The 136,309-nt window shown below is 42.1% G+C and overlaps 10 protein-coding genes across 17 annotated transcripts in view; 2 read left to right on the top strand and 8 right to left on the bottom strand.

The window, feature by feature from the left end:
* Positions 1-13,722, top strand: part of LOC139914698 (myocyte-specific enhancer factor 2D homolog) — a 31,303-nt gene extending 17,581 nt beyond the window's left edge. For 2 of the 5 annotated variants that reach the window (XM_071903066.2, XM_071903067.2), the window contains exons 7-12: positions 1,096-1,277; positions 4,263-4,392; positions 5,003-5,186; positions 7,061-7,129; positions 8,868-8,918; positions 9,455-13,722. In XM_071903066.2, the coding sequence (XP_071759167.2) occupies positions 1,096-1,277; positions 4,263-4,392; positions 5,003-5,186; positions 7,061-7,129; positions 8,868-8,918; positions 9,455-9,908 (1,070 nt within the window). In that variant the 3' untranslated portion in view covers positions 9,909-13,722. The remainder of the gene's footprint in view (positions 1-1,095; positions 1,278-4,262; positions 4,393-5,002; positions 5,187-7,060; positions 7,130-8,867; positions 8,919-9,454) is intronic. The other 3 variants (XM_071903069.2, XM_071903070.2, XM_071903068.2) reach the window with 2 other exon arrangements.
* A 2,315-nt stretch (positions 13,723-16,037) lies between these two features.
* Positions 16,038-21,804, bottom strand: tmem79a (transmembrane protein 79a). The gene is made up of 5 exons (XM_071903096.2): positions 21,661-21,804; positions 19,016-19,877; positions 17,991-18,185; positions 17,575-17,797; positions 16,038-16,411 (listed from the first exon to the last, which is right to left on the bottom strand). Exons 2-5 carry the CDS (start codon positions 19,737-19,739, stop codon positions 16,222-16,224), a joined length of 1,332 nt encoding a protein of 443 aa, XP_071759197.2. The 5' UTR covers positions 19,740-19,877; positions 21,661-21,804; the 3' UTR covers positions 16,038-16,221.
* Positions 21,805-22,881: 1,077 nt separating this feature from the next.
* LOC139914714 (uncharacterized) lies at positions 22,882-28,177 on the bottom strand. 2 transcript variants are annotated; one of them, XM_078290480.1, is made up of 2 exons: positions 28,102-28,177; positions 22,882-25,862 (listed from the first exon to the last, which is right to left on the bottom strand). In XM_078290480.1, exon 2 carries the CDS (start codon positions 25,806-25,808, stop codon positions 24,207-24,209), a length of 1,602 nt encoding a protein of 533 aa, XP_078146606.1. In that variant the 5' UTR covers positions 25,809-25,862; positions 28,102-28,177; the 3' UTR covers positions 22,882-24,206. The 2 variants fall into 2 exon arrangements, with proteins under 2 accessions (XP_078146606.1, XP_071759196.1); XM_071903095.2 differs by lacking the exon at positions 28,102-28,177 and adding an exon at positions 27,216-27,332.
* A 30,279-nt stretch (positions 28,178-58,456) lies between these two features.
* Positions 58,457-60,928, top strand: LOC139914711 (small ribosomal subunit protein eS19-like). Its single transcript, XM_071903093.1, has 6 exons — positions 58,457-58,523; positions 58,745-58,815; positions 59,647-59,747; positions 60,324-60,507; positions 60,592-60,646; positions 60,779-60,928. The coding sequence occupies exons 2-6, from the start codon at positions 58,745-58,747 to the stop codon at positions 60,803-60,805; spliced, it is 438 nt and encodes a 145-aa protein (XP_071759194.1). The 5' UTR covers positions 58,457-58,523; the 3' UTR covers positions 60,806-60,928.
* A 476-nt stretch (positions 60,929-61,404) lies between these two features.
* Positions 61,405-65,894, bottom strand: LOC139914709 (trypsin-3-like). Of its 3 annotated transcripts, none has more exons than XM_071903090.1 (5): positions 65,855-65,894; positions 64,753-64,909; positions 63,938-64,191; positions 62,474-62,610; positions 61,405-61,554 (listed from the first exon to the last, which is right to left on the bottom strand). In XM_071903090.1, the coding sequence occupies exons 1-5, from the start codon at positions 65,892-65,894 to the stop codon at positions 61,405-61,407; spliced, it is 738 nt and encodes a 245-aa protein (XP_071759191.1). The 3 variants fall into 3 exon arrangements, with proteins under 3 accessions (XP_071759191.1, XP_071759190.2, XP_071759192.2); XM_071903089.2 differs by lacking the exon at positions 65,855-65,894 and adding an exon at positions 65,109-65,148; XM_071903091.2 differs by lacking the exon at positions 65,855-65,894 and adding an exon at positions 65,109-65,148 and having other exon boundaries at positions 62,474-62,594; positions 63,934-64,191.
* A 2,331-nt stretch (positions 65,895-68,225) lies between these two features.
* On the bottom strand, positions 68,226-102,283 carry kmt2ba (lysine (K)-specific methyltransferase 2Ba). Its single transcript, XM_071903092.2, has 36 exons — positions 101,981-102,283; positions 97,353-98,928; positions 96,575-96,741; positions 96,156-96,239; positions 94,651-94,807; positions 91,677-91,944; positions 90,405-90,466; positions 89,970-90,197; positions 89,046-89,155; positions 85,275-85,379; positions 84,447-84,560; positions 82,716-82,862; positions 82,427-82,519; positions 81,890-82,007; positions 81,435-81,548; positions 80,649-80,839; positions 79,851-79,955; positions 79,402-79,512; positions 79,083-79,159; positions 78,583-78,752; positions 78,241-78,326; positions 77,951-78,085; positions 77,557-77,715; positions 77,096-77,213; positions 76,866-76,944; positions 76,462-76,622; positions 76,017-76,175; positions 72,933-75,285; positions 72,126-72,260; positions 71,533-71,651; positions 71,208-71,333; positions 70,729-70,981; positions 70,294-70,404; positions 70,122-70,205; positions 69,889-70,018; positions 68,226-69,680 (listed from the first exon to the last, which is right to left on the bottom strand). Exons 1-36 carry the CDS (start codon positions 102,281-102,283, stop codon positions 69,405-69,407), a joined length of 8,784 nt encoding a protein of 2,927 aa, XP_071759193.2. The 3' UTR covers positions 68,226-69,404.
* Positions 102,284-102,958: 675 nt separating this feature from the next.
* On the bottom strand, positions 102,959-106,646 carry LOC139914701 (uncharacterized). Its single transcript, XM_071903072.2, has 5 exons — positions 106,524-106,646; positions 105,968-106,117; positions 105,617-105,732; positions 104,420-104,566; positions 102,959-104,262 (listed from the first exon to the last, which is right to left on the bottom strand). The coding sequence occupies exons 2-5, from the start codon at positions 106,074-106,076 to the stop codon at positions 103,564-103,566; spliced, it is 1,071 nt and encodes a 356-aa protein (XP_071759173.1). The 5' UTR covers positions 106,077-106,117; positions 106,524-106,646; the 3' UTR covers positions 102,959-103,563.
* A 333-nt stretch (positions 106,647-106,979) lies between these two features.
* On the bottom strand, positions 106,980-112,777 carry ndufv1 (NADH:ubiquinone oxidoreductase core subunit V1). Its single transcript, XM_071903071.2, has 11 exons — positions 112,715-112,777; positions 111,862-111,974; positions 111,688-111,770; positions 111,268-111,438; positions 110,808-110,991; positions 110,261-110,450; positions 109,454-109,666; positions 108,783-108,949; positions 108,604-108,685; positions 108,038-108,183; positions 106,980-107,320 (listed from the first exon to the last, which is right to left on the bottom strand). Exons 2-11 carry the CDS (start codon positions 111,967-111,969, stop codon positions 107,243-107,245), a joined length of 1,422 nt encoding a protein of 473 aa, XP_071759172.1. The 5' UTR covers positions 111,970-111,974; positions 112,715-112,777; the 3' UTR covers positions 106,980-107,242.
* Positions 112,778-113,394: 617 nt separating this feature from the next.
* Positions 113,395-120,736, bottom strand: hcn3 (hyperpolarization activated cyclic nucleotide-gated potassium channel 3). The gene is made up of 9 exons (XM_071903064.2): positions 120,282-120,736; positions 117,547-117,976; positions 116,877-117,038; positions 116,329-116,547; positions 115,640-115,786; positions 115,202-115,442; positions 114,762-114,934; positions 114,491-114,573; positions 113,395-113,401 (listed from the first exon to the last, which is right to left on the bottom strand). The coding sequence occupies exons 1-9, from the start codon at positions 120,734-120,736 to the stop codon at positions 113,395-113,397; spliced, it is 1,917 nt and encodes a 638-aa protein (XP_071759165.1).
* A 4,350-nt stretch (positions 120,737-125,086) lies between these two features.
* On the bottom strand, positions 125,087-128,401 carry LOC144542883 (uncharacterized). Its single transcript, XM_078290290.1, has 4 exons — positions 127,711-128,401; positions 126,962-127,016; positions 126,737-126,848; positions 125,087-126,635 (listed from the first exon to the last, which is right to left on the bottom strand). Exons 1-4 carry the CDS (start codon positions 128,005-128,007, stop codon positions 126,617-126,619), a joined length of 483 nt encoding a protein of 160 aa, XP_078146416.1. The 5' UTR covers positions 128,008-128,401; the 3' UTR covers positions 125,087-126,616.
* Between the last annotated feature and the right edge of the window lie 7,908 nt (positions 128,402-136,309).

Raw genomic sequence — 136,309 nt, forward strand, 5'->3', positions numbered from 1 at the left:
ATAAGTCCCTATTTAACATTATGGCAACAATCTCATGTGGAAAAAAACATTACATTTTTCTCAATGGGAATTTCTTTTAATACTTTTATTTGACTTATGTATTGACTTTTATAACGTAACACCAATAAGATTTGCTTTATCATTTATTACATCAGACGACTGACATTTTCTAATAATTTTCTAAAATCTGGTGTTCTTCCCAGTTAATACAGTTTCACTATATTTCTTGTATATTCTTTCTGGTGTCAAGCACATTCAATAGACCTAGAGAATAAATACCCCTTAAATGTATCATTTTGATTTATTTTGACATTATTTATATTTTTAACTCAGTCTGTAAACATAGTAGATGAAGTGCAGAATGGCTTCTACGTACACTATAGAGATTATTGTGAGAGATGAGAGATTATTACTACACAAATTATTGTGTACAAATTAGTCCTGAAATGCTACTTACTTTTTTTATTTTAACAGCAACTAAGCAGAAACCCTTTATGCAACATACAATATGCAAACACCAGTTCATTATTAATATTAATATTATGATTTATGCCACTTTATGAAAAGATAGTATTTGTCTGTGTGTATTCAGTTGTTCAGAATTGAATTTTCATCCATTATTCAAGTGAATTACATTCGAGTGAATATAAAGCAACTCAAGTGCTCTGGCCTCAAAATCACAATTCTTTACGAAACTGACATATTGCAAGTTAAAGTAGATATTACATAAGATTGTATAAGAAGTAATACATTTGTCTTGACATTTCACCCAATAATATGTTACCAAGACAAAAAGATTTCAACATCAATTTAGGTCTCATTAGCTAGGCTTTTTACTCTGCATTAATTTACATTTTCTCTACAAATAAAGATCTTTGTTCTGTTGATGTTGACATGTCTTTTTACATTAGGGACACTCAGAATAGAATCATACTCGCAGAAAGAAAGCTTGTGAAGATTATTTTAACACAACTTTGAATGCGCACACAAAGAGGCTTTGCTGAAGGCGCCGTCTGCATATATATCCTGCTGTCTTCATTCACCTGGTTGAATTTCTCATTGATTTCTGTCCATTTTCACCTTTTTTCCCTGCAGCAAATGGATACACTAGTGCCAGGGCCTCCCCAGGCCTCCTCACCATTTCCAACGGCAACAGTCTGGGGAAAGTAGTTCCGGCCAAGTCTCCGCCCCCACCTCCCAGCCCCCAGATGGTCAACAGCCGCAAGCCAGACCTCCGAGTCATCACCTCACAGGGCGGAAAGAGCCTCATGCAGATGGTGAGCTTAACCAGGCCGAACCTGGTCTAACCAGGGCCTGCGAGCCTAACTGGACCCTCTTAACACATTGAACCTTAAAAATGAAAGAAGGGAATTCCATATGGCAGACTCGGTCCATTTCTGAGTAAACTCTTCTCACCTCTATTGGCCCACTTTGTTACTTTTAATAATAACAAAGATGTCGGCGCAGCTGCCTGCATACTTGAATCTGAAACCTTGAAGAATTGCTCTGGGACATGAGGAGACAGAAATTATTTTCATTCCACAAGGATCCCATCACTGGCCAATTTAATGAGATGGAAATCACACAAAAACAAAGTGAATTTATGTCAATGTATCAAATGAAAGGAATGAAGATAGCCAGACAAGGCTATTATTAGAGGCTGTCTGCCATCGTTTTTTGTGTTTTTTACTAATGAATTGGGTGCAAATAAAATGATTTGTGCTCAACACTCAAGGTTCAGTCCAACATTTCAACATTTACAAGTTAGCAAGGTCTTGGATAAATTTGCCAACACCCACTCACATACTGATGAGATTTCTCAGCAACTGTTAAAATGAAAGATTCACCCACGTTGACTTGCAAGCAAAGTTAATCCTAACCAACAGTGGTTGTTGGTCATTGGAACACAATTTCAGGTGCGTCAACATTACGAGAATTAAAGCAAAACTATTATCTAGAGAAATGTCTTTGATTTCTTTTCTTTTTTTTTTACCATTCATGACAGGATGCAGTATTTTATAGTTACATTTCCTCACATACCAACAAAGTAGCCTACCTAACTCAGGAGTTTTTAGTTTTATTTCTGTTTCCTTATGTTTTTTTCATGCCTCTATTTACTTTTAGTTAACTCTAATAAACCAGGTTCAGAGTTGTGACCCTCTCTGTTACCACCCTTTGCAGACAGAGGATGAGCTGGAATTGGTAAACGAGGTGAATTTCCCCGTGTCGATCACTCGCATGAGTCGGTGGCTGTCGACTGCCCGCACATTAGCATGGTTACACTGCCCTCATGCGTGTGCCTGAGAAGAGACGTTTTTCATTGTTTTGGTCTTGTTCCACTGGCATTTCTTGGGATGGTCTTCAGTTTGTTACCACCTGGCTGCATGGGGTCCAAGGCTCATGGTCGTGTTGTTCCAGCATTATCGTATACAGTCAGAGGATCATACCTGTACGGTCTTGTTAGTGAAGATCTAGTCGTCCATTTGTAACACAGACCAATGCACAATGCTTTAGCAACATTGGTGAATTGCATTGTGTTTGAATGATCCTGTTAGTTTTGAACTAGGCCCGTTCTCTTCATCATATGACCAGTTGGAAGCATGGATGTCTTTTTCACGTGGCAGTGTGGTGAAAACACCGAGGAGCATGTTCCTTGTTCACTTGAAACCCACACAGAGTCTCATTTTCACCCACCACCAGGAATGCAAACAAAAAGAGATCTTTAAAAAACAAAATAACGGGCATTACATTAAAGGCATTTCACTCAACTGTGTTTTCCTCAGTCACTCCTTTTATATTAGCTCAAAATAATTTACAAACAAAAACAGAAAAAGATTGTATGCCTCCTTGCCAATCTGTTTTTCTCTTATTTTATTTTGACACCAAATGATACTTGATTGTCATAAAACACCGGATATTTAATAATACAAAGAAACACTCTTCAATCACCAAAAAGTTGCAACACCAAAAAGTAATTTTAAAGATAGACAGATAAAATTCCAAACCCTCATGGTAGCAGTGCCACACATTCAATAGCATTGCTGCTGTTGCACCTATGTAGGGGAAACACTGAATATTTTATCACCTTAATGATTGACTCAACATACAGTACAAGTCCTGAGCAAGCAATAACTTCACATCCAGTGCTTACATTTGGCCTTATCTATGAGTCAGTGACTGAAACGGAGTGCTTTAAAGCAACATAGGGCCTCTGCTGACATCCACTGGAGAAACCTGAGGTGAGCTGTACATGGATTAAAGCCAAAGTTGAAACTAGATCTGGGTCACAATAGTTGCAAGTAACTGTCAGTGCTTGTTTTAACCTGCCTGCACTACAGGAATGGGTGTAATTCACTGTATCAAGACAATCCAGATTCTGTCTGCAAGGTTGTCAATCACAGAAAAGTACACTAAACTGTCTTCCCAATACTGCCACTTAGTATTTGCACAGTATTTGACCCAAATATTATGGTCTAGAATTCCTCTCATGCATTGTAAGAGACAGATTCAACCTTAAAGCTAATTTATTAGGAAATTATTGATGTAATGAAGTTGGGATACTAAATGTTTTTGATAGGAAACCACTCTTAGTATTTCTCCTTTTAATTAAGGCAGTAAGAAGCATGAGGAAGGCAACAGAATAACTATTGGAGAGGCAGGAGAGAAAGTTCAGGCGGGGGTCTTAACCATTATCTTGAGCACATAATTAAGTGTAATTTTAATTTGAAATAAAAGAAAGTACAGCTTGGCCGATGGTTCACCTACGGTAGCTTTCCCTTGCCGCTGTAGGGTTTCCTAGTTTGTTTTTTGTTGATGGTAAACATGGCATTTTCAGAATGTGATACTGTTGTGTTATGGCAAAATATCACAAAATGTTTTTAAGACCTACATTTTAAATGGGATGCAACTTGAAAAGATAAAATCACCCTAATTCTGGACCATGTGACATTGTAACTGAGGGTAAACATAAATTGCCTTTAATGTAATGTGCCTCTTTACGGTTCACTCAAAACAGAGAAACAGTGTTTTTTGATGCATGTCACCAAGAGCCTCCTGACAGTAAATCCACTCGATTTCTGAGATTTACTTGACCCAGTATGTCATTATGAATCCAACCATATGCACACTGTCATTCCCAGCATGTCAAAAGTTACATTCATTGAAATAACTGGATTTTTTAAATTCTTTTTAGACTCACACCACATTTGAATGTTGTTTCCTTGTGTTTGCTGTGATTAACCTGTGGTTCTCCTCTCTGGCAGAATGCCCAGCGGCTGGCAGCAGGAGCCCAGGTGGCACAAACCCTCACCACACCGGTGGTATCTGTAGCCACACCGAGCCTCCTGGCCCAGGGGCTGCCCTTCTCTGCTATGCCCACAGCTTACAACACAGGTGAACTGAAAGCACAGTCAGGACTCAGGCTCTTTAGAAAGGGAGCAAAATAAGTTTTCTGTTCATGGAGAAATACAGAAACTCAAACAGGGGGGAATACTTTTTTGTGACACAGTATGTCCGCATTTGTGGCCATTAGTCTGGAGTAATCACATCATAGTATTCTTTGACAAAATCATTTAATTTTGACTTATAGGACTAGCTCTTTCTTGTTCTTTTTTTATTTTACAAAGCTCCATACGTGCAGAAGGCATTTCCCCTTGTGATTAGTTTTCTCATAGCCTCTCCTGAAATTACTGAAGTTAATAACACACCTGTGTGACACTGATTTTGAAGACGAAAAAAGTTGCCTGCCTTTTCTTTTCCAAGACATGGTTCTGACAGCATTGCTACTTTAAAACTTGTTCTACATTCAGTTCAGTCTTTTTGGAGATGACGACAACGCTTGACTTGAAGATACTGACACATTCTTTTACTGACATGGTTGTAGTGACGTTAGAACAGAGTAAAATCAAAGTTGCAAAATTGTCAGTGTTGAAAAGATGTCTCGGTGAAGTGGGTAAATTAAGAGCTTTGAATTGTGACTCCTTCTCCCTTTGGCCTCTCTCAGAGTACCAGCTGACGAGCGCTGACATCACTGCTTTACATGCCCTGGCATCACCTGGTGGCTTGTTGCCAACCAATGTGTCCACATGGCAACAGCAGGCTGTTTCCCAGCAACCGCAGCAGCAGCAGCAGCAACAACAGCAGCAACAACAGCAGCAACTTAATCTTGCATCACTCAGCAACTTGGTGTAAGTCTTTTCTTCATTTTCTCATAGGTGCTGCACCTTGCTCCAAACCTGGGATGGGTTTCCAAAAACCAGCAGCCTTGTGTGATAGCTATCAGTCCACTGGGTAACCTTTTTTATGTTAAAATACTATGCTGTTGACCTTCCATGTCAGCGTGCATGGTATCCCATACCATGACTCTATATGCTAGCAATTCACATTCCCTAAGTAGTGAATTGGTCTCTCACCAGCATCTCACCATCTCAGTTTCTTCATAACTTCACCTTAAACGGTACTCAGTCATTTTGGACCTGGAACTGAAGCACTTCTGCAGTATGAACCAGTGTGCAGTATTTGGAGGGAGGAGATACAGTTGACTTATATGTTTATTGTCCCAAAGAGAAAACTGTCTTGGACACATAGCTCTAATATAGTATAAAAAATACACCAGAACATACAAATGTAACTATATACATCTTATGTACACAATATACATGCACACTATTTACATATCATATACAGTGACACATTGTTTTATCTCCTTACTCTTATTTTGATGTGAAATGACAATGACTAGCAGCTTTAATTTTAGGGTATTTTTAACATGGGATGTAGAGTTAAAGATCTACAGCCCTTTCTGTGTGTGGTCGCTCTCATTTCAGGGTGCTGAAAGCATTTGGTTGATATTGTATTGATGAAAGTGGGTGTTCTTCATACGGAGTCAATTTTCACCTTTTTTTAAAGTCTGCAGCCCACAAAGATCACTGGACTCTTGACATCTTATTGTGCCAGGCTCTCTTTCAGCCTTTTGCATTTCACTGTAAGTAATAACTTAAATGATGCCTGTAGGGAAATTCTCTTCGCTTGCCACCTCTCACAGGGAGGTCAGAGGTCAGGCTCGGCTACAGAGCAGCATCCATGGAGCTGGTAGGGATTCAGAGTCTTGCTCAAGCACACTTAAGCAGGACGGATGCTTGCAGACACGGGGGGCTTGAACCGGATCCTCTGATTAAAGAGCAGAGTCGATACTGCTGCCCTCTGAGGATTCAGCTTTGACTCTGTTTCTGCTCAGGCAATACGGAGTATGTGATTGGGGTAAATGAGTGAAGTTAATTAAGGGTCTGAGTTATCAATAGAGCTTCATACTCCAAATGCTTTAAGCACCATGAAATGTGGGAAAGTACAAACTGTACAAAGTTCTGGCACTGTTGATCCAGTATGGCTCAAGATACAATAAAAAATTACAGTCTGTCATTTCATATCCAAAGTAACAAGACTATGGAGCCGTATCATTAAACATTGTGTCACATTATGTCCTCACAGTCCTCACATTGACACACCGACACGTACACAGACGTAAACATACACACATGGTAGATGTTGTCCCCTGACCTTGTCTCTTGTTCCTTTCACAGTACGCAGCCTTATCTTAATGGCAGCTTTGCAATTCTTTGCAAACAATTCAGCTCCCAGAGCCAGCTCACACACTCAAAAACGTCCATCTTAACATACCATTTAGTCTCAAAGTCAGTCTTAAAATCTTATTTTATTTTTAAAAAAAGTGAAAAGTTCTGCCAATATTGTGAGATAATTCCATTTGATTCCAATGCATTTTCAGTTGCGGGAATTTTCTGACTGAAATAAGGCATATCACTCCACTAGTATCAAGGAAATGCCGCTTGATTCAAGAAAATTCCCATTGGCAGATATTTTTCACTTTTGTCCCCTCAAGAAAAGTAATATTTTAAGACTTAGTACCCGATTAAATGACTCGTCAAGATGGATTTTCTTTTGCAGTGCAGTTACAATACAACAAAAGAAGTGCGTGACCGTCGGGTTGGGGTGTGGTGGCATGAACACCAGATCCTTGAAGTGTGCTCTCTCCTCTTGTCCACAGCATGTGGGGCGTGGACAAACAGAACAGCGAGCTGTCTAGCCAGGTGTCCAGTCTGGCTGCCAATCTGAGGTGAACAGCCACTAGTGTGTGCGTGTGTGAAATGTCATGACCTTGTCTGTGGGGGAACTGTAGTGCACCTTGGCATTCGAAAGGGTTCCTAACTTGGAGGCTGGCGTTTCTTATTAAATACTAGCAGTTGTCTCACACACACGCACACACAATCTGCATTTATGTTGCCATAAAGGCAGCCACACATTCATTTATCAACTATAACAAAGGACAATCAAATTCAGGCCTCCAGGAGTTAAACATTATCAACCTCTAAGCAAGATGTAAGCAGAAAGCGAACGCATGCGCCGTGACATTTGTTAAATACCACTTGACTCTCTTTGAAATTTGAAGGTCGTTATTAATTTTGTTGACAAAGATCAGGAGAATGTTCAGTGAGATTTCAGCGAGGGCTGTTAAAAAATAGTCAACCTTTTAATGATTATGAAAATTGGATAAACGAGATGCAATGAAATTCATTTGACTGAAATAAAAAGGGACCAGTTGCAAATCAGACCATGGGCATCGAATGCTGAAGCTGTTTTACATGAAATTGCATTGAGTGTGTTTTTTGCCTTTAGTCTATTTGAGAGGACGAAGTACAGATATCAGACTCTTTCTTTTTCGCCTCTCTCCACACAGACACACTGGCATCGATGGAGAAACTGATTTCTCAACTTACTTGATGCCAGAAAAACAGACAAATTGTAAATTAAACTTATAAATGTAGCTGTGTACCTGTGCAGCTGCCAGTTTGCCAACAAATGGCATTGTTCACGTTGCTATGGAGATTATGGCCCAGATCTACTAACATGGGCGTAACAAGAGGTGCAGTGCAAAAAACAAGTACAGATGGAAGTCCTGTAGTTGCAAAATAGTTGCTAAGTTTGAATGTGCAAATGAAAATCGGCACAGATAATTCATGAGAATTGGAAACCCTAAAATATATAAGGCAAGCTAAAGCATAATTAAGCAAAACCTTTGCGCACGCTGCTGTGGTTCCTCAGTGGATGAACATTAGCCAACCCATCATCACTAATATCACTAATGAACGTAAAGTTTAAGTCAGTTCATATTTGAGTTTTGAGCAGACTCTGTCCATCCCTTCTGTATGGAAACATCCATTACCGTGGAGGAGTGTTAGGCCACCCAGGTGCGCTACAGACAAGGTTTTATTATTGTTATTATTAATGGGCTTACCCAAGAGCACAAATCACAAAAAGCACAACACAGACTAATGCAATAAAGACCTTTTCGATGGTTTTTGTTTTTTCCTACAGTCAAAACATCCCAAACGTAACATTGCAGCCGAGCCTCCCTGTACGCAGAGTTTTAAGACACGCTCTTCCTAGCTGTGCGCAGTCAGCAGATAGCAGCGAGCCTCTGGCGTTGATAAATCACATGCACTGCCAATTTCCATAATTCCCTCCCTCTGTTGCGAACACCCACAAATGCATATGCAGTAAGGCAGAAGTGCAAAGAACATAGGTTTCCTGATTGACCCATTTATTCAGGTGCAAATGCCTCGTGCGCTCTGTTACCAGATCAGAAAAGAAGATTTTTGCGTCTGCCGTTTGATTTACGCTGGAACAAACCTTTAATAGATCAGGGCCTGTATGTTTCTTATGCTAACAAAAACATTATTGCTGTTGTTGAAGAAACTTTGCTCGCAATAATGTTTCACACTTTTTCCACACATGCCTTCTAATTCACCTCTTCCCTTTGGTTTGGGCTCCAACATTTTCTTTTCTCCCCACAGTGTTGGCTCTCCGTCCAACCTGCTCTTGGGTAGAGATGAGTGGTTGGGCCGGTACTGTATCACACTTCCTTTTTCCTGTGTGTCTGTGCGCTTTTGGCTGCCTCCCCTAAGCATGTCTTCTTCTATCTGCAGTCAAACAGGAAAGAGACATAGTTCCGGTTTCCACCATGTTCTCTAACCCGAGACTTTTACCTTTTTATTATTTGTAGTTTCTTCACATCATAGCTGAATCATTGCAAACCACCCTGTCATACAAACCATTTCATGCTTCCTGGGCTGTTTTGTGGATTTCTTTGGGAGCAGCGGGTTGTTTCTTATGCTTTTGAAAATGCTCGCAGTGAATTGGATTATTGGATAATCAGGTGTGGCTTTTCCCTGTTGGTGCTCTGCCGTGTAATGTGGGTTTTTTGTCTGACTCTTGAGTGACCTTCCGGTTTCTCATACGCATTTGTCAAGTGACTAATCATTATGACCTCCTTTTTTTTTCTTTCCTTTCCTCTATTTTTTCCTCGTGTTCTGTCCCTCATCTTCCCTTTTCTCCCCGTCTCTGTCTCCTCCTCTCGGTCTGTCTCTGACCCCGTTCTCAGGCCTGTGACCCATATACCTCAAGGCGCCATGCTGACCGTCAACACAAACTCCAGCGTGAGCATCAAGTCGGAGCCCGTGTCGCCCGGCCGAGACCGCAGCACCCCTTGCCCTCCGCCCTCTTCCACCACGCCGTCCTCGACCTCGGGAGGGGCCATCCTGACCGCGCCCCCCCAGTACCCCGGCTCCCTGCTGTGCCTGGAGCCGCCGACCGGCCGCTCCCCCGCAGACAGTGTAAGCAGCAACGCCAGCTCCTTTGAAGGCAGCGATCGCGACGACGCCGGGGCGGGGGGCGGCGGCGGCGCAGCAGCGGGCGCCACAGGAAGCGCGGGCCCCGCCGGCCGGTCCCTCCCGCCCGACTTCAGCCCCTCCGCCGAGCTCCTCAGGGCGCAGAATGAACCGGAGCAGGAGGGGGGAAACATCAAACGTATGAGATTGGACGCCTGGGTCACATAGAGGCGACGACCAGAATTCTCTGCACCCCGCCCCACCCCAAGTGAAGTCTTGGTGACACTTAACCACCCACCCGTCACCCACGACACACACCCACACTCATCCCTGAAAAACCCCACTGCCCCAACCCCACTGCCATGTGACACTACCATCACACATCTGCCTCTGTCCAACAATTATACAACCGTCTACTCAGCTGCTTTACCCAGACTCTAAAGGCTTTGCCAAAAAAAAAAAAAAAAAGAAAAAATCTGGGGAACACGCTCTGAGTGAGGGAAGGATGGCTTAGTGCGCAGCTGGATATTTTGTCCAAGGTAGGCCATTGAATATAGAGACAGTAGAATCTCAAAGCCTTCTTGCTTGAATGGACTCCCATATAGTAATTTCTCTTGGTAGAACTGAGGCTTAAGACTTTTTGCAATCCGAGGAAACCATAAGAAAACATTTATCTTTCACACGGTTTCGACGTTTAAACCAGATGTGAAACCAAATCTACACAGGTAGATCATAGTCCGCATCACCTTCATATATTTACATTGAGCTCCGCTACATTGCTCACGGTGTGATTGGCGGCACTCGAGCTGGTTGTCAACATTATGGAACTTCTGCCATATTGACTGTCCGCTCTTGCTCTGCGAAAATTCAGTGTCATTTGCAGTGTGTGCTGTCCATTCTTCCATAAATCACTTCCAAAATGCACTTTTGGAAACTTTACCCGGACAAGTATGGTTTGTGAAGACATAGTATCTGGCACTGAGCAGCGACGCCCACGCAGGGTCTTCTAGGTAAAGATAATTCACCCTGAATGGATCTTTCCGCTGCCACAATTACCAACCTCGTACCCGGGCCTCAAGCCCTCAGGTGGCACTCTGCGGTCAACTTGTGCTACCAGCCAAGGCTAAGGAGTCGAGCACCTTGCCAGAGTGCCAATATCAACCTCTCTTCAGAAAATGCCAAATGCCTCTCACACACACGGTGCAGGGACGCTGAAGAATATCACTCGCACTGTCGCAGCAATGACTAACAGCACTATATGAAACTGTTAATGCTTTTCAGGCTTTGAATTTGCCATCACTCTCTCCTCAGTTTGGGTGCTCCTCCCGTCCTCTCACCTCATCACTTTTTGGAACTTGGATGGAAATTGTCGCACCAGAAATCCAGCCAGTCACGCAGCTTAATAACAGGAGTAGATGCCATCCAGTTTAATGCATAGTATGAGTTTTTTGAGCCTCTGGTGGCTTTTGGTAGGGAAGTATTTGGTTCTTTCAGTCCAAGTGTTCTTTATCTGTTGGTATTTTAAATCTGTTTTGAAGGTCCGTTAGTTGTCCAGAAGTAGGAATTCTGACTTTGTATAAAATCACTCCTTATACAAAAAAGCTTTGATGTCCTCTTTAGCTCTCTCTAGCTCTCCTTAGCTCTTTGCGGTGTTTCAAAAAGTGAAAGGAAAAGACATTTTCTATATTTCTACAGCTTCAGTTGGCAACGAAGTAAAATAGCTTTTCAGCTTGAACGATGTGTATGTACATATGAATATATTTGCATAGACTTTGCTAGGTATCCCTAAAACAAGCAATGTGTTGATTCTCAGTGGATCTGTTTGCATATATGAGTGTGAATTTGATATGTTTCGAGCTACGGTGCAGGGGTTACGCCACACTAGGTAGTGCTGGTGAATCGGACTTGTTTCAGTAACCTATTTTATGCTAGTGTTGATGGTGTGTGCACTTTCTGTCTCTCACTCACAGAGGCCTGCTTGGTCGTGGTGTCATCATATTCTCCTGCCACACATTTTAAACCCACGCTCAAAGTAAAATTAGCTTTTGTCCATAATCACCGTAACATGAACTATGGATGAAATTCATTAGGACACTGGCATTCAAGTAAAGGATTGTCAAGAGATACAATGTACTTAGTTTCCTCGTGATATCATGATTATGAAATCATGTAAAACCTTTTTCACATTAAGCAAACATACAGATTATGCCTTTCACTTTGTACAGCATGCACTTCAGTCAGGAATTTGGCTACCAAGTGCTGTGTTGTATGTTTTATTGTATGTTTTTATAGTACAAATTTGTTTTGACTGAACCATTTCAAGTTTGTGTGCGTGTACACACACCAGATTGTATACGATAAGGTTAGTATACAAATAGTAACAGTTTCTCAGTTTGCGTGATATTGAGTTTGTTTTGAGACGACGCTCAAAGCGCAGACTTGTTTTTCAGCTATTGTTTGTCGACTAACGTTTGTATTCTCTTGCAACAATCCTGTGCTTTTAAATCTGTGTAGGTGAAACGGTGGAGCAAATAGACCAGGTGCAGGAAGAGAGCAGCTTAATGCATTGATGCCATGTGGTGCGACTTGTCCCGGCCCGTCCCACAGTGCGATGTGAAGCCAGCGTTTGCTCTGCTTCTTCCTCGCCGTCGAACTGGCAAGAGCAGATGCTGACATTTGCCTGCGTTGCGCTGTGGGACGGTGGAGGGCATGTGGGAAAAACATCATCATGCTGTATGATAATTTCACCTCGGTATGGTCACACCGTACTGAGGCCGACAGGCTGACACACGTCCAGCGTCACAGTGTTGTTTTCCACCATTAGGTCATTTTTTTTCGTCACTCATGTCGCACAGTCTGGTAGGTAGTTTTTCACTCTACTAATTTCAGGTTAGTATTATTTTCTCTACTCAGTCAAACCTGGTAAACAGTTTAACATCCTGGCCGGTTCAGTTTCCTAAACTATTAAAGAGCCTATTGATGAGTGGCACTACACAGACTTCAGACAGGGCTAATTACATTAAACTTTGGCAGCCATCATCTTCATGCACCTGCCCAATCGGGAATAAGTTCCACCTTAACACTTAGTCATTTCCTTTTTTACAAAACTCATTTCCATCGAAACACCTCTGTTCGTGGGCGTTGATGGTTGACTGAAATGTGACACCACACCGATTGGCTTCGACATCCTGCCGCCTGCAGGTTTGCTCATGTACAAAAGGTTCTCTGTCCAATCTAGCAATGTAGTCTCAAGACAATCTATATGAGAAATGAAAACCTGCACCCCTGTTACTTGTTGTGTACAATGTTTTTTAGAATCTCACTATTTTTGGATTGTTAATTTGTGCTGGTGACAGTTCCATTGTCTATTATTATAATGATATTATTATGGAGCTTTTATTTTATTGCTATTTTGTGTATGATAGCCAACTGTTTTTTTTTTATTATTATTATTTTATCTTCCTTATCATAAACATATAGTACTGGTTTCCTTTTTTGAAACAACTTGCTGAAAATTGCACGATCAGTTATTGTGGTATTAGCAAATGCAATGAAGGAAATACCAGTTAAATGCTGCAATTTTAATTAAGATATAGAATATATTTATAAAATGGGAAACAACTGAAATTAGTAATTCATGAAATTTGAAAAATGTAAATGCATGGGATATAAGTAACAACACAACTTATGTTACATACAGTAATGATAAAGGACATGCATCACAAATGAGTTTAAAACAACTCAGAATAATGTAGCATATGAAATACTAAAGATGAAATTTATAGCTAATATATTGTGTTGAGCTAGTCTGCTTTGGGTTTTGTTGTAAAGAAATATTTCTTTTTGTTTTTTTTGAGAATGATATACAATTTGTGTATATTTTCATATACAAAGTATGCACTGATATGTTATTAAAATTCTATACCGCTTTTACAAAAAAGTGTTTGTTGTACCAAAGTATCCAAGTCCCTTGAAACCTTATCCTTTTTGCGTATGTTTTACCGTATTTTATATATTAAATAGACAAACTGAGTGAAATGAATTTGAATCTGTGGTTTATTTTCCAACCGGGGGGGTTCTCATCATTTCTGTCTACTGTTGACTATCCAAAGCAAAAGTGCCTTTAAAATAGTTCCTGAAACAAAAGTTGCATGTCAGCACATCTGTAGTGGGACGTTCCAGACAAGGGGGATGAGTGAAATATCCGGACATCTTTCCAAATGGATTGGAAATACCATTGGGTCTGCTTCCAGAGTGCATTAGATGTGCGTTAAATTTCTCTCTCCTCAGTTTCTCGTGCTTGTTTTTTTCCACCCCTCCCTGCTCCTTGTCACAGTCACCACCACGTGCGATGCGGCTTCATTTTATGCATTCAGTGACAACTCAAAGGCTAAATTTAGCCGTTCCCTCATGACCTGTGAGGTAAGCAGTTTTGTCAGTGTGAGCAGGTAAACAACTAACAATTTGTTTATCCCGTTTTGATGACAGAATAATTACCCCAACACTATAGCATTGAAAATTATGTTTTCCATTGAAAGTGGTGAAGTTTAGACCGCTCTCTGTGCCTTTTTAAAAACAATTCTGCCATTTCACATGCTTTCCCCCCTATGGGGCGGCAGGATGGTGTGGGGAGAAGAACGACCTGCCTGAGGAGCTTTGGCAGAATCGGTATCATCTTTTATATCACTTAGTAAAACATTGCTATAGACTTGCTCTTATGTGATGATTTTCATCCTATTTTACTATTGTTTTTACACTTTTTTTTTTTCATCTTGTGCTGTCTTATCTAATTCATTAAAACATTGCAAACCACCTGTCTTAATCATCAACTGTTGCACACTGTTGAATGTCAAATTTGGCAGTATAGCTTTATTCAACTCATCCAAGGTTCCAAATATTGATGACATTTACTTTGAATACATACACTTAAGATCCTTCAAAAGAAAAAAGACTATAAAAATAGTACAGCAATATATGTTGCTGTAGACAAGCAGAATGAAAAACCTTTGATGAGCATAAAACAATGTAAATGCATTCAACTGCCTACATTGTAAACATCAGGTTTAAAGTTATCAAAATACCAATTCTTGACATGATATAAATTGCAAGAATTCGTTAACAACATAACAATTTAAACTCCAATAACAACATTCTTGTGCAATATTAGCTAGTCATTATGCTAAAATATCTTTACTTCAAAGGATGTTTTATATCCAATATAAAATATTTACTTCAGTGAAAATTCAATATCCAACATTCAGTTTCAGTGTATGGGTTACCTTTAATTATGCGCATATAGCTGACAGCTTCCTGGTTTGATGTCTTACTTTTTCGTACCTGTATTTTGGTGTAACACATCCAAACATTGGATGCACTCATATTGGCACTCTGGCCCCAAAACTGGACTGTTAACTCAGAATCAGAATTAGCCATCAGGTCTAATAGGAGCACACTGACATAGAGGAGGTACAGAACTTTTAAATGTTTGTAATGGAGGCTAAGTGGCAAAAAGTTAAGCTTGCTAGTGAACTAAGAACATGTACAATATAACAAACCAGAGACACAAATGATCATCTTCTTGCAGCAGATGCTGTTCAATCTTCCAATTCTAGTTCTCCTAAGTGCTAAGTGTGCCTTTTTGGGAATTACTGACACTGCACTTAAGTGGTTTACATCATGTCTCTCTTATAGAAAGTTTTCATTTGGTTTGGGTAACTTATCGTCAGCACAGCTTAGCTGCGGAGTGCCACAAGGCTCCATCCTATTTGTTTTCCATCTACAGTATATGCTCCCACTTGGTCATATAATCCGCAGACACAATATTTATTTTCTGCTATGTTATGTTGATGATACCCAGCTGTTTTTGACTGTAACATCCAGTGATTCTAGCACCTCTGACACTCTGAAAGACTGTCTAGTTGACATCAAATGATGGATATCTCAAAACGTTCTTCAGCTCAATGAAGATAAGTCAGAGATGGTTATATTTGGCCCACCAGTTACACTCTATTATCCAGGACACTCTCAGAATTCTTGCAGGTAATATCAAACCAGCTTTTATTCTGCATTGAATTTTGAAAAACAAGTCCAAAGGGTTGTCCGGTCTTGTTTTCATCAATTGGGCCCCTAAACTTTGGAACAACTTGGGAACAACGACTCTCTTCCTTTAAGTCACAACTGAAAACACGTTTTTACAAACTTGCCTTTACCTTGTGCTGTTTTTGTTGTAATACCATGTAAAGCACTTTGCATCTTTGTTAAAAAAGCTAAAAAGCTAAAAGCAAAGTTTATTATTATTATTACCATGTGAATATTTTTAGATTTGAGTTTCAAACGCACTGAGAGTCATGATGATGTCATTCATTGCTTTCTGAACATAGGCCAAAGAAAGAATCAAACGCTTATAAGGAGGGACACAAAATGACCAAGAGGCCAAGAGGCCAACATGTCTTTGAGTGTTACTGTGTCATGATGTGAAAGAACGGTACAGGTGTTCCTCTCAGCTCCTCACCCCTTCGGACATCAGGCGGGACTTCGCCCTTTAACCCCACCATCGCTGCCTGGGAGGAGCCGTCGTGGGTTGAGCCACGTCGAAGACCGCCCCTTGTCCGAGCGACGAGCAGACGTAGTACAGGTTGGTGCCCAGCATGACCAGTATGGGGAGGAAAGAAAGGCCGAAGCCCAGCGCCCTCACACTGCTGTCCAGGGAGAGGCACACCCAGTAGATCAGCCTGTGGTGCAGAAATGACATACTGTAACTCACTCTGCACATGTTGGACCGCAGGAAATACATAGGGAAGAGAGTTAATAGGTATTATGGCCTGTCAAAACATTTGCAACTCTATTTGTGGTTTGAAAGTACAAGACTGCCTGTGTCATGTAAACTGTGTTGAATATTTGTAATTTTCCCCATTCTGTTTGATTTATATTTATTTTTTAATCAGCATGTTTTGAACGGATGGGTAATTTTGACGGAAAACCTGATCATTACCCGCGTCAGCCTGTACGCCCACACTCCTTTTGAGTAGGCAAATTAGAAGGGAGATAAATCTGCTTAGGTCTTTCATGCCTTTCATGAATTTCTGTAGCAGGTGCATGATGACTCAAAGCTGGATTAATAACGCAGACGCTGTTTTAACTCTCTTTAATTTACCCCAAACATGTATTCCATACTGCCAAGTGTAGTCATAACTGAAACCTCATAGAGGCATGCAGAAATTCAAAAACGTGTCAAGCATCTGGTGATGTTTAGAAACTCCAGACTTTTAGAAGCTGATGCACATTAAGAATTTTTCACAGCTAGGAGAGAGAACACAATGCAGCCATGGCATTTTTTTTTTGTCTTGACTGTCTTATTCATTAAGTCATTCAGTTATCTATTTATTTAACTCAGGACAGACAAACTCGGCATGAAGTCTACAGAAAGCAACATTACGCCAATATGAATATCTAAAATAAAATCTAGCATTGTTTTGTCTGTTTTACAATTAAAGACAGTTATCTGCTTTCAGCATGCCAAAGTTGGTCTATTTTCAATAGATGATTTCACAAGCTAGACTACTATTTAGACCCACAATACAGTTCCTTCACAAAGTATTCAACCCCTTTGACTTTTTATGCATTTTGTGATGTTGCACAGGCTGAAGGCCTCGCACGATGAGTCAAGGTGCAACCAACAACAAAGTTGAATAGTCCCACGTTTCGCTGTCCCACAAAATCTTATTCTGACCAAATGCTGCTGCCGCCTTTAAAAGGAGGGCTGTTGTTCTTTAATTGTTCACCTGATATTGCTGAAAATACCCTCTGGTTAAAGCTGACAGTCTGCACTTGACTCTCAGACCGTGTGTTATTTCATATACAAAGTAATATGAGTTTGGAGTGTTTCTTCACACACCTGCCGAAGGCAAAGATGATGGTGAGCAGCGGCACCAGCTTGAGCAGGTCCTGGTCGATGTAGGTTGCCATGACGGCTAGTTGCAGGAAGTAGAAGAGGAAGAGGGCCAGTGATTCGTTGACAAAGTGCCAGTGGACCGCAACCTCCCTGCTCTCTAGTTTACCCTGATAGAGCGGCTTCAGCGCACTGAAGCGCAGCCTGGCGACCCCCTGCACCACAACACCTGCAGGCAGATACCGAGCAGGACGGAATTTCAATATGAAATATAAAACTGCTTGTGATTATTATTATGATATAAACAGAGACAGCATGCGATAAAAGAAAAGCATGTTCGATTTGAGTTGTGCATGAATAAAAAGAACACATTAAACACTCTGAAATTCAGCATAGCACATTAGCGTCCCTATCCTGCTTACCCAGGAGGATGGGGACAATGGCAAAGAAAGAGCAGCGCAGTGTGTACACCAGCCTGAGGGGGGCGCTCTCCAGCAGCGGGGCATCAAAGGGCAGGAGGGCGTAGCCGCCCCACACCAGCAGGGGGAAGAGGAGAGCTGCGGCCGCCGTCGCCAGACCTAGCTTCAGCTTCTCACTGCACACATGGTCACAGAAGTCTGAGAAAGGAGAAAACAAGAGTTACAGTCATGTTTTGTTTGTTTTTTTTAAACAGAGCGAGCGTGGCAGATCCATCCTTATCCCTTTCTTATAGGACAGAATGGTGACAGGGAGACAAACAGGATGAGAGGGAGACAGGAGTCCTAGCATGATTTATCTCAAGGCTTATAGCGATATGTGGCTAATGAGGAAGTGGTTAATACACTGTATACAATGGCTACTGTCAGGATAATTGATGTTCTACCAAGTAAAATTTGTATGGCAGATTGCCTGAAAAAGTGCTTCAGAAAATACTTAAGATCACCTGGATTAGAATAAAACACAACCACAATTTACATCTTATGTGTCACCCATTAGTCAAATGAATGGAAGTTTTTGTTGGTCATCATTTAGACCTACCACAAACTATCAAACAAACAAAAACAAAACATAAGGCCTGGCTGCATGGGGGCAAAGGTGAAAACCATAAGACTGGCCACTGTGGTATTCATCAAACATGGAGACAAGGCGGTCATGTGTCCCCTCTTCTACCCCAAAAAGAAAAACAGGACCCAAATATCTTAATGCAGTCCAGAGATACGTGATCTGACTGTTTCCTTTACATTCATTTAGGTGACTCTCCCTCCACACCTGGAAAATTGCTCCCACAGCTAGAAAAGTGTAAACATCATGAAAAATCATCGTCTGGCCGTATTGCTCATCCCATACAAAACAGGTATAACTTCAGTGAACGTCTAATAGAGGGGGAAAAAAAGATGGCAGCACAGATCATACAGGTTCAGGCTTTTTGACAGCTATGATTTCTAGATGCAGTATTACAGAGACTCACATGTGTAGTTGTCGTCCTGCTCGGCCCACTCGTAGAACTGGACTGCTGAAGCCGGTTCTGTCTGCAGCTCCTTCTCTGTGTCCTTCTCAATAAAGTGTCTGCTCTCCTGAGGAAGCTCCTTGCTGGACGGATGCAGAATCTTGACTTGCGGAGTGAAAACCAAAGCCGCTTTCTCCGGCATCCAATTCTCCTGTCCCTCTTCCTCCTCCTCCTCCTCCTCCTCATCTTCGTCGTCTGCGAGTGAACCATCCCCTTTATCGGCCCGCCGCAGCTCTACCTCTTCCTCTTCCTCCCTCCACCTCTCTCCCTCAGGCATGCTCTCCCTCCACTTGGCTTTTGTCTTTCTGTCGCTTTCTGCTCGGCCTCGCCCCTCTGACAGGTCTTGGCTTCCTCCACTCGCCCCCACGTCCCTCTCTCCCTCCTCTGAAGTTGCTTTTTGTGACGATGCTCCGTCCTCCTCGTCTGCCTCCAGCCTCTTCTCTTTGTCTCCTGGCCATGGCAAAGTGCTTGGCTCCAATACAGCGGAGCCAGTCACTTCTTCTTCCTCCTCCTGATCTTCTTCCTCCTCCTCCTCCTCCTCCTCCTCCTCCTCCTCCTTTGACTCTTCTTTAATCTTTTCCTCTACGCCTTGTTGATCTTTGCCCCCTGATACTTGGGGTTCTGCAGTAGCACCAGACACCACCTCTGCGTCTGATTCTGGGATTAAACCACTTTGCCCAGACATTCTTGTAAAACTTGAAATGTCTTTTGATTGAAGTTTCTCTCTTTTGGGTGAACTGTCTGACTGTCAGTGACGCCTCTTCCTGTCGCTGAAACTCATTTTAGGATAATCTCTGTTGGTTTGCCAATCTGAAATCTGATTCTGAAAAGGAAAAAAGTTACAGCAGTGTTCAAGACAACTTCCTCCTCAGCCTTCAGTTTCAGAAAATTCAAAGTCCATTGTTTATCATGGGTGTGTTGCCCTATGGCTTGTTATGCCCTTGGATAGGTCTACATATACAGTATAGCAGGTTTCTGCAACTCTATCTCCCTCTTTCTCTCTCTCTCTTGTTTACGTGTTGTGTGTAATACACGCTAAACAGGCAAAATCCACCCTAAAAATACTATAAATATGCGACCTTAATCTAAGTATTGAATTGTGAATATCAATAAGTCTCCCAAACATCAAAACAAATGCTATCAAAGAACAATTCCAGGAGATATTCCATTTCCACTGAGAGTGAATTAGAGACTTTGTGGATACAGTGACAATATTTCAGATTATTTGAAGGAGATATGGCCACATTGTTTGGTTCATAACTGTTAGCACCACAATTAATTCACAACTCTCTCCCAAAATAATACCCCAATCTGTGATGTCATCAGTGTACAAAATCTGCAGCTGCTCCTTAAAAATGAGGAAAGTTTGTGGAGCACAGAGCAGGTTTCTAGGGACGAGGGAACATTTTAAGGTTCAGAACTGATGATAGTACACAAAAACATACTGTAGGTCCACAAAATAATACATTCAACCATGGACCAGCCACACCACAGAAACATCCCAACTGCAAAATATTACCTGAATTAGAAGAAAGATTTGTGATTTTGCCATTACAGAGGGACTGTTCTTAAATGTATTTAGGATTCAGTAAGGATCTTAACCACATTTTACATTTTGGAAGTGATACTACTTGTGAAATTACCCAATTTTGGGATATCCAGGGGATTATTTTAACTGCCCATCCCTTCAGCCAACTATTAACATAAAATACTGTTACATTCCAGCTGTAAAGTGAGTGATAAACAATGTAAACAGCCTGCAGCCCCACTCTTTCAACTTTCTGACCTAGCCTACATGAAACAGCATGAGCTTTGCCTGTCGACTGTTGACTAAAAACATTATAAAAACAGTTTGACAACAGTTAAAAAGTCTTAAAAATTAAGAAAACATTTTGTTGTAACGTTAAAACAGGAAACCAAGCTGGATGTAGAATGGCTTTCTGTAATGGCAAAGCAGGATTTTTTCCTATGTTTGACTTTTGAGATAAACTGAGTGCCACGGATTTTTCTTTAAAAAAAAAAAAAACTCATTTTATATCTTGATGCCATAAAAGGTTCAGGTGACGAGGCTTAGCTCTGGAGTCTGGCTTTGGGAGAGTTGTTCATGTTCATAAATCTGGTTGTAGCCAACTGTCCTAAACTATAACGGACGTGGGTCAACTCTTCACTTTTGTATTCACGTTTGAGTGAGTTTTGTCGCTTTATGCTTTTGGCAGGATATCAATCTTGAATTCATGCCACACTGTGCGATACTTTATGACTGAAAATGAGCTTAAGGAAACACAGTCGGCTTCATGTTACATGGAACCTATAATGTCAGTAAACATAATTTCTTCCATGTTCGATTTAAGCAGCACAAAATTAGGCCTATCTTATGAACCAACTTTATGGTCCACGGTTTGTTTTGACCAGTGTTGACCTAACCCTATATAAATGTATATATTTGTAACATCATTGTCGCCTACACAGGCCTGGCAGTGACACACAGCCGTGAGGAATGTAGTTTCAGGATGGAGCTGAAACTTGTTTTGCAAGTCACACTTAACTGCGTCCTAGCCTTGCGATACTGAACAATTTGAATAATTTTGAACAGAAGATCGACTTACCTGCTATCTGCCACATCAACGAATCAAACAAACCGCAGCCTTTAACTAATTAATCCGACTTGTGTAGACTAGTTGTTTCTCACTCGTGGAAGTTAAACTTGAAACGAGGTTAAGTTATTCGGCAGGTGTGTCCAGGTGCTGGCTCCATTCTTTAACCAGAGAGGAGGAAAAAGGAAAGAGCTATCACTCTGCCTCCGTTTCCAGGTACCGCGAACGTCATCGCGAAGCACGGCCAGAATCTGCTGAAAAGGTTGTAGGGCCTTCTGTAGCAGATATCTTCAATTATAAACATCTAAGGTTTATCTGGACCAAATGGCACACAAGCCAATAATATTAACTAATTACCTTAATTACCCAGCAAACTACTTTCCTGTTGTTTATGCTGGAGCCATGGAGTGGAATAAACTGCCTCTTATAATTAGGACAGTGCAGAAGCCATTGGTTTGTAAGACCAAAATCAAAGAGATTGCTAGAATCTATCTCCATATAAAAACCAGAATTATGAGAACTACTCTATTCCTTTGGTAAGAGAATTTGTAGTTTTACTTGGCAGATGCACTTTTGAGAATATATTGTACGTGATTTGCCATGTTATCATTATATTTGATTTTATATACTTTGTTGTTCTTGTGACACCTGTCATCTTTCAGCGCCGAAGGAACAGGGACCACAATGGAAAGAAGGCCGGAAATAAGACTTTGTCATGCTACCCCCGACAGTTTCTACATGTGTTTTGTTAGTGTATCTGGATTGTCACGTAAACTAAACTTCCAGAGTTAAAACATACATAACATTGATTAAGAAGTTTTGATGAAAACGATCGATTACTATGGTAACCGCTATATCTTTGCTGTCTCTAAGGTGCAATGTTGGGGGGGCATGGCATGGGTGAAAATTACAGACCACTTTCACAGACCTGAAGATGGGCCAATTTTATATTTTGGAGTGATTCATCTTCCAAAACATAGACGATCTTCGACTGGTGCATAAGTCACCTAACCAAACAGGACTAGTGAGGGTGGAGCTGGTACCCACTCAAAATAGAAAACTATGAAGCATGGCAGTGTAGCCTATGAACTTCCCTATAAAACATGTCATGTATGTGGTCAGCAGGAGGAATGGCCTAAAAAAACAAACAAAAACAAAGGCAACATCCCCAAAAACTGAGTGAGAAACATCTGTATCAAATCCAAACATCACACACACCATGAAAAATAAAACAGCAAGATAGACATTTTATTTCAAGACCATAAACTCACAAATTATTGGCTTTTTCGTTCAAAACACACAAAAACCAAAATATTTCCACTTGACATGGTTTGACTTCACAAAGCCAGATTGGATTGCAACAGCAACTTTAAAAGCACAGCCTCACATCCATCTCCATCTCACATTCTTGTACAAGTAACTGGACACAGAGTAGCACATTTTGGTAGTAATTCCAACCAAAAAGGGGTCATCAATAATAACAATGATATACTGAATGTACGAAAAAATATATCTATAACCAGAAGCATATCGCACTCAATTTATACACAGGGCATTCAAAAACAAGGCAATCCACGTTTTGTGAAATCAAACCAATCACTTGAATTTAATATCATGACAGTCCAAGTTATAAAAAAGAAAAAGGCTTCACAGCTACACATATCAACATTTAGAGAAAAGAGTGAAGTTGGAATTACTACAGCTAACAAAACGGACGAAAGTAAACGGCACATCTTGAGGAAATCTTCAGGGCATGACTGTGACCATGTTGGTTTTTAAAACAAGAGTCTAACGGCCTAATTTACCTTTCGCTCTGTCGAGGAATACATTTGATGGAGGAGCGAGGCCGATCTATGCGTTAACTCACTGACCTAGGAATGGTAACTGACAGTACATTCAAAGCTTTGGCAATTAAGGCAAAACAAATTATGAAGACATATTCAACTGTGAAATGGCATTGAGAGACATTATTAAAACGCAGGACATGATTTAGACATCGTCTTATCCCCCCTTCCCCAGCTCCAACCCCAACCCCCGTCACATACACTCAATATTTTAACCATGTTTACTTACCTTGATCTCTGACGTTTCGGATTCTTTTCCTCTACAAGTCATTCCCCAGTCACTGAGGGACTTGACTAAACGCTTCAAACTGTATTACGTTAAAACTAAAGTGAAATGGGAAAAATCAGTACTAACCTATACATGCTTGTTCAGTATCTCTAGTAAAAAGATTTTACACTTACTCAGATGAGAGTCTGAGAAGTACAAACGATAAAAATAAAATTTGTCAGTTTCAGTGAAAGCATCAGACATCCAAAGCACATTAAAACAAAATTAAATGAGTTAGTCAGGAAAGTAAGAGGAGCTGCAGAATATCTAGCCTACCCAACTGACAAAATGTTAAAAACATGTCTGTTCGTTTAACAAGACTGTATTCTATGTTTTTAAAAAGCAACTGGAAGGGTTGTACGTTTTGTTCGTGCTGCGCCCTTTTCGGCTGAGCCGGATGCCGCGCCGCACCTTACGGGACCGTTCACCGAGCCTCATCGCTCACTTTAATTCATAGCTGCTTCAGTGCTTGGCAAGTCAGTATCATCAAGTGGGGCGAAGCTTCCATCCTGATCGACGACCGTTTCTTCAGTATCTTCTGCGTCTTCTTGCGGCATCATTTCCTCATCCTGCTCCACCTGCTCTCCTTCATATTCCTCCTGCTCAGCTGATGAATCTTCCTTTCCTCTCGTGTGGCGCCGGCGTTTCCCCGGCAATGCGCTCTCCGTTTGCCGTTTTTTGACCGAAAGTTTGGGGCGGCCTCTTTTTCGCGGGGTGCCATCGCCACTTTTTACAGTACCTGAGGGACGGCCTCTCTTTCTTGGGGTCCCGTCACTGGCGGCGCGCGGCGAGGGTGAAGTAGTCGCCGGCAAGTTCTTTCGCAAGTGAGCGCCTTTTTTAGACTCCGACTTGCGAGGGCGGCCTCGGCTCCTGCGGGGGGTCGGAGCGGCTCCCTCTGGAGGGTCGACACGCGGGTATTTTCTCGGCCTTCCCAGCGGCTTCCACACTTTTGGTTTTTTCAACTCCTCGGGCGACGGTAAAGGGTACTTCCTCGGCCTTCCCCTTTTAGGCAACTCTTTTCTCGGTCGACCGCGCTTCTTTCCCGTCACGGCGGAGGCGACCGCTTCCACTTTCCGCGGCCGGCCGACCTTCCCGCGCACCTTAAAGGACGAGGGCGTCTTGTTCAAGGAGCCTTTTGGTCGCCCTCTTCCCCTCTTAGGCGTCTGGGAACCGTCTGTGACCGGTTCAGTAGCTGTCTTTTGAACTTTTGCTGGCCTTCCCCTCTTCCGCTGAGATGGCTTCGAGATGCCGTTCGAAACATCTCGCACCGACTCCTCCGCGTTAGTCCCATCCGCCTCTGCCACGTGTTTCCTCGGCCTACCTTTCCCCCTTCTCGGCGTGTTTGGGTTTCCGTTGGATAAGTCGGCTCCCGACTCCGCCTCGCTGCTCGCTTCTCTCTCCTCCGTCAACCTGGGTTTCTTGTTGGGAGAACCTTTTGGCCGACCTCGTTTCCTAGGTGATCTCGAACTGCCGTCGTCCTCTTCCCCGCTCATGGCACTTTCTGCCTCGCGCTTCGTGGAGGGGGATCCTTTTGGCCGACCCCTTCCCTTTTTTGGCGGATTTGGTCCACCGTTTGATAAGTCCGCTCCCGATTCATCTTCACTGGCAATAGCTTTGTTAGGGGTTTTTTTGTTGGAAGAGCCTTTCGGCCTCCCTCTTTTCTTAGGAGGATGGTCTGTCCCGGAACTCTCTTCATTACTGGCCTGTTTATTGGACTCTGATCCTTTTGCTGTCTGTTGCTGAGAATCATTAGCATTGTCGTCTCCCGATTCTTGTTCACTTTGCTGCGCTGTGCGTTTCTTGCCGGAGCCTTTTGGACTCCCTCTCCCGCTCAGGGGCTGTGTGGACCCACCATTGGAAAAGTCTGAACCCAGCTCCAACAAGTTAACATCTGTAACCCACACCTGCAGCTTCTTGGTTCCTTTCGGTCGCCCCCTTCCTCTTTTAGTCGGCCCCGGGCTGTTGTTGGACGTGTCTAACCCGGACTCACCCTCACTGCTTCCAGCGTCTCCTCGTCCTTTCTCAGTCATTCTTGTTTCCTCTTCCATACTGCTGCCTTCACGCTAGCCCAGCTCGGCTTTGAAAAAACGTTGGAGCTGCACCTACAAAATCACACATTGAAAAGTATAATTAAAATGTGTCTTTCAGTTAAGACAAGAATCGATTAAACCTTATTGCATAACTACGGGTAAGTGTAATATAATAGTGATCCCGGTTTTCCATAATACCACAATTGCAGATTTTTTCAGGGAAAACAGATCGTATCACGTAACATGGACTGTACTGCAGAAAAATAGTAATGTCATATTATAAAACCATCAAAAACATTGTGCATCACCGTCTCTAGATGTTACTGAAAGACAGCTGAGCCTTCAGTCACTCCTGCCAAGAGTTACCCAGGATGCTTTTCACCACCCATAGACAGTAAGTCATCACTAGAAACTTCTACAGCATAGAGCACAATTTTACAGCTAATCTAAATATTCTTTCTGTGCTACATGTCCAGTTTTCTTTTTGGAGTTGCATTAATTCACATTTGACTCAGGAATAAGCAGCTGAGGTATCATGTAATTTGCTATATTTCAACTACTTTAGCTATCTGTGACAATCATTCTGATTGGTTAAAATATTAACTTTTCGATTAATAGGTTATATAAGGCATGGCTTTAGCAATTTTAACCATAATCTAAAGGTTAAAGAAATTCATTTAAATATTTGTGACTGTATCCTATGCACTTTGTAATGTGGTACTCAAGACAATTTAACATTAATTCAATTTTAATGACAGCTTATAGGCCTATTATATTTTTTTTCTTCCATATTTAAAAGCTATATTCCTATGGTAGTTTATCGCCATTATACATTTATTAGGCAACAAGTTAGGTATTTGTACAGATTTTTTTCTGTTTATGGATTTATTAATACACCAAGAGAAGTTTAAAATGATAGCTGAAAATGTTGTCTCAATTTCATGAAAACGAATATTTGTTTTGCTATTTTGTATGCAATTAGTCATCATTTGCATATTATTCAAAATATTACTTGAGATGAGCCGAATATGGCTCTGGCTATTTGCTGGACGACAACACTGCAACAGCAGGAGGGTCTATCATCCTGTCTAGCTAGACGGATCGCTAGGTGCTTTGAAAGCAAGACTAAAACATGTGCACAATTAATATCGTTGCATGCAAATACTATGAATGTCGTGCTCTTTAATTGCTTATTTTACATTTAGAAATAAAGGCAACTGATGAAGTACGGCACATATCCCATGCATTATCCATCATAACTGAAACAAAAAATTTAGCCAGTTTTCGTGGAGCCGTGAACAAATGCTACGAGTATAGTTCGTTGTTTTTCAGGTAATAGTCGGTGACAAAATCGACGGCGATGCAAAGAGTAGCTAGCGACCTGGAAGAGAGAAAGTGTTAGATTTAACAGAGTGCGGATCTCACCTGTAAAATTTATTCTAAGATATCTGCTTATTTTCCATAATATATTGTTTGATCAGATGAACACATGAACCGAAGTTTCGCATTTATTGTTGCTGTTGCGACCGCTTCCGGCGTCCGTGACGTTTAGGAAGCTCCGAAGGAAACCGGGTGTTGAGGTTTAGTTCCACTTCTGTGACATATATACAGTATACAGTGTTATATACAGTATCATACAGTATACCACACCTGCAACGCTACTTTTGGATCCTTGCGCCCCCTTCCTATATCCATATGAACAGTTTATATAGTTGTGCAGCTTATGCACAGGTTGGCTTCTGTATTTATATTGTTTAAAAGTGTTTCTTTTTGGAGTTGCATTAAATGATCTACATGAACAACCTAGTCTGCACAGTAAGAGGGCGTGTTAGCTTACCTATGCATATTATTGTGTAAATGTTATTTTGCATGCAATTAGTCATCATTTGCATGTTAGTCAAAATATTACTTGAGATGAATATGGCTCTGTTTATTTCATGGACGAGGACACTGCAACGGCAGGAGGGTGCATCATAGCTAGACGGATCGCTAGGTGCTTTTAAAGCAAGACTAAAACGTGCACAATTAATATCGTTGCATGCAATTGCTGTGAATTTCGAGGTCTTAAATTGATTATTTTACATTTAGAAATAAAGGCAACTGATGAAACACTGCACAAATCCCATGCAATATCAATCGTAACTGAAAAGACAATGAATTTAGGCAGTTTTCGTGGAGCCGTGAACCAATGGTACGAGTACAGTTAGTTGTTTTCCAGGTTATAGTCGGCGACAAAATCGACGGCGACGGAAAGAGTAGCTAGCGACCTGGAAGAGAGAAAATGTTAGATTTAACAGAGAGCGGATCTTACCTGTAAATTTTATTCTGTAAGATTTTTGCTTAATTTTTCATGATATATTTTTTAACAGATGTCACATGAACCGAACTTCCGCGTTTGGGCGTCCGTGACGTTTAGGAAGCTCTGAAGGAAACCGGGAGCGTCGAGTTACAGTTCCACTTCTGCATCTAAAGCGATTACCGTGATTTGTGACAATATATACAGTATATAGAGTGTACAGTTCACCACAACTGCATTGCTACTTGTGGATGTACTCAAATGCAGACGATTTAACACGAATTCCATTTTAATATTTCATTTTGTTTTTAAATATACTGTAGAAAACTACTTTTTGACCCGCAGATGTATTATTTTTTCCCGTAGAGCTGGGGGGAATAATATACAGTATACAGTATCATATACAGTATACCACACATGCAATGCTACTTTTGGATCCTTACGGCCTCCCCTTTCTATAGCCATATAAACAGTTTATATAGTTGTCCAGTTCATGCACAGGTAGGCCCCTGATGATGATCAGGTTGATGAAATGATGGTGGATGGAATTTGACTGTGTAAAATACAAGGATATAACTTTAACCAGGTGACATATCTGTCGTAACAAGTGAAAAATAGCTTGCTCGTCACATGCTTGTCAGCGATGAGCGTCTTGGCGTTACATTTCGTTAACAGTCTTACAAATGGAACCAGCTATTAATGACCAGTGATGATACCTATCCACTGAAGAAACAGAAAACAAAGACAACATCGCTACAATATTAAGGTGCTTTCCTCGTCAGATAGTCAACCAAATGCGCTTACAGCACCATCTCAACTAAAACTGCTTCTAGGGACGGGGGGACACGAGGAGTTTCTCTATGTAACACTACAAATTATTTCTGGCAAACATCAAGTACATGGAATAAAGTTAACTCCTCTTTATTTTGAAATCATGCTAATAAAACGGACATTGTACAAGCCGTTGTTATAGTTATGTCATTTTGACACAAGCACATCATAAACTTCACAGCACTAGGTGGCCCGCTGCAGCCAGGCGTAATAATCAAAGAGACCAATGAACTTTGCGTTGTGGCTCAGCACTGCCCCCTGTTGACACATTTGCTCAGTGTAGTTCTGGTATTGCGCCTGGTTAAATAAAAGTAATTGGACAGTATGACATTGTTATGTTATACTAGTGCAAAGAAGGAAACAAGTCTGTGTAAAATTCATAACTAGGTATTAAGTCGCCCAGCAATCTATCTGTGACTTTGGCACTAAGTTTGAAATGTGTATGAGAAGAATAAAGATGCATCCACAAAAGATAATCTTTAGTAAAAGAGGGAATTATTGATCGATATTATACAACTTGTGAAAAAATGGCAACTCATCAGTCCCTCATCAGATGTGGTTTATCATTATTTAGTTCTTGCTGGACTTAGCATTTTCCCATTCTTACCTCCCTCTTGTCTTTACTGAGCCTCTCCGCAGAGGGGAACCACATTGACTATAGAAGAAAAGACATGAGAAAAGGATAGAGGAGAAAAAAAAGGCAAATTAGAAAGAAGCAGATTATGTTGCGCAGGGTGGGTGGATAAGGGGGTGGAGTATGAGGTAAGGGCAGAGTGATGAGGTCAGCCTCAATAAGGCAAGAAGAATGCGAGAGAAAGAAATATGCAAATTGTGTTTGTATGTGTGTGTGTGTGTGTGTGTGTGTGAGAGAGAGAGAGAGAGAGAGAGAGAGATAGAGAAAGAGAGAGAGAGAAGTTGTCAGTTCAAAAGAGGGAGAGGGAGGCTGAGAGAAAATGACAGACGTGGCCGGAGGAGAGGAAAGCAGCGCTTGAGAGAGAGAGACAACCCCGGAGAGACTGCGTGCTGAACCCGCTGCCCCGTCTCAAACCCCGCGCCCCCCCCTCCCCTCCTCCCCCCCTCCCTCCCTGTGTGCTTTGCCATGGTTACCAGACAGGGCTCCCAATGCAGCCAGTTAATGTGTTTTTCAGCGGCAGGGGCGAGCTGGGTACTAATGTGTCTTAGTCTGTCTCCCGCACAATCAATGTCAACTGTCCTGGGATGCACAAACACACGGAGGCGGAGAGCCGGGCGGCACCGAGCCGCGCTGGCTCCACGTCAGGCCGGGCACTGCGTTTTCATGGATTTACTTGAAAAGTGCAAGCTCTGGTGATTTGTTAAGCTGTCATAAATGAAGTTTAAAATGCACGAGACGTACAGGATGACAATAAAGACAAAGCGTATGGATTTGACTACTGTGTTCATTATTTTCAGTGGCAGCCTGATATCACAGGTTGATTATTGCTGCATGAATGTGAAAGGTTTATCTGGGCCTGGTGTGGTGTGCAAATATAGTACAGCTTACACTGCTTAATTGCCACAATAGCAAGGCATATACAAGGATGTGACTGATTCAATTTCATAAGTGGTTTATTGCATGCAGCAGTTTGTATGACCTTTTCAATCTTCAGTGTTTTATTGATTTACATGGCATTTAACACAAATCAATTCAAGACGACAAAGTTTTCTCATTTCTTGAAAATAATAATTTTATTGTCATATTTTCAGTACCTGCAAGGAGTTTTAAAAATTCCATAGAGGGACAACGCATCAAGGTCATGAGTCTTGGCTGCCTTTTCATTCAACGACCATCACAGCCTTCCCCCGTTCCTCGACTACAAGACTTTTACAGTGAAATTTTCAGCGCCTGCAAGGAGACTTAAAGATCCCAGGTGGAGTGTACATCGGGGTCACAACCCTTGGCTGCCTTTTTATTGAACCTTGTCAGTGTTCGGGGCACAAAGCCAGCCAAAAGGTACTGCCCCCTTCCAGTGAAAACCATGTTGTCATTGGCTCTTCATCACGTCTGGAGAGCTGTAGGAATTCTCTCCAGATGAATTCATACAGTCAGGACCTCGAATTCTGAGAGATGCATTACTTCTATTGATATTCATGATTTCCTCATGATGTGAAAAGCAGACATTCATAAGTTACTGTCTTTTAATAATCCATTTGGACACAATTTAGTCTAAATCTAGTATAACAGACGCTGCTGTGGTCTCCGGGTGAACACGCATGCAGCCTTGTTCCCAAGGACCTCACCTGTGACCTTACATATCATCACAGGTTAAGGGTCTCAGGGACAGAGAAGCACACCTACAGGTCCTGCTGGTCTGAGGAGGGAGCCGCTGTGTGTCCGCTCTTGCATCAGCATTTGACACAGTTTATGCACAACATCTCAAATAGTACTGGTAGTGGAAATTCAAGGTGAAATGAAATTTTAACATGAAAACATACACTTCAGTGATGGAGTACATTCTTTTTAAAGCTCATTGCGATGCCATTTTTATATTAAACCTGCTATATATATACATTTTAATCTACCGACTGATACATATCGTCGTACACTATGGGCAAAATCTATTATTGTGAAATATACCACAAAATGAGAGACGGTTTCTATATCGTCTTGTATGGTTACCATAGTTTGTTACCAATGCGGCTGCAGTCCGGCATCTTCTCAAAATGTTCCCTCTTCAAAGCTGCGCACATTCTGGACCGGATCACGTCCTGCGAAAGAAGCAAGATGTTAGAGAACGTCTTTCGACAAATAAATGTCTACGCTCGCAGCATTATTTACCAACATTTCATTTTCAGGGCCATTTCACTGTCTATCCTCATGACTTAGCCAGCGCCTGTTGTTCAGTCTGTGCAGTAAGGCATTCAAACAAAATGCCCCCTGCTGGCAGACAGACAGACAAAGCATTTGAAGACAGGCAGACACACTCAGACACAAATCCTCAAATTTTATGTCTAAATCAGGATTTACATATAGGATGAACATACAGTCGTCGGGCCTGACCTGTGAGCGGAAAGCTCTGACATGGTGGCCATACAGCGCACCAACACACAACACACAACACTCTTGTCTGTGCACATGCATGAAACATCCATAGACAGCTGTGCCTGGAGCCGCAGACAACACTGTCTTCTTATATTTCCTACAGGCCTTGTGATCTCATAGGATTATGCAATCACACCCTCATGACAAAGACGTTCAGCCTTGAGGGAGTAACATTGATTTACTCTCCCCCAGACAAATAAATGTCACACAAGCCTGACACTACAGATGCCTCACAGAGAAGATGAGCAAGGGTTTAAACAACTGGTATACAGTTGAAGAGCTCAATTTGCATCACATTGAAGTCAATACAGACAACAGCCTTATCATTTGCCAGCAATCCAGAACGAATCCCTTACTTAACAACAACATATGTGTGTGCACAGGTGCATACACATGCAGACAAACATGCGACTCAACAAAGGCAATATAGAACATGGAGCCAGTGCTGCCTGTGTGAGAAATTAGACTCCCTCTCGCTCTCTGTTTCCTCTTTGTCTCTCTGCTTTGAGATATTTTTCTCTGTCCCAGTTTTATGAGCTCCTCTGCTGCTCTCAAAAGCTCGAGAGAGACAAAGAACGCAGCATGAAAACCAGAGGTTAGAGGGAGAATGAACGCAAAATATTCGAAAGTAAAAAATAAAATAAAAAATAGCCTATGTCAAAAGGAATGAACATGAAGGTGGACACAAATGAGGGAAGATGGCGGGTCGAGGTGGTCAGTCAGATTGCTTATCTCGATTTGTTTGCTGGCCCGCTTAAGTAATTTTGAACTCACCATTCCGGCTTTGCCTGGTGTAGAATGTGTTCCTTACATGAACACACACGCACACAGAGACTCACACACACATTTTTTACTCATGACCGTGTGCACATGCATACATACAAGTGCATGCACATAACACGGGAACGCGCACACACACACACACACCACAACGCACTCTTACGATGAGTTATTGATCCATTTTCCCCCTGAGAAAAAAACGACAATTAATCCACTGGTAAAATAACGCATGATAAAACCTATCCTGCCCCATCTTCGCAGTCTTCCTTGTTCTCAGAGCTGTAAGCGGCGGCAAAACGGAAAAGCTGCCCGCTCTATTCCCCTTTCGCTACCCCTCCATCTCTCGCTCTCCTCTTTTTGTCTCTCCTCTTCTTCTATCCCTCTCTCAGGCGCTGTCCCTGGCTCTGTTTTGTGCCTGTCTCTCTCTGCCAAGTCACATCACTAATTCTCCAGGCGATTAGAGTCCGAGCAGGCAATGTCTATGAGGCAGGTAGGCTACACACACACACACACACACACATACATACAAACACACACAAACACACGCAGACAATTGCATTGATTCCATTATCTGGTGCTGTACCAACACCCCCACTTCCCCCAACCCCCAACAACCACCAGCAGCGCCTCCATCTATGACCCCCTCCTTTCATAAATCTGTGTCACCTACATACATCACACACACACGCGCGCATGTACACACACACACACACACACACACGCTCATACACACACACACACACACACACACACACACAGACACTTATGCAAGCATGCAGTACTCTCGCTATCGCTCTTTCTTCTTCTCTTGCCTGCACACTCTCTCTATCACTCTGTCCCCGCCTCCCCCTGCTCTGTCTCAGCCCTTCCCCTCATTTTCATCTATCCCTCCTCGTCTCTCTCTCTCTCTCTCTCTCTCTCGCTCACTCTCTCTCTCCTACTCTAACCCTTACATTTTTTCCAGGCGTGACGTCCCGTCTCGCCCATCTTGCAGTCTACGTTCACGCGCGCCTGTGTGTCTGTACATGCATGTCTGTCTGTATTCCTGCACGTATGTGTGTGGGTGTCTATTACTGTGTGTGTGTGTGTGTGTGTGTGTGTGAATGCGTTCATGCATCTGGAAGAGAGAGTAAATGTGTGCATGTGAGACAGACTGAGGAAGGTGCGCATGTGTGTGTGTGTGTGTATGAGTGTGTGTGTGTGTGTGTGCGCGCGCATGTCCTCGTGCACCACTGTGCTCATGCATCTGTGAGAGAGTGAATGTGTGTGTGTGTGTGAGGGAGGGAGGGAGGGAGGGAGGGAGTGGGGGAAAGAGGCGGTAGAGGGAGCACACAGACAGAGGCTGTGGATTTCACACAGCATGAGGATCAAAGCCACAGCAAGCCCAAAGGTGATTAACCTCCCAGCCATTCTGACCGCAACACTGCCGCTCCTCCTCCATCTTTCATTAATACAACAGACTGCTATCTCTGCACACTTTATTACACGTCAATCTGTCCGCCTTTGCAGCACAAACTTCCAAACATCCACCATCCCGTGGCGAGTGATAATGAAGCCATCAAGAATGTGAAAAAATGTAGCTGAACTTTGCACCTTTACATGAAGAATCACCACAAGTACATTCGACTTCATTTGTGTCAGATTTAAAAAAATTCTCGACAGACACTTTGATTTCTTTTAACTCCAAAAAAGACGTAATCTTCAAACGGCACGCAGCTGTGGAATATGCAAATGGGATACGATACAATAAAGCCATGACAAATGAACTGAGAAAATCTAAGAGAGCCGTTTCAAGAATATTAAAAAAACAAACAAAAAAAAAAAATATATCAAAAAACGGCGATGGTCAACATGTCTGAAATAAAGGAATGTCAAGATGAAATGCAGGAACCGGCCACAATTTTAATAAATAGCGGGTGGCAGGCCTTTGTATTGTCACGGTTATATTTCTTCTTGAGTTGGAACATGCCGGGGAGTCTTTTCTTTGTGTGCGTACAGAAAAGAGCAGCGCTAGGCAGAGATTGCTGATATATGCTCTTTTTTCCCTCCTCACTGGAGCACTGCAACGCAATGCGGATACTGACTGTCTGAGCCACTAGCCAGACACACTGGGGGACTAGGGGGGGTGGGGTGGGGGGTAGCGGAGGGGGTTGGGGCGCTGGGAGGAGATGGAGGAGCGGGAGGAGGAGGAGGAGGCGGTAAGCAAGTTCCCGTACAGCCCATGCTTCAGGACACACTGATACTAATGGCTGGGGATACTGTCATACTCTACCATGTACATACACTGTAGTTAACTTTGAGATTTTTATGTGTACAGCAGGAGTGGGTTTCAACTGAATCAATTCACGAGGAGGATTTTCTTCAAAATTCTAAAACTAGAAATCTTTTGCGCTAAAAATGTTCTTATATGTAAGATATAAAAGAAATATCTATTATGAGTCCAAGGCTCAAGGAATTGCAGTTTAAATTTTATATTTTGAAATGAGTGGAGGTGAAACCTGGTGCACAGTAAGAACAAAAGAACTGTTACTATATAGACAATATAGACAAAAATTCCCCTCTAATGGTGTCTGTGACCAACTGATCATAATCAGGGATGTGCTTTTTTTTCCAGATTTTTTCAGGTTGTTATTTTTTTAATGGAAGATTTCGCCCGTTTCCCTGCTTTTGTGCTTCCTGATCGCATTCCAGCATAATGTTGTAAAGGGAGCTGTTCTCTGTGTTTTGTGTACTGCATGCTAAGAAAGTGCAGAAACACACAGCTATTGATAGTTGGCTCTATACCCCATTGGACTGCACCAAATACCAAATCAAAGAGCACTGCAGAGCAAGGTGGCTGTATTGATGTCTGGATTAGCTGGACCTCCACAGCAAAATCAGATTAGTATTTCAGATTCATTCGATTTGAAGTCAATGCAAAAATAGTTTTCTGCCTTGTTGTCATGTTGGGATTAAAAAATATATCATTACACTAGATATGATATTAGATGTGATCTCTATAGCAGTGACCTTCGATGCATCTCATTTAATTCATTTTTCACTTCCACATTCATCCTTCAGTAATACAGAACACACAGAATGCAAAAAAGTGAAAGAGGAAAAGAGTAAAGATGTGCATATCTAATATATTTCAGTCAGTACACAAAAAGAGCATAAACTGTATACAAAATATACAACTACAACACTCTCCTAATATTGACTTGCACGTTTTAAGGCTTAAAGACTCTTTTAACATCCTTTCCTTCATCATTTCTTCATGATTAAAATGGATTTAGCAGGTGAAATCATTATGGGATTGTAGTCTATATTATATTGTATTGTATCTTATTTATTTATTATCTTATTTAGCAGGATTCATGTTGCCAGTCTATTCCATGGTGTAAGAAGGTGTTCCTAATATTTTGTGCGCTCAATCCATTTTACAACTTCCTCTCTAAATGCCGATTTTTTTCCATGTCAGTCTTCATACTTACCACTTCACCGGGGATGGAGGGTGGTCGCATTTTGTCTGAAGTTTAGGTGACACCGCAGGGAAAGCTAGAAGGTTGTACAGTTATCTCCAGGCTGTTTATTATGCGAAACCATACAACCAACTACCTCACACTGCAGAGCACTGGAGCAGGGTCATCGCTGGAATCTCTTCCTCTCTTCCCCCACGCCGAGACTCGTCTTTTTTCCACCGTCTGTCTGTCTGCCTCTCTGTCTCTCTCTCTCTCTGCCCTTGCCTCCTCTCTCTCTCATTTCAGTATTTCACATATTCATTGTACAGCTTCACTACTTTTCAGATGAAAAGAATAACTATGTTTTCATATATCTCTTCTGAGAGCTTGTATACATTTCATATAGATCAGACTGTGGCAGTTCTCCAGTTCTAAGTGAAACCAAATATAACAACATGTCAGAAAAAGATGATAAAAAAAATTACTTTGTTTTACCTGGTTTGCAGCTACAACATTAAAGTGTGATACAGTGAAACTATTGGAATTATGCTATAATCCCTGCCATATGCAGTGTGCTAACAGCTGAGATTATAACTAACCATGCACCCCTATGTATTTTTGTGGACTTGTCTCCCTCTTGTGGGTAGACACAGAAAGTAGAGACGCCCCCCCCTCTCCCCCCACCCCCACCAGGGGCCAAGGCAGACCTTCACTGTCTCTGAACACAAAGGCAAGCACTTAACCTGCAGTTGCTTACTGTAGGCGTCTGCCTGACCTACTTCGGCAATACAAGTGGAGCTTGTGGAATCTTCCATATCCTTGAACACTCAATTCAGCACAACTGAACAGGCTTCATTGTTTTTCTGTGGTTAAAGTCTAATAATCCTGTTCTGTTTTCATTTCAGTTACATTCCAGTATAGTCATGGTGTTTGAGGAAGGTCTGTATCAGATATCACATTTTCAGCTTCGTCAAAGGAACATATTTTGTTTGACAGTCGTAAGTCATCATCTGCTTGGATTCTGCACTCATCTATGGCAGCGTATCAGCTCAACATATTGGACCACAATCCTTCTTCCAATTATATGATACTGCCAAAGGTATGCAATATCATATACTTATGGGAACATGAACAGTCCTGAGCAAAGAAGTGGCTGAACAGAGTTTGCTTCAATTTATTTCAGACATTATGCATCCATTTTGAAGGCTTTTAAGTATCTGATACATAATGTACATCTCAAATTTAAATACGTGAAACTAAGTTCCGATATACTTTTGCTCATGTTTGGTGCTTCTCTCAGTGCTGCATTTACATACATTTCTCAAATTAAAGTAATAACTGTTTAACAAAGGCATGAATGGCCTTGAGGCTGTGGATTATCATCAAATATTGTCACCTACTGTTACCTAACAAAATGGTGACAATGTTGAGCAACAAGACATTGCCTATTGGTCATTATAATAAAAAATAAACTCTTATTTTTTATTTTCAGACTGGGAAGACTTACATTAGTATTATTTTGGTTCGATTTTTGTCCAGGAATGGCACAAGATTTCTCAGCACACTAAGAAAGGATTGGCAGAGTTGCACTGTCTATTAAGGTATATTTAGGGTAATGTAGAAATTGGTGCTTCATAGTACAGCTCTCTGTGTAACAAAAACGATCTAATGGGTAGGTAATTGGATGACAATTTGGAGTAACAGCACTATCAAGTCAATCTCCCTCATTATACTCCATAAATAATGGGGCACACCCAGACATTCGACATCTAACTGAGGTGGAGATCTCTCATTTTCGCAAAAGCAGCAAATTGGCTGTTGTTAGCAGTCAATGGTGGTGTTTTGACGCTCCTCCTGTGTGCCTCAAGGACTCATTGATTACTTGATAGCTGCTGCACAGCTGAGTTGCTAGGCCTCCTATTCAGCTTGGTCAATGCACCAAAAATACAACCTTCAAGGCTGAGATGACTGGGGCCCCACTGACAAAACTGGATTCAAACCTGAGAGTGGTTTATGCCTTCATCCTCAACAAATTACTTTCTCTATTGACCACAAGGTCAAGAGAAAGCACCATGGCTAATTGCATATGAATGTCTATTGTATTAACAACAGGTAAATGTGTGTGTGGTGATGAATGGCTATTGGGTCCTGCTCAAGTACTCTATGGGGATAAATGCTCACCAGAATCAGTCTCAACTTGCGATTGTACAAATGACTTGACATTCAACCACTACTAAATGAAAGATGAACCAAGTGACTGCAAGTCTCAATAGGTACAGCACAGCGTGCTTAATAGAGACATAGCTAATTTTTTTTTCTTTTTATACTTGTGTTGGACAGCTTCCAAATGCAAACCCATTCACCTCGCCTGTCTATTCCTCTTTCCGCTGCCCTCTGCCATGCTAAAAGCCCACCCTCCGCCTACCCTTCATTTTCTTTCTTTGGCCGTCCTCCCGCCTCTTGTGCCTCTTATTTGTCCTTCATCACCAAACATTTCAGGCCTCAAAATCTTTTACAACTTTTTTTTTCTTTTTTCCTCAGACAATCTCTCTGTTCATACCAACTAAGTCTCCCCCCTTCATCCCCTTGATTCCACTCCTCCCCTTTTTAAATCTCTCTCACCGTCTCATTCGCAGTCGGATCACGCATGAATGCGGCATGGTTGTGCCAATGCCAGCTCTTTGCCAGTCTGCCTGGGTGTGTTTGTGTGCCAATGTGAGTCTGGTGGGAAGCCCCTGCGCTGGATGCCAGGGCGGCGTATAAGCCCAAACCCCGGTTGGTGTGGGGTCAGGTGAAGCTTTGTGAGGATTACTGTTCACCCTCTTGAGTGAGCGAAAACAAATTAATCATGTTGAAACAAAGAACATACCTGGGTTCAATTAAAATCGCCAAGATGTTCGTAAACTTTAAAATTGTTGGAAACAGGTAGTTCTGCCGGTGCCTCATGAATATCCAACAGGCAGTTTTATTGTGACGTTATTTCATGATAACCCATACCTGTCGTTAAATTTCTACACCTCATGACAATGAGCGGCCTAAAGCCAAAAGTTAGTTTACTAACTTAGTATTAGCACTTGCAGTAATCTTTCCATAAGTATTCATTTTTATGGTAAGCAGATATGCATTAGAGAAAAGAATAATAGTAACAATTAAATAATGTCCTTCTTGAGCTAGCTGGCTAGTACCAAGTTGACCAAGAGGAGTTGGATTAGTATTGCAACAGAAAATTGAAAGCACCTTTGGTGCTAAGAAGGCCTTAAATGTCTATAAAGTTAGCCAAAAATTCCTTGTTGCCAGGCTATCACCAGTGTATCACCAGTTCCCACAAAGAAATAAAGACAATTTGTGAAATTATGCTTGCAAATACTGTGTTTATGTAAACGTCTGAAATTAAATGAAGTGTTAGTAATGGTTATCAAAAGCAATAGTGACTTTGGGGCCGTGGATACTGTGTTGATCTTGCCTAACAACAAACATCACAATATTGAGCAATAACACATTGCCTCTCAGTCATTGTTGCTAAAATAATAAAAGTAAACTCTTACTTTGATTAAAAATCCATTATACAAGTTACAGGTTTTGTCTTAAGACCAGAGCTGTATGTGTGAAGGTGACACAATTGCTATACTGTATATACAGAGATAGTGTGACTATTTGGCAAAAAAAAAGGTTTAAGAGACTCCTTTTCATCTGTGTATTTGACAGTTAAGGAACACAATTTATAATCGTTACATTCAAGTAAGAATATATTCAAATTCTTGGTTGAAAATGAAAAAAAATTGCAATTTATGACAGATATGAAAAAACGAAATTAAGGAATACTGCAGCTCATTAGCCTATAGAGGAATCCAAAGTAGAAAATTGAAAAACCGAGGGCTAGATCTCAGCTGACTGGAAAAAGACAGAAAATGTTGCTGTCTTGGCAAATACCTGCAATTTTGGTGCTTGTCTTTATCTTGAGTTGAAAGTTTGCATGGCCATTTATATATTGCGTGAGTTTGGATCCTTGAGAAATCCATCTCAAGATTTTGAAAATAGGCGGCATTAAAAAAATATGCATTGTGTTCTTCATCCTTTAAAAACTTATCTCAGATACATGAAATTCGTCCAACAACAGTAGACAGAGCAGGAAGCCTTCAGAGGGCAAAGACTTGGAAGAATCCAATGGAGAAAGTGAAAACAAAAGAGTCACTTGATTGACTGAAGAGAACCAGATAATTCATGTGAGAAAAATAACTGAAATCAAACACGCGTCTGTCTCCCAACAAGACGTTTTTGTCAATTATAAAACCCCTTTTTCTTTCTTCTTTCTTCTTATAAAAATACATAAAAAATTGCTCAGGATCGGCTTTCAAAGATAAAAGGATGTTCTCAGGTGACAGCTTCACCGTTCACACTCTTAGAGAGCGATGACTACAGTTTTGATGACACACAAAGACAACGGCACCACCCAAAAAGCGAAGGGCACAGAGTAGCAAAATCTGCCCAGCGACAGCAAATAAACGGTTTAACAGAGCCTTGAATCCATTGCCAAGTGCCACCTGCCTTCAGCAAAGCAGAAAAACAGACCAGTTCAACTGGAATGCAAGCTTCAGACAGCGGTTCTCAATCTTAGGGCCGGGGACTGGTGCTGGTCCATGGGATTTCACTGAGCGGTACCTGGTCTGTTTAAATGAATGTCAACTGCTCCTGGTTTCAATGTAAGGGGTTGTTGCAGGTGACGAGAAAACTATATAATGTGTCCACTTGACACAAGACAGGCATGTGGTAAGATCACAAAAAAAGAAAAACAAGATAAACAGCAATCCCCATTAGAAATGACTGAGAGTCGTGTGGCCAGAAAACCTGAAATCCTAGATGAAAAAAAATCACCTCCCAAACAAAGAAGACGTATGGTCTCTTAGAACAAAATCACCAAATAATGCTGGTCTAGGAGACACATCTAACTACACCAGAGCCGCAGGCAGGTGGGGGCATGAACCAAATGGTTGAGAGTGTGATAATTTCTTTCCCGGTAATATTTATAAAGATTTATGAGAACCACGTAATGCGACTGTTTGGACTTTGGGGACCAAGACAGAATGCTATGCCGCTCATGTCCCCCTCAAAACTGGGTCTGACTCCCTGCAGTGAGATCCGGGCTCCAGACCACTGAGGATGCTAACTTGCCTCTTCAGTCAGATGACAACATGGTTCAGGGCCAGGATAAGTATCTGCTATTCACAGACCATAAATTATTAGCTCTCTCAAGATGGAACGAAATGCCGTAGTGCAATTTCTCCCAAACCCCCCTTTTCGCTCTCCTCGTACCTTATTTACAAAGGCAGAAAACGTTACCATGGGAACACACTGCCAGGCAACCTCAATGGCTTGGCATGATGCCCAATGGTTGCTAGGGCACTGTTGTCAATGGCTATTGGGTTGTGTGGGCCAGTTTCATGGTGTGTGTGTGTGTGTGTGTGTGTGTGAGTAGGAGAGGCAGAGAAAGCATGAAAAAGCAAGAGAAAGTGCGTATATTGGTGTGTGTGTGTGTGTGTGTGTGTGTGTGTGTGCGTGCGCACATGTGATTATGCGTACTATGTACCATGCACAGGGAAACTACAAGATGAGAAAAATTATGCACACAATTTAATGTTCTGATTCCATAATGAAGGCTTTTATGTGGGTCCAATATGCAATTATCTTAAATAATGTGTAACATTCTCTTTGAATTGGTTTTCTTACAGCTGGTTTGACTGTGATTGACAAGAAATGGGAAACAGCTAGTTTGTTGGCAATATAACATATTTTATCTTAATAGAGTGTGTGTGTTTTTGATAGAGAGAGAGCGAAAGAGAGAGAGAGCGATAGAGAGCGAGTGCAATTCTTTAAGTGTGTGTTCCATATAGCACATGTAAAGTACATGGTAAGAATAACTGCAAACACAATGTAGTGGGCTGATTCCATAACCATGCAAGCACTTATGTGGGGTCCAATATGCAATTACGTTGAATAACATACATGATGGCTCTCTGATTTGGTTTTCTTTCAACAGATTCGACTGGGTGATTGGTAACAGATGGGAAGCAGTCCGTTTATAGTAGTGGTGATATAACCATTTTGCCTCCATACATTGTCATTCAACAAAATACTTATGTTTTATGATGAGAGTGAGAATGAAGAGAGAGAGAGAGAGAGAGAGAGAGAGAGAGAGAGAGAGAGAGAGAGGTTGCTATATTAAGAGAAGCTGAGAGACACATGGTGATGTTAGTCTCTCTCCTAGTTGAAGTTCTACATCACTGGCTCTGATCTTTCTCCGAAACTTCTCTGATGTCTCTTTCTCTCTCTCTAGCTATTTGCTCTCTCTCTTTCATTCCAGTTAGATTCAAAAGGCCTTTATGTGAATGAATGGGTAGAAACAGATGTTGCCGAAGCCTTTACCTCACAACTGGGGTCTAGTCGGAGAGTTTTCCCATGGTTCCCGCTCACTGGGGAGTTTCCAGGGTCGACCGCAGCATTCCTGAAATCAGCAGAGCATCATGCAGATTATTAGCACACCACAGGATAGGAAGTGGAACATCAATATACACATTCAGCCATAAAGTTGGAATAAGTAAACAAATAAAATCAACCATCCAGACATAACCTTATCTGGGCTTCGACCCAAACCCATAGTCTAATGCCATTTCCAACTGAAACCAAGTGCCTGACATCTACCATTTAATATTGTGGGGGACCCAATTATAACATAATACGACAAGATAATTAAAATATAATGGACCAATCCCTGATCAGAGAATGAGCACTCAGCAGCAGAAAGGAATGAATAGAAACGCAAACATTTATGACGGAGGAAGCATCAAACAATGTCTGCAGAGTATGAAATGGATTAACAAAGCGGGAGATAAGGGCGAGAGTGAACACAAAGAATGAATGGATGGTGGTACAAAAATACATGCAGAGTAGAGATGGTTAAAGACAATGCTGATGAATAATACATTAATAATGCTGGAAAATACAATCCGACATCATAAATTAAACAGCAGCGAGCCAAACAAATGCAATAATTATGACACTGCAACACAATGAAAAGACAACAGAGATGGAGACGCGCGAGTGTGTGTTGGTCTGCGCTCATTAATTCCCACATGTGTATGTATATGTGGGTCTCTGTGTTCCTGTCTGCATGCACTTAGGGAAAGCGAGTATTGCCTGCGGTGCGTCTTATCTAACATTACCGGGAGGAAGCACGGCCAACCCCACCCCCCCAACCCCCCTTCCCCCCACCCCGCCTCTGTTTCCCACCCCTTTGAACTGAAGCCGCTGCTGGAGATGCAGTCTGACTGAGCACAGCACGTCCTAAAAGGGGGTCAGAGGGCAGGACAAACAGTCTGGTGTCATGGCAACTTGATGCCACCAACCAAAAATTTGGGGTGGGTGGTGGGGCCGTAGGAAAGGTTGGTCAACCTGTCATCACTCTGCCAGCCAAATTAAACATTGAGCCTTAAATATACTCAGCGCTCATGTGTTCATAAGTCACGTTTTATTTCTGCATGAATGTGAATGTTTTGGGTTTGGCTCTGGGCTTTTAATGCATCCCAGTTGAACATTCCTCTGTACTCTTTAATGACAGTGGGAACAGTGGGAATCTATGAAGCGCATCAGTGAGCACAGCCTAGCCTTTAAATTGATTGAATTTGACAGTTTCACATTGAAGAATATGAACAGTTCTGCTGCAATACATAAAGAGCAGGATAAATTATACCATTCCTTGCCTTTTCTCTGAACAATGCTGCCAAAAAATAATTCCCGTGCGTTTATTGTACTAATGATTGTGAGTTGGACTCTTCAGCAAACCTGAGAAATGAACTGCAGCTGTAATTGTGTCGCCTGCCAGTGCCAGCCCCGACTGACTCTGTTTTCATCTCACTCCTGAGGTGTTGGATCAATATGGAATCCAGGCTCCTTTCTATGTCATTAGCTTGTCTGATGCTTGAGGAGGGACCTCTCTAAACCTTCGTGTCTTCAACCTCTGAAATCTCTCTGACTGCAGATGAAGAGTGTGTGTTTGAAGGTGTGTCTGTCTGTGTGTGTCTGTGTGTGTGTGTGTGTGTGTGTGTGTGTGTGCGCATATTAACTTTCAAAGCAACTGAAACGTATAACAGGTGTGTAAACGGGTGCTTCTCCCTCTTAGTCTGTGTGTGTGTGCGTGAGAGAGAGAGAGAGTGAGTGCGTGTGTGTGTGAGGTTTGTGTGCGCATGGTGTGTGTCCTTGTGTTTGTTCAATGCGGCAGAGGGTGGAGTGGCAGATCAATAGGAAACAAATGAATTCAGATCAATATTAAGCCAGGGAGTGAAGGAGAGAGAAGGAGAGATTGAAAGCGAGGGAGTGGGGTGATGCACTACAGAGGAGGAGGGGCCGCGGGCTGGTGGGCTGATGTGTTACCAGTAGCACACCAGCTAACTGTACACTTGGGAAAGACCACTCATTTCTACAGCCAAAACCTCAGTGCTTTGAGGTCATTGACAGTTACAATGGATGGTTAAGCGAGGTGGAGAGACAACAGAAAGAGACGCGAGAGCGGCAGTCTGGCATTCCTGCATCGCCAGTGATATTCTGTTTTAGAGGACAGCAGTAATGAGATGAGACTGGATACACCTCCTTTTCCAGCTATATCTATATTTATTTTATTTTGTTGTATTGTATTTTTTTTATAGGTTTATGAGACCTTTGTAGTCCATGCTGGAAAAGCACTACCTGGATATAAGAATTTGTACTGTATGTACAAATCACTTTTTATTTTAGAATGTATTTTTTCCATCCGCTCTTTCATTTGTTCATTCAAGAAGAAGACAAAGTAGACTAAGAAGAAGACAAAGAAGAAAAAGAAGAAGAAGAAGAAGAAGAAGAAGAAGAAGAAGTAGAAGAAGAGGAAGAGGAAAAAAAGAAGAAGAAGAAGAATCATCATCCTCATCATCTTTCTCAACATCACCATCTTATTGTTATTAGAGTATTTTAGTATTACGCTGTTACAGCACTGTTTCTCTCTGTATTGTTGCCGCAGACTAGTTTGGTGATGATTGAGGTGATCGGGTCATGGCTGTCAGCCACCTATCCTTGATCTCAGATTTTAGAGCAGTGACATCTGTCGCTGTCTGGGAGAAGCGGACACACAGCAGCTGTGGGAAAAGTGAACTTTGACCCCTGAATTACTACTCCATGCCCGCTTAAACAGCACAACTCCCACTCTCCAAACTCATGTAATAGACCAATTTTGATTAGTAGAATGTGATGGAGAAAATCCTGCAAGGATTAAACTTTGACCTTTCAACTTTAGCTCCCAACATCTATGACCAAACCTGAGAAGACCCAACTAGACCCAACTAGTTGAAAAAACCTGATGGGTTCAGGTTGGATTGGACCGGACTTTCTTACTGCCCATTTCTCACTTTAACTCCTGGGCTTGGAATGGAAAAAAGTTTGGTTGAAAATTAATCTTATTTAGACTATTATTAAAAAATCATTAGCAATTTCACGCTTTAGTCAGGTTGAGCTCACAAAAAAAGTTATAACCCTCAGGCTTGGTTTGGGTTTGGACAGAAATTTCTCCAGTTCGGGTCAGCTTGGTCTAAAATGTTCAGGCCTGAGTGAAGCTGTGCTCCCTGTCTACCTAAATAGCACATGTAAGGTCCTCTGCTGAAATATGATATACCAATCTATATTCGTCTAGACTGTGATAGAGAAATTTTGAGTCCCCAGAGATTAGATTGAGTATCATATTCCTACAGTTTAGAATATTATTTTGAGCTGAGCAATACATGGGCAATGGATTACAGCAGTAATGATATCATCCTCTCAGTCTTTTATCTTCTTGAGTGTGTTGAAGTATTCACGGTATTTATACCAATAATGTGGGTTTACAAGTTTCGCAATATTTACATTTATCTATTATCTCAGCGGCAATTATCAGCATCAAGCCTTTTACGGGTGAGATATATCATACCAGAGCAGTGATTTCCGTCTCTGCTGAAAAATATTTGAGATTCTTTTGCCTTGGAGTATCGCCTCGAAATTGCAAACAGGATTACTCGGCTTTGTGTATCTGCTCATCTCTCGGCTGTGAGATCAAAGCATCAAGAGCCATTTGGGAGTTGAAACTGAATGGGACTTTGAAGTGAAAGTGGTGAAAACAAACACATGGGTACTGAGTGCTGGTGAACGGCCACTATCCACTTCCAACTCAAGGTTCCTCCGCTCTTGAGATGGATATTAATGACAAATGCCTCAGTTAGCTTGGAGTGCTGTATCTATAGTGCCTTAGAAAAGATATGCACTGTGTGATATGGTTTAACTGAAGAGGCTAGCTGAAGCGGTGGAGCTCCCAGAATGAAAACAATTTAGCCTTGTGAGAGAAGGGCGGATGGCTGTTGGGGACACTGAACACCACTCATACATCGTTAATATAGACTGGATATGTGTTTGGACTGTGACAGGTTAAATTCTAAAGCCGCTTTCACTTCACCTTGGAAAGCATGATCAGATTAGGTCCCAATATACTGATATATTTGCAACGGCATTCATTCCACTATTAACGCACCGATAAGATCAGCACAAAAATGAGTTTTAGCACACTGAAGTAAGGCTGTTTTTAAGACTTTCATATTTACTGTACACTAAACTGCAAATGTGTTTTACTTTATTCTGGTCCAGAATTTGGTCTGGAAGATGGTTATATTGATGAACTATGTTAAGTATCAATGATAACACAAAAAAAAAATTCATATCAGCTAGGGCTGTGCAAATAATCATGTGAAATTTTATATTGCAATTTTAGCAACCACAAAATAATAGTTGTAGAATATTGGCATTGAAACAGTGAAACATCTCCCTTCACTTAGAACAGCAGCTGTAGTTGAAAACAGTCAAGATGTTGATATAAGATGCAAAAAGTGCAATAAAATCATTTTGAAACCTCATCATCATCATGATCAGGACTACAGTTGTGATTACACATTTTTTGTACAATATCTAGCAAAATAATCAGGATTTTAATTTTAGCCATAATTGTATCAGATATCTTATTGTCTTTTAGTTTCTCTATGTTAGCACTACTGCTTTATGTGAATCATCATAAATCACACATTTTGTAGCACCCAGTGGAGCAAAGAAGGGACTGGGTGAGAGGAGTATGCAACCAGGGACAGCTGCCTTCTGAGTCAATCTATCACACTTATGTGGAAAATAATGTCCGTAGCAGGGAGTTGAGCAGTCCTTCGAACACATCACGGTCACTCATTTCACCCTTGTTGAGCTCGCACTATCATTTTCACCTTTGGCAATTTCCCTCAGTGAGAGCAGCTGAGAGAGAGAGAGAGAGAGAGAAAGTGTCCATGGATAGAAACGAGATAGGGAGGGATACAGAGATAGATGTTGCGGATTAATTATACTGAGACAAAAAGTGTGTGTTTGGGAGTGTGTGTGTGTGTGTGTGTGTATGTTATATGTGAGAAAGTGAGAGAGAAAGAGAGAGAGAGAGAGAGAGATAGATAGAGACAGAGAGAGAGAGAGAGAGAGAGAGAGAGAGAGAGAAAGGGGAGACTGCAGCCCTGAAACATGCTATGGCAAAAACGTTTTCCTTCTATTCATGCAAAATAAAAGCCTTTTTGAATTCAACTGAATTGATAGAGGAAGCAAATGCTAGAGAGAGAGTGAAAGAGAAAGAGAAAAAGAAAAACAGAGAGAGAGAGAGAGAGAGAGAGAGAGACAGACAGACAGAGAGACATACCTGAGGCAGTGATGTAGAACTTCAACTCCGACCAGACAGTCTGTTCAAAAGCATGGAGAGGCTAACATTGCCATGTCTCTCTCAGCTTTTCTTCCTGTCTCTCTTTTTTAATCTGACAACCCCCCCTCCCTCTCTCTCCCTCTGTCTCTCCCTCTCTCTCCCTCTCTCTCTCCCTCTCTCTCCGTCCCCCTGAGCTGTGTTCTATGTGTCCCGTCCCTGCCTCTCTCGATCTCCCTGCCTCTAATGTGCTTTGGCGTGTGTTACCCACGGGTCCCTGCGCGCCGCTGCCACCACCCTAAAGCCGGGTCAGGGGGCGGTGGAAGCGGCGCGCTGCCGTCTGTGACATCATCAGTCACTGCTATTACTCACGTCTCACCTCCCCTCACTGTCTGAAACTGCCAGGGCTGTGGGGGCTTGGTGGCAGGCTGCACGAAACACACACACACACACACACACACACACACACACACACACACACACTGACGTACACTGCACACATTCTAGTCAGACCTAGGTGAAAGACTATTTGAAGAGCTTCATTCCAAAATGCTGTGAGTGCAATTTGGAAATTTCTGCTTCCTGAAGTTGTTATGTCAATATTGTCTCACGCACATTTGAGACTGTCAGGTGATTCTAACCTCAAAAACATTACTGTTTCATAAGCACAGGTCTTAAGGTGATCCGTAACTTGAACAGGAAGCCATAATGGACTTACTACTTTGACGTGAGCAATCATTTTTGTCATAGTAGGTGTCCGTTTTTTAAATGGTGAATATCTTGTTTTGGAATTAATCTCTTCACTTGCAAATAAGCGTTGGTTTTAACCTAAATGGACTACCAGATGGGTGGGGTTTAATGTGCCAGAATAATTCAGATGATGTCAGGTAAATTGCCAATCACAGAAAAGTATGCTAAATTGACTTTTGATTAATTTTTAAAACTTTCTAGCATTCATTGTATTGTACTATGTGGCAAACCACAGCCATCAGGCACCCAAGTAAAGTGAAACCACAAATCATAAACCCAGGTATGGTTCAAGTACTGTTTGGACAAAGAGTTTAAAAGAACAACAAGAGGAATCACCATTGTGAGAAATTGCCTGCAATATATAGAGAATAATTTTGCATCACTCTACAGTATGTTAACACTCAAAATTAACCTAATTTGTACACTGCTATCACAACTTCACACAAAATCATATTGCTGGTTGCTCCATTCATTCATACAAACTCTTGACTATGCATTAGCTGGCAGCAGCAAATGTGTCCATCCCTGCTGAAGTGTCCCTGAGCCAGACACATTGTCTAACATGGCCATGTGTTGTAACATGGCCAAGTGCTCTAAATTCCTAAAAAATCCCCAAAACATGATTGACAACCCTGCGTGAGGTATACGACTGTGCATGCCCTACATGTGTGTGAAAGAGAGAAATATGCTTCCATTCAGTGAGCATGTGTGTGAAGTTCTGACTGTGTCAAATCGCCCCATCTGCCATCAGCAGAAACGGTCCCGTACCTGGGGGTCTGTCTGTCACTCCCGCTGCCAGCCAATGAGGATGCGAGACTCTACGAATTCCTTCACTCAGGAATATGGATAGCTGGTATGGAGTCGCTCGGCCGGTGTGGGAACGCACCTTATAAATCATACATGACCGGCACCACCAGCCACAATATGCATGGCACTGCACTGCGTTAATAACAAACGTGCCAGTGCCATATTCACGTGCACACAGATCCAGCGGTGCACAGTATCTACATCTTTTTTCTCTCAACTCCCACCCCCAGCACCTGCGGCACTGAACTCCATGTGCCACAGAAAAAGAGTGTGATAGAGAAAGAGAGAGGAGAGAGAGACAAAGAGAGAGAGAGAGAGATAAGAAAAAGAAGATAAAGAGGCAAAGGGGTGGAGAATGGACAAAGCAGACAAAACAATGACAGAATAATGACGTTTGGAATATAAATACCTAAAGGCATGAATATTTGAAGACGAAAAACAAGCGCAAAAAGTGCACGAGGACAAAGACAGACAGAGCGAATGAGGCAGTGAGAAAAACATGAGGCAAAGTAGGACAGAGAAATAGGCAGCGTGACTGAAAGATAGACAGACAGGGATAGATTAGGCAAAAGAGAGGCGAGAGAAAGAGAGAGAGAGAGAGAGGAGAGGGAAAGAAAGAGAAGAGAGCGACAGAGAAAGGGATGAGAGAAAGACAGACTTAGACAGAGAGAGAGAGAGAGAGAAAAAGGGAGATAGGGAGAGACAGGCAGACAGACATACAGAAAGACAGAGGAAGGCAGTGAGAGAGAGAGGCGCAGGGCGGCAGTGCGCGTGCTAAAATAAGAGGCAGACTCTTGTCAGTGCAGTGACCTACTCACGCAGGACTGAGGAATTCTCCCTGTCGACCCGGACACATTCCTCCGGTCCTCAGACGTTAACCCATGCCACACCACCATATTGGACTGCGGCGGCTCACACGGCCCTCTCTGTCCCCGACCGCGCTACGCCCATGCAAACTATTAGTTTAACAATCGGCGATACACACATGCTGCTGGCACTGTGCAGTTTGTGCAGGCGGCATTAGCATTTCCCCATGCTGAATGGGTGCTGTAAGTGAATCTGGAAATCTAATACGTGACCTGCAGTTTACTCACAATGCGCTTCTCGACGTTGCAACAGTGAACTGTTGCAAATCTCTGAACAAACACATTAAACAAGAACGGGCATATCAGGTAAACCGGCCCTGAGTCAACCATCTGTGCGGCCCAGAGAGAGAATGTGTGTGTGCATGCGGCCCTGCGAAAACACATTGTGAAAATATCAGGGCAAGAAGGGCTCTATTGTGTCGCTGTGGCAGAATGTAGCTCTTATTCTCTTGCTGCTGGACCGGGGGCACGGGGGTGACATCAGCACAAAGACAAAAATGTAATGTGAAGCATCTCCAAAGCTAGCTCCGAGGCTAGACCACAGGCCGCTCTTTATACCCGTGCTCTCTCACTTTTCAACAATGTCTGATAATCGGGACGTGACCAGCGGATGACCCTTCCACTTGTTGCTTACTAAGATAAGTCACAGCCAAATGCGTTACACCGAACTGACTCAAATAGGCGTGCTCGCAAAATGAAAAGATTGTCTGCCTGCTTATTTTACGTAGACCCACAGCGACCGCATATCTGTGAGGTGAATCACGATAGAATGAGTCAGGGAGGAGTAATTCAATTATTCTGATGGTGCATCGGCGTTTCGATCGGTCCGAAGGCTAAAATGGCTGACCAAGTGTTTCTGACTGCTGAGTGCCATTAAACAAAAATCTGGTCAGTAAAGCACTTGATTCTACACAAATCTATACAAATACTGAATCCGTGGGGAGTAATAGTAAATGGAGGATCTGTTTATTGTAGATCCTTTTTGAATAAAAGGAAATGTAAATGCATCCTTACCCCAGAAGATCATGTCTTGAATGAAGAAGCACTGATTGTTTCAGGGGTTCAATCTGAAAAATAGAAAAACATATCCTATATTTTTTTTGCAATATCATTACTACTTATTAATAGGCATGTAGATACTCTGTAAAACATTACTACATTAATACTATTTATGAACTGATTCTGACATATTTGTTTTTTCCTATTCCTTGTCTGTTAAGCTAGCCAGCCCCATTCTCCTTTTTAACTTGCATTTCACTCATTCCACTCACATTCAACCATGTGACTATTTAACTTAGCCTAAGTGATTCAAAATATTTGATATAATATACATATTGTTTTATTTGGCCATACATCTATCAAGGTCTTGTTAATCATCCAGTAAATATGGTGCCTCCGATTCTTTCAGCCATTTCATTGTACAGTTTTAATTTCACACAAAGACTGGGCTACAACACCAGCAATATTGAGTTTGTCAGTTTCCAGTGGGGAAAACGGCACACACTGAAACCTGCTATACACAATGGCAGCTTGCATGGGAATTCCTGAGGTCTGTACGATCCATTAATGTATGCTGCGGTTGAATGTCATCAATTATGAATGAGAAACACAAGAGATTCACAGAAGAACGGGGCTGGTAGAGAACCATGGGAATGGTACTTCACTGTAGAACCTTGAGTATTTCTACAGTGTATTGTATGCAGACAAGGCCATGCAGCTAGATATTAAGCTTGTTTTTTTTGCCATCCTCCAAAGCCTGCACATAAATCAATTATTAGATTAGCGCTGGAATTTCTATGAGAGATGAGGGAATGAATGAAAAGTACATTGGGATAAAGGAGATAGTCTTCAGCTTATATTGACAGGATTTGTTGCCAAATTACACAAAGATTTACCAGAAATGACTAAATGAGGCGACACAGTCAAGAGAAAACTGCTCCTGCTATAGGTTGGGTTATTCTGCTTCCTCCATGATATTCAGCCTATAAGTGCCAGGCATTTAAGGCCATATGTGTTCATACTGTAGTATCCTTATGCTCCCAGGGCCTCTTCCCCTTTAAGGCCCAGGTATTCAGGAGAGTGTTGACCCTGCCAGTGAGTTCATACCATAAGCAGACCCATATAGCTTCTCCTCCCGAGCCCTCGATCACGAGCCTGCTGAGCTGCCGCCTCAGTTATGTAAGATTACATAACGCCAGGTCTGTCTGAGTAATATTTCATAACCTGGGGGTCCCACTACACCGGCATTACTATCAAATCCCCTCAGGACTGGAATCAAAGGTGCTAGGCAGGTTTGGGAATGTAAAAGTCAAACGGCCAGGGCAAATTTGAAAACAAATAAGGGCAGTGGAGGGCAGCCGGGGGGGGGGGGGGGGGGGGGGGAGTGGGAGGGATTTATCTCCCCTGGCCTTCCTGTGTCTTTAGCTGAAAATCCCAGACGTTTGGCTCCCGCAATTTTTGACATCAAAGACTTTTCCCTTCTTTCCTTGAGAGCTGCAGTGGAGGTCACAGAAAGGTCGAGTCTGGGACGCTACTAAACAAAAGCGTCCTCCCCCCACGGCTTATCGCAGAATACAGTGATGCTGTCTGCCCAATAAATGTCATATCATTGTGTATTAATCAAATCACTGCATGTGAATTCATTCAGCACACATTTAGACACTGAACATTATTAGAGAACTAGGCCAGTAACTGTTATCTAACTGTAACGGCCTCGGCTACACAATTAGGTTCTTTCTTCAACATATGTACGTATGTAGATTCTGACACATTTTTTTTTTTAAATGTCTGGAGGCACAGCTGCAGAATAACCTTCTTTAACAAAAACTTTCAGAAGAACTTCAATGAGCTCACTTCATTCACAGACAGACGACGAAAAGATATAAACTAGGGAAAGATGCCAGAATGTAGCACACACAATCCAAAAGTGTTTCAGGGCTTATCTTTTAAAATAACACACACACACACACACACACCAACCAATAAAAAACGTACACCACAGAGAAACACACACCCGTACAGATGCATGCACTCCCCCTCAGAATGATACCAGTGAACAATCTCGGATACAGATAACAACTGTGGCAAGCACAAACACAGAGTGATACAGAGAAATAACGAGCGATAACGGCAGGCTGTATAAATAAAAAACAGAATAGGCAGGTAGATAACACAGAAGCAGAGAAAAGGGAAAGGAAAGAGATGCCAGGAGATATCCGAGGCCGATACCGGAGGAGGAAAAGGTGGACTCCTATACTGGACGCAGCCTACAGCGGCTGGACTGCAAATGGACGATAGAGGATTTGTATCATATCGTATGCCTCTGTCTACTCTAACTCATCACTGCCCAGCGTTATGCCCACTGTACTTACAGCACAGTAATGCATTCATATATCCTACTGCTGTCGATAGCTTTACATCGGAAAGATACAACATTCGCACAGCAATTTGTACCAAAGCCTCTGTCTTTACCTGCAACTTCACCACATCAGACAAAGGTAATCCTGCCCAAATACGCAGGGAGTAAAAACGAACAAACTTATTCAAACCGACTCCACTTCCTACTACTTAGCCCGAACCTATAATCTGTTCACCCCAATCTTTTGTTGATACCGAACCACATCTTGAACTATGGGTTTTGTCAGTGCGGGCGGACCAACAGATACGTTGGGGTACCCGGATGAACGGATGGAAGATGGGATAGAGAGGGGGAGAAGCATGGGAGGAGCGAATAATGAAATGAGAGAAGGGACAACCCTGCAACACTTATTTTCACCCGTCCATTTCGCCGTATTGTAACACTTAGTCCGCGTCTCATCGGGGAACGTGCCTTTCGTTTCGGTACGGTTTGTAAGGGCACAACATTGCACCATCATACCATCAACGTGAAACATGAAACGTGATCGTGCAAATCCACGCATGCGTAAGCGGAGTGACCGGCCGCCACTGCCGGCTCCCTTAACTCTGTATCACACCCCCACATACACACACAGACACACACGCGTGCACGCACACACACATGCACACACACACAGACAGACACACACATGCACACACCCTGCCTCCTTCTTGTGCTAGCTTCCCATGTCTGGGCCCCTAAAACTGGGTGCGCTCAATGGTCCCTTTCCAAAGCCCTCATCTAAATGTGACCAGAGGTAATCCTTCAAGGAGAGGCGAAGAGAACAACATACATGATAACCCACGATAAAGGGGAGCTGAAGGAGGAAAGAGAGAAAGACAGAGTGAGAGAGAGAGAGAGAGAGAGAGAGAGAGGTGGAGCGAGAGATGGGATAGACGAACAGGATGGGGGGGATTAGGGAACCTTGGGAAACACATTTTTCAAACAAAAAAGAAAAGAGTTGAAAAATGAAGTGGGTGAAATGAAGGCGGGCGGTGGGGAGAGAGGGGAATCTTTAGAAAAAGAGAGGCAGAAAGGATGAGTGTGTGAAGAAGGAAAAGGACATGTACATATACTCACAGATGAAAGAGAGGGTGATCAAAGGAGTGATGAAAAATACTGAAAAAATGGGTGAAAAAAATGTAATCAAAGGCGACCAGAAAGTACAAGCCAGAGTTTGGAGAGAAGTCCCATTTCTTCTCATTCTGGAGTTTTGTTTTTTTCTCCCTTTTCCCGCGATTTTGCCAATTCCTATCCAGCCGTCCCTCCTTCCTACTCTCTCCCCTACTGGTCCCCCTTCTCCTCTCCCCCTCCCGTTTTTCTTGCTAGTGCCGGTACTCTTTTCTCCTACCTCTCTCTCTCTCGCTTTCTCTCGCTCTCCCGCAGAACATGCTCTCCATTTTCCCCTCATTCTCTTTCTCTGCTGTCCCCTTCATCTGTCCATTCAGCAGACACTTTTTTTTTTTTCTCCTTTTCTTCACCCTCAGCTCCGGGTTCAGAATACCGATAAGATTAAAAAAAATACAAAATTATCTAAACAGAGGTCAAAATTTGAATTGGGGGGAAAAAAGAAAAAACTGCAGAGGGAGAGAAAAAATGTTTACAGGAAAGGACAAGCGATTTGTGGCATGCAGTCTAATGCAGGGACAATCCACGGCCTGCGTTTTTCAGGGGCGCTGCGCAAAGTAGGGGTGAAGCGTCTGTGTCTCGTGCCTCCCTGTACATGAGGGTATGACCAAAAGCAAAAGAACAGCAATAAAGAAAAACAACAAAAACCCAGAGCTTGTAGCCCGTTGCGGTCTCTGGTGAAAGTGGATAGTAAGCGCGCGTGAGGGGAAGGAGTCGGTCCGGGTGTGTGCATGTGTGTGAAGCGGTGGGAGGGGAGAGAAGGGAGAGCTAGAGAGAGAGAGAGAGAGAGTGAGAGAGCGAGAGAGAGAGAGACTGGGGGTTCATGGAGAAATATCCAAGAGGGAGGGATAGGAGGAGTGTGTCGGTGGGGAGAGGAAAGGGGAGGGGGCTGGAATACATTTTTTTTTTTACACTCCCGGTATTCGATTTTTGTGCTTTCATTTTTTCACCCCCCTTCATTCCAAGGCTAATACCTTCTCTCTGTGAGAAGGAAATAGAGAGGGAGAAAGAGAGAGAGAGAGAGGGCTGCTGTGCTTTGTCTCCCGCCCCTGCCGTTCCTTTTCCTGGTTTCCTTTCTGCTCCGGCTCTCCTCTATTCAGCCTATTTTCTGCACGTGCACTTGAACTCTAAATCCTGTCTGCTTTCCCCTCCCCTTTCCCTCCCTCTCTCTCTCTCACTGCGCATCTGTGTGTCTCTGCCTGTCTCTCTCTCCTAGACAGAGGCTTGAAATAGTGCTAGCAGGCAAGGGAGAGCGAGAGGGAGGGAAAAGGAGAGGGCGAGGGGGACAAAAAAGGGGAGAGAGATGTTGAGAGGGGGGGAGGGGAAGAAGCTTAGAAGGGCTACAGATACAGAGAGCAGAGGGTTTGCTGCGTGTGTGTGTGTGTGTGTGTGTGTGTGTGTGTGTATGTGTGTGTGCGCACATGTCTGTACGTATGTAAACACACATTCATCTACTTTTGCTTTAGATGTACTGTTTCACACACTAACGGCAAGCCACATGTAATGTTAGCCTACATACTAAAAAAGAAATATGAAACTATTTTGCGGCAAGAAAAGAAATGATCAGAACAGCAGTGATTCTCTGTTTTCAGGAGTTTCTAATGTAAAACTACACTAATAACTACACTACTGAAAATGTAATAATGCTTTGGAGACAATATACAACATAAATTCCTGTCATAAGTTTGTTTTAGGCTTGTGTAATTAGCCTGTAATAACTGCAGTGGCTAAAGTAGGTACAAAAATGCTATATACAGACATGAACAGCTTGATTTTTTTAATTTACAACAAGAATTTCACCTTAGCTAAAATCACTTTCCAGTCTTGTAGGATCAAACCACAATAAGTAATCCAAACCCAACAAAATATCAATACCCTACATGCATTATTTTAGTAAAACTGCATGGACGCACTATTCTTTCTAGGCTAATTGACACCAGGATGGCTAGGCAACACCAAAATACACATCCATGAAAACATACAAATAAGTGTCACTGTTGGGGAAAAAAAGTGCTCTGATCCCCAAAATGTGACGGCAACTAAGCTGCCACCAAATGAAGGACACTGAAACTTTTACATTGGTGTTCACAGACAACATGAAAACACCCCAGACTCATGAACTGAGGTGCAATGCATAAAGTGTTTAGAAAAATGACACTTTGTTACACCAACAAATGAAGCGCTCTGAAACTCCACATTAACTATGGGAGTCAGTCATTCTGAAGCGTGTGTACACACATCAGACCCGGGTGAAATCGTATTTGTAAATAATCCTTACTGTTTGTTATGACCTGCTTGGAGTCCCAGATGTGTGGTTTTGCATGCGCTCCAACACCAAACACCAACACTGACTTTACAGTGGAGTTTCAGTGAACTGGAGAGGTTTTTGACATTACATTTAGTGTATAAACACACTGGCAATTGGGTTTCATTTCAATTCAGATCACAGGTTGAGTGCACTGCTTTTGTCCACAGTTATAACCATGAAATCAATAGCGAATAAGGCTAGATATTTTTGAAAAGCGGTAGACTTTGGTACGTGTGGATAGAGGGCAGTGGGAGTGAGGACATGAGATATTATTATTAGTATCTTTTTTTATTTTATTTTACTATTGAAAAGTAAAAAAGAAGAGGAGAGGTGAGAGGAGGTTGAGAGAGAAACATGCTGAATACCTGCCTGAATAACTGATCACCTTGGTTAGGAAACTGTCTGTCTAACCTTCCACTCATACAAAACCACATTTAAACCAGGAATGAGAGCTTCTATTAAACTACCCAGCTAATATTCAGAACATATTGCTTTGTTTCCCAAGGACAGCTTGCTTTTCCTTCTAAATACTCTATCCTCATATCAGCTTTATATTAACTATGACATTGACGTATAGGCTACTATGAATTGACACTAAAGATTAAAGTCTAAATGGTGGATAAACTCTACCTATTATATTCATAACATATTCTACACATAGAAAGACAGGTTAACTGACTTTAGGTGGGTTTAAAATCCACTAAATCCCAGGTTAAGATTAAGTTTGCACCTTTTCCCTTTGTGTCATAGTATTTCTATTTTACTCTCTCTTTCTTTTCCACCAACATGTTGCCTATATGTGCAGACACTTACTGACTGAATGTGAGGGGCTACCAACCTTCTCCTGGAGCCACTGCACCACACTTCTTGAAAAGACTTGGCTCTGAAATAAACAGAATATACGACAGAGATGCAGAGATGTGAAAGGAAAAAAATCTGCCACAACACCGCCCTCTGCTGGTATACAACGAGAGTCGCTCACATCCAATATAACGGCGTATAACGGCTCGTTTTTCAACAATATCTTAGCAGTTTAACAAATACGAACCTATGTTGTGGTTAAAATAAAAATCCAACATATTAGCATTTGACTTTTGGGGGGGTTCAAGCCCTCTGATAACGTAGGAAATCAAAGTGAGCGGCGGGGTAAAGTCAGGTTACAGTACATCCTCTCCAAATGAGGGCAGTCTCCCTCCGTCCTCAGCATCCTCCCGTTTGCTGTTTCACCGCATTATCATCGCCCAAACTGGGACCAAACAAACTGCATCACACACCGCTTGGCTGTCGGGTTTGCTGGCGACGAGCAGGGTATCTGAAATTTGTTGTTATTCAATGATAGAAGGGGAATATCTATCTAACTGCCAGAGCTGCTAACACGACTTGTTCACTTTGTTTAGCTAGCTAGCAAAAAATGTCAAGACTTCCAAAGCTGATAACGCTGCGGTTAGCTCATTTTGGCTCATAAAACCACTCAGTCGTGGTTTTGAATTGTTTTTTCAGCTCACCCGTGTTTCACATTTGTGTTGTAGATGCCCAGTGTCACGGTGAAAGACGTCAACCAGCAGGAGTTTGTCAGGGCGCTGTCGGCTTTCCTCAAAAAGTAAGTTAAGCTCCTTCACACGGCCAGCTGCCCTGCATGACTTGCACTTACGACTGCTTTGACAGCCGCCTGTCAATCACAGGTGCTGAGGGCAGTGTGCAGGTAAATACAGGATGTGGGCTCAGACGTCATTATTATGTGGTGACCTTTATTCAATAAGAAAATAAGGTTTTAAGTCTGTTTTTTTCCTCTTAACTTCTTAAGGAGAGTGGGCAGCATTTTTTATTTATTGAGACACTAGGAAAGCTGAGAGGGATGGAGAGTAAGGGAGACAGTCACGAGAGAAGTTTTAGTAATCCTGTAACCAATCTTAGAGGGATAGCCTACTCTTTTTGTTTCTCCCTTTTTTTCCCTCACATTTTTTTGTTTTTGTTTTGTTGTGCTGCTTTTTCACTGTTTTGTAAAGCACCTTGTGATGCTTTCTGTGTGAAATGTGCTATATAAATAAAACTTGACTTATATAATATATATATTACAGTACCACAGAAAATCCTTTAGTATACCACAGGAGATACAAAATAAAAAATAAAAAAAAAACAGTAGTGCACAATTAGGTCACTATAAACTCACTATTGAGTGCCACAGACACACTTAAAGTCCCTAGAGGATTATTATAGTAATTTTTCATTTGGGTCTGGCAGGATTGGATGCTAGGCCTGCAGAGGCACATGTTGGTCTTCACCACTGCAACAGTCACTGAGCACTTATTTGAATACATTAACAATATTCAAAATAAAGTAGTGCATGAATTCCTTTTATTGCTCAATATGTTGTTTAATGAAATTATCCAGGCAGTTGATTCATCACATCTCCTGATCATTGGTTTTCCAGGTCTGGCAAACTGAAGGTCCCAGAATGGGTGGACACTGTGAAGCTCGCCAAGCACAAGGAGCTGGCCCCCTGCGATGACAACTGGTTTTACACCAGAGTAGGTGGGTCAGACTGGAGGCAGCCAGCGTTCCCTATACATAGATTCAGCTGTAGCTGTCAGTAGGGCTGCAAAATTATGGCTGAAATGATAAATGATGTTTATTTTGCTAGATATTGTGATCATGATTATTAGTCTAGATGATTTTGGGAACCAAATGAATTAACTGCACTTTTGGCATCTTATATCAACATCCTGACTAGTTTTGAATACAGTGGACAATCTAAGCGAAGTGAAATGTTTCATTATTTCCGTTGTGCCAATATTATGTGATTATTAATCACGATATACGATTATACACACATAATTGTGTAATATCAGACAGGCCTACCACAAGTTGATTTTCCAAAACTGACACAATATATACAATAAAAGCACATGCACACAGTCCTCTTTGCTACTGTGTATGTTATCTACTCAGGCATGTCAACCACACAATAGTGTGGGAAACTGTGGTGAACATATTGATAAGTTGGAATGTTTGAGTATTGGTTACCCATACATGCCTGCTGGGTGAATAATCCAAGACAAAACGAGGATGTATTGCAACACATGTGCTGTATGTATGGCTCCACACCAGCGTCCACGGCCCGCCACCTGTACCTGCGAGGGGGAGTGGGCGTGGGCTCCATGATCAAGATCTACGGAGGGCGTCAGAGGAACGGCGTGTGCCCCGCCCACTTCAGCGTGGGCTCCAGGAACGTGGCGCGCAAGGTCCTCCAGGCTCTGGAGGCCCTCAAGATGGTGGAGAAGGACCCCAACGGGTAAGAGAGGGGGCGTTGGGTTGGACACGGTGGTGTGGTTTATGTGAATATGTGATGGGTTGTTTTGTGAACGTGTATTTACAGCGGACGGAGACTTACGCCTCAGGGCCAAAGGGACCTGGACAGGATTGCTGGTCAGGTGGGTTTTTGGGTCTGAACAAGATCCCAGTAAGCATGCTTTCCTGTCTGATGTGACTGTAAGACTGTATGACTGTCCCTTCTGCTCTCTCTCTCTCTCTTTCTCTCTCTCTCTCTCTCCCTGTATGTTCAGGTTGCTTCAGCAAACAAGAAACAGTGAAGTTTACAAGGAGGCACCATGTGAGGAATGCATGCAAACAACCCAGTCAAGTAAATTGCAGTTATACAGTTATGCCTTACTGCTTATATACTCAACCTTGCAAGGCTCTCTTATCACTCCCATTTCCACCAGAACCGATTGTAAAAGGCATTCCATAGAGATTCAAGCAAATACTGAGGACAAATTCGATAAAGCTGCATACTGTGTACATGTTTTGCAACATTTCTGATTGAAATTCATTATGAATTTCAAGAAAGCAGCAGCCTTGTGACAACACAGAAGCTAGACACAGGAAAGATGAGAGGTCAGTGTTACCAAACCAAGAGCATGCTGTTATTGTTTTGCCAACAATTATGCAACTAAATACCAAAAATAAATAAAAAATAAGAGAACAAAAATACATTTTGGGTGATACAATATCAGTGATTTTATTAATTTTATCCAATACCTTCTCTGAAGTCGTATGCACAGTAATATATAGGGAGTTCCAAATATACTGTCGTATTATGTGTGTCTGAGTACGCTGCCATAATGCAGCCTTGCACATGTATGTATGGATGACTATGTAAGAGTGTGTGTGTGTGTGTGTGTGTGTGTGTTTAGTTGCTGCGCATGACACTGCTGATCCAGCTGTTGTAGCGGCAGACCCGGGCGTAGACACTGGGGTGTCCCTTCATGGCGCAGTCGTAACCCCAGGACACCACTCCCTGCAGCTGACCGTTACACACCAGAGGCCCGCCGGAGTCTCCCTGTGCAGAGTAGCAGAAGAAGAAGAACAGGGGTTGGGATGATACATGATATATGGGATCATATTTGGTCATCATGGTGTCTGTCTGTGTGTAGATACATTCTTGTGAACAATATATGATAGAAACTTCACGCTAACACCACAGATTCCCACAAAAGAGTAGATGATCGGATTGGATTTTGGAGCACCTTGCTGCATAAATTAGCATATTATATTTATTATATGCTCATTTATATATTCTGGAAACTACTATAACTCCTTAATGCTTTAAGATACGGAGTTCATATTAATAGTGCCCATGTGTTATGTGAATACAAGTATGTTGACATAAAAATATTTGCAAATTAATGCATAATTAGCTTAATTAATGACCTAATTTGCGTGACTGGCTATGTTTACTATATCATGGTGATTATGGCAGGACATTAGGCAGCTCAAGTGCCTCTAGTTTTTATCTTGATTTACACAGGGAAGACCGACCAAGCACTACTCCTCTTTTTGAGCACACACTCGAACAGCTACACACACCTGGGAGCTGCCCAGTATGACCAGTGTTTGGCTGTGAGCCACTGGAGTGTGTGTGTGTGTGTGTGTGTGTGCGGGGGCTAAGTGCCTCTTTGGTGGTTGTTGTTGAGGGACTGGAGGGTGTTACACATTCAACACCCCCAAGCTATCCTGGGGAGTCAGACCTGTTTCTCTAACCTTTAGGCTAGAATGTGTTGTGGTGTGAAAGCGTAATGAAAATGAGAGTTACACAGTATGAGATGAAAGAGGAGAATATGTTCAGAAGGTAGACGAGACTGCAGCGTCTAGTCCCTGCAGTCTGATAAAAGTCAGAGACTCTTTGCACTGTTGTAGTAGACACACACTAGCGTTCCACCTGACTCCCCCTGTTTTCTCTGTGGTTCAGTCCAACTCACTTGGCAGCTGCTGGCACCTCCATGCATGAATCCGGAGCAAACCATGTTGTCAGTGAACAGGTGGGGGTAGGCGCTCTGGCAGATCCTGTCGTCGATGATGGGCTGCCTCAGGCACTGCAGCCTGTCGGGGAAGTTGTCTGGGGAGCGGGGAGGAATCAAAAGGTGAGACTCAGGAACCCACCATATGTAAATACATGTGCTTCACATAATATAGCCGTAGCCTAATTTATGAGATCCGGAGCTGTAGCTGTAAACGGTGTTTGCGAAAAGTACGCCTGCACCTCTTTTCACACAGTTTGAGATTTATGAAGTGCAAACTGGGCGTGAGAATGTGTGTATATCATGCATACACATGCATACATAAGTAGGTAAGTAAGTAGGTAAGTAAATGGATGGATGGATAGATAGATAGATAGATAGATAGATATAAATTACATTCAATAAAAAAGGACAATGCACCTATTTTTCACTCCACATGCTCACAATTGGCCTAATTGAGAATGGCTATTAAGTTTATTTTCAAGGAATGGGATCACACTTGCCATTCCTTTGAATAAAATGAATGATTACATTGTTATTTGTGATAATGTTAGGCCTCCTTAGGGTTCAAAATATGCATGGTGCTTCAAAGCGCCGTGGGTTGACCTACATCTCACAAGGTTTTTACATTCAAACTGGAAATCAACCAACAAGCCTAAGGGATAAAATTGATTAAACAAAGGATGTATTATAGACCTTGCCTGTTGCCTTATTAACACTTTCACATAACTACATGTATTTGAAATATTTGAGATATTTAATACAGTCATTCCTAATATCCTGCCCTGTAGTTTAGCTATCTTATAACTCAAACCCTCTTAAGAACTGTCACAACTGTAAAAAAATTATGGCTAAGCTACTTTATTGCAATGAAATAACATTTGTGGCTGTAGTGGAATTGCAGTTCTGGTGCATTATGCTGGTGCACAATGACGTGCGATGATTTATTTGTTACTGCTGGAAGACAATGGTAGACTAGGGCAAGAGATCATGCTGATTTTCTGGGCCTTGACTGTGACAATCGCTCTTCTGAACTTACTAATACAACCGTTGACTCACAATTTGAGAACATTTCTCTTCATTGGTCATGCCAATAAATTTCTCCAAATAATAGGGCTGCCTTATTTTTTCAAGAGTCATCCTCATCCTTGTCGTCTTCACAGCTGGCCAAGGTTAGGCTGTTCAGGGTTGCTGCCATCTTTCATTTCTATTTTCTTGAAAGAACTGAATAACTTGAATGGGAATCGTCACTTGTTTCTTGCTCATCCATCCATCAAATGACTCAGAAATGCCTTTTACAAAGATGTTTATCTTGTGGGAGGCTACATGTAGAAACCTGAGGCCACACTCGAAACCTCTTCCCACCTTCTCTCCCTTTCTCTCTCAGCTGTAAAGCTTTCTGACTCAACCAAGGACTCGACTTACTGCCGTTGGCGGCCATGTTGCCCCACCCAGACACCATGCAGTTCTCGTCGGCCACGGTGCAGCGGGAGGGCAGGGCCACGGTCTGGACGTAGCTGTTGAGGGTGGCGGGGCGGCTCAGCTTGATCAGCATGATGTCGTTGTCCAGGTTGTAGCTGTTGTACTGCGGGTGCTTGATGAGCTTGGCGGAGTCGATCCACTGCTCAGTTCCCTCGTTCACAGCGATGTTGTGCTCACCCAGACGCACCTGGATACGACTGGAGGGGGAGAGGGAGACACAGATCAAGCTTAAGACGTCTTTTTATTGTCTTCAGTATCAGTCTGTGGACATTCCCAGTGCTATAATTAACATTTTGATACATACATTACCATTATGCTTAAGTATACAGTCTTACAAGAATCAGTCCGACATAATGAGCTTATTGTGTACTTGTGCAAAGTCTTACTTTGTAATAGCATGTATGTAGTGATAATATATAAATTATAGGAGTCTAAGCAGTGGGGAGATTTTAAACAGCCTCCCCTGTTATTTCTTAATCATGCAAATGTTAAATAGTCCCAGGATTTAATATATAATACAGAAGTCTTTATGTAGGTTTATTGCATGTGGGTGTATTCCCACTACACCCTAACAAAACCCCTTGTTATTGGGAGTGATGAAATCACTATCACATGATTGATACCACTACTAATATAATAAAATGTAATAGATGTCTAATTAATATCCATTGACACCAAATTACTCAATAAAGCTTACAGGGAAATCACAGGACATTTAGACTAAAGCGGCCATGTAAAAGGTGATTTTCTGTACTTACGACTTATAGCAGTGGGCAGCAGACACCACCCACTGGCTGGAGATGAGGGATCCACCACAGAAGTGGTAGCCGGCATTCAGAGACACCTGGTAGGGGACAGAGTGTCCGGGACACTCGTACCCTCCGACAATCTTATCATCTGCCTCAGGTACAGCGACTGAAACAGTGTAGTGGGGAGTTTAGTATGACATATGGAAAACCTAATCAGTCTTGACTAAGAATAATTAGCAAGAAAACAAGATAAAACATGTTCACAAAAGCATTTTTTTAACTGTAGAATTAGTGTAAAATGAGAGTAAATCTGCAAGGTTATGAATTCAAAACAGAAGAGTCAATAATCAGTTCGGTTCTCTTACATGCTGCTCCGAGCAAAGCCAGGAAAACTAGGGCCTTCATGGTGACGTTCGTCTGAGTAATGCTCACATAAAAGCCAACGCTGACTCCTTTATATATATACACCAGTCCTGCCTTTTACCTTCCTGACCCTGTCAAGGTCTCTCAAAGACCAAACCCAGTTATGGGAAAGAGCCATATGGCTGAAGGGAACAGCCGAGACCCTGGCTGATGTGGAAACTGAGGGGATGAAACCCCCAGGCCACTCAGCGGCATTTCTGACTGAACAGGCTTCTTGATTTGGCAATTATGTAATCAGCAATTATGCAATTTGAATTTTAAACCAATGAAGCCTCTATATGCATAAATGCAACTGAGGAAATTAAGTCTTTCCAAATCCAAAATATTATAGGAAATCAGGCACAAATTCATGAGGCGGCAATGGAAACACAGACACACTCAATATCCCACTCCCACACAAAAAAAAGTGGGAGTGGGATATTCTGACATTGGTTTGGTCCTTTCCTTGTGGGATTACATTTATTACACAAACTTCAGAGCATGGTGGAGTGCAGGAGATTGCATTTCTGAGCTGCTTTATTAGTCCTAGAAAAAGTGACAGTGATATAGTTGAAAAAATGTCATTGTGTACATGCATAGTGAGCCTTAATTTAGTTCAAATAAGAGAGAATGCTGAGTATCACTGTAACACTTTAAGTGATACTGCAATGTGGTATTAATTCCACATTGCAGTAGTTGCCTTAGACACAGAAAATTGAAAATGAGGCTAGATAGATATATAGTTTCATTATCATGGAACAGGTGTCTTTCCCAAGTACAATTTCTACAGTGTGAATATTTGTTTGGAAATATAGTTACAGTCTGCAGGTGTCACCGGTCTCAACTCAGTGGGCTGCGGGGGCGTCCAGGAGGTTTATCACCAATCCATAGGCAACCTGATAAGCCTGTTCCAAAACAGCATCAACAACACTGGAAAAAAGGCAGATGATATAGCAATTTAGAATTAGTGCTATATATAGTTATGTTAAGCAACACTGAATTACATTGACTGCATTGATGGACTGTAACTGTTCAAAATAATATATGCAAATTATGGTATTGCTCCTCTAAAGAAACATTAAATATCTGTAAGCAGGAATGGGTCTGAAGCGATGTGCAGTGGAATACTTTCACCTTTGTAAGGATACACATAATATTCTAATTAGCAAATCAAATGCACATCACTTTGTTGGGATATATCAAACACATACAGCATTTGGTCTTTCCCAATAAAGTTAGCCATCTTCCGATGGGCTTTCTCCCAGACCATCCCGAGAAACAGGGTCACATATTCCACTGGGTCTGAGTCTGACTCGGACTCTCTACCCCTGGATGAAATAGTGACACAGAGGTTTGCCATTTTCATGTCATTTCAATCTTCCCCGTCTCTTATATTGACCCAGTTTGAGCATGAGCAACCTCACTCCAAGATAATCTTTGTCCTTTGGCTTATAATGGAGTGAAGTCGGTGGTAAGGTGCAGTTTCTGAAGCCAGCCTCAGTTTCAGGCTGTGTAGCTTTACAGTCTACATCTGTCTTAACAAGACAGAAGGAGAGGAATATATGACCGACAGTTTATTCATGATGCTTTGTCTGAGAGAATCCAGTCAGAAAACGTGGGTCCCACAGTGATGGGTTTTCTTATAGATACAGTTTTTATAGATACAGCATTGTGAGGAGGGCTCTTTGGTTGAAGAATCAAATTGCATAACCGCAGGAGTACCGGTAATCAGGTCTGGACTTTGACCAACACCATCCTATTCATAAGATTTGCATAGCATGCTCAGCTGGGCTTATGTCATTCTAAACAAATAAACTTTATAAGAACACAAGTAGCACTTTTGACCCAAGTTAACCTTAATACCTCTCACATTCAGCTGAGCCACAAACACACTAAAATATTCAAAATATTTAGACGTTAATGAAGCATTCTGCACAAAGGAACACTTTAATTCACTATAGAATCACAAGTCACCAGAAAACATCCTTTTTTTTCATCCTTTCAATTTTTTCTCCAACCATTCCCATGCAAACTTGTGAAAACAAAACCTGTTTGAAGTTGTGCAACTAGTTTTCAGATGAAATGGAAAAGGGAATAACTCTACACTCATAATTCAGTGATTCGAATATGCTATTTTGTGCTATGTATACTAACAGTTGCCATTTTATGGTCTTTAAGGATTGAACTTATGTATAAACTGTTAATACTAACAGACTGCACAATGGTGGTAAATACATTGAAATATAATTAGGATTATATTAGGATTTCCTGGCTTAACTATAAAACATTGCTGAAAGAAAACAGTAAGTGTATTTTTTGAACATGTCAAATTTTTATTGGGCAAAAACATCATAAATTAAAAAAATGTGTGTAGAAAATGTTTAACAGGTTTAGAAATTCTGTATACAACTATGTACAGGCAAGGATCCATTGTGAGCCAATAAAGTAACAAAGCTATGCATGTCAAATTAAATTACTAATGCAATTTAAGAAATAACATCCACTGCATTCAGGACTCAGACGATCATGCCAAACTTCAGTAGATACATTAAAAACGCTCAGCTTCTGTCCTACTTACATCCACCAGCTGGGTGTGGCTGCACACAGGAGCAAACACAGCACAAGGTGAAGGGTTTTGTTTCACAATGAGCATCTCACATTAGGAAAAAAACATTACAAAGCAATTGCAGGCATTATAGTAAGTCACTGTTAAATAGTATGGATGTTGTTGGCCGTCTTTACACCTTTGCTTACAGAATAGTAACACTTGAAAGGATATAGTGATTTGCATTTTTTTTAAATATTGAGCAGTGAACTTCAGGAAACATTTTTCCTCAACAATAATGTATTGTGTAATGAAATGAAACTTCTCAAATGTCATCTTGCTTCGTAACGCACTTGAGGTAGTACACCTGTGAGAGAAGACAGAAGGGAGAGGGAGCAGCAACGACAAAAAACAAAAAGCAACAACAAAAGATTAACTTGGGAATTCCAGAGCGAATAGCTTCAGTTCCATACTCCTCTTTAAATTAGTGGGTCTTCACTAGCTAATTGAAAGCAAGTTAATAGCTCACAACACATTTATTTTCATAAGCATGTTGAATATTCATTTATTGTTCAAATATACAAAAATACAAAAGGATTTATAAGGGACCAAGTGCCATCACTATTTTCATTTTTTACCCTGCACCAAAGAACTCTCCCTCAACGACCATAAAATACACGAACAGCACAAATAAACAATATGGAAACAAACAAACGAATGTAATAGCAGGATAAAAACATTTTGGTCACAGCACCTCTGCCGTTACAAATAAAAACATGAAATTCCAAGAGACTGAATGGGGAGGAAGGTTTGGGGGAGGAGGGGGGGGTGGGGATGCATCAAGTGACTACATATAAAAACTACCTTTTTGGGTAAATGTCACCAGCACCTTCATAAAAGTAACACAGAAAAAATATCCAACTCCCTGCTCACCAGATGCGTGGTATCCAGAGTGTAGACACAGACAGTTAAAATATAGCTGCGCTAAAATGTACACAAGAGTGCCTTGAGTCAGATGCGTTTGTTTTGTCTCGTCTGCTACATGCGCCGATGCTAGCAGAGAAGGTCATGGCAGAGTAAGGTGCTAAATAAAGGTTTCTCTTCCTTCTCCATTGTAAGTTTGTATTTACAGAGACACACGTCCGCTAGCATAATAATGGATCCCTCTCTGAGAATAAACTGCAGTCAGGGGATTTCAGCTTGCACCATTTTGTAGCAGGTAATAATTTGCCACCCGAAAAAGCGTCTGGTGTCTGGCCCCAGTTCCAGCAGAGGCCGTTCACGACAGATTCAAAAACACAGGAATTAAAGAATGTGGTGTGCGAGATGGTAAACCATTATACAAGTCCAAAAATACTGCAGTTTCATTAAATAACCTGCGCTTCCTCATAGACCAACAATCCAGTAGTCTAAGCAATTAAATCACATAAATAGTCTTCATCCAGTATGGCTCTGATTTGGTTTCTGCGAATGAAAACAGCAGTTCAGAGGAACTCTAGGACAGAAGTCAGAAATTGCGCGCTGTCCCCGCACCAGTCTATAAATTAAGCTTCCTACAAAGTGAAGACTTCCAATAGATTAGTTCTTCGCGTGTATCAGCGACCTCACTCTGTCACGGCAGTCGCCTCATCATTTCATTCAAGTCTATCGTCAATTCAAGTACTTCAAACAAGATGGCTGTTGGTAGCGTGCGTCGGTGTGCGTGTCGGTTGTACTAGTTGAGGAAGCGACGGCAGCGCCTCGCCCCGCAGTTGCAGTGCAGCTTGTTGTTCTCGTCCTCGATGGGGAACTTGTAGTCGTAGGTCAGCTCTTCGCCCCTGTAGATCTTCCTCAGGGCGAAGATCACGATGTGCTTGTGGCCGTCCACGTTGATGACGCGGGAGTAGCAGTTGGGCTCGCACGAGTGGTTGATGAAACGGGCCGCGTTGCCGTGCATCGTCGCGTCCACCACGTCGAAGTCGTCGATGCGGAACATGTAGCAGCCGATGCCCTGGTGGACGGCACGTAAACAACAGGGTTTAGTGAGAAGTCCAGCTTGTGTAGAATAATGTTTTTTCCAAGTAATTTAATCGCCATATTACACAATGTAATTTGGATTTAGTTTCTTTGCATATCCCTCTGATACACATGGACACATTTTCACAAAAAGCCACCCTACCACCATGATGATGACAGTGTTGTATATTATGTTTACTGACCTTGCTGTCATAATATTTCTCCCGTTTATCCGTCAGCACAGACCGAATGACGGTACCAGCGTACTCGATCACCATCTCTCCAGCCTCTATGTTCCTCTTGCAGAACAGGCCACGCCCATCAATTGCAGATCTGTGATGATTAGAGTAGGGAATGGAGTAATTAGTTTGAACATACAATCTTTTTTTAAGCGTTTATAAACACTCATGTTCCTTTGTCATTTGTTATCCATTACCTGTAAACTCCCACTGCTTCCTTGGAGGTTTTCTCCAGGTGTCTGAATCGCATCGCCATGGGAAGCTCAGTGCTGGTGGCTCGCCTGTGGGAGTGGGACATGGAAAATGTGGTGTCATGGACATGGACAGCTGCTGAGATACTTTATCCAGTGTGCACTAGGTTCAAAATACCTGCTAGATTTCAGCGGGAAATCATCATCCTCTTCATCACAGGGGCCCGACATGTCAGGGAGCTCTCTGTGCTGCGATGCCAGGAAGTTGAACATATCAAAGGTTGACTTCCTATATGGTGAAAGACGAAGAAAGTTTGTCAAAACATCAAATCCAATTCATTTGAAGTGTATATGCCACAGAATTTACGCAAAACACTATAGACAGACACTGAGGACAGTAAAGAAAGCAAGCACAAATTTTTCTATAATAACAGCAATCGTAAAATCATAAGCATCAATGGCTGACAAAAATCAGACCAAATCTCAAAATTACATCAAAATCTGTATTAGCAAGCCTTCAAAATCCATGAAAATCTTCTTGAAACAAAAGCAAAGATTTACGTCCATTAGTCCTAATTTACAGGCGATACAGGTGAAGAGGTTGTGTCTGTACCGTGTGTAGACCTCAGCCCGGGCGCAGCCGCTGGGGTTGAGGGGCAGCTCCTCCTCGGTGTCGTCACAGCGGTGGAAGCGGAAGCGGTGGTGCTTGCAGCTGGCGGCGCCCTGCAGCTGCTCCAGCAGAAAGATGACCGCATCGTGGATGACGCCCAGCACGCGCGGCCCGCTCATCCCGGACAGAGGCAGCTGCTTCAGGTGGAAGCCTGCCCGCGCCTCCAGGACACCGTCGATCACCGCACGCCACGCAACTGAGGGAGGACAGAGACGGGAAGGGTGTGAGAGCCTGGCCCAACTGAACACAAACCTAACACTTTTCCCCCACTTAGTTGTGGGTGTCAAGTGTCAAGTGGACAAGTGTTTGTTTTTAAACCTTCATCGACTTTATTTATGCAACAAAAAAAGACAATTTCTGTCAAATAATATAGATACTAGCAGAATGCAGGCTAGTTAAAAATAAAAACAAGTAGCTCTTACCCTCTATGCTGTCAGCCTTAACGCTAAAGCCATCGTCACTGGTGATTTCAAAACGCAGGTGGGGCTGGTTCATGTATGTCCTGTTGTTGTGTTTAGGTGCTGGTGTATCCTCTTCTGAGCTAAAACCTGGAGAATGTAAAAACAATTTAAAAATTTTTATTCAACTCTATAATCAAATAGCACAATTGAGAGGGTGTGTCACACTTTTTTGGACACAGTTATAATGATGCTGATTCGACAAACAAGCAAATGTTGAAAAAAGAAAGAAATAAAAAAGTTGATTTTGTGTTTTCCCATGTTTCCCATGTAATGTTTGGTCACGCACCTGAATAAGGGCCCCATTCAGAGAGGTCTCCATGGCGAGCGCTGACCCACATGTGCGTTTTACCCTGAATGTCGCTGTTACTTTCAGTGCAGGCAGGCGGACCCTCTACCTGGGGAGGCCTAGGCAGACAGGACAGACAAACAACACTGAATGTGATTTTGAAGCACAAATGTCAAGACAATGCAAGAGACCTTCACTTGAAAGGTGCTAAATCAAGGATTTTCACCAGCCTGAATACAACCCAGTGAAATGCCACTAGCTGTGCCAAGTTCTGTGAGGTCAATTCAATCAACAGATTTCACTATTTCTAGCAATGTTCTAATTGGGATAGACGATTAATCTTGAGATAAGAAATTTTTAGTAACAAGATTGGCTGATACTAACAATTCTAGTTTACCCATATAAATATGTCAGAATATATATTTTTAAGAGAGTTTGTGCAATTGCTCATCTTCAAAACAATTTCTCTCTATGCTACTTTAGAGCACAGTGAATTTGTACATGGAGTCAGTTTTGGCATAGCTACATGATGCATCACAAGCGACATAGACAAGAATAATTTACCAGTAAATGAACAGAACAAATAGACTAACCTGATAGGTTTTGGAGATGCGGCGTATTGATGCAGAGTATTGATCTTTGATCGCTCAGCTTCATCAGGCACCTTCTGCTGGTCAAGATCAAGAATCTCCTTCATTGTTGGAGCCTTCATTCTCACACCACTCGCTCTGTGGAAAGGAAGCAAGATATCTTAGACCAAGACCCAAACGCAAAGAATTTAAAATAATATTTACCATTATCTGGTTGTTAAAACATATAGGTAAAACTTTTTTATTGTAGGCTTGTACATGGTGTTCACTTTGTAAATATGGACTTTATGCCCTCAGATATTATGTTTTAAATCAGGCATGTTTTAAGTCGGACTTGTTTTTTTTAGTTTTAAATACTATGCAATTACATATTAAGGACTGTTATTTAAGTAAGCATCAAAATCAAATCAAAAGGTTCCCAAAGATTCCCACCCCTATTGATCAATGTTTGAAATCAACCATAATTATCCAGTTCAATTATACCACTAATTACCCCCATTAAATTTAATGAGCCAACCTATTTTAGGTTTATTATTTGATCTCTGAATATTATTTGAGCTTTTTTCCAAAATGTATACATTGATGTAAAAAGAGCCAAGAATGAGTTGAGTTGGAAATGAACGTTGACTAGTCATCAAAACTGAAGGGAAAAAAAATATCCGTTTTCTCTTTCAAAAGTGATTTGAGAATGTTTTCTGTTGGTCCTCATTTTGGTTCACTAGTTATATTCATTTAAAAAAAGTCTAAAAACATCCTTGATCCTTTCTATACTGCAGTGGAAAGAAACTAAAATCAGAAATGTTTTCATACCTGGCTTCATTTAGGCCATCCAGCTCACTTGAGGGATCCTTCAAGAAGTCCATCTTGCATCTCTTCCTGCCAGGCCTTTCAGACACAGATGACACTCTCTTGATGCGCACCTGGGAGCGTGACGAGGCAGACATGTTGGGCTCACTGAGGACGGCACTAGAAGGCTCTGGGAATGCAACGGGTAACTGCTCCTGGTGCTGTGTCACCGGGAACTGGGATGGGGTTTTGGCATTTGGCCGTCGAGCGGTGCTCAGGATGATCGGCTGAGTCCTTGCCATCTCTCGGTGGCTAGCCATGGCTCTCTCTATAATAGCTTGGGCGGTGCATCCTTGGATGCTGGACAAGCCTGGCTCAGAGATATTCTTGACCCTGACGGCAGCTGTAGTCCCTCCACTGTTCACAGGCACCGCTCTGACAATGACTCTCCCATCAGATGTGGTTGTGTGGTTGCTGGCAGGGGCGCTGTTTGTGCCAGAGGGGCTGGGGCGATGCTTTATTAACACACGGGGGACAGAGCGCTGCAAGGTATTACCGCTGTGGAGCATCTTGGCAATCTGGCTTATTCTGTTGTAGGCAGGCGAGTTTGAACTAAGTGACTGATAAGTGTTAGATCTTGGGTCTTTGATCAGAATCTGACCTTGACGGTTGACCAGCAGGACCTGAGGGGGCGGGGCAGCGGACGGAGCCGAGTTGGAGGCACCAGCCTGAGCGGGGATCACCAATGGCTGCTGAGTTCCTGGCTTGGAGTTGTCGAAGCGGATGGCGATGGTTCTGCCCCGTGTTGCTCCAGGTTGTATAGGTAAAGAGTTTAAGCCATTGATCACAATGGGGGAGGTGACTGTCCGTGGTACTGCACGAAAACTGGCAGGGGAAGTGGAAGCGGAGGCAATATTTACAGTCTGTGCAGATCGAGGGGGCAAAGTCAACTTGGGGAGTTTGCTTTGCTGTGGAAGACATGGTTTTGGTGACAAGCGTTTCATGTTTGCTGTCAGTGTACTTTTTTGTATAGGTTTGACAATAATGGTTTTCACCTGTGCTATGGGAGATTTTTTGGCTCTAGGCTCCGGGGAGTAGTCAGGATCATCCGAATCATCTTTATATCCAACAACTGAGTCGGCTGATGAACTACTGTCATCGTTATCAAGGCCTGTATTGTTAGCTAGGTACACTACAGAACCATCATCAGCAGAAATAAAATGGCCTGTAGCTGGATCCAAAACAACCTCTTTTTGAGAGGCTGCTGTCTCAGAGTCCAACAGAACCTCTTCTTGAACTGACAAGTCGTTTGAGACGCAGGCGTCAAGAACAGGAGGTGGTGGTTCTGCCTGAGACTCTGGCTCACACACCGATGTCGTTTCTTGCTCAACTGATGATTTTGTGTACATGGATTCCAGTCTCTTCAGAGCAACTGTCACTGTTTTAGTGGGTGTAGTTTGGTTGCTGTGAATTTTTGTCTCATCACTTTCTCCTCCTGCGTCCTGAGCATCATCATCGACTGCCTCGCTTCCATCACTGTCTGACCCACCGTCAGCCCCATCTAACTGTGAGATGGACTGTGTTGGAGGAGGCTGAGGGAGACCTGAGTGGTCCGAGTCATTGGATGCCTCACAGACCACCACTGTGCGGGAAAACTTCAAATAATGACTGGAATCTTCATCTGCAGAGCCATGCTCCTGATTATCTACCTGCATTTCCTCGTGTTGCGCCTCACCCTCCACCTCCCCTCTCCCTCCTTGTGCTCCGCAGTGAAGTGCCACATTCTCATTGAGCAGGGCCTCATCAAACTCAAGCTTAGCGTTCAACATAGAGGCCACTGCTACCTCGGTGTCAGCATCAAACACAGTGTAGGGCAGCTCCTGGGCCATCAAGTGGGCTACTTCCTCCTCCAGGCTATCAGGGGCGAGGGAGATTCCATTGGTGGTGGCCACTGCTGCGTCTTCTGCCTCGGATGAGGCTAGGAAGTCTTGGGGAACCTCGGCAGACACTGGTGTGGTAATTTTGAAGAACTGTCTGCCTCTAGGGGAGTGGGTGATGGCAACCTGCCGAGGTGACAGCCCTGCAGAAATGCTAGAGGGAGACGTGGGTGGGGAGCCCCAGATCGGGGATGCTGGGCTCCGCCCTTGCCGTGACGGAGGAGGCGAGGTTGATACGAGGTCAGATGATCTCGGAGGGGAGCTGAAGAGGGCAGATCTGGAGTGGACGGTGCCACCGGAGCGGAGAGTCATCGGTACAGAGGGGTCGCTATCTGTGGGGGAGGAGCTACAGCGGCTCCTTGACGACAGCCTGCGAGGCCGACGGGTGTCCTCCAAGTCCCTCAGGGTCAGGATATGATGCACTTTGGGAGGAGCAGACCCTGAGAGCATCAAATAACCAAGAGTGAAACAAAGGCAGCAATGCAAATCTCTGGGGCCTACTTCAAGAATACGCCAAGACATGATACATCTAACACTCAAGAGACAGCAAGAAAATGTCTTCACAAAGACAGACATTATAAAAACTTCATGACAGAGTTGAATGGAGAGAGTCAGAGTGAAGAAATAGAGAAGAACCTTAATCAGAACCCCTCATTGCTATGATGAAAGATCAAATCAAAAAGGTTTAAATGGCTGCAACTCCATGGCCCTGGAAACAAACTGATCTCTATAAATCTATTAACTGGAACATTAAAGAATGCTACTAAATATTTCCACCATTTCACAATATGTAGAAACAGGTATTTCCTGAAGGCTTTTTGAATTTTTGACCTATACGCATCAAACTTGATACAGAGCACTACAGAGCTCTACAGAACTGACATAAACCAGCCCAATCAGAAAAACAATATGCCCACCATTGACTAATGAACTTGACAAGGGGTGTGACATAATCACCAAACTGGCCATAACTCCAGGACAGTTTGTAAAATCATCATGAAATTTAGTACCATTTACATATGTTACAACATGCTTGCAAAGGCATTTTAAAACAGTCTGTGCCACAACTGCCTGTAAGTCAATGTGGTCAGCTGAATATCATCGACGTAGGTATGCTATGTGTTGGTCTAAATCAGTAAACTACGCTTCTCTGTAAACTGTTCTTCTTTACCTGGAGATGGGAGCGGTCGAGACGATCCTCCTGCTGGTCTCCTGGCCTGTGAGTAACCAGGGGTTTTGGGTCCAGGTGTATTGTGCTGTTTGGAGTTGGGTGACGGGGTGCTTGATTTTACCTCCATGGGTGAGGTGCTTAAACGTTCTGGAGAGATTTCTGGTGAAGAAGAAAAAGTGTCAAACATACATTGTTCATATATCATGACCTAAAGTATTTAAGAGCTATGTTTAAGTTTTAACTAAAATTACCCCTGCCCACATTCATGGAACAGTTTTTAATGGACAGAGTGTTGTGTCTATTCATTTGTATGGACTTGCTACCCATTTAAGGTAGCACATAAGCTCCCATTGTTTGAGCACAAGCTTCTCCCTTGTATTCACTGTGATGAGTAAGTGACTGACAAACAGACAGATAAAAGAATGTTGTGTTTGCTCTTGCTCACCCCTGTGGTGTTTGGGACTGTGGACTATGGTGTGGTTCTCTTCTTTGTCCCATCTCGGATCTTGCTCCTCACCTGGGAGAGGAGTGCTCACCTCTGTCACCTTGCAGGTGTACTTGCAGCGCTTACGGGGGTCCACCGTGCTCCAGTACAATCGAGAGCATCTGCAAAATGAAGGGAGAAGGGGTGTGTTTAGATGAAAGAGATAACAAGGAGAGATAGCAGAAGGAGAGATAGGGTAATAGAGTAGAGGAAGAGAGACTGAGGGGGAAAAAAGCAAATGGTTCAATGTAGCTTTTCATATTTGATTGTTAATGGTCAGAGACAGTTATGGTAGCAATAATATCCAGGAGGGCATTATTTACAGTGATTATGGGTACTGTTGTATAATGAGAATGATCACTTACTGATATCCAACAGGATAGAGCATCCTTCCATTTGACGACAGTTCTGACAGCACACCAAGTTTCTGGATCTGCAGAGAGCCTGAAAAGTGAGGCAAGAGTTATGGTGAGTTTCAGCACCGTAAAGGCGGCCTGATTGATGGCAGCAATATTTCATCACCTTATGGAGACGCGTACACTGTATAGGAGTCTAATGACTCAAATCCACACCAGAGAACACCTGACATACTTACCTATGGTCATGTTTATGGATTCTGGCTCAAGGCCTGTGAGGAACTTCCTTCTCAGCGTGATTCCCTCAAAGTCCACGTAGACCCGCCGAGGAACTTCAAACCCGTTCCCAGACACCATCTGGCAATGGAGATGAAGGGGGGTGTGAACCATAAATCAATATGCTACACAGAAAATCAGCAGGTGTGAGGTGTGGAGTTAGTTACTGGTGTTAATTAGAAAAGTGTGCCCTCTTTTGAATAATGGCGGGGTAAGTGAATGGTAGGTGGGTAGAGTGAGTAATGCTCTCTCTCCCCTCCCTCAACAACTGCATAAACATCAAAATGTCCCTCAGCAAGGCACTTAATTATACTTAATTGCTCCACATGAGCTCCCAGGTGTGAATGACTGCAACTATATGAATGTGAAACAGAAAAAGGTTGAAAACAAAACTGTATTAAAAAAAAAAGTGTCCTAGGCGTACCTTTTCACTGACGAGGTCCCTGTGCTTGTAGCAGTACACCTTCCTGTCCTGTTGGAACACACAGTTCTGGATGCGAGCACACATGAAGTGGAAGTTACTCTGGCAGGTGGCGAGACAACAGCCCACAGTGGCCCCTGACTGGCCGCAACGATCACACCGCTGGGGAAGGGAAGCAGGAGCAATGGGGAAAAAAGTCAATCAATTTGTGAAAGAAGTCAATCAATGTGTGTTAGAATTATAACCCTTTTCACACAGGCTTATCACAAAGAGCTTTGTGAAATGTGCAAATTACAATCCTACAACACTTAGAACAAGACACAAATTAACTTTCACATCATCTTAACATCTTCTTTCAATCGTTTATTGCCTGCTAGTAACTTTAGTTCTTCCTTACCAGGTGGCGCCCCCTTGAGACGGCGCAGTGCACTTGCAGCAGAGCACTATTGTCCTCATACACCTCTGCAGACCAAAGGCTGCAGTTAACATGGGCCCACTCATTCTGCCCCAAGTACAACAGACGGCCTTCATCCTATGGGGATGAAAACACAGTAACATCAATTGATAAGAAATAAAGTGTAGGAATATATATATAAGCAAAAATAATACTTCCTGTTTAAGTATTTTACTTTTTTTTTTTTTTTACTTTTGAATGCAGGAGGGACACAGTAAGACAGAGAGACTCACGTTGGGAGCTGAGTCTCCATAGTGTTGGCACAATGCACACTGCCTCGCATCTTTAGTCCTGCTGGATTCCAGATCGCTCTTTACACCTGTGGGAGACGAGCAAATGATCAGATTCATTTTAACCTTGAGGTAGGAAACCTAATACAAAATAGCGCATCCTTTATTGCATTTGCAAATGTCAATATTGAGGTCAGATCAAACATCATATGGACGTGATCAGGAATAAGAGGAAAGAAAAAAGGCAGGAAAACAGTAATTTCCCCTTTGGAAATTAATTGGAGGTGTGTGTCCAAAACATGTAAAATTGAAAATTAATCATATATGATACAGAAGGGGCCATACCATGTGAAAGCACTGCACCAGACTTGTGTGTAGTGACTGAGGGTGGGAGAGATTTGGTGTTCCCCTCCTGTGGGCCTCTGGACTCCTTGGGAAGCTGGTATGTCCTCTCCAGCCACTGCGCATAGCTGTGCTCCTTAGACGGGGGGACGACTGCCTCAGGGAGCATGCGACTGAAAGAGCGAGCGACAAGGACATTGAAACAGCGGGGAGGGTATGAGAAGACATCTGAGACTATTGTCCTCTTTCATGACTGGCATTTTTATTCGCTTTGAATCAAAGTCAAATCCGCTGCACTACACTCCCCTCTAAAGCTGCAACTACATGCCACATTGCTCAAATACGCATAGTGAGGGAATACTGAATGCATATATGTAGAGTGATATATATATATAGTATATTACACCAAGGTGAATGCCTGTATTGTACTTGGTGAATATGTTTCTCATGCCATGGTTGCTTTAGATAACTGAGCTATTGAATGGATGAGGGGTGAAATTTACCTTGGGAATTCTTCAGACAGTGGGTCCCATATTTTCAGAAAGTGTCCATGGAACCAACTGAAAACCCGCTCCATCAACTGTGAGAAACACAAAATGTGAGTTGGATCAAAGGTAAGTTTCTTAAACAGGGGTAAAAAGTATTGGACAGGACAACCTTTCTTTCCATGGACATTGTTAAATGACATTAATTCAGAACATTCAAAACAGCGCTACATTTTAAATGGCCCAATGCCTGACAAATTAAGAAGTGATCAGGAACACAGAAAAGCAGGAAAAAGGTAGGAAAAGGCATTGCCATTAGAAATCAGTGAAAACTTACTTTGAGGTAGTGTTCCCTGGCCTGATTTGTGGGTCTCTGATCCTCAGGGAGAGGCTCCTCCTTCTTCAGCCACTTCCTCATCACTGAGACAACATCCTCATGGAAAGCTTTCTGAGTGGGTGAGAAGAAAACAGGGCAGGGGATTCAACCAATTGGATCTTACAGGATCAAGTTAAAAAAGAAAGGTAGAAAATAGAGATGTGAGTCCCAAAAAAAACAACCCCAAAACAACTCTATCAATTCTGTGCACACAAGAATAAAAACCGGAGACGTCAAGACTAGCTGCCTTCCCTGGTTATCACAAGAGTTGGCATAGCAACCAATTCTGTGAATTATCAGCACAATTGGAGTCTTTGACCAGTCATACTGCCTTGCTAAAACTACCTATTCTATAATGAAGCATACAGGCGCATTACTCTATGATAAATAGTGCGCAAGGGTATACTCACTACTGAGGTGTAATGACTCCCTTCAAATTTCTTGCCCATGGCGTGTAGATCACAGACTGGTCGCTGCTGGTCGATGATAAAGTCTGTGTCACTTGTTTCCTCACACTGAAAGAAAAAAACATACAATTTTAAATAAGTAAGAGTGCCAATTCAGCTACCTGGCAGAGATACTCAAGCCAAAATTAATGATACAAACAATAATAATAATAATATAGCACTGGAGCAAAAGGTATATATGATGCCTTTGTACATAACAGAGCAATGCACGCTTTTATAACACGTTTCAAATTGTAATTAATTATATCAAGTTACTCTTTGCTTTGAACCATATACTCAGGAATGAGGGAATATACTAAAAGCAAAGAAGACAGTATTCTCCCATTAGAAATGAATAGGAGCTGTTTGAATAATCATATCCCTGAAAAATGGTGATAGATGAAATACATTACTGATAACACTAAGAAAAAAAATAATCCTTACCACTGGTTTCTTGAGTAACAGATAGGTGGGTTTTTACAGGAATAAGAACAATTCTTTCAACTTTCAAATACTGTGATTGTCTACATTTCTGTCTACACTTTCCCTACTTCTATTGTCCTTAGTGCCCAACCCTACCCATGTAATACTCCATGCAGGACAAAACAAAGGCTAAGACTTATTTGCCAATGAAAAGTTTTGTTTCAAGATGAGATAACATGAAAAACACGATCCAGGACACAGATATTATAAAAACAATAAAAAAAAAAAAATGGAATACAGTGTTTTGGAACAGGACTCGTAGACTTGTTGGTAACTTACCGCTTTACAGATGATGAGGTGCTGAGTGGAGCTGGAGGAGAGGAGCTCAGCCAGCACCTCCTCCAGCCCAGACATCAGCCTCCCTTGCAGCTCCTCCTTCCAGCAGCTGGGTTCAGGCTGATACTGGCTGCAGGGTGAACAGGTGAAAACCACTCCATCTGGTTGACTAGATATCAGGCCAAACAGATCCTCTGGAATGACACACAAATCAGGAATGATATGAAGAGTTTTGTTCCAAAATGAGATGTTTTTAGAGTTGCAATCTGGGATGGTTCAAAGATGAGATCTCAATCCTTTGGGAAAACTGGACACACAGCCTTACAAAAAGGAGTGCTGCAATGAAAGCAATACTTACTACATAATAGAATGAAAGTTAGCAATTAGCCATTTCAATACGCAATACCTACATAAGAGTAACATTTTAGAGGATGTAATCATGTATATTTTCAAATTACTGAGCAATGTGCATCAGGCAAGATTGGATGTATGATATTTGGAGCATTTATGAATGAAAGCTTTTACATATAGTCTAACTATTGCCATTTGTTAGTAATGTTAAGCCATTAATTCCTTCTTTAAAAAGTAACTCCACACTAAACACTTGTTGTAAACTGGTATTTAGCACTATGTCGTTATGAAATAAAACAACGCCGGTCATATTGTCAATATTTGAGCACTCGTGCCAGTGCCATATTTATTTCACTAAACCTGGCTCAGTTCACCCTCCAGTGGTTAAAATGAGCAGCCGAAATTGAACTAATGAATAAACATTTCAGAGTTGCTCACCTGAGAGTCCTTCACATTTGGAATGAACCCAGTGGCTGCACCTGGAACACTGAATCATCTGCATGTCGTGCTTGTTGTCTTCATAGCACTTGTGGCAGACAGGACAGAAATTACCTGTGGTAAACACAGATCAAATGTCAGTCATATCATCCATTTTTCACATCAAGTATTTAAACGATATGGCTATGCATGCTAGTCTATCATTCTAAATAAGAATATGATTTCAAGTGACCTATCTGGTTAAATAAAGGTTAATACAAATCAGGGGGTGCTCAATTAAAAAAATGTAAAGTAAAATAAAATAAAAATGAAAGTAAAGGAAATAAATCAATGAACCATGTCTTTACTGAGCAGTCACAATGAACAGGTTTGGTTACACAGCCTTCATCAGAATCCTGCTGCTGCTGCTGAGTCCAGATATTTGATGTGACTGCTGCGACTCTCAGAGGTCTTACCTTTGTTGTGGAGAGAGGTGCAGTCAGGACAGAGGTCCTTCTCATGGTTCCAGGCCATGTCCCAGGTCTTTCCAGGTGTCACACCGCAGCTTTTACACCGAATGCATGTCATGCACACCTATATATACACACACACACACACACAGACACACACACACACACACACACACACACAGCAGTGTCACAAAACACAGCAAGTCAAAATATGAATCCCAGGGAGTTCTGACCTTGCAACATTCCTACATTCCTATTTTTCCCCTAACTTTTCCATGACATATAGTGCCATTTCAAATTATTGTCAAAATCTTTAACAAAATGTTAACATTTAACAAATAGCTGATATGAATGACCAGGTTTTATCAGGAAATTGATTACTTTGGTTAACTTTCAAAAGATCAATGAGCAGCCAAGCTTGGTGTTAAATACGGGACCGAATGAAAAAACAAGGTAAGCAAGAATTTTCCATGTCAATTCCAAAACTTTTTGGATATACATCATTTTATGCTGGAAGACAATATTTTCATTCCATTCACTTACCCAGGGTATGCTACAGTTCATAGGCTTAGGGTAGGTTGGTCCCAAGCATGAAGGGTGGTAGGAGTTTTGGCATCTCCTGCACTGCAACACAGGCTAGACAGGGAGAGACAGGACAGGATACATGAAGACATTAGAAATATGATGCTGGTGAGTCCTGGTGGCTCAGTTGGCCAAGGTGCATACTATGTGCATGCAATGTTCTGGGTTCAAATCTGGTCAAGGACCTTTGTCCAATTTAATCAGCAGACATGTTATATAGACGTGATGAGGATCCAGCTGGGTTGCATACCTTTGTGCTCTTGCTTTTGCGGCCACACACGTGACAGAATTTGCAGCGCCTGCAGCACCAGTTCTCCTTGTTCTCCTGCTGAGGGCGCTCCTCTGGCAAGAGGCAGAAACTGTGGAAGGGCTCACAGCAGATCTGGCAGTAGATCATCTGATGGGAGCGGGAGAGGGGGGGAGATCAGTTTACTCAAAAAATAGTTACCATACCATAGCAGAGCACCAAAATAGGATGTTTACATTTGTACACTGAAAACAAAACAGAGCTACTGTGCACAGTGTGCTGAAGATATATGTAGTTATCAAGGTTTAATATTCTTTAGGGCTGCAGCTATCGATTATTTTAGTAATCGAGTATTCTACCGATTATTCCATCGATTAATCGAGTAATCGGATAAGAAATACTTTTGCTTTATTAAAGAGCAATAGTAAATATACAAAAGAGAAAAGCTGTCCGCACGAAGCTGTCCATACGACACTGTGATTTACTGAAAACGAGGTGAAATAATAATTATTATTGATATTAATTACTAGGCCTAAATATCATACAAGTTCATAAGACTGGCTAATGTACATTTATTTACTATGTTGAAGGGTTGCCCTACACCTGCTGACCCTACTCACTGCAATCAAACTAAACTGAATATACCTGCTGTATTGGACTGGTGCATTTTAGGCTCCAATTGCTACTTACACCACCTGATATTTTGCTTTCTGGGGTATTTTATGCATCACTGTGAGGGGAGTAGGTGTGTGTGTGTGTGTGTGTGGGGGGGGGGGGGTATGTGTGTGTGACTATCATAATAACATGAATGAAGCTCAGGCTTTCACAAATTGACTGCAGCATTTTATTTTCTGTGGTTATTTTCTTGAGCAAAACTTAGCTAACTTAGGGACATCATAACTAGCCACCATATTGATTTACGTTCTTAACTAGCCATTACATATAGCCATAATTAACGTGCATTCTTTACTAGCCTTCATCTCATCCCGTTTTAATATTAAGTGCTGACTCCGCCCACCCGGCCAGTTTCGGCGTACGCCGGTAGCAATTACAAGTGGACCCTATCCTACAGTCCCTGCTCTCAGCGGAGGGAAGGAGCTACACTGTGTGTGGGAAGCGCTGTGACCGTCAGACCTCTCTGGATTAGACAAGCAAGTAGAGAAAACCGGCATCAGCCGAACCAATTTATTGCCAAATGCTTTGGGATTCAACACATTAACATTGCTTCCCATGGTCAGAAAAAGTCGGCAGATTTGTCGCTAGTCGCTTTTGAGAAATAAAGTCGCCAGGGGGGTCTGAAAAGTCGCTAAGTCTAGCGACAAAGTCGCCAAGTTGGCAACACTGGATCCGAAACTTTGGACACTTTCTGTCGTTTTCTCTGGCCTGTCTCTTCTCTTCGGCCCTCGCTATTTTCTCTCTCTTTCTCCAGCGCGTTGTATTGTACAGTAATAATCATCCGTGCGAAACACTGAGTGTGTATATAGTTATATGGATTAAACGAAGCTTCGATGCAAAGAATTTGCATCGAAGCTACAACTGAGCCACATGACTCTATGGTTGAAGATTATTTCTCACAACAAACATGAGTGTAAGTGAACTGACAGAATTTGAGACGAAACAGCAACATTTTTCAATGCTTTCCAGACTTTGACTGCAATTCCAAAACTCTACAAAACCCGAATATTATCACTACTTTGCCAGACTTTCCAGACCTGTGCAGGAACTCTGCATTACCTCATGCTGTCCTTTACTGGCGCAGAGCAGACAGACCGGCTGTGGCGTGGTAGGGACAGAGGTGAGGACGCTGAGACCACCCATTAGCCATACATTCTGGACAGCACAGTCCTCCTGGTAGAAACACAAGGCAAAAAAAAAGAGCAAGGGGAAAGTGAGCAGAGTTGATCCCTCTGCTACTGTTAGGTTAGCCTAAGACTACATGAGCTAGTTACCTTAGATCAAACTTCAGGAACTAATCAGTAGAAACTAGACCAGTCATTAACATGTAATGAGTTTAACATGCATCCTGCTTAAGTCTGTTTGGTTTTTCTGATATATTTACTAATTTAAAGGCAGCTAATGTGGCAGAATCTGATTTGTTAATGTTTTCAGGCTTTTTAAAAAGGTTTTATTTTATCACCACAAAAAGGCATTCTGTTTTTCTATTTTGGCTAAGTGGCAAGTGTCACCCCCAAACATACAGGTATATGCCATTTAGTGGACAGTTACATCCTTTTTAGCATGGGTGACACCAGTGGGAATCGAACCCCTAACCGCCAGGCAGTGTTACTGCCATGCTCAACCTGCTGAACTACAGGACCATAATTGCCTCGCACTATCTTGCTCTATTGAAATTAGTTGTACGTAAGCGCAGATGTGTCAGGTAAGCCTTTAATCCTGGAGGAATTTTACAGGACACCTGTGCTGATTTCATTTCAGTGTTGAAGTTGCCCTGTGTTTTCTTATAAATTGATTTACAAATGGCTCTTTTCGGTGAGGTGCAATGTAAAGGAGCAAATGCAATGCTGGTGCTGAAATACTACCCAACATTTGTGCAAAACCCACCTTAAAGTCCACACGGATCTTGTGCTTGTTCTGCAACAGGCCCTTTTGGGGAAATCCGTTACTTAACCCCGCCAGGGTGTTCACTGATGCACACTCTGCAGAATTCTGGGAACGAAGGAGATACTGTGTGTCAGTTCCTGGATTGATTTCCAGCACACTCTCTTTAACAGAAGTTTCCTCCTCTTCTTTAGATCGATCACCCTGTTCGTTCTCCTGCTCTTCTCGCGTGCCCTTCTGTACCTCTGTGTCTGGATCAACAGTCTGAGGGTGCGCCTGCAGACCTCTGGGAACCTTCAATTCTGTGTCAACTGTCTGTCTCTGAGTCAAAACCTCTGGGTGCTGCACCACAGACCCAGACAGTTGTTGCAAACACAACTGCGGAGACGGCTGTGCTAGCAGCCAGGGCACCGGCGGAGCCATGTGCATTATGGGCTGGGGAGCTTGTGGAGATGAAGAAGGACCAGACTTGTGCAACTGCAACACTGCCTGCACCATAGACTGGGGCAGACGGTGCAAACGCAACTGCAGAGATGGCCGTGTTACAGGCTGGGGCGACTCTGGAGGTGACCGTGTTATGGAATGTGATGAATGTGGAGTAGCCGGCTGTGGTAAAGGCTGAGGCAATTCTGGAGTTGACCGTGTTATGGAATGTGATGAATGTGGAGTAGCCGGCTGTGTTACAGGCTGGGGCAATTTTGGAGGTGACCCTGTTATGGGATGTGATGACTGTGGAGCACACTGCTCCACACACTGGGGCAACTGCTGGGGCAATTGCAGAGCCGACTGCACCATAAAATCAGGCAGACGGTGTAACTGTATTTGTAGCTGCTGCTGCAGCTGCAACTGTGGCAATGGGCTCCTGGATGGGCTGCTTTCTTGGGAAGTTTCTCTTGGCTCCTTCCCTTCCGTCTCCTCCTGTTCCTGTGGAGGAGGGGACTGCCTAAGCCAACCAGCAAGATAGGTTCCAAAGTAACACTAATACTAGTCACATGCAGAGACGGCGACCGGCAACAGCGAAAAGTGAAAGAGAAAGAGGTGGACTATCAACACTAATGCCTTTGAGAATTATCTGTTACTCAGGAATAGGGAGTAAGAAGAGGTAAAGGAGGATTTAGAAAACCCACTCGTTAGCGGTATAGATACACACAGAGAGGCGTGGCTAAGTGTAAAAAAACACACTAACCAAGTAAACATTCGTCTCTAGTTCATGGACTGCTAGCAAAGCCATACATTTTAGATCATCAGTAAACCAAATATAAACAACTACTTTGTCATGATGTTGGCTATGATGACTAATACAAATTCAACTGTCTCTGTTGTCAACAGACTATAAATGCCAAGAATTCATATCTTTGTAATGATTAGAGTCATTAAGTGAGGCTGATAGCATCTCTGATGAGTAAGCCGTACAATGCAAATACCCAAATACCTTGTGTGTATCTATGATAGCTGAGAACATAGGAGGGGGAAAACATTTCATCATCTACTTAATAGCTAATATGGAAATTTATATAAATCATAGATCAATACTTCCCTATCACCAGAGACATGGAAATATGTAGATTTTTTTGGAATAGTATCAATAGTGCGTTATTCATGGTTCATGGTAAGATGCATGGTTTCATTTTATGAGAAGAGGGGTTTGTCCACTTCTGCGGTTCACTATACAGTTGCGAATCGAGTTTGTGTGCGTTTTCCCTCTATTTTTACATCCTACAAGCTTGCATACTGATCTCTGTAGTTGCTTGTGTGAAGCTGGTTTCTTTATTTGAGCAGGCTTGTGCTGGGTCTGCCCTTCAGTCCTCACTGCAGTTTAGCTTGGGGCTGTTTGTTCAAAAGCAATACCCATGGGCAGTGTTCCTATCAATTTCAATTTAAAGGTATCAAAGGTTCTGAAAGGTATCAAAAAGCTTAAAAATGCAGTATTCTTACAATTGTATGACTGGTTTTCCACTAGCCCAGGGCCATTTTTACTAAGAAAGATCAAGTAGGCTATACAGGTATTGAATTTATTGAAGCGCTGGAACCAGTATTGATATCAAAAAATTCCCAGCCAGTGTAACTACACACACAAAAATAAATTGGCAAAAATGATTATGCAATAATTTCACCTCAATCTTAACATTGTTATATAGTTATACAAAGGTAAGTTGATCAATAAACTCATTTGCCAAAAAGTCTTTTGTGACAAGAAGAATGCTCAGTGTAATCTCTGTGAATCCAGCATTTTTTTGTTTTCTGTGCAGCATGCCAACGCTTTAACATACTGTATGGTTAGCGAACAAATGGGCTGGCTTAACATCATCTCAAAAGCGGATGCATATGCACAGTGGCACACAATGTATGATACACTAGGCACACAGAGGTGAAACTGCTGTCAATGTTGTCCTACCTCAACAGTAAGTTGATCAAAAGGCTTTTTAGTTAGAAAGTATGTGTATTCTTCAATTTTGATGAACAACTTTGATTTAATTTCATTTCATTTCAACTTCCATTTATAGTACTTGGAGCTTGGAGAGTCACAGACTACCCTTGGCTGTGTATGTCTTTTGATTATATGGAGGCAGAAGGCCAATAAAGAAATGAAACAAGGAGTTAATGAAGCCACCTTCAATAAAATAATAATAAAACTTAGATGTGATACTGTACAGCTTGTATTTACTTTTCATTTGAGGAGGTCGCTTTGGCCGCAACAGTGTTTGCAGCTGCGGTGAACGCTACTAGAGTAACGCCTTCACTATGGGTGAGGGAAAGGAGCGATGACTGGTGGGAGTGGATCATGCAGGAGTCTGTTAGTGAAGCTGAGTGGATTGCAAACTTCAGAGTGAGTTGTGATGGTTCTACCCTGTGGGCGGTACTTTCTCACCAATGTGAACACACTGTACAGATTGCATTTATACCTGGCTGACTCCGATCGCAGTGCGAGGTGTAAATACCGATCACATTCAGATCACAATGTGTGCTGTGTGTTTACATCATGCATTAACATGCATTTTTCCTTATCCAGATAAGATGTCCAGATACAGATCGCATTTCAATATCTGGTGTAAATGAGGTCTGGATGTTGTGGTCCTCACGACAAACAGAACAAGTTAGTCAAAAAGGTTTGAGTTAGAGACACCATGAAAGTGATATACTGACAAACACACAGAAGCTGTGAACAGTTTATGCGTGTTGCATTTCTTCCAAAGAACCAGGCTGCATTTTACCATGAACACAGATTAATTCATGCATAAGGGTTAATGTGAAAAGCATGGCAAGGTAAGCTTCTACTGTAAATGCAAGTTATTTTACTAGGAGATGAAACTTAAAGACAGAATTAGAAGATTAGAGGCCCAATTAAGAAGACAAACAATGTAATTAGAATTACTCATTCCTACACACAGAAGAGTAAATTGAAATTGGAAAATGTTAAAGTTAGGGAGAGCTGCAGACCTGGACAAATGACTATTTGTAAATAATTCTTAAGATTTGCTTTAATCTACCTGGAGAACCAGATGGGTGGGTGTTTGTTACATTGTGACTGATTCAGATAGTGTCAGGTAAGTTGGCAAGCACAGAAAAGTACGATAAACTCTGCATTACAAATACGTTGCTCTGATTAAATTTTCTGGTACTGTTTATGCATTATTCTATATATGGCAAACACCACCTATCTGGAAGTAGACTAAAAACAAACAATAACAACCATTTTCCAAAAGTACTACTTGACCCAGGCTTGGTTAGGTGGTATAAAGCAGGCGAGTAAGGAAAACTGCTGGCTGTTATTACCTTAAAAGCTCTAAGTCTGCCCCCGCTCCCTCTGGGCCCGGGCCGACGATGCTTCACTGTCTCACTGGGAAGCTCGCCTGGAACTGATCCGCCATCTTGAGGGGCAAGATCTCCAGAAGAAGGAAAACAGATGTAAGAAACAGATTTCTGAAGTCTACTTAAGTATTTCAAAAAAAGAATATCCCTGGTGCTCGGTGTAAAAGCTGTTCCCTCCAATTGTGGTGATTTTTAAACAAAGTTTTAAGTTGAATTGACCATTGGGCTTACAATATACTTTAAATAAAAGGGCTTTCCATACACAAATCCTTGATAACAGCACTGTAGAACAAAGAAACACCCACCAGAGGTATGAAATTATGACAACAGTGCTTTTAATTACAACTTTTGAATTTCTTGTTAAAACAAATAGGCTAGAAATATTTACTAGTATACTGGAATCAGTGTCTGAAATGAACTTTTTGGTTTACTTGCCAAGGGTGAGTAAACTAAAATAATTTACCTATAATAAGAATCATTTTTAAATCGGCAAAAACAATTAATATACAATTTTTTTTATGGCATTTCTGCTTTATAGGACAGACTGCAATAGACAGACAGGAGGGGGGAGGGGAGGGTGACATGCATCCAAGGTCCCAGGTCAGATTTGACCCTGACTGGAATCCAGAGCAAATAGAGCTGGAACCATTGATCGTATGTTATATAAAGTTGCGGTGATTTGTTATATTTGTATTGTGCTTTTATGTTATGTATTTTAATGTATTTACAGAGTTTTTATTTTAAACCCTGTATGCACATCAAAGTTCTGAACTGAACATATACCAGCTTTAAGTCACTCTTATCCGAGTATAGACACACACACACACACACACACACAGAGGGGTGGGTCAAAGTGGGAAAAACAAAACAAAACAAAGCCTTGGTTACCTTGGTTGCTAGGGGCAGCAGCAGTTGGCTTGACTGTGGCCTTCTCAGCGGTTTCCTCTTCTTCAGATTCAGACTTGAGCAGGCTGCTGTAGGAGCGCGGCTTGATGTTCCGCCGCGACTGTCTCCTGTCTCCAGGCGTCACCGTGGACGATCCCTCCTCGCCCGTTCCTACGCCCCACTCCCCGTCCTCATCGCTTGACATGGCGTCCGACGGCCGCCTCGCCTGGACTGAGAAAGAGGATTCACAGGATTACTTACAAACAGGGACTAAATATTTAGATATCTTGTGCTGAATTGGTTTTGCTCCTGTTTTAACAGAGAGAGAGAGAATGTATTAGGATGAATCAGTTTGGTGAAACTGCACAAGTAACTTGCTTTGAGGTATAAAAAAAGAGAAGATAGTATATTAAGCACCAGCTAATCACAGAGACATACGTTTCAATGGTTTGACGACGCGACCAATTTTCCCCTTCTCAATCCGCTCACACTTCTTATATCTGGTGGTAGGAGAAAGAGAAAAATGTAATTTTAAAACACATAACTATGGTAACTTACATGTTACATGTTATGAATGTGCTGAATTGTAAGAGTTGATATGCCTTCATTAACTGGATTGATTAATATCTTTTACTGGAAAGAAATAAAAGGTATTTCCATGTTTCATAATGCACAAAATGCGTAGCCTAGAAAAAACAAAATAGCACAGTATTCAGTCCTGGTGTTGGACAGCAGAATTTGGGCAGCTGGTTATTCACACTGCACAGATAACTGGCATTACGGTTGGTTAGCTTGCTAATTACAGGATTGAGTGCTGAGTTTTTCCACTTGCCAGTTCTGCTTGCCCCTAGTATTTTTTCACTGGCACAGCACAAAAAATGAAAAAAAAATTGTTCATAAATTTAAACAATTTATTACTGTAAAATATGATATTCACAGTTTATATACAGCAGCAAACTGACAAATTAAATACATGTAACCAGCAGTAAGGTGGAAAAAAACAAAACAAAAACCAAACTAATCAGACTGGCAAATCTCTCCATTCATCCATCTTGCCCATACAGTAATGGGACCTGATGGGACTGTAAGCCACCTGCTCTGCCAACATATAGGTGTTGCTGGCTCCTGGTGTGGGCACTGAATGTGTGTTTGCAGTAATTGTCTGTGCCTTTAGAAACAAGGAGCAGTAAACATGCCATCCCCCACAAATGATGCAGTCCCCCTCTGGGACAATCATTCATTAACAAATATGTTATCTTTTCTTTACCTTTAATTATAGAGCCCTCCTTGGGCCAATCATGGCAATTTTGAAAATGCTGAATTTCCCAGGTTTTGTCAAAATCTGATCAGTGGTGTCTGAGATATTGTGTGTGACACATGGATGAACGAAAAAACAATGTAGTGCCTCAGTAGTTTCTCAGTAGAAGCAAAGCCTTAGTGCTGCGAAGAAACTTAGCCCTAGTTGTTTAGCTTGAGGCTCGGGCTCCTGAGCTGAACTTCCAGGGCTTATGGCCTACAGTGGAAAGAGTGCTAATGAGTGTATAGAATACCATCTATAGAATAAAAACAAAGACTGTGTTGATGGCTAAAGCCTATGGCACAAAAGAAAATTATACAAGTTGACAAGAAAGTTAATTCATAATTCAGCAGTCTGCCCTAACAACTACAAGAATCTGGATTTTTACTCGGTTTAACTCATGGACAACTTACATGCAACACTGTCGCTTGGTGTTGGGCCCTCCGAACTTGGGCTTATCACGGCAGTTGATACACTTGCCACAGTCGTGCTCTATGACGCAGCCCTTGCAGGATCCACAGCGCCGGGACCGGACACCCCCGGGTGCATACTGAGTCAGTAACTTCCTTTTTTTGAACTTGTGGCCCCTCCTCCTCCTTCTCCTCCTCCGGATGTGTTCCTGAGGGACCACCCACTGAGCCCTGCCGTGATCAGAGCCGTCATCGTCATCATCTGCAACATCTGCAAGCAAGAGAGAGAGGTTGTGAGAAAGAGCCACAGCAGATGTTCCAAATGTCATCAACATCAAATTGCTCTTCATCTACCGATTCAGTACTTTACACTGCGGTACCATTATATATGATTCCAATCAGTGCCAAGTGTGAATATAGGGGGTGGAAGGTGATGATCTTAGATGCCAGAACTTACTGTTCAGTCTGCAGCAAATATCACTGGTCTAATTCATTGAAACAACTGTGATTGGAGGTGCTCACTTGATAATAATAATAATAATAATAACCAATGATAAATCAGCACTTGCCCTTTCATCCAACATCCAAGCCTGGTTTCTGCAGCTATGGCTTTCACACTTGCACTCCTTACTATTAGGACGAATACATCAGGGCTCTGCAATAGACTGACGCCGGTGGAAATTCCCTTGCCAATTTTCTGCTGATTTAAATTACTTTGATATTTGGCAATTTAAAATGTAGCCTGGTGCAAGACATTCAGGGTTACCTGCAGCGTTTGACAAGCATTGATAGCTGCCTTTACAAAACAACACTCTGAGGGGCAAATTCACAAAAGGATTGCGCGGCTTTTGCTGACGCTAAACCTGTGCAAATAAGACAAAAAGAAACTAGCTATTTGCACATATTTAAATTAGGTAATATGCATACATTTGGCGCAAAATTGCCCCCTTTCTATGCAAATGAGCCTCATTGCAAAAACAGTGCAATTCACAAAGATCGGCACTAATTGCCACACAGTTACAGTGAAATTATTAGCGTCTTCAGAGAGTTGGTGGTAACTGAAGCGCATTTATAAGGGGTGTCACGCCCAGACTTTCCAGTGATCATGGCAGCAGCGATTGTAGCCAGGTGAAGGCATCGTAATGCCAGGCGTGCTCGTGAGCGGATATTTCGAAGGAGAATATCACTTGTTGATTTAACTGAGAATTGAATTGAATTGACCTTGCAAATGTCTCTGCAACAATTCCACCTTTGTGTGAACTAAAAACATTAAATTGTCTGTAAATAATATTTTGACATTATTATTACTATAGAACTTTAACACAGATTGCTTCACAAACAAAAGCAAATAAATCCGTACAAGCAAACTATCAATACAACTAAATTTCTCACTCTGAAAATATTTTCACTTATCTCACTAGTCAGCACAGTGGGCCTTATTTTGGCCTAAAGATTCAGCACCATGGACAGCCCCGCTCAAACTCATTTATTTATTTTGGGATGCAGTGAGATGCAATGACAAACAAAGGATGCAGTGACAGGATGCAATTGTGTCATGAAAAATAAATGAATAAAGCTCCCCTACATTCTCCTTTGTTCTCCGCTTCAAATCATGCCATCTTCTTTTGCAGTCTGTTTTGAGGAATGCCTCTGCACCTCGTCCGTCAGGACTTGCAGCTCGCGGTCAAAAAATTTCATTTTTCTCTTTCTCTCTGCCATTGTCCTGCCTACTGTGTTCTTGGCGCAAAGGCAACATTTATACTTTGCCACATTGATAATTGCAATCAGACGCAAAACAGGGGCACATTGCACTCAGCTGCAACACGTTATGCGCTGGCATATCATTAGCGCAATATCTTTTGTGAATCGGTCCTTGAGATGGAGCAAATAGCGGTTGCAAATGATACGCAATTCATGGTGCTATTAGCAGCCGCAATCCATTCTTTGTGAATTCGCCCCTGAGTGTTTAGGCCCTTGCATATTACACAGAAATGGTAGATAGATAACTCCTTGTGTATTTAAAAGCTACGTCTCAAATGAAATCATCATGCACATACTGTGTGAGTGTGTGTGTGTGTGTGTGTGTGTGTGCGCCCACCCCCTGGCATGATGACTAATACACTGGGAATTGGCAATATACTGTATGTGATGACGATCGGTTGATGGGAGGACGTACAGTGCTGCCCAACCCTACTCTGGATAAGAGTGTCAGCTTAACACCTAAACTGTAATGAAATGTAAATGTGCGTAGCCAGTCACCCTGTCTAATAGCACAAAGGGCAATTACACCATGTGTATTGGTTAAACAAGCCTGTCCTTCATGATAAGCTGCTACCAGCTTGGCACTTTCAGAAGGCGTGGCAGTCATGTCACATTTTTTTGTTTCAGTCTGTGGCTTCAATCATGAAACTGAAAGTTTCAAATCAAACTGAAGGCACAATATAAAGGTTGCTTTAGGCTATATATCCATTTATAGGCACAGATCTGATAAAACAGATAACAAATGAGGCTACAGAGCAATCGAACCCGGAGAAAAAAAAAGCTAGGCTAAAATACAGCCTAAAAACACAGAGCGGAATTCCTACACAGACTAAGCGTGTCTGTGGTACTACACAGTGAGTTTATATTGAGTGGGTATCATCATAAATTTGGTGACTTGTGGGTGTATAGATACACCCACAAGTCAAATAGTGTATTTCCACACTTCACAGACGCAAGCAGCTCCCGCACTGCACACCACACCTAAATGTCTAAACCTGTCTGGTGGACACTGGCCTTGAACCCGGGATCTCTGGTGTGGCAAACCTATGCTTTACCAACCGGTCCAACTCATGAGGCTGGTAGGGCTCACAAAGTCTTTATAGCTGTGTACCACAATGTCACATGCACAGTAAGGTTTTTTGAAATTTTTGGGACAGACAGGGTGACTTACACTAGCTGCTGGTTTCAGCTAAAAATGCATGCAGATGGACTGTACCTTCTACTGCAGGAGAGGGGGTGATGCCCTCTCTCTCATGAAGCGGCAGGGCGCTGAGCCTGGGAATGTCGTCTGGCACCATGGCGCGCGGCTGCCCCAAAGCCACTGCTGCCGCTCGACATACATGCTTGATCCTTGGACCACCCAGCGGCTGCTCCTACACATACACACAAGAAATACACTGTGAGGCACAGAAACATTTGGACACTGAGTGAATATATTACTGTAAAAAGTAGCTTGATTATGAATGGGTATTGAAACACAATACCTAGTGGTACATATTTTTAGTATCCACATCGATTCAATAGGTCGTGAAACGCTTTAAACGGTTGTATATATCCAGTGAGAACTTAAGTTTCCTCTAGTTTAAGGGAATTTTATTGAGGAAATCAATTGTGCATGGCCTGATATTTTTAAAACAGGTGGCATGTATAACATTTAAAAGTAATTTACGCTACTGCATAATGAAATGTTCTTTCATTCAACAATAGAAAAATGTGTTTTAGAGCTGCTACTGAATATATTAGCAAAGAAAGCATTAAAAACCATAGCACCAAGAGTTGTTATAACAAATCCTTGATAATGATATATTAAGAGAAAATTATATAGGGTTAAAACAAATGCGCTTGTACTTTTTAGTTGCTTTGGGGTTTGCATGATTGGAGTGAATGAAACTACGCTGACTTTAAAAACTCTACCTGTTAACACCAAAATGCTGTGATAGCACAATGTTGTTGTAACCAAGAATCACTGAACAAAATATTTAATTAATGTGTTTGCTTAGACACTACAGTTCCTTCCTGGTGTGTGAATGTACAGCGCACCAATGTTTGTGTGACTTCCACAATACTGCCCGGTGTACGAGTTCACACTGTATTTCCCTTACTAGTGCAGTGCCCGTTCAAAACATGCCTGTTCGGAACGGGTTGATTGCTTGGCCTCCAGTATTGCTGCTTGCAGCTTTCTCGACAACCACTCATCCAAACAACTTCACACTCGACACTGCGCTTCCAGTCGCTTGCTTTGAGCCCGGCTGCTGCACAGAGCGCTGTTCGCTTGTTTATTCAAAGTTTATTAATATTGAACGTGTCGTGTGTCCAATACAACACTGCACGTCCTTGGGTCCCCAACAATACACCCGCCAAGTGTGAAGTAGATCGGACGAACGGTTCGAAATATGCGAAGGACACACATACAGACAGAGATTCCTTGCTTTATAGTATGATGCAGGGCTCTTAAGGCTCTGCACCTCCTACTGTACCTCCTCCCTAGGCAGTGCACGCAGCAAAAAACAAACAAACAAACGTACTGACAAACCAACGAACAAACACACAGAGCTCGGCTCTTATAGATAGATGTGCTCCTAGTGAGCACCTAATAAATGACTGACAAAAGTGTCAAAGCACAGGAGATTACAAAGAATGCAGGGAACAGATACTACATACATTTATACAAACTCAGAATTAACAAAGAAAGAAAGACACATTTTGAAGCAAAGGTACTACCTGAGGACTGGTATCTTTGAGAGAGACCCCGACTCTCCTCCTCCTCCTTCCACTTGCTGCCACTCCTAATTCTCTGGAGCCCAACTGTTGGTCCAGACAGGGGAATAAAGACAACAATATCATTATGTTACTAGGCCTATATCTTACAAGGTAATTAGCAAAATTACTTGCAATCCGGCAAGGGAAACTCAGACTAGATGAGAGAGACAACCCAAATGTTGTAATATACAATGCTTTTCAGGGTTGTGTAGTTTCATATTTATCAGGACTGGGGAACATTGTTTAATACTTTTCCAGACCTTATCCCCAATTCATAAATTTTTCAAGACGTGGCAATTATCAAAATCTTTTTTCCATACTTCTGTCCAGACCTGTGCAGGAACCCTGGCTTTGTATTCATGCCGATCATGGATTCTCACTTGTGACAACTTGAGCTGTTTCTGCTGGTCAATCTTTATGAGCTGGACTTTAGCTTTCTTCAGCAGGTGGAGCATCCTCTTATTGGCTCCGCTGAGGCCGATTCGTTGGCTGGGGCCGCTGACCTCCAACATCTCTCTACTGCCCCCGGCTATGGGTTCGCCTCCATCTGCTCCAAAGGACATGAATCAACCAACTCTTGTTAGCTGATTAACAACACTGAAGAGCCTTCGACCTGTGAAACGCAAGTCTAATCCCTCAAATGTAAAACCACCAGTGGCAAAGTCAACTAAGAACTACACAACTGAAGCAATAATTTTTTCAATACTTTTAAATACATTTCTGTGCAATTTCCACGCGATTCAAAAGTTTGTGGGGCGTCCTGGTGGCTCAGTTGGCTAAGGCTCATATATTCAAATCAACATTTCCTGTCTTTCTAGTTTGACCTGTCTAATAAAGGCTAAAATGCCTAAAAAGCTGCACCATGATCATTTTATAATGAAATCATAGCCCCATGAATTTGAACTGAAACAAATGGTGAGATCCCTACTGACTCCCAACCCTAATGTTTCTCTGTTTAACCTATAATTAACTGGGTATTCCCATTAAGATTCAAAATATATTTTTTTCCCAAGAGAGACCTGGCAAAAGAAGCAGCATCATGACAAGAGATAACAGACAAAAAATCCTCAACAATTTGCATTAGCAAAAATAACATTCAAATAATAATAAAGCAGCAACAAAGTCAAGGTTCATTGTATGAAAAGATGAGGTCCTTACTATTTTTTTCCGTATTGCCTGCTCCTTCCTTTGTCATGCTTGATGGCATATGGGAGGACGCTACCACATCGGTGTTCACCAACACGGCTAGTTTCCTCACCACACCGGGAGAGTCCAACTCCTCCATCATTAGTTTGGACCTCCGCCTCTTTCTGACTGGAGAGGTCAAGCTGGGGCCGCGACCTGTATAATCACCCTGAGCGTTGGACTGGCCTTTCTTCTTCTCTGCCAGTTTGGAGGTCAGCCTTTTGAGGTTCTTGTAGACCTCTAGGTGGCCGGAGCCTGGACTGAGCTTCGACGACATCTTCCTCACAGCAGATGGGCTGCCAACCACAGATACAGACTCGTCCGACTGCAATGAGCTGCCATCATAATTTGACTCATGACATGACAAACTCTGTTTGCCCTCCTCTTTTACATGACTCTTCAGCCAATTTGATGGAGAGCCCTTTGGAAAGGCTATGATTTCCTCGTCCAGGAACCTCTTGGGGGCCTTGATGACCCGGGAGGATCTTGCGCTCACTACAGGCGTAGAGGCATTGTTGGAGCTCTTTTGGACCTGTTCAGAAGACGAGCTAGGCTCACCCTCTGATGGAGTGATGCTCTGACCCTGCAACTGCTCCTCTCTCTCCTGCTTCGGTGCAGCTGGAATGAGCTCTGGTACATAGGCGTAAAAGACGCGCCTGATACGAATACGGCTCGTTTTTACGCCCCCAAAGTTTTTAGGTGGCTTCCTCCTATGCCCATATAAAGATTTGCGTTGTTTTTTGGGTGATGCTTTTTTGTTAGGGGAATCTCTGGCCTTGCACTCTAGGGGCATCACTGCATCCTGTCCACTCTGGGCCCCAGCTTCAGCTCCAGCCTCAGGAGAGGCACCCATATCCTTGACCATTCTCCTCCTCTGCTGCTTGTTAAAGGATTTGGGGGACAGAGCAACTGCTTGAGATGTGCCACAGGCGGCTTTGGTGCCCCCACGTTGAGACCCCTTCATGCTTTTCACAGACCTCTGCGGCTGGGCTTGGTCTGCTTCCGAGTCCTCTGACACCTCACCTGGCTCTTTGACCCTGGAGGCTTTTTCTCTGCCCTTGACCACCGTCAGGGTGCACACTAGCTTATCTTGCTTGGTGCCACCAGCTGAGGTAGTGGCTGTTTGGTTTTGCGTGCTGCCTGTGCGAGTTGCTAAAGTTGAGTCCACTGTTTCTCCTGTCTTCCTGACAGAGCCCTCTGATTTTGTACTGCTCTGTGTACCTGATGCCTGCTGACCTGCATGTCTGGCCCTTAGACTGGGTGCTACCTGCTTGCCAGGCAGTTTAATGACTATCTTGGGTACTGGTTTGTCCATTCCTGGACTCTCTTTGACACCCTGGCCCTCTTTAGGGACCCTCTGTACAATTTTCCCAATCAACGCCGGTTTAGGGGTCTTCGGTACAATTTTTCCAATCAAAGGCTTTCCTCCCGGAGAAACGTCTGGAGTGGGGGGAGGCTTTGCTTGTCTGAGTAATGACGACTGAGGAGGTCTGCCAGGAATTTGCTGTGGACGAACTGTTGTGGTCCCAAATCCGGCGAAATCTTCCTCCTACAGAAAAACAGAGACAAAGTATAGCTTTTCAGCGATCATCATGCAAGATTTAAAAGTACTGAGATTAAAAAACAAGTCTGCTCTATAAATGAAAGAGTCACTGTCAAAATGACAATCTTAACAGTGTGTGTTATCACATACCATGAATATATGCATTACTGGTAGCATTGCTTAAAGCTTCACTGAAGATTACTAAAAGTGTAATTTGTAAAATAAGACATGAATGGACGCAATAATAATCAGCCAGCACATCTAGAATAGTCAGCATTCCATAATTGAGAGAGTGGTGTTGGTGTGGTAGAGGGATGCTAGCAGATGATGAAACCATTAACTGCTATGCCTGCCCAGTCAATATCTGGTTACAAACGATGATAATGAATGGGTTAAGCAGATGCTCAGGTTTCTATGGGTGTGGGAGGGATAAACATTGCCACAAAGCTTTAACCCTCTTGCTATCATAATTACATGTTGAAGCACAACTGAAGTTTGTGCAGTTAATCTTAAATTTCTCACAAAACACAAAACTAAACTCACACAAGCCTATGCAAGCATTCTGCAACACCCCCCCCCCCCCCCCCCCCCCCCATCTAAAGCAAAGACAAAACCCAGAAACAATATCTTCTTATGCTTTTTAGCTTTTCAGTAAAATGTCTTAAATAAGATCTCACCCACTTCTGTCTGAGTTCATTATTAGATTATTAGGAATTGGCCCAATGCTTGCTCTCTGAACTATGATACGGTACTGCTCTCCTCTCTTACTGGAGTGTTGCATCAGTACAGTACTGAGGTCTTGCACCAAATGATGCTGAGATTTTGTTTTCAGTCTATGATTCAACTATAAATAATAACTCAGGAGATGTTACTTGTTCACTGTCTCTCTGCAAGTGTCAGTTTTTAGTAGAATACAACACAGTACTTTCTCTGTGTTCAATCAGAAGGAGTGCAGCACCTAGCCTATATGTAAAATTAAAAAACAGTACAGTTTAGCCCAATTTTCCTCTAAAACAAAAAAGTTTAATATTTTTATTTTAAAGTAACAGAAATCCAAGCTCAACTGCTACATGAAGTTACTGGAGAAACACTGCATCACAATCAATGTCTCCAATGCTCCCTAATTCAGGCACCAGTCTACACCAAATGCAAAAGACATTGCAACTACAACAGTTCAAAAGCACGCTTCAGCAGGTTTTCTTATTACTCACATCCATCTTCGACTGACTACATTTAAGAACGATGAAACTCCCCACACGAAACGCCATGTCACAGCATCCCAGTGCAGGTGAGTGTGTGGCACTAATTGACATGTCCAGTGCCCACAGGCTTAGCATGAGCCTTGTGACTCCATTACAGTCCAGTCTAAAGGATTGCATCAGTGCAGTCGGACTGATGTCAGGCACTAAAGCCCCTGCTGTGTAGATTGAAGAGCATTAAACAATTTGATGTCATCCTATTTGGGTCATCATGATTATCATCATCCCAGTGAGGGTAAATAGGGGCCTCAAATTGTGAATTATCTCCAACGTACTGGCTGCTATGAAGAAACATTACAAATATGAATATAATGGGACATATCTTCTTACTGTGGTAGAATATTCTTGTATTATGTAGAATAATTCCTGCTCTAATCAGCAACTGCACAGGGCATCTACAATTTATCTAGTAGCTGACCGCTCATAATGGGAAGTGGAACGTAGATAATAAGGTTCCTAGTACACATTTTCCATTCCACAGTTCCACTCATTTTCTAGACCTTATTTTTTTATCATTTGAAGACTTTGGTCAGTGTTCAATGAGAAAGTGGCAAAATTGAAAGTGGCAGGACATTATGACCATCAACTAGGCAATATCATTCTACAGATTATACTCTTAAGATTATTCTTCAGACGCAAATAACATGTAAAATGATAGAAGGTCTACAACTGCATAAATGATGTTGTGTGTTTCAGTACTGAACAATATTTTTCCATACTTCCAGACTCACTCATGATTGTCAATCAACAAAAGCCATGATAGCTTTACTGCAGATTAAGTAATGTCCACATATGGCAACTGCTGATGCAATGATATGTCCAGGCCTATTCAAACAATATTATTTCATTTGCAGAACTACTGTTGTGACCGCATTAAGAAAAGTATATGAGCATGAAAAGAAGCCTTTCCATGGGAGCATATTCCATATAAAAAAGGCCTGTCCCTGGCAACATACACTGAGTTTTAACTAATACAAACACCTATTCTTTCCATGAAAGACTGACCAGGTAAAAGCCCAGATTCCTTGTTGATTTCACCTTTAAATCCAGTTCAGTCACGAAAGGGAGATGTAGATGAAGGGGAGGACAAAGGTTTAAAAACAGGGATTGTTCTCAATGTAAGGAAGATACTGAACAAGACTGTTCAGTGTACCGTACAAATTAATCTTTCCGAGTATAACGTCTGGATAACGTTTCTGTTCCCCATCCCATTAAATCCCACGTTAGGCTGACGTTCAAAACACTGGCTAGTCAGCTGACAGGTGCAACGTGGATAGTAATGTTACCCAAGTGGCTGCGACGTTTTAACTACGATAAGATAAGCAGCCCTTTGAGGCCAGCACTAGAACCCTTCAAAACACTATGGTGTAAACTGATCTAACTGTTCATCTAAACTTCTTTCCACATAACAAAGCTGCATCCATGATAGTTGAACTACCACCAAAGTTTCCGCCTATTTTCATGCAAACAAACTGCTGGACAGTCACTTAACTCTGTGCATGGCTGTTGCAACTTACAGGTGTAGCATTGGTGTGGCTGGTATTAATAACTAAGTTAGGTATAGACTGGAAGGTTATTCATCGACTAAGCTATGTGGAGCAAACCCAGCTGGCAGATAGCTAACGTTAACTACAATGCCTATTTTGGGTGAATGGTTGCAAGCTAACGTTATAGCTCAACTGCCTTGAGCAAGAATGTAAATATTTTTTAACGCCTTTCTTTTACACAAGCTGGGTTGTTGTGTCCCAGTTGGTATATTGTTTACTGGTTGGCTGACAGGGTAAGGTTAGCTTATTCACCTCCTCACTCCCGCTTGAGTCAAATCCAGCATCTTTCTGGCGCCTGTGCTTCTCAGTCACCCCGAGTAGGCGCAGCAGAGACGGATCCTCGCTCAACGCCAGACCGATGTTGACGGGCCTCGGCCCTCCAGTGACCACCTCTCCGCCGTCTAAGCACAACCTTCCGCGTTGAGGACGTTTCTCCGATCGCAACCGGTTACGAGCTGCCCATGGCCGGCCCGGGAAACGAGCCCGGGCCGGTGCCGAGTTGCAGGAGCCCGCGACATTAGCGGGAGATGATAATCCGCCTCCCGATGCCGCCATTATTCACTACAACAACAACGACTGTGCGTTGGCTGCTGAGCCCGACTGTAGCGCTATGAGGCAAGATGGAATGCTCTGACGGAAAGGCGCGAGATAGGAAGGAAACCCCATTGCATCATGGGAGAACGAACTAGTAGTCAAGAGTACCCAGTTCGCCTGCATCCAGTTTTTCTAGGCATATTTCATCAAACAGCTGTCAGTCTTTTAAGATTTTAAACTGTCCAGAAACACAATTGATAATGATAACATGTAGGCATGTTATATTTGGCTTTCTTGCACAGTGCTCAGATGTACTGTTCACACAGTTGGTCAAGTTATGATTCCTCACAAATTCCAATACAGCATTTAGCTGTTGGTCTTATATTCAGAGTGACATACAATGAGTAGGTAGGGTTTCTGCCACATGACACATGGCAGTAGTTCAGTGGTTATCAATCCTGGTTTTCATTCTAGCCATCTAATCAGGGACTGATTTGCACCTGAGATGCAATTGGTGAATGCAATTAACTACCTGGTAGAACAGAAAACCAGCAGTACTCTAGGCCCTGAGGACCAGGATTGAGAACCACTACATGGACAACAACATTGGCTGTTACATGAACTTAACCCAGGACCTTTAGGTTACGGGCCACACTGTTCCCCAAATTGACTGCAAAGACACAGTAAAATGACGACAAGTTAAGTTTAATGCAACGGTTGTTTACTTTTGGAGAGAGAAGTAAGATCCCCAGATTACAGCATTGAAGTAATATAGTACAGAATCCTATGCATTGGCCCAGTTATTTTGGATTTCATGATGGATGCCCATCACCTTAATCAATTCATGATCAAAGACAGTCAAATTTATTCGACCATTTTCCTAATTTCTGAAAATGACATAGTACAGGTAAAATATTCCCACACTTGAGGGAAAATTAGCTAGTAACTCTACGATGAATATAAAAACAATTGTTTAAGGTATAATAGAGGTAATATAGAAAGCAGAGTGCCATGTCATGTGGAGTTCTTAGGTGACATTACAAATCATAATTATGTACAGATCAGTATAGAGTTTTATTTACAAGTGTACAATGTCTTTCTAAAAGCAATTTAAAAATAGCCTTCCAGAAACAAACTCCATTATCCAATTAGCTGCGTTGCATAACCCTATTTCAAAAACTCTCGCCCCAAAATACCCACATAAAAAATCCCACCTACATTGAGCAGAATACAGTAATCAATACTCTGACAATTATTTAACTGAGTGATCTATGATGAAACAGCAGTCCTTTCCCCACATATTATCTTTTGTCTTTGTCAGCTGCCTCTTCTCCCTCGGTGTGGGTCTTCTGGTGGGCCTTTAGGTTGCTCTCCCGACCGAAGCTCTTTCCACAGGTGGGACAGTTGTGTCGGCTGGAGCTGTGAGCCCTGGCCACGTGGGCTTTCAGCTGCTCGGGCCGCGCGTAGCTCTCCTCGCAATCTGTGCATGGGTGAGCCTTGCGAGGGGGCAGGGGAGGCCCGTGGTGGTCCTTCTTGTGGGCGCGGAGGGCGGCAACAGAAGGGAATACGAGGTCACAGTTTGCTTCGGGACAAGGGATCTTGAGCTCCGTTTGCGGCTCCTTGGGGGGGCGTCCTCGTTGCTTTGTTCCGTTTGTCGGCGATTCCTTGTTTCCCCCTTCCTCCTCTGCTCCCCCTTTGTTGCTGGTCATCTCTCTCTCAGCTGCTTTCTTGGGTGGGCGGCCACGTTTTTTGGGCGGGGGCCTAACGTCACAGTTCTGGTCGCCGGCAAAGCTCTCCTGGTGCTGCACAAGCTCTTCCTCTGTCTGGAACCTGCGGCTGCACTTGTCGCAACGGTAGGTCTTGGTGTCTTCAGACTCTTCCGGGCGTGGGTGGATGGTGATGCGATGGGTGCGGAGTCGTGCGGGACTGCGGAACACAATGCCGCAATCTTTGCAGACATACTGTCGCTCCGAGCACTCCTGCCGCCGGTGGGCCGTCAGCTGTGTAAGACAAACAATAAACAAACATGAGAAATAAAGAAAGAAAGCAGGAGACAGAGGGTTTTGATTCTTTTTATCATTAACATACACAATGGAAATATACAGTACATTTACTGCATAAAATGACAGGCGGTGTTGTGGCCTGCTGTGCTCCCACCTCTGAGAACGTGCGGAAGTTTCCCTGGCAGTAGGTGCAGCGGAAAGGCTTGTCCTCTGTGCTGTGGGACGACTGGTGCTGGGTCAGCTCCTCAGAGGATGAGAAGCTCCGGTCGCACACGTAGCAAGTGAACACTGTATCAGTTTGCTGAATAGGGGGAAAAAAGAAGAGTCAGAGTTTCAGCAGAACAATGGTTTCAGACCTGGGTGCACAATTAACTAAACATAATGATAAAATCCTAATATTGATCACAGGACTTTCTTAACTGCATTTTTTGAACCATTGTGAAAGGTATTTTAATCAGAATCAGAATCAGAATTCTTTATTATGCCAAGTATGTTTGCACATACAAGGAAAGTGACTTGGTGTGGTTGGTGCATAAGGTACATAAGGCGACGCGATAAGCAAAGAAATTTACAATATAAGCAATATATTAACAAAATATATACAAAATACAAAAAATAGCAAAATGTTAACAAAATATATGTTGTATTGCACATGTTAATTGTATGGTGAGGTAGGAGATGTTGGTGTTGACTGAACAACAGTGCATTTGTGTGTGTGTGTGTGTGTGTGTGTATGTGTGTGAGTGAGTGAGTGAGTGAGTGAGTGAGTGAGTGAGTGCGTGCGTGCGTGCGTGCGTGCGTGCGTGCGTATGTGTGCAATGTTGTTTGGGTTGGCTATTCTGTGGGTGAGTATGGGGGAGGAGGAGTAGGAGGAAATCCCTGACCTGGGCAACTATTATTATTAAATATTAAATATGTATTACTTATTTATTATTTATTTATTTATTATTAAATGGCCAACTGGAGAATCTCCTTGGTTATATTCAAACCAAACAACTCCTAACCACATGCATCTTTTTGTATTTTTTCATGTGCTAAAAAATAAGCAGAAAAGGTTTTGTCCATATTGTATCACAATGCATATTGCAGTTGCAATACACACAATATTATTTCTTGTCATTATAGTGCAGCTATAAATTTTATATCTGTTGCTATGTGTGTTTTTTTGGGAGGGGATTAGGGCAACTTGAAAAAAATTGAGTTCTGAGATTAATCTCAGACTTCTGAGAATAAAGTCAGAATTCTGAGATTAAAGTTCTCCAAATTCTGACTTTAGATAAGATTAACAGATTAAACTTCTCAGAATTCTGACCTTAAAGTCTTTTTTTATTTTCAGTCTGGTTGTCCATACCTGCTGCAGCTGCTGCTTGTACTCCTCCCGATGGCTCTTCCTCATGTGCCTCTCCTTGGCCTTGGAGTTGCAGAAGGTGATGAAGCACTGGAAACACTGCAGGCTGTCATGCTGATCTACATCACAAGGAGAAGAAAGACACTAGATTAAACAGCTGATGATTGGTTTTACAAGGTGACGTACTTAATTTGGGTTAAAATAAGACAGAGAATTTCACTGCACCTAGGTCAGTCTCCCTAGAGTGATGTGCAGTGAATCTTTGACAGCTACAATGAAAAAGTTGTATCCCTGACAGACACAGAAGTTCATGACATCTCCACACTGTGAATCTAATGTTAGGCGAGTGCTTACAGGGCTGCAGAGTAGAGGTAGTCACAGTCACAGGTTCAGACTTGGTCTCTGCTGGGGTGGACATCATTTCACTCCCAACAATGACTTGCTCTATCTTCAGCAGTTCCATATTGTTGTGTATTGTATCAGAAACCACTCAACCAAGCAGGGCTGTAACGTTGGAAAATAATACAGGTGATGAGTATAGGTTTACAACGTTGTTTGTACATGCATTATACATATAGTGGGCAAAGCTGAAGCGACTTGGGTTACAGAGGGAGAAACTGCAGTGACTGACGTAACTATATTAACCCGCGTATGGGGGCATCATTATATTTCGCAGGGAGGAAATCGTCTGATAATTATTTAGACTTGTATTCATTGAAGGCAACGATACATGCAGAAAATAAATAAACGCCTATGGGGAGAAGAAAGTTCTGAGTAGGTTAACTAGTAGGAAATACAGACAAAACAGTTCACAAGGATGGAGGCAACGGAGATGGAGTGACATGCATTATAAGTGAAAACGTGATTTCATTGTGCTCTAACATCAACAAAATAAGATAAATTATGTTACCTGGTGATTGTTTTCGTGTTGTAGCTATGTAAATTACCGCATAATTTGTGCAGGAAAAGAACTGCAATTGTAACTGAATTCTTTATAAACAATTCAAAAACACAGCCGTTTCTTACCTTTTGAGGCATCCACTAAAATGAAGCCGTAGTGAGTGTTTTGCCCACATCACGTGACGTGGGAACGCTTGGCTGAATGTGCCACGGTGCCGCCATTAGAGGCGGCCACGATCTACTGACAAGTCCAACTAACGCGAGATTATGGAACAATACAACTGTCTGCTCATCAGCAGTTGTTGGCTTTCTTGGTTTACACCATGATCAGGTATGTAAAATGTGAAGGTAGCCACTCTATAAATAATAAAAACATAATAAAAAGATAATTAAAAGGACAATTGTATGTGTGACTTTCCAATATTCTTCCCAGCAGGGAACAAACATAACTGATAAAAACACAAAACAAGAGTCATTTTTTTAATACTCTTCCAATGTGTAATAATACAACAAGGATATCATATATACAACAGCAGAAATCTAAACCTAATTTAAGGTTCATAGAACTTTATTGACAACTTCAGACAAGGCAGACACGGGAAGGCAAAATCTCATGATGAGGTGATGAACAGCACATTATTGTTTTAAATAACAATTTGTGAATGAGAGGAAAATGGGGGTAAGGGCGTAGGAGGCAAAAGAATAAGGCCAAGGAGCCGAAGGAACCATTTAAGCCCTGGCCTGTTTCTGCTGCTGGAACTCAGCAATTCGGCCTTCCATCACAGGCCTGAAGTGCCGGATCAATCCCTGAAAAGACAATGCAGAGAAAAACAGGTTATCCAACTGCAGAAGGCTTACTATAAATTCTATAAATTAAATCACAAGAACAGTTAATATTACCCAAACAGGTTCACTCACAGGTGAAATGATAAAGTGTAAGATAACAGGAAAATATGACTGAGCAAAGTTAAATCTGTTTGCACGTCTACTTAACATGCAAATCAGTATAGAAGAGACTGGTTTGGCTCTGGCTTTACTGTGCTACAATTATAATCAGACAAGATATAATAAACATATATCTTTCTTTCTTTTTAGTGTCAATTTACTAGACAAATTACTGTTTTCATTTCTGTCTTGCTTTCGCTTGTATTTTGACTGAATATTTTACTATTGCTTGTAATTGTTTTAATCCAGTTATTTTATGTGAAGCACTTTGAATTCAGGTTGAATTCTATGTATGAATGGTGCTCTAAAAATAAAGTTATATGGCATGTGGGACAAAAGACTTCTTGAATACTTTCTTTGTGGTTGTGGGCATATAGTGCCTCCCAGAGGTCAGCTTATCAAATTAATTAAAAAGAGGATATGAACAATCACTCTAAATTTGCTGAGCTTTTAGCCTGATCTGAAATAAATATCTCAGACAGTTGTTTCTGTGGTTTTACAATAATTTTACTGTCCATATTCAAATCTTTCTATGACCCTTTTAGTATCCACGGGCATTATGACTGTGCATGTGTTTACCTGCACTGGCCAAGCAGCACCGTCGCCCAGAGCGCAGATAGTGTGTCCCTCAATCTGCTTACTGATCTCCCAGATCATGTCGATCTCCGCTGTCCGTGCATCACCACGCACGAAACGCCACATCATGTTGTTCATCCAGTCCACTCCTACAGAAACGGAAGAAGGGGAGAAACAAGGAATATGGAGGTTTGTTATGGTCTAATGTAATCTGAATTAGATGATAGATACCAAAAATGACCAAAATTTGCCAATAAACAACATCAAAGCCAAATGTATTCGGTATTCATTCAGCAGTGGTGGCCCAACATAGCAAGAACACCTATCAACACTGCCAGAAAATATATATATATATATATATATACGTTATACAAAGAGAATTGTTTAATTACCCTCAGTGGCATTTAGAATTAATATTTTTACTATTTACATAAACTAGAGCCATTTCTAGCACTGCAAACCATACTGCAACCATAACTGGGACCACAATGTACAGAATGTGTTATTAAAGCTAAAGATAGCACCACCGCTGCATAAAATTACCAAGGAAACAGTGAAGCAGTCCTTACCCTCTCTGCAGGGCGTGCACTGGCCGCAGCTCTCATGTTTGTAGAACTCAATCAGGCGGGCAATGGCTCTGATAATGTCGGTCTGCAATAACAATGTATCCATTCAATGTGTATCAGATGTTGTGTGTTTTCTTCAAAGGGTCGTTTCATGAGCGATTTCATACAGCTGATAAACTTACAGATTTGTCCATGACGATGAGAGCAGCTGTGCCCAGGCCAGTCTGAGCTTGGATGAGGCCGTCAAAGTCCATCAGCACCTCTTCACACACTTTCTTGGGAATGAGAGGCGTTGAGGAGCCACCGGGGATTACGGCCAGCAGGTTGTCCCAACCACCACGCACTCCACCTGAAAAACAGATGGTTATTTCAATCAATACAAAATAATCTGCAGCGCACCATTCACTTGGGCTGTGGCTGCGTGAAGCTGACTTTCTCTAACTTTTCAGTGTGTCCCCCCCAGTGCAGGAGCAAACTTGCAGAATGGTGAACTTTGACACCGAATGATGATTTTCACTTTCCCCTTTAAGGCTATTTCACTTGATCAATTATTAAGACCTAACAGCTCCATGAATTACGAAGAAAAAGGCATTTTCTTTCAAACACACGCTAATACATTTGCATATTAGAAATACATTTTGTCGCAGCAACCCCAAAATCATCTCACAAGTATAATTAATAACCAGATATGTTCTCACTGACTGATTTTAAAAGGGCCGCATGAGACTGACACTTGTGCAGTCAATGCTATGATTTAAGTAATAACAACATTACACATATTTTGCGACACATTTTTCATTGAGACCAGCGTTAGTTGCATTAGACCCAACACAGATTTCATTGCCTTGCGTACCTGCGTGCCTCTCGATGAGGTCTTTCAGGGGGATGGACATCTCCTCTTCCACTGTGCAGGGGGTGTTAACATGGCCGGAGATGTTGAAGAGCTTAGTGCCCGAGTTCCTCTCTCTGCCAAAGCCCAGGAACCACGAGCCTCCACGACGACAGATGGTGGGTGCCACGGCTACGGTTTCCACGTTGGCAACAGTTGTTGGGCAACCAAAGACACCTTTAAGTAGAAATATCAGCATCAGAATTGCTTTTATTTGCCAAGTACAACAGGTGCACAAGGAATATGACCTGGCTAACTGGTGCCGACACGTAACAAGGCAGTTACACAATACAGAATTGACAGACTAGGGCCATGACAAAACTTACAGGACCCCATACAGTGTAGACAAGATTCTTAATGTAGTATCTAAGCTAGTAGCACTGCAACATTAGCTGACTATTATAATTCCATCTGATTATCGAGGCTAGGTTTCAAACTGTCTCTCCAGTTAGTTTGTGTCGGCACAGGCACACTGCGACTTGAAGGAGCACAGATGCACTGAGTCAAATGTGCAATGAATTATGGTCATTGTAGTCCAGTGTACTGGGGTCACAATCATCAGTAGGTTGAACAGAATATGACCAGTGTGAGAATGCAGTGAGCGATATGAGCACGACTACTAAGAAAGATGGCAGTGCAGCTTTTCAAGATAAAATGTTCTCCCATCTCTGTCTCATATTTTCAAATGTTTTATTGACATCTTCAAGTGACCACATACCATATATTTGTGACACCCCCCCACCCCACCCCGTTCTGTACACTGTAACTCACCCACATCAGCGGGAAATGGGGGCTTGAGGCGGGGCTTCCCCTGCTTGCCCTCCAAGGACTCAATAAGAGCAGTCTCCTCTCCACAGATGTAGGCTCCAGCTCCACGCATCACAAACACATCAAAGTCATAACCAGTCCCACAGGCATTCCTTCCAATGAGCCCAGCGGCATAGGCCTCATTGATTGCCACCTAAGAACAGAGGAAGCACAGCGGTTGAAAATATGACGCTGTAATAGCCTAATTTGTTGCTTTGAACAGTCATACCTTTAAATAGAACTGTACATAAATTTAATATCATATTCATAAGAGTACTGATTGACAGGAATACTTACTATATACTTACTATACAGCTTATCCTTCCAGCAACTCTCCCATACTTTCATTTACTTATTTTAGAGTAAATGATGCAAATACTGATGACATTTGTTTTTGTTTTTTAACTAATGTGCTATTTTTGGCTTCCTTGTTCTGTAATTGCAACATCCTTGTGAAATACGATCAAATGAAATGAAGTTTAAATCCTGGTTTTCATTCTGTCGATCTCACCTGCAGGTTGGATGACTCGTTGTAGAACTCTCCTCTGATGTAGATGTAGGCAGCACGGGCTCCCATGGCCCTCCCAGCCACCAGGCAGCCCTCTACCAGCTTGTGTGGGTCATTCCGCATGATCTCCCTGTCCTTACAGGTGCCGGGCTCTCCCTCATCAGCATTCACAACCAGATACTTAGGCCTGAGGAAAGAATGAGGAAAGGGTTAGATAGGGGAGGGAAAAATAAGTTTTATCTACAGCTGCCACAGTGGCAGGTGAATCCAAGCATTTCACCTTTTATTTGCCAAAATGTGTGTTTGACTACAACAGAGATTCAAACACACCTACCCAGTGGCTGGCTGGTGTTTTTACAAAATCAAAAATAGAGCAGCTTTAATTTCTCACACTGGATGAATGACATTAAGGCATCAAAGAAAATAAGAGGAAACGTGTGCGTCTGTGTGTCTCATCACTGACCTGCCATCACTGGGCTTGTTCATGAAGCTCCACTTCATGCCGGTAGGGAACCCGGCTCCTCCTCTTCCACGCAGGCCGGAGACCTTGATCTCATTGAGGATCCAGTCGACTCCTTTCAGCAGGATCTCCTTTGTCTTGTACCAGTCTCCACGCTTCAATGCCCCCTTCAGCCTGAAACATAATGATGAGTAGGTGAGGGTTGTGTTGTGTTTAAAAATCAATTCCTCAATCACAACTAGTGTAAGTGGGTGCTTACTTAAACTTTCCATTTGAACTGAATGAAATGGATGCAGCCTTTACTCTTCCCTAGTTTGACATTTACAACCCAGCACCTCATCTCAAATTGTGTCAAAAGATCAGTCAAATCAATATGGATATTGTGCTTATATATTGCATGTGAAAATTGATCAGTGGTATTACTTCCAGTCATGACGGCCATAGAGGTTTGTGAAAATTCGGTCCTGGTCAGCCAGAGGTCCATATGTTGTTTTCTTAGGTGTGTCCTGCAAAGATGATGGAGAAACGTACAATCATAACTTAAACTGCTGTCATTCATATAGTGGTTTTAGGTAAAACTGAAGATAGGCTATATACCTGTGCTGTCGTGCTGTTGAATCGGGTGATGGCAGTCACTCCACCTTGACTGACTGCAGCTGGGACGCGCACCACCCCGCTCACTACCGCCCGAGACAGGGACAGCATCCTTACTGCATGGAAGAGAAAATGCCATAACAACTGTTGACAAAATATGGCTTCTTGGTGCAGGAGCCCAATTGTATTTCAAAGTCAGTTTTTTTTTTTTTACATAACAGCCTAATAGCCTCATTCACTTGATATTCCTCGTTACCCCATAAAGCATCAGCAAAACAAAGGGCAGTTAAATGAGTGCAGCCTAAGATATTCGCATTTTATTTTAACATAGATAGCCTACATGATACAGAAAAATAGTTGACAATTTTGTTGGAGGGTGTCAATGAATATTTCAATTAAATACGACTTGACACTGGATTAGGGTAGACATATGCCTTGTGTAAGTGCTTTGTGTGATGTTATGTATCAGCTGTTATGTCAGATCGTTAACGTTAGGTGAAGTGGGGCTACATAGTAACGTAGCTAATGCTGACAAACCTGTCAGTTCGACCTTTGATACTGTAAGTCAATACACTTTAAAGGAAATTAAATAACGAGCAAATCTGCACCTTTCACTGACAGTCTCCTGGCAACAGTTCACACTGTTCCCATTATATGACCTCCATGCTCACTTCAAGCTAACCTAGCTTAGTTAGCTAGCTAGCGGTTAACCTAAGGTGGCTGATAAAATACAAACAACGGCTTCAAACGTAGCATCCAAATTCCAAACTGACAACATCTGGATTAACTGGTTGATACTATTGCATGAAAACCACCAAATGCCGAGTAGTTTCATTTGCCAAATGTTGCCCCTTACCTTCTCTCCGTCCCAAGTTTACGAAACAGAACGGAAGTGAATGGCAGCCCGTCCCGGATGTAATCAACAAAAACACCGGAGTGCAGCGCTGTTTGAGCTTACGTATTTAAAAGTTTTGTTTGCACAAGATGCCACGAACCGCCGTCTTCTTGTCTTCATTTCATAAGAAGGTTCTGCCCTTACTATAGACCTGTGCGAGGAAAAAACGATTTATTTATTTATATAAACATAAGTAGGTGTGCGTTTAACATCATAAGCAGTTATTAATAACCATGTATCAATAACCTCTTGGAAATAAAGATGAAACCAGTTAAGCATAGACACATTTTTTTTTTTAATATTTCAATTCAAAAGGGTAGAAAGAATTATATTTACATTACATATTCTATACATTATCACTATGAGGAACATTACAAAAAGTGAAGTAGGTGAAAGTAATGAAACACAAGGATATGAGCATTTGATGTGTAGGCTATTTAGGTTAGAATTGAACATCCTTGACAAACTGATGTGATAATTGCATTATTGTGTTATTGCTGTTCATACAGATAAGCATTCAGGCTCTTCCAAGATGAATGTCATTTCATATAGGCTAGCATGATCAAGGGATTTCTTTGTCTGCATCAAATTTACCTGAAAAAAAATGTACACTCTTAACAATCTAAATGAAATCAAATACTCTACCAACTGTGGAAAGAGACTATAATAGTAACACACAAAAGTATAAGAAAAAGGTGACTAGAGATGTTCTGCTTGTTTTTCTGCTGATCAATATATTTGCTATTATTATGCAGGTGATTATCGACCTATGATAAGCCTATTCGGATAATCAAATCTTTTCTATGAAGCAGAAAATACTAGTGACCAAACACTGTGCTGTGGCCACCCATCTGCTACAAGCAAATAACCTCACATGCACCGCCATCTGTCAGTGCAGTCTTATTTAGCCAACAATCAATTCAAACTAATGCTGGATTTTTGCAGAAAAAATAACATATTCTACATTCTAACCCAGCAGCTGATCTGTATCTGCTAATTTACCTATTGAAGATTTCTTTTCAAAAATGAAATTTTAAAAAAGGTCAAACCTACTCTTATAAAAATGACTGACAGGACAAAATTAAAACAGATTAAGGTACTTTTTAAGGGATAGTGAATAATTTAAGTCAAAATGTGTGAAAAAAAAAAATCATACTTGATAACTTAATAATTGGTGATCTTTAACTATTAAACAAATCCAGATCGGAGCATCCCTAAATCTAAATGTGACCATTTAAATAGCGGTGTGGAACTGTGTAAAACCTGCCTTTGTTAGATTAACTTGGCTTTGGAGCCATTACATCACTGCAGCTTATCGTCTGTGAACACTGGTAGGCCTATTTGACCCTTCTCACCCTTGCAAACTAGAGACCTGAACTAGCATTTCAATCTGTGCTATACAACGCCTGTGTGATACATTGTGGTCCAGCTGGTGCTCTTGTGTCCCTCTACTGTCTTGTAAGAATTATGTGATGGATGATGATATTGCAGCCACAGAAAGCATATAGGCCACTGTAATAAGATCCTTAAAACTAGCAGCATTTGTATCTGGGCAACCTAGTGCTGCTGTTGGACAAAAAACATGTATCTCCAAAATGTAAGTTGTTAAAGAAAAAAGAAAACAATGCTTATTTCCTTATTGACGCTCATCTAGCTTTGAAATGATACAATGACTCTTTCACTGTTTTCATGAGCTAAAGGGTCATGAAACTTTCCAAACAAACAAAACAACCATACCAATTTTTAGTTTCAGGTAATAAAATGAAAAACAAAGCAGCTGAAGATACAAAGTTTTCAACCAAGTGCAGCAATAATGTATTGATAATTAATGTTGAGGGTCTTCACCAAGTCTCTGAACAATCAATTCAGCAGCAATCTGTGAAACTCCCATCGATGGCTTCTTTGTTATACAGTCAAGTTCAGTGAAAGTGTGACAAATGAGGCGTCCTCCACTGCTGTGGCGAGAGTTAAAATCAATAAATCAATTGATGTGGGCATCATAACTGGGTCTCCGTGAAATCCGGTCCAAGCGGTCCACAGCCACACTCTCGAAGGCCCTCCTCATCAGCGGATGCTCCTCCAGGACTTCATTGAAACTGTCCACACTTAGGGAGTAGAGACGACAGTATGTGTCGGCCCTGACTGTGGCTGTGCGTCGCCCTTGGGTCAGCAGGCAAATCTCTGAAGCACGGAGAGAGAGAGAGACAGTTTACTGAACAAGCTCTATGTGTGTGTGTTGACGGTGAGCTTTACAAATGTTTTGAATGCAAAACGAACAATAAGGAATGGTAACAACTGCAGTGAAGTGAAAAGGGGTACAATGGGGGCTTTAACGACAGTGGGCAGCATCAAAGGGAAAGCGAATCATAAGGCCTCATAAAAAAGTAGAGAGAAGAAATAGTTTACTTGTAGATTCAATGTTTGAAGGCTGACGTGTTAATGACTTACCGCCAAAATACGACCCATCGCTGAGTTTAACCTCTTTACCGCCACGCGGAACCACAGTGACACAGCCGTGTTGGATGAAGTACATTTTCCGACCCAGCGTTCCTTCCCGTATAATAAAATCCAAAGGTTGGAAGACTTCGAAATGCAGCTTGGTCAAGATCACTGTCACAAAATGAGGGTCAGTATTGGCGAACAGTGGCATGTTGGCCACTAGCCCACGGCAGTTAAAGCTGACGATCTCCTGGTGGTGAGAAAGACAAGAGATGAGTCATTTAGAGAGCAATATATCTGTATGTTTGCTTTTGCAATTTATCCAGTATATATGTGCACCATGCGATATGGACTGGCAAGGACTGGCAAGGAAGGTGTATGTGTCAGTGAAAGAGAAATGCAGAGAAAGCGAGACAGATGTAATGGTAGGTTTGAAGAAAAACACACCTCCTTGAGTGGATCACTGAGCTCTCCAAGGATGCTGTCCTCATCAAACATCTTGCCTTGGAAGCGCTGCTCATAATAATCATGAATCCTCTGCCTCATATCCGCCGGCAGTTTATGGAATGACATGTACTGCTCCACTTGCTTATACTGCAAAAACACATGGCAATTTGACCTTTTTGAGATCCCAATTTAAAATGACACCTATGAGTGATGTCAGATGTCAAATTCCATCACGTTTTGTCCCATGTGTCCGGTGAAATAATTATTCCTAAACACAGTAATTGCACATTCATTCTATTTGCTTCACAAGCATTTTTTCCCTTTAAGTGGATTACAGAATTCATTTGTAATGGGCATTAGCAAACAGTGATCCAAAACAAAGGTGCGGCCATTTGTCTATCCATCCTGCTTTATCTTGTGAAAATCCTCTGAAAAGGGTCAAAGGAAGGGCACAAAAATCCATTAGATAATACATATATTCTCTAGGTGTTTGCTCCGTTTTCTGTTTCTATGAAGTAGAAACAAGTAAGCAAGCCAATGATATAAAAACATGTCTATGACATAAAACTATAAAACCGGAATCACAATATTATCCACGTGAGACACCTGGGACATACTGTTCATAAAACAATAGCAACTGTAGGTTAGAATATTTTACTATGTAATCAAGTTAAAGCAGAAATGCTGACCTTTTCCTGATACTGGCGACGTGATGCATCCAACGACTGGACCAGGTTGGTTGCGTGACCCAGGAACATGGCGTAGCAGGTGGCTCCCACTATCATACTCACTATGGTGAGCCAAACGTCACTCATGCCTTGCGGAGGGTGGGCACCGTATCCTATACACAGCATGTGACTCATGGCCATGAACAGGGCATAGGAGTACTGTATGTGCCATGTGGCATTCTGAAAAACACAGTGTAAAGAGGAGGTGGGAGATGAGACAAGACACAGCAATCCTGTCATCTAAAAAAAAAAGAAAAGGTACAACATGACTGAGATGAAAAATGAAATTGACTTAAAAATGGCAAATGAATACAGCACCAGCGAGATGAAATTATGTTGATGTACAAGGGTATTACAGTGCAAACAGCAGGAGTGAGATTGAAGTCTTTTCACAACCTCTCATCCGCATTTTTGCAACAGCATGCAGGTTTCCTACCTCTTACTACACCTGAAAACAATGAAATAGAGAGAGAGAGTGTGTGAATATATGTTAATGAACTTGTACTCACCACCATGTTATTCTTGGCTACCCAGCAATCTGGGGGAAAGTCTTGCAGCATCGGCACCATGAAGCTCATGCAGCCGTCCCAGTGGCACAACAGCAGCATCATGCCAATCAAGTTGACAATGCGCACCACAGCGCTGGCCAGGTCATAGGTCATGTGGAAAATCTGACAGAGACATGGAGGGAGAAATACAACATGGCCCATGACTGAAATGAAGTGATGAATTATTTTGTCCGTTTGCATATTTACTAAATGAAGTGAAGCCTGCAAGTTAGTTCAGGCAGTCAACTTGAGTCTACATCAACATCTGGTGATGTGTTTCCTGCCCATGACAGCTCCTCCCTAATAGACCGGCTTATATATACTACTGAGCGTACCTGCTCATTCTGCTGTTGCTGCTTTCCTGCTGCTTTCACTGCTGCTTTTTTATGCATTTTTCTTTAAATATGCTTTACAAGGAGTCATAAGAAACAGAGCCTTGATGGCAAAAGTTAACTGCATTTATATTTATTCTCAGTACACTTTTTTTTTATATTTTAATATGTTGGTTGTCTGACTTATATAAAGCTCTGTCTGTCTCTCTTTCCTCTCTCTTTGTATTTCTGTCTCTGTGCCTGTGTGTGTGTATGTGTGTATATGTGCATGTATGCCCTCTTCACCCTCCTTCCTTTACCTCCTCCCACTGGTGGATGTAGCGGATGAGGCGAGAGAGTCGGAGCAGGCGCAGCAAACTGAGGATCTTAGTGAAGCGCACGATGCGGAGGGCGCGCGCCGTGCGGTACACGTCAGACGACGCCAAGATGGACTCCAGGTCGACGAAGAGAAAGATGTAGTCAACGGGGATGGAGGAGATGAAGTCCACCAGGAACCAGGTGCGCAGGTATTGCATGCGGATCTCCTTGGGGTCCAGGATGATGTGGCTGTCCTCTCCCGGGATGCCCGTGCGGAAGTTGAAGACCAGGTCCATCAGGAAGAGCGTGTCGGAAATGACGTTAAAGGTGATCCAGGGTACGGTGTTCTGGTCCTCGAAGAAGGTGATTCCCCACGGCAGGATCACCAGATTGCTCATCATCAAGAGGAGCATCACTATGTCCCAGTAAAACCTAGAGAGAACAGGGTTGGAGAGGTGCAGGGGGTTCAGGGTGGGGGTGGGGGGAGAGGTTGAGTAAGGCTGTGAATGTTTAAAGCTGCTTGCATTTAATTGCTTCCTTGCACAACTCGACTCCCTAAACCTTTTGCTTTAATGCTACACAGAGACATGACTGCATAGCTGGGCATCCAGTGTGCATAATCTTATCTTGGGTAGGACATGACACCAGCATTGCCAGGATTAGAGGTTTCATTCCTACAGGAAGCATGAAAGCCAATGGAAGCCCAGTGTAAATGGCCCGCCCATACATAAAAAATATTCACGCTTTTTGAATTGTAAGGGGCTTTGGATAAAAGTGACTACCAAATGGCATTTGTTTTGTTGTGTCTACTCCAATGTGTATATATTGTCTATATAATATTTAGATAGTGAAACACTGTCCACTCATATAACTCTAACAGTAAGCAGAGTAAATGGCACACCTCCACTGAACATTGCAGAATTTGAACCAGCTCCCAAAGTTCAAGTGAACCGATCCAATCAGGACAGTGTGCAGTCCAGGGAATGACCCATTTCGGAGTGACCCTTACTCTCATAACAAGCCCTGTCATAAGAGGAACCCCTCTCATTAAAAATGTATGGCTTTTGCCTCTTCAGGCCCAGTTTACTGTCAGGAAGAGACTGCAAAAAGGAACGCATCACTGTCACTGGAAATATCTGGCCTGCGATGCCCTGTCTGCTGCCTCAGACTTCAGAACATCGAGTCCCAGACTTCTGTACTGTACTGTACATAGCTGCAACAATCATTGTCCGCCCCATGTCATACAAGTCCCATTTTCCTATGGGTCTCCAGTGTCTGGGTGTACACCCTAACATGGTTAGGGTTTCCTTACACAGTCAGTCTTTCCAGTTAAGTGTCAATCACATAGGGTCTCTCTCTCTCTCTCCCTCTCTCTCTCTCATTCTCAGTCTGTCACAGGGACAGAATATGAACCAGCTTTTGTTTTAATTACCTCCACCATTCAGTGGCTGCAATTCGAGCCCTGTGAGAAAACGACCTTCTCCTTTAGCCAATCAGAGCACAGATGCAGGAAGCGATAGATAAGTTCCTCTTTCTCTTTCATGATTATCTGTTCCTCAGTCTCTTGCACCCCTGTCCTCTGTGTCTACATTCTGGTTTACATGGCTACTTATCATCTCCACTCTTGTTGCAACAGATTAGCGGTTCCTTGCTGCAAATAACTCTAGACTCTAGACTGCATTATCATTGTTACTATGAAGTGTGTGTGTGTGTGTGTGTGTGTGTGTGTGTGTGTGTATGTATGGGTATGTGTGTGTGAGAGAGAGAAAGATAAATTGTTGAGCTCTTTCAAAGCCATTCTTACAAGCCATTAACAACAGTTTTGGGTGTTCCATACCCAAAACTGTTGTTATACAGTAGTACCCCATTTAATGGCGAGCACCTAAAATGTGTTGTGTTCTCTCATCCATTTTAAAGGGAAGTTGGAACATAAGGTTTAAGGAAAGCAGGCCTTCAGTAATCCCCCCCTCAGCTGTCTCTGTATTATTGCATAATAGAGCAAGATTGGAATTATGGGGATTCTTATGGGCAATAATCCCTCTGCATGGATTTATCTCCTCTGTCTGGCATAGGCCTGATGTTTAAAAAATGTTTAAATTTGATGTCAGCTATTATTATAGACTGGGTCAACAGATTGCTTCGCATTACTGCGCAGATATCTTCCATAACAAGTTGCTCGGCCCAAAAGCTTAATTACCTGACAAATCCTCCAAAAGTGAAACAAACTAGAGCAAGAAATGATTGGATATTTTTAAAATTTAACACAATGGGTCCCTTGAATGATCAGGATCAAAGTATTCCTCCCTCCTTACAAGCAGGGTGAAAGACAGGCACCAAGGGTACTGTTAATCCAGATGATCTAGTCCTATATACTGTATCACTAATCAAATCCCTTCATCGCCTTATCATGTGCTAGGAACCATGGCACCAGCTGCCGTACTACAGTCTGTCCTTGGAAAAATCGGAGCTGGGTGGGGTCACTGGCTGTTTGACTGGGCTGAAAACTGCGTGCTTTCAAGGAAGGTTCATGAAAAAGCCTTAACTCAGTGGGGGAATCCGGGTTTGGCCCTGGCACCAGGACACTGACTAGTCTTTTTAATCCCCTCTGCATTTTTGACAGTCCTTATCCACCTTCCACTCCTCTGTGTTAAAATAATACTGCCAAAAAAAGTTAAACACTGAAATGAACAGGAAGCTGAGGATAGGAAATAATGAAGGTAATCCCTCCTCATGTTACCTGAAGTCGCTGTAGGGGTGGATGATCCACACTCCAAAGGATCTAACCCTAGCCTGCTCGGCAGCGACACCCTTATGACTGCCAAAGAGGCGTAAGGAGAACTTGTTGACCCCGGGCTGCAGCATGGAGCCAAAATGCCTCTGGAAGTAAGTGGAGTGGTCAATTTCTTGGCTCTCATCCACCGGGATGCTGTCTGGGTCCAGGAGGCCATCAGGGTCTGCTGTGTAGTCATCGTTGTGAGTCTGGACCAGGGAGAAGAGTGTGTTGCTCACGTCGGAGCCTCGCTCTGTCTTCGGGGAGGCGTGGGAAGCAGGGACGCCTGCCTTCGGGGAGCCAGTTCTCCATGCTGCGAAGCGGAGGCCACTCCAGTTGCGGTATCTGGCTGTGTCTGGTTTGGGAGCAGGACTCTCCCTGATGACTTTGTGGTCTTCTATACAACTAGGGGGACTGGTCATCTTTATACCTTGCACTTTAAACGGAGCAGAGCGATGGGGGCTCTAGTGTCCTTGTGATTTGGCTTGACTGGGCTTGCTTACTTACTAGGTTTACTTACTAATAAAGCTTACTTCACATGTCATCTTCCATTTGATACCTATTTCTAATGCTAACTTCCCTTATGGAAAAATAACTATGGGATTTTAGATTTTAGAAGGATACTTTACAAAAGCAGAGCAGAACTTTAAACTATCATGCAGCTGCTATACTAACACCATACAAGCTATAAAAAAAAAATACCACAAAGTACAATGATGTCACTATAAATTCACTACTGAGTACCACAGACACATTATAAGTCCCTATAACAATGTTATATAATAGGAATATTACAGTGGATTTTCATTCTTGTAAAGTTCGCACAGAGTAAATCCATTAAAAAGTTCCAGCGTCCATTAAAAAAAACAGCAACATATCCCTTCCAGCGATGAACATAGTCTATTCCCAGGGAAAAACAGAAAAATTGCGCGATGAACTGTGTCTCCCGCTGGATCATGTCACGAGGGAACGGAAATAAATTGACGGAGAGGGCTCAGTAGCCTGTAATAATAATCGGCTTGTTGGCATAACTGCGTCCACTCACCTCTCTCCTCTCCTCCTCCTCCTCCTCCTCCTCCATGAAGTGAGACGAGTCGCAGTGATGCGGCCAGGTCAAATTGCGCAGTCTACCTGGCCAAGAAGACCGGGATCCTCCGGGTCAGCCGAGTTGGACTAGTTACCCAAAAAACAATGAATTACTCATTACTCGGTAGGTGTACTCGTTTCAGAAGTAATGCCGTGGCGTATTCCTGCAGGGAGCAGTAACTCGTTACATTACTCGATGTTAATTTGACGTGACACCCATCAAATAGACGGCTGCATCCTCTCTTACGGGATGAAAAATTCAACTACCTGTGTTGTGAGTGATGCGGGAAACCAAGCAGCGCTGACGCACGATGTTCTTGTCAGCTTTTTGCTCGATAAAATCAAAGTAGTGAGAGTAAGCTTATACTTCCACCTAGAGAAAGTTAACTTTTCCGCCATTTCTCAACTAATCTAGCACAGGATGAGAAGAAGACAAGTAAATATGGTGAAAACTAATCGAGGGATGGGGGTGGGGTCTAATTTTTCTTATTTTTCTTAACCTTTATTTATCCGTGAAAACTCAACTGCTTTTTCCCCCCCAGCAATGTCCTGCTTCAAATGAAATTAAACACAGTCACACCTCGATATCACTGTTCAGCAGCTGGGGCTTCAATGCCTTGCTCAAGGGCAGTTTGACAGTGATGTTGAAGGAGGGGAGAGTCCTTTACCTGCCCCACCCATATTTTCCCAGCCGGTCTGGGGATTTGAACCGGCGACAGCCACAAGCCCCTTTTTTCAAATTTCTAGGTTGCCACTGCCCCATAATATTATCACATAATTCATATAAAGTCGAAACTTTAGAGGTATAACAAATGTATAGCAACTTGTTTTTCTGATTGCCAACTATAAAATTATTACTGCAATTTGTTACACTACTAGTTAATGGGAAAAGTAATAACATTACTGTAATGCATTACTGAGATACAATCTATATACCACTATTCTATGTCTTGTATGGTAATTATTCTTTTAAACACTTTTTTTTCACGCACTGAAGTTACAGGGAGAGGCAGGACTGTAAAGATAATTTGCAAAAAATACTTTAGAATATCTTTAAATGAAAATAATAATAAAACAATTTAAAAATACGATGATAATGATTAAAATAGACCACAGACTGTTATGGGTCTAAGTAGGCTAATATATTTCTGTGTGTGTGTGTGTGTGTGTGTGTGTGTGTGTGTGTGTATTCATTCATTCAGGCCCAGGCAGTCGCTTGTCATTTAATCCTGCGGGCTTGTAAAAAGTTGTTGCAAGCTGCCCACAACAGTGCTCTCCCCATGCTGTAAGTGACCGGGTCAGCCTCCAAATCATTATATACACACACACTCTCCTATAGATCACATTGCAGCACTGTCAGTCACGTATTCTCTGAAGTGACAGGTGTCATGTTCGCATTTACACCCATGACTCAGACACCCTAACAGGCACACTTGAGAAGCTGCAATGATAATGAGGCTGTTGTCTTACTGGGTCACTCCTAGTGCTTCCTCTCTGGTAAATGCACCAGTTGAGTGTTTAGAGTTCATTTAGGAAACCTTTTTTTTTGCAGCGTTCTTTTTAAAATGAGCCTGAGAAATTATATAGAGAATGGATGGAAGTGTTTAAAATATGTGCTATGATCTAATAACAATAAATTATAGACTGACCAAGCCTTTAAAGGCGCATTAAGTAATCTCTGGGCCCTATTTTACTGAATTAAAGCTGTTATGTAGTTCATGTTATTATGATCTGTTTAAAGTTTTTATTTGTTTGAATAATAAATCAGATTCAAACACATTCTCAGTGATAGAGGGGGGGGAGTATAGCCTATTACGCTATCCACCACAGTCTGGTGAGGAATAGGATTACATGTGATTACTAGGGTGAGTTTGATCAAGGAATAACTCGGTTCACCTAAACAGTAGTGTAGTGTTTATTTCTGGAACAAACGTCTTCTCTGGCTGGCTTTTATTTCTCTACCTAGAACTACTCTATCATTCATGAACATACTCAGGATACAGGAATATTCTATCAGAATTTGAGCTCATTCTACTGCTGCATGCATATGTATATGTCAAATATAAACGATTCACTTCCAGAAGTAAAGAGCATGTATCTTGCAGGATGAGGTTCCAAGGCTGTGGAGGGGCTGAGAGGGTGAGGCTGCATGGTGGGATCCTCTGGACAGCACCCTGGTCCTGACTGAGGTGTCACCCTCCACATGGTAAGGCTTTCATCCTGTTGCTGTGTATTAGATCAGGGCCAACTGGTGTTAGCAAAACATTCTCAGCATTTGCTTCTCAGAGTACTTTTACATATTTTTCTGCAGTTTTTGGCACTGATTATTCTCTACTTTGTGGCAACCCCATTGATATGGAACTCCAAGTAAGTTAAGGATCTGATCCAAGATCTGCCATAGACCAAACCACCAATCCACAGTCCCACCACCACGACCCAGCAATCAGGTAGGGGATCATAGGAACACATACAAGTCAGGAACCAATCAGGAAAACAGTGATCTTCCATTATAAATTAATTGGAGTTGATTGTCAAAGAAACCTGAAATCCTGAAAAAATGGCAAATATGATTCCTGTCAACTGTGTCCCCCAGAATCCTTTCTCTTTCTTTTTCTTTTCATAGCCAATCAACACTGTGTCTGTCCAATGACAGCTGAATTACTTGTCATTATACATGACATGTCCAGTTCTGGCTGTTTCAGTGTCATGACATGTCAAGGTAAACGATGCCAACATGTAAACATACAGAACTGCATCTTCCACGACCAACAGTGTTGCTGTCCATCTAGTTGTTTATAATGTAATGACCGATCTGTGGCAGGTCTGTGTGGAAGGGACCTTGCTGACAGGGAAGTGACACTGAAGAGTTTGATTGACTGTATGAAAATATTATATATAATTGTGGAAAATCCCGGGACTTCAGCGCACCCTTCCACTGGGCCGCAGCGCGCCAGCCCTGACGGTCACGCGCGTTGTGGTGCGCGCTGGGCCTTGATTAATCAGGTCCATACACGTGACCTGCGAGTGTTTGGAAGTTTGTCGAGGTGAATGGTGACTGGGGATCAGATCGCTGTGGATAATTGTTGTGTCTGTGATTAATGTAAGTTAAGCTTATTTGTATGATGATTAAATTGTTCTAAGTTGTTGCCAATCGGCGCCGCTAAACCCAGTGTAACACATTACACGTATTTTTGTATTATATATTGGTAACGTAAGTCAAGTGTCTAGCTTATTATGCTTTGTAGTAGGCTATGTTATTTATATATATTAATGTGCACTTTATAATGTGTGGTGTTTCTGGTTTGTTATTATAGAAACCAACAATTCATTCAACTACTGCAAGCATTATCCTATATCAACATTGTATGGACTCAATCTACATTAAATGGATAAACGGACTCATTGCTCCTGTGTTTTAATGGACACACCACCTGTGATAGTCTAATTCCTTGAGCCAGACTCCTTTCCTCCATAAGAGTAGAACCTCAATCTTTTACAGTAATAATATATATTATTATATAATTATACTTTTTCTACCTACTTAGGAATTGTATCTCTAAAAAACAAATGAATCAGTAATAAAAACAAATAGCATGCAAAACATACAAAATTATAGTGTGATAACTCCAAGCTGAATAAAGTGTCTGGAAACAAGACATAAATGTCAGTGGAAACATGATGCAAGATCAGGCCAACAACAACCATCCCATCAGTGTATTTAGAGTCTCTCTATTCACACTGACATGCATGTTTATAAAATTCTTTTAAAACTTTTCTTTCTGTGTTAAATACAGTCAGTATAACAATCCATGTTGCCCAACATGCAATTCATCAAGAGGAAGACAAAATAGTTTCTGTCTCTTGTCAGATGGTGATGAAGGAAAAACCTGGTCTGCAGGTTTTCCATCTCGTGCAGCGACACCCCCACATCCCCACTGGCAAAAACTGGATTCCTGTTCCTGAATGGCATGAAGAACTCGCTTAAACAGTGTGACTGGTTTGAAGTTAGAGATTTTGTAATACTGTTTCAAGCTGACTGGGCTAACATTATTTTTTCATTGACAGTCCTCTTTTCAAGCAGTGACATGTATAGTAAAATATTAAGAAAAAGAAGTAAAAGAATTTGACTAGTTTGGCCGACAAGCCTGCGCACACAGCAGACTCTGAAGCCATACACTACTCTTTTTGATGTATACTATTACTACTCGGTGCTGCAATGGCCCAATTTCCCCACAGTACACTTTTAAGTTTCATCTTAGTCTAATTCAATCTCAATAGATAGATAGATAGATAGATAGATAGATAGTGCAGTGCATCCAGTTCATAAGGCCTCAAAGAAACACTACTATTCTCACTGGCAGAAATGCCTTTACTAATCATGAAATACAAACAAGATGGATTTTTCATTCGTGTCATTGCCATCCTAACAGCTTTGGCGCTGCGTAATGAGAACATTTGCATGTCGTCTGACAAGAAAGTGAACTGGTGGCAAAACACGTATGACACATTCCAACAGCCCAACGATGATTAACAAGTTGATGGAAGAATCTGGTGAGAACATCACAGGGAGAAAGGAGGAGAAACTGTTCAGGGTAACTGAGTCTTATCAGGTTTTGCAGCAATTACAACTGTCCATCAAACAGCAGAATTGTGAAATTAGCAGATATGTATGTATGACTCAAGGTGAAATGTTTCTATATTGTTTCTGTTTTTTTAACCTTACATTTAAAAAGCAACTTCATAGTTCTCAATGAAAGCATTCACCAGACACCAGTACTACTACACACCCAGTAAAAACGATAAAATGCTTTTGATTTGTTTTCATATTTAACCGAGAACAGGGACAAGAAGGTAAAAATGCATAACAACTCCCCCAATTCAAAAGAATGATAACAACAACAACAACAACAACAACAACAACAACAATAATAATAATGATAATAATAATAATAATAATAATAATAATAATAATAATGATAGAAAGAGGAATACCAATACCAACACTAACACAAATATCAATAACACTACCTATTGCAATAACAGTAACAACAATAACAATAAGAACGTGAAAAATCTACAATCCTGAACAATAACCACTGAGGTAGCACTTAACATAATCTACCATGTAACAATATGTTGGATATTGTGGGTTTGGAGCAGCGGAGTGTGTCATTTGGTCACTCAGAGTGGTTTTGGTCTTCAGCAGCTGGCGCTCCTTATTTGTCACACAATTTCCTAAAAGACACAATCATGTTTCATTATGATGTAAACCCTAATCTGACATTTCTGCAAATGTATAATTTTTGTGCTAAAATGTTTTGTGTGTTCTGACTTACCGTGCCATCGGGTCGTCCTTCACAAATTCACATACTTTACTGTGCTGCTCAATCTGCTTTGTTAGAGCACCAATCGTCTCATTCCAAGCGTCAGTCTCTGTCTTTAATGCAGCTATGTGAGAGAGAGACAGAGAGAGAGAGAGATTCAAACCTAATTCACTAATTCTTGCATTTCACCACATGATGGCACTGTTAGCTGAGCATAACTCATCTATGAAGCGATACCTTCAGTGTCCGCCTTTTCCTTCTGCTTGCCTGCCAGCTCTTCATCCTTTGTTTTCTGACAAAGCGAGGGAGAAGATCAGACAAAAAGAAATATATTATGTTAAAGGCCTGTGGTTGTATACACTGAATAGCCTGATACTATAGCTGGATTTAGTTTTATTGCATAGTAGTGTATTTCAGGTACAAATATTTCAGTCTTACTATAATTTAGTGTAGAGGCCTACTTCACCTCATACAGTCTAAGACAAGATAGCAGGATTGGTGGGCTGATTTATCACTGACCAAATCTTTATGAGCTTCTTATTCCTAATCATTGAGACGACAAAGCAGTTTAAAGGTCAGCACAAATATTCTAAAGTGCTTCATAAAGGCCAAGCTTGGCAGATGGTTCAGTGAATCTCTCCACTGTCACAGTAGATGTAATAAAACTTGCACCATCCCATGAAACAATTAAAGGTTGAATCAATCAGTGAAGATCCGTTTGTCTGCCTTGTCTTCAGGAATTTTACTGTGCTGGTGCTATATTCAGTGCTACTGTAAAGAAATGCCTGGGGCTCACTGTTCACTTTATGATTTTGGCCCTCCTCCATGCTCTCGCCCCCCAGGCATTCTGTATGTTACAGAAAAATTGAATGTAATGTGGAAGAAACAAGTAGAACAAGGTAAAGGCACTGCTTTCTGGCAACTCTAGATTTGATTTTTGAAGAGCAGAAAAGGCCAATATCGATAGCATAACATCATAATGTCACCTTTTCTGCTTGGCAGGCTTCGTTATCAGCTTTCTTCTTCTGCTCATCTTGAGCCAGGTTGGCCATCTCGGTCTCCAGGTCCACCACCATCTTCTTCCGCTCCTCCAGCTGCTTTTGCACCAAGTCTTTCAGGAAGCGTCTGTCCTCCAGTGCAGCATTGACCTTCTCGATCTGCATGTCCAGCTCTACGGACTGCCCAGTCATCAAGATCCACTGTTGATGCTGGCCGAAGACAACCATAACCGTTGCCATCGACAACAGGAAGGACAGGACGCTGACTACACAGTCACTTCTCATTGGTGCTGTTTGTATGAGATATAGGAAGACAGACGGAGAGGTGAAAAACAGTCTGGAAGATGGCTCTTCCTTACTCTTCACTCTTCAACTCTTCACTCTTCAGTCACTGACAATGATAACTGAACTCTTTTGACTTATCTAATACTGTAGCATTACTTTAGTGCGCAGCTTTATGGCCAAGGCAACACGATGAGTTTCAGTTTCCTGCTCTCTATCTTTTGTTCATTTCCTCTTACCCGTCTCTGTAACCTTTTGTCCACTTAAATTCCTTCTTGCTTATGTTGTGCTCCTCTTACTGGTTTGCCTCCAGGTTTATGGTGAAATTAATCCACGAGTGTCCAAATGGTTAAAAAACAGAAAATGGTAACACATAATTCCTCTCTGCCTGGATGAACTGCCCATAAGAAAAGATTTACCAGCAGCACCTGCTCTCTGCTCTGCCTCCTCCCTCTTTCCTTCTCCTGCAGAACCAGCTGGACAGTACAAACAGGCTGAGCAAGTCGCAGAAGAATCAATTTAGTAGTTTTTCTTTGGTGGATCAAATGTTAAATCAAACATGTAGTTGTACTTTGACTACATATATATGGAAATAAAGTGATTGTACCATATCCTGTATATATGATGTAAATGTTTTGTGGCATTTTTGTCTAGATGCCAATGCTGCATAAGATCACATTTGATTTATTCACTCATTTTATATCATTACTGATCTCTCTGTCTCTCTCTCTCTTTGTCTCTCTCTCTGTCACTCTGTCTCTCTCTCTCATTTTGTTAAATGACTGACACCTGATACAACCTTATCCACTTTACAGCTGCAGCCCTATACTAAGCTGTCACTACACTATTGATCATACTATTATATTGTGTTCCTACCATTACATTTGAAGCACACTACAAAGCTTGAAATAAGTTTGAAGAATCTGAATTGAAAATAAAGTAATTTGCCATGTTTGTCTTTTTTTTTTTTTTTTTTTTCATTATGGGGTTCAATATTTTAAATACTGTATAGACAGATTTTCCCAGCTGTTGAATAGGCAGGTTGAACCACTATGTCAAGGTATACATACACATATACCTACATATATCTCTCCCTAAAACAATTGGTTTCAACAGAGAGTTTTACTGTTACAAGATTTGAATTACATTTGAGGGGCATTTTCATTCTGCCAATACACAAATATTAAAGAACCACTGCTTTACATGTTATATAAGCACTGCATGGGCTCTCTCCTCGTGAAAGACAGGAAAGTTTGCCGCTGAGTCTCTGACAACTGGTCTAGTATCAGCACCTGCAGAACCAGTCTGCCAGTCTCTGTGTGTTTGGCGGAGGGAGAATCTGCTGCTCACAATGGCAGTGTTGTATCTGTTGAGTTAAATGTATCACCACTAGCTGGCTATATGTAAATTACATCAATGATTTTATCAACAGCCACCATACCTGTATGACAGAGATGAGGAAATATTTAATAACATTAGAAATGTTACACAATGAAATGTAAAATCCGAAAAGAAGTATATTTACATTTGCTTTTTAGGCTTTTATTATCCAGTGGTTTGCAAAGGTTGCATCAGTAGAAATCACCAAAGATTAACAGAATTTCAGAAGATTGTTATACTTTACTGCATGTTCAATATAACTAGGTGTATATACATTACTTCTGCCTTTTTTTTTTAGAAACATGTAGATGTATGAACTCTTTCCAAGAACTTCATTTTAATTAGTGAAATTAGTAGTACAAGTAAACTTACTCTAGTAAGAAAAAAGTAAACACTATACACTTGGTCTAGCTCACTTGCAATCAAAACATTTTATTGAAAAATAACGTTTCGGTTTTGAGACCTTTGTCAGGCAAATACTTTTTCACAGTGAGGACATCTTACATAGAGAGTGGCTGCCCACAGGTACCAATCAGATTAACCAGAGCACTGCTCAGTCAAATAGGATACAGGATTACTTAAAAAAAGTACAAATAACATATAAATTCACATGCACCATCAACTACATATTTCATATTTCATCCGTCATGCATGCTGAAGTTCACAAAAAACTAAAGCCAAACATGCAGCATACAGGAGGACACATGCAAGAAGGCCTACATATGAACACATGCATACATATCCAAACCTGTCAGGAGCTGGAAAAATGTCACCTCAGGTTAGTTTCTTGCAAAAGTTTTGTGAACTTTTTTGAAGTAGTCCTGTATCCTATTTGACTGAGCAATACTCTGGTTAATCGAATTGGTACCTGGGCAGCCACTCCCTATATAAGATGTCCTCTCATTGTGAAAAAGTATTTGCCTGATGAAAGTCTCAGAACTGAAACGTTATTTTTCAATAAAATGTTTTAATTACAAGTATAGACAGCATGCTGGAGTCTCTTCATATGTTCTAACGGCTTCCCAGTCCTCTCCTATGCACCTGTCTGCTGGTACAGCTGTGCAAATAACCCAGTTTCCTGAACATGAGTAACAGCTTTAACTGAATTATACAACCTGTGTAAACATAAATAATTTTTTGCCCATTGCATTGTGTTTTTCAGAGCCTGCAGATTAAATGAAATGATCAGATAAAATCTTTATCTCTTTACCTCAGAACAGGGCAGGTACCAACACCAAAGGGAAAACTCTCACCACAGTCTCACCACACAGTCCAGCACATCACAATATCTGTGCTAACCTCAGGGAAGCAGAAAAGCAGTCCACTTGAACCTTTTGAAAAGGCAGCAGATAGCATTGAGATTGCCCTTAATCTTTACAATCTTATACATTCAAAGAACCCACACCTACTTGTTTTTCTTCTGGGCGGTGACCACATTAACAAAATGTCAACAGTGTCAACTCATGCAGATTAGAGCCAAAAACTGGGCAAAAGCCCAATGAACTAGTCACATAAGGTTCAAATCATGGTCATGGTCATAGGTCACACTGGGTCTCAACTATTACAGCCATATCTTAAAATGTAACATTAGTTCTGTTAACCCTATCTTTTGTTAACCCTTATCTTTCTATTTTCGTTTGTTTTTCTTAATTTAATTGCTTGTATGCTGTTGTCACTCTGTAAAGCCCTTTGTGACCTTGTAAAAAACAATATATAATAAATTTCATTCAATCCATCCCATGCCTTCTCTCAGTTACTAATCATCAAAGACTACTAAAATGTATGTTCTTGCTGTATCACATGTAGATGTATTTGCCCACCTCTGAGAAAAGTCATGCTACACCAGCTATAAGCTGATTGGTTGGTTGGTAGAGACCCAATAGGATTTAAGCGTCAGACACCAGTACCCCTGCATGCCTGTTGGCCAGCTCAGGTGAGGACAATTTAACATATATCTGAAATATTCAATGAACAATTCCCTCATTCTATTTTCAGTTATCGAAGTAAAAGGTATCAGTTTCCTCACTACATCCATTTTCTAACTGTCCAATCAAACTGGGCCCCAAGGTTCACTGTTTGTATTTTTCACCTGTTTTTACATCTCCTTTTGCTCTATCAGGTGCTCTCCATTACCAGCCATGGGGATGTTTGTGACAATCTTTTCAGCTCTTCTGCTGATAGGTAAGTTATCAAGTCATTTCCTTAACACATAACTATCATTTATCTCATAAATGAAAGATGAGAGCATGTTATTGACACTTATCACTGTTGTGAGTGGATCTAGATCACAATAGAGTGAAAACAAAACTGCAAACCGCAATAGTGAGAAATTATTCTATATCATTTATGTCAGCTACTGATAATTAGACATAAATAACATCCACAAAACAATACATTATAAGTGCATGACCAGAATGTTGAGATTAATTCTAAGATCCTTGGAAGGTTAAAATCATTTAAATTTATCGTGTTCATATTTGAAATACAAAGTGCAAATAACAAAATAATAAAATTAGTGGAGACAAGATTATGGTATATCATAAATCAAACAACAATAATGTCACAAGAATGTAAATAATGTGATATTTAAGTGTGGAAATTTATGCTTGCAGTTCTATTCTGCAGAACTTGACTGTGCAATAGACATAATATCCTAAAGATTTTGCACCTATGGTTAATTGTAATAGATAGATAGATAAACTTTATTATCCCGCACATGGAAATTCAAAGCGGTGAGACAATAGAGAAACATGTGTGTGTGCTCAACTAATCTTTGTGCCAAAAGAAACAATAGAGAGTGAAAAAAGCCTTTTTCTACGCAAAGCAGTCAACATAAAAACGTGTCTCACTGCCATAAGATTTGCGTGTTCACATGCACATCGTATGGGGAGATGAACGCTTTTTTTGGGGACACGTTTCAGGATTCTGTGCAGGAGGACCAGCCACTCTGCCACCTGAGACAGGCACCTGCTGGGTCATGGACAGTCTCCACTACCGCACCTTCGACAGCCACTACTACAACTTCATGGGCAACTGCACCTACACCATGGCCAAGAACTGCCACGTCGACGCGACCCACTCAGCCTTTGAGGTGGAGGTCAAGAACGTGAACCGTGCCAACGCACAGGCCGCAGCTGTGCAAATGGTCACTGTCAGTGTTTACGGGACCACCGTTGATATTGTCCACCTTGAGTTCGGTCTTGTCCGGGTAAGTCAGTCAGGGTTAATGTAAATGTTCCATGTTTCATGTGAATGTTGAATATTGTGAACATAACACACTCTATCTTCCTGTATTTGCAGTCAATTCTCATGTAAAATTATTCCAAGTTGGCATGACTTTGCTTTCCATATATACAACTCTTTTGTGATACTTTACTGTATCATATGTGCTGTAAAAATAAAATTTGATTGATTGATTGATTTTCAGGTGAACTATCAGCTATGGAATCTCCCCATCAACCTGGACAACGGCAAGGTGAAGCTCTCCCAGAGCGGCCTGTCTGTCATCATGGAGACAGACTTTGGTCTGACGGTGCAGTACGACTGGGAGCAGTATCTTGTCATCACTCTGCCAGGCAGTTTTGCTGGCAAGGTGTGCGGCCTGTGTGGCAACTTCAACAGCAAACAGGAAGATGACCTCACAACTCCCTCTGGTTCATTGGCCAGCAGTGTGGCGGCTCTGGGTAAGAGCTGGAGGGTTCGTGGCACGGCAGATGACGCCTTTTGTCAAGACGAATGCACCGGCCAGTGTAAAAACTGTGCGGGCAACGAGGTTCAGGAATTAGAAAACGAAATCCTCTGTAGCGCCCTTTCACAAGAGATGGATCGATACTTCCAAGAGTGCCAACCCATGATCGACCTCAAGGTCTTCCACAGCAACTGCATGCTTGACCTCTGTAGAGGTACAACTATGAAGACATACTTTTGTGACACCCTGCAGATCTACTCTGACGCCTGCCAGAGGGCCGGGGTCAAAGGTCAGAGCTGGAGGGGTGCTACCAAATGCTGTGAGTAATCCAAAGGCAAACATTCCTTCTAAGTATATGTTAATATACTGTGAATAAATTAAATAAAACTGAATGTCTACCTCTTGTTGAACACATTAGTAATATTGATTGTTGTACATGTGTCCATACAGCTCCACCCAAGTGCACAGAGAACAGCCATTATGAGTTCTGCGGGGCTGCCTGTCCTGCCACATGTGCAAGCCCAGACGCTCCCTCCAAATGCAAAGAGAGCTGTGTGGAGACCTGTGTTTGTGACGATGGCTTCCTGCTCAGCGGCACCAAATGTGTCCCCAAGGCCCAGTGTGGCTGCATGTACAAAGGCCACTATGTGGAGGCTGGAACCTCCTTCTGGGGCGACGAGAGCTGCACCAAGCGCTATAAATGTTCCGCAGGTGGAAGTTTGTCGACTCAGGAGACGAGTTGTCCCCTCGGGCAGCAGTGCCAGGTGGTGAAGGGTATCAGAGATTGCTATCCTATGACCTATGCCACCTGCATGGTATCTGGTGACCCACACTTTGTGACCTTTGATGGGCAGCGCTACAACTTCCAGGGCACTTGCGCATATCAGATGGCAGGTGTCTCCTCCAATCAAACCAGCCTGGAACATTTTAGTGTTGTGTTGCAGAACAATGGCCAAGATAAGAAGATAGGGTCCGTTGTCAAGCTGGTAGAAGTCAAAGTCTATGGGTACACTGTTGTCATCAGCAAAGAGCAGCCTGGCTTTGTGAAGGTAACAAGTTGCTTTTACTAAAAAACAATATACACTACCAGTCAAAAGTTTGGACACACGCATTTTTCTTTATTTTCCACATTTTACAGTAATAGTAAAGATATCAAAACTATGAAATATCACAAATGGAATTATTCAATCAGGTGTGTCCACTTTTGACTGGTAGTGTAGCCTACATGTATAATTCTATGTATTCATCATAAAATTACAGTATGGATTCTTTTCTCTTGAAGGTCAATGGTGAGCTCTCCAATCTCCCTATGACACTGGACAGCAACAAACTCCAGCTTTACACGAGTGGCTGGTTTGCTGTACTTGAGACAGACTTTGGGGTGAAGGTGTACTACGACTGGAGCAGTGTAGCATTTGTCGTCGTCCCCAGTACATACGCTGGCGCAATGCGCGGCCTGTGTGGCAACTACAACCTCAACCCCAAAGATGACATGCAGATGAGAGATGGGAGACAGGCTGCCACCGCCGAGGAGCTCGGTCAAAGCTGGACTGTCGCTACAACCCCCGGCTGTGTCAACGGCTGCAAAGGCCTCTGCCCCGGCTGCAGCGCCACCCAGAAGGACCTGTACAGCGCCAACAAATACTGCGGGCTCATCAGCGACCCCGCAGGCCCGTTCCGTGACTGCCACTCCACGGTTGACCCCGCAGGTTTCCTCAGCGACTGCCTGTACGATGTCTGTCTTTACCAGGGCCGCAGCAACATGCAGTGCAAGGCCTTGACTGCTTACACATCCGCCTGCCAGCTGAAAGGTGCCAAGGTGTACACCTGGAGGGCAGCCCAGTTCTGTGGTAAGGACTTCTACTGCTTTTCCACACGCAGAAATACAATAAAATCATCCTTTTGTAAATAAAACAAATGGCTATTCAATACTCAAATTTGATCATAGTGTAATTACACATCAATCAGCAATTTATTAGTGGGCAATGAAAAAAAATAGTCACTACTTTGTTGTTAATATGATAGTGATCGGTATTATAATCACTCCTATTGCAGTGCTATTACTGTTACAAAGCTTAACATGGTACAATTTATAGTATCTTCATATCTGTCTATCATGTCTTGTACTGTCTCTTCATACTGTACATGAGGCCTGTTGTCTATCTACTATGTTGTGTCGATATCTACTCTGTAACAGTATAAATTGTTAATTAACATACTGGTTTATAATAGCCTCTAAGATTTTATAGCCTAATTAGGTTGTTTGTTTTTATTCTCATCTATTTTTATTGTCATCTCTTTTATTCATGTAAAACACTTCGTAAGACACATTCTTGAGCATTTATTGTGTTACCATACAATTAAAGTAATTCTGGTTCTGCTTTGTTCCCAGATGCCCAGTGTCCATCACATGGCCACTATGAGCTTTGCACCAGCGGCTGTGCAGGATCGTGTCAGAGCCGCTCTGTGCCATCTGGCTGTGGAGCTCAGTGCATGGAAGGATGTGTCTGTGATGAGGGTTTCACTCGAAGTGGAGATGAATGTGTACCGTTCAGCCAGTGTGGCTGTATGTATGAGGGCAAATACTACCAGCATGGACAGGTCTTCTACCCTGATGGACTTTGCCAGCAAGAATGCACCTGCAACGGCAAAGTAAGGATGAAGAGAATAAAGAGAGATTCTTGCACAAGGAGCAATCTGTTTGTTTTGCCAAGATCTGTTTAGGCTTGGCTCTTGACACTGCTGAGCTGTAATTGGACTAATGCACTCTGAGTACTCAAACTGTTAAATAAAGATTAGATAAAATGTAAATAAAAACTTGTTAATTCAATGAATGTATAAAAAGAGAATCAAGCAGGTATGTATTTGTTTTAGGTGCAGTGTAAGGAGTTTTCTTGTGGACCACATGAGAAGTGTGAGGTGAAGAGTGGTGTTCGAGCCTGTCAGCCTGTGGGAAAAGGAGTCTGCTCCATCTCCGGTGATCCACATTACAACACCTTTGACAACAGCACCTATGACTTCCAAGGCACCTGCACCTATACTGCAGCTGAAGGCTGCCATCTGGAAGGCACCCGGCTCAACTCCTTCTCTGTGGTGGTGGAGAATGAGAAGTGGTACGCTTTCTCTGCAAATCCAAAGGTCTCAGTTGCCAAACTTGTGGCGGTAGAGGTTTATGGAACCATCTTGATCCTACGCAGGAACGAAATTGGAATGGTCATGGTATGTTACTAATACTGT

This window comes from Centroberyx gerrardi, chromosome 19 (genome assembly GCF_048128805.1).
Source record: "Centroberyx gerrardi isolate f3 chromosome 19, fCenGer3.hap1.cur.20231027, whole genome shotgun sequence".
NCBI lineage: Eukaryota > Metazoa > Chordata > Actinopteri > Beryciformes > Berycidae > Centroberyx > Centroberyx gerrardi.

What these genes read in the sequence shown, in the direction of transcription:
- tmem79a (XM_071903096.2), bottom strand. Translation starts at nt 19,739, where the DNA reads ATGTCTGGGCAAAGTGGTTTAATCCCAGAATCAGACGCAGAGGTGGTG. An exon ending in GCAGGACGACAACTACACAT is followed by an intron (nt 18,186 to 19,015) that starts GTGAGTCTCTGT and finishes CTCCTTTCTCAG; the next exon opens with ACTTCTGTGACCATGTGTGC. An exon ending in ATCATCTTTGCCTTCGGCAG is followed by an intron (nt 16,412 to 17,574) that starts GTGTGTGAAGAA and finishes TCTGCACCACAG; the next exon opens with GCTGATCTACTGGGTGTGCC.
- LOC139914714 (XM_078290480.1), bottom strand. Translation starts at nt 25,808, where the DNA reads ATGGAAGAGGAAACAAGAATGACTGAGAAAGGACGAGGAGACGCTGGA.
- LOC139914711 (XM_071903093.1), top strand. Translation starts at nt 58,745, where the DNA reads ATGCCCAGTGTCACGGTGAAAGACGTCAACCAGCAGGAGTTTGTCAGG. An exon ending in GTGGAGAAGGACCCCAACGG is followed by an intron (nt 60,508 to 60,591) that starts GTAAGAGAGGGG and finishes GTGTATTTACAG; the next exon opens with CGGACGGAGACTTACGCCTC. An exon ending in TGGACAGGATTGCTGGTCAG is followed by an intron (nt 60,647 to 60,778) that starts GTGGGTTTTTGG and finishes CTGTATGTTCAG; the next exon opens with GTTGCTTCAGCAAACAAGAA.
- LOC139914709 (XM_071903090.1), bottom strand. Translation starts at nt 65,894, where the DNA reads ATGAAACTATATATCTATCTAGCCTCATTTTCAATTTTCT. An exon ending in AGCCTCATTTTCAATTTTCT is followed by an intron (nt 64,910 to 65,854) that starts GTGTCTAAGGCA and finishes ACACTGTTTCAG; the next exon opens with TCGCTGTACCTGAGGCAGAT. An exon ending in CAACATGGCCGCCAACGGCA is followed by an intron (nt 62,611 to 63,937) that starts GTAAGTCGAGTC and finishes CCCGCTCCCCAG; the next exon opens with ACAACTTCCCCGACAGGCTG.
- kmt2ba (XM_071903092.2), bottom strand. Translation starts at nt 102,283, where the DNA reads ATGGCGGCATCGGGAGGCGGATTATCATCTCCCGCTAATGTCGCGGGC. An exon ending in TCTCAAGGGGGCGCCACCTG is followed by an intron (nt 77,716 to 77,950) that starts GTAAGGAAGAAC and finishes TCCCTTCCCCAG; the next exon opens with CGGTGTGATCGTTGCGGCCA. An exon ending in CGGGCTGAGGTCTACACACG is followed by an intron (nt 70,405 to 70,728) that starts GTACAGACACAA and finishes TTCACCATATAG; the next exon opens with GAAGTCAACCTTTGATATGT.
- LOC139914701 (XM_071903072.2), bottom strand. Translation starts at nt 106,076, where the DNA reads ATGGAACTGCTGAAGATAGAGCAAGTCATTGTTGGGAGTGAAATGATG. An exon ending in TACCTCTACTCTGCAGCCCT is followed by an intron (nt 105,733 to 105,967) that starts GTAAGCACTCGC and finishes CTTGTGATGTAG; the next exon opens with ATCAGCATGACAGCCTGCAG. An exon ending in ACTTCCGCACGTTCTCAGAG is followed by an intron (nt 104,263 to 104,419) that starts GTGGGAGCACAG and finishes TGTCTTACACAG; the next exon opens with CTGACGGCCCACCGGCGGCA.
- ndufv1 (XM_071903071.2), bottom strand. Translation starts at nt 111,969, where the DNA reads ATGCTGTCCCTGTCTCGGGCGGTAGTGAGCGGGGTGGTGCGCGTCCCA. An exon ending in AACAAGCCCAGTGATGGCAG is followed by an intron (nt 110,992 to 111,267) that starts GTCAGTGATGAG and finishes TTCTTTCCTCAG; the next exon opens with GCCTAAGTATCTGGTTGTGA. An exon ending in GTGCACGCCCTGCAGAGAGG is followed by an intron (nt 108,184 to 108,603) that starts GTAAGGACTGCT and finishes CCGTTTCTGTAG; the next exon opens with GAGTGGACTGGATGAACAAC.
- hcn3 (XM_071903064.2), bottom strand. Translation starts at nt 120,736, where the DNA reads ATGACCAGTCCCCCTAGTTGTATAGAAGACCACAAAGTCATCAGGGAG. An exon ending in GTCGCCAGTATCAGGAAAAG is followed by an intron (nt 115,787 to 116,328) that starts GTCAGCATTTCT and finishes GTGTTTTTGCAG; the next exon opens with TATAAGCAAGTGGAGCAGTA. An exon ending in TGGACCGGATTTCACGGAGA is followed by an intron (nt 114,574 to 114,761) that starts CCCAGTTATGAT and finishes ACATTAATTATC; the next exon opens with AATACATTATTGCTGCACTT.
- LOC144542883 (XM_078290290.1), bottom strand. Translation starts at nt 128,007, where the DNA reads ATGAGAAGTGACTGTGTAGTCAGCGTCCTGTCCTTCCTGTTGTCGATG. An exon ending in AAGCCTGCCAAGCAGAAAAG is followed by an intron (nt 127,017 to 127,710) that starts GTGACATTATGA and finishes TCGCTTTGTCAG; the next exon opens with AAAACAAAGGATGAAGAGCT. An exon ending in GGAAAAGGCGGACACTGAAG is followed by an intron (nt 126,849 to 126,961) that starts GTATCGCTTCAT and finishes TCTCTCACATAG; the next exon opens with CTGCATTAAAGACAGAGACT.